General features: G+C 44.6%; 4 protein-coding genes across 10 annotated transcripts in view; 2 read left to right on the top strand and 2 right to left on the bottom strand.

Moving 5' to 3' along the window:
- The first annotated feature begins 25,073 nt into the window (after positions 1-25,073).
- Positions 25,074-80,526, top strand: CSNK2A1 (casein kinase 2 alpha 1). Of its 4 annotated transcripts, XM_029220028.1 has the most exons (14): positions 25,152-25,241; positions 27,440-27,695; positions 55,339-55,548; positions 57,568-57,679; positions 62,225-62,326; positions 62,841-62,891; positions 64,945-65,004; positions 66,442-66,525; positions 71,040-71,150; positions 72,063-72,164; positions 73,668-73,768; positions 74,599-74,747; positions 75,774-75,860; positions 78,055-79,433. In XM_029220028.1, exons 3-14 carry the CDS (start codon positions 55,448-55,450, stop codon positions 78,168-78,170), a joined length of 1,176 nt encoding a protein of 391 aa, XP_029075861.1. In that variant the 5' UTR covers positions 25,152-25,241; positions 27,440-27,695; positions 55,339-55,447; the 3' UTR covers positions 78,171-79,433. The 4 variants fall into 4 exon arrangements, with proteins under 4 accessions (XP_029075860.1, XP_029075861.1, XP_029075862.1 ...); XM_029220027.1 differs by lacking the exon at positions 27,440-27,695 and having other exon boundaries at positions 25,074-25,241; positions 78,055-80,526; XM_029220029.1 differs by lacking the exons at positions 25,152-25,241; positions 27,440-27,695 and adding an exon at positions 27,720-29,254.
- A 9,411-nt stretch (positions 80,527-89,937) lies between these two features.
- On the top strand, positions 89,938-108,477 carry TBC1D20 (TBC1 domain family member 20). 2 transcript variants are annotated; one of them, XR_003793333.1, is made up of 9 exons: positions 89,938-90,171; positions 96,520-96,705; positions 100,071-100,151; positions 102,457-102,643; positions 102,824-102,925; positions 103,862-104,003; positions 104,833-105,020; positions 105,283-106,784; positions 106,896-108,477. XR_003793333.1 is itself a non-coding variant. In XM_029221922.1 (8 exons), the coding sequence occupies exons 1-8, from the start codon at positions 90,102-90,104 to the stop codon at positions 105,536-105,538; spliced, it is 1,212 nt and encodes a 403-aa protein (XP_029077755.1). In that variant the 5' UTR covers positions 89,938-90,101; the 3' UTR covers positions 105,539-107,577. The 2 variants fall into 2 exon arrangements, 1 of the variants encoding a protein (XP_029077755.1); XM_029221922.1 differs by having other exon boundaries at positions 105,283-107,577.
- A 3,374-nt stretch (positions 108,478-111,851) lies between these two features.
- Positions 111,852-130,438, bottom strand: RBCK1 (RANBP2-type and C3HC4-type zinc finger containing 1). Of its 2 annotated transcripts, none has more exons than XM_029221230.1 (12): positions 129,941-130,438; positions 128,715-128,859; positions 122,046-122,139; positions 121,737-121,935; positions 120,426-120,547; positions 120,173-120,346; positions 118,881-119,161; positions 117,819-117,930; positions 114,939-115,118; positions 114,066-114,164; positions 113,580-113,723; positions 111,852-112,559 (listed from the first exon to the last, which is right to left on the bottom strand). In XM_029221230.1, exons 1-12 carry the CDS (start codon positions 129,960-129,962, stop codon positions 112,479-112,481), a joined length of 1,653 nt encoding a protein of 550 aa, XP_029077063.1. In that variant the 5' UTR covers positions 129,963-130,438; the 3' UTR covers positions 111,852-112,478. The 2 variants fall into 2 exon arrangements, with proteins under 2 accessions (XP_029077063.1, XP_029077064.1); XM_029221231.1 differs by having other exon boundaries at positions 119,001-119,161; positions 129,941-130,437.
- Positions 130,439-138,017: 7,579 nt separating this feature from the next.
- The window catches only part of TRIB3 (tribbles pseudokinase 3), an 11,438-nt gene continuing 6,466 nt past the window's right edge, over positions 138,018-142,989 (bottom strand). For both annotated transcript variants that reach the window (XM_029221968.1, XM_029221967.1), the window contains exons 3-4: positions 142,195-142,487; positions 138,018-139,350 (exon numbers count right to left, since the gene is read on the bottom strand). In XM_029221968.1, the coding sequence (XP_029077801.1) occupies positions 138,861-139,350; positions 142,195-142,487 (783 nt within the window). In that variant the 3' untranslated portion in view covers positions 138,018-138,860. The remainder of the gene's footprint in view (positions 139,351-142,194; positions 142,488-142,989) is intronic.

The raw sequence follows: 142,989 nt of genomic DNA, 5'->3' as shown, positions 1-142,989 counted from the left end.
TTCAAGTACAAATGTGGACCACGAGCCCTGGCAGGGTCAGCAGTGACCTTGTCACAGTAGAAGCTGGAGACGCTTAAGTCTGACATCACAGCACTTGCAGACCCCTCCATGTATTGTTTAAGCTCACTGAGACCCCATACCTGCCTGCACACCTTTTATTTAATGTGTTAATAAAGAAGCTTGTCTATTACTGCATCACAAACCCTTGATGCTATTGCGGTGATGGCATCTCAGTATGACTGGCTTCCTTTGTATCCTATGCACTTTACTTTCTGTGCTTAAAAAAACACGATTATGATAGGGGTCCATCCTATCACCAGATGCCAAAGGGGTCCATGGTACAAAAAGTCCCTGCTTTATATGCAGCCATTTTTAGTTTTAAATGGGGAAGTACTCTGTATACGGACTTGGAACGATGTCAAAACACAGTGCTAAGTGCAATGCAAAAAGCAGGATACACCGGTGTCTGTGTAAGAACCAGGCTGAGTACCTACATTTGCTTGATGTGCAAGGAGCCCCGAACTGGGACAGTGGTTATCTCCAGGGTCTCAGGGAGACCCATCGCTCAACACCTTGAGTACTGATTTTTTTTTCCATATGCGTAAATATTCAGAAAGAGTCAGGATTCTGGGAAGATGGCTGTGACTGTGGTGGAAACACAGTTTTTGAATCTTCCCAAATCCCCACATCAAAACAGGCAAAGCAACTAGTTGTCAAACCAAAACCCCATGGACAAGATTTACATCAAAACCAGGTGACAAGGCATCCTCACGAATCCCCAAATACAAGTGGATGGAGACAAACCTGCACAGGATCAGGGTCTGCATAGGAGAACATTCACTCTGTATTTGTCTCGAGGGATACATGAATTAATAATAAAGTCTCAGCCTCTGCCCTAAGGTCCAGGCTTAGTGGGAGACGCAGATAATCACAGAAACACGTATAAAATTGCAACTGTGACAAGAGTAATTCTAAGAGTTCCAGATCCTGAAAGTATATAACAGCACCCATGTCTGAAATATATCATGGTTGAAAAAAAAAAGAACAAAGGAAGAAAGAAAGAAAGAGCCCAGTATACAGACAGACACACAGATAACCCCTCCTTTGCAGGCCCATCTCAGTGGCCACAGGACAGTGAGGGCAGCTGTCCACCCACGCGGGCTCCAGGGGAGCTGCCCAGCCCCCAGCTCAGGGCTCAACACCCACTGCCCACCATCTTCCTTCGCGATGAATCATGTTTGTGGATGAAAAACAAGGTGATGCAGCCAGGAAGTCTGTAGAATCATCAGCATGGAGGCAGCCCCCCAAAGCGGAAAAAACACTACCCTCAGAAGCTGGAGACATGGGTTCAAGTCCCAGCCCGGCCACAAAATTCACAGTGTAAGCTCACACAGATCTCAGAGGTTCAGACAGAAGGCACCTGCCAGGTCTCACACGGCACACCTGCAGATGCCTCTAGACTCCCAGGAGGGCTCTTCAGCACCTCAGCTCCTCTGTTTGGGGGGAAATTGGAGGCCCTTGCCAGCCACTGAAAATGGAACAAGGTTAAAGGCATGTTATGCCCTCTCGCCTCAGGCTCTCCAGATACTCAGGTAGCACCAACCCCCGACCGGACAAGAACAGAGCCCTCGGGACGCAGCCACACTTCTGTTCACTCTCAAGAGCAACACCAGCAGGTAGGGGTCCTTATCCCCATTTGACAGATGAGAAAACTGAGGCTCAGAGAGGGGACGAAGGTGACCTGAGGTCACACAGTCCTACTGTGCTTTGACCCAGGTCACTCGATGGGGGCACATCACCCCCCGGGGACAGCTCTGTCTTGGCAACCCCAACCTCACACCCAGCCTGGAAGCCCGCTCAGGGGTGCGGCCGTCTCCCTGTGAACAAGACTATTTTTAGTGTGAGCAGCAGGGGCTAGGGGCCAAAGCCAGGAGTGACAATGGGGGGAAGGGGGTGGGGCTGCTGGCGGCCGCCCCCGCACCCAGCAGCCGCCCCATTTCCTCGAGGAACCAGGCTGCGCACAATACAAGGAAAGCCGAGTGGGGAGCGGCTGGGGGCTCCCGTGGGGGGGCTGACCTAGCCCATCAGGGCAGCTGGGGGCCTGGAGGAGGCCTCCGGACCAGGGGGAAATGGACCATTAGTCCAGCTGCCTGGCCTGGGCAGGGGTGATCTTTCATGCTCTACACACTCACACACACATAATTTATTCTCTCTCACACATACACACACTCACCTTAACCTCTCTCTCACACTCAGATTCATTCTCTGTCTCCGCCTGTTTCTCTCACGTGTACTCACCCATACACACACACACACACACACACACACACACGGGTCTTTTGCTAACTCCTAAGCCAGGGCATGGTCTCACCTCCAGCCTCAGGCAGAGAACTGGGCCCTGGGGACTCAAAAGGTGAGATTCCCACAGTGGCCAACCAGGAGTTGATTGGGGGCCCAGGTGGGAAATGTCATCATGAGCATCCCAGAGACTCTGCCAGGTCATGGCTTCTTGGGGAGGGGCGTCCCTGCTGGGGAAGGCCCTAGCCTGGGGCTCCCAGTCAAGGGGGCACTGTGCAACAGGAGCAAGAAGGTGCTCCCCACAGCCTGGCAGTGAGGACTCCTTCCTTGGCCTCTACAAAGGGGGCTCCAGTGTTGCTGCATGGGGGCCCTGAACTGAATTTGATGTCTGAGGTTCTCACAGGTTCTCCCACGGCTTAGGGCAGGAGATTGTGTCTCCCATTCCCACCCCTGCACTGCCATCCATCCCACCTCCACACCCTTGCTTATGCCATGCCCCCTGCCAGGGGTGCCCTCCTCTGTCTCCCCATTCTCCTACCACCAGTAAAGCTCTGAGAGCAAAGACAGTGACATCCTTGTCTGCCATCACATCCCCAGAACCAAGCACAGTGCCTGGCACAAAGTAGGTGTGCAATAAATACCTGTGGAATAAAATCCTTGCCTCCTGCTGGAGGCCTCCCCTCCCCTCACCACGGACAAAGTTATCTCATTGGACCTTCTCCACTGCCCAGTGAGGCAGACACATTCATACCCACTTCAGGGAGGAGAAAACTGAGACCAGGAGGGGATGCAGCTTACTGAAGATCATACAATGGATAGCAACATAAGCAGGACTCACATCTAGACCTTGGGGTCCCCAGCTGTGTCCTCACAAGCCCACAACCGCCCCGGCCATCAGCTCTCAAGTGTGAAACTGATGTTGTCTACGCAGCTGCATGGGGTTCCTGACATCAAAGTCCAGCTGACAGATGAAAGTGACGGTGGGGTTGGGGAGATGGGATGGGATTCCAGAGGTAGGTTAGAAGTGGGACCAACAGCACCAGTTGATGGACAAGAAGCAGGGGTGAGATGGGAGGAGGCAAGGAGGTCCCTCCTTGGTACTGGGCCTGAGCAGTGGCTTGAAGGACAGCCCTTTACTGAGTCCAAGAGAATTGCAGAAGGAACAGGTGTGGCACATTGATGGGCAGCCAAATATCAGTGTCTAGAGCTCAGGGGAGAGCCTGGATCTACATCTTAGATCTGTTTTTTTTTTTTGGCAATGCTGTGCGGCTTGCGGGATCTTAGTTCCCTGACCAGGGATTGAATCTGTGCCCTCGGCAGTGAAAGCATGTAGTCCTAACCACTGGACCACGAGGGAATCGCCTACATCTTAGATCTACATTTAAGAGTCATCAGGGGGCTTCCCTGGTGGCACAGTGGTTGAGAGTTCGTGCCCCGGTCCAGGAGGATCCCACATGCCGCGGAGCGCCTGGGCCCGTGAGCCATGGCTGCTGAGCCTGCGCGTCCGGAGCCTGTGCTCCGCAACGGGAGAGGCCACAGCGGTGAGAGGCCCGCGTACCGAAAAAAAAAAAAAAAGAGTCATCAGGGCACGAGTGGACTAAAGTCACAGGGCAGGGTGACACCACCTGGGAGTGAGCCCACAGAGGAGAGAAGATGGCAGAGTTACCAAGAGAGCAATCAACGATGGCAAGAGTGAGGTTTGTTTGCCCCAAGACTGAGGGCTTCTCCAGCCCTCCCAGGACCTACGCAGAGCTGGGTTCTCCTTCAGTGGGATGGAGTTTCACCCAAGGATCAGGAAGGGAAAGCAGAGGATCTCTGGACGTGCACTGGGGGCAGACTCTGCACAGAATGAAAAATGACCCGCTGGAAATGTTTAAGTAATATTTGGTGGAATACTACCCAGCAATAAAAAGAAACAGACTGCTGATACATGCAATAACATGGAAGAATCTCAGAGACATAAAATGAGGAAAGAGGCCAGGCACAAAAGAGTACATGCTGGCTGATTTCACTTCTATGACAGTCTAGAAAAGGAAAAACCAAACAACAGTGACAAATCAGACTAGTGGCGGCCTGGGGCCAGGAGGTGGGAGTGACAGGTGAGGGGCACAGGGGAGTTTTAGGGTGATAGAAATGTTCTGCATCCTGATTCGGTGGTGGTTACACAGGGTGCACATTGTCAAAAGTCATGGAAAGATACATTTTAAATGGATAACACGGGTACCCTTGATTTTATATTAATTATATCCTGATACAGTTGATATAAAAAGTCTGCACCATTCTCTCAACCTTGAGAATTAATGATTGCTTACAAGATGGACTGCGTTCTTTCTGGTAATAGAGGGTGCCTTCTCCTAGATGGCTCACAGGGCCCAACACTGAGGTTCATTTAGGGATTTGCTCAACTTATTTCTAGGAATGAAGGGTGCTGACAAGGGAAGGCAGGCTGCTGTTTACTGAGCACATACTATGGGCAGCACTGAGCTCTAGTCCTCGGTAACTCACTTCCCCCAATACCCAATAAAGTGAGTGCTCTTATTGTCCCCACTTTACAGAAAAGGAAAAAGGTGGAGGGAGAGGGGTCTTGCTCAACATCACACAGCTGGTGGGCGGGGGAAGCAGTACTTGAACTCAGCCTGGCTCCAGAGCCGGCATTCCCTACCCTACGCCATGTGGGAGAGGGTGCTTGGGCCACTATTCAGTGGTTCCCTCTTTTCTGGCCTCAGATGCTCCCCACCCCTTCCACAAAAGCCTAGGAGGGGCACAGGCGCACCCTCCTTAGAAGGCAGTTTGATGCTGTCACCTAGGGGTGAATGAAGGGGACCGAAGGGGCTCCAGTCTATCCGAGGGAGCTTGTGGATGTGTTTCTCCCACACCTGCAGCCAGCTTGTTTCATTTCCTGGCTGGTGACCTGGGGCAAGTGCCTCTACCTGCCAGGCCTCTGTGTGTTCATGTGTAAAATGAGAATCAAAATATGATTTCTCCTTAATGGTCACAGTTTTCTTTTGGTGATGAAAATGCTTTGGAACCACATAGAGGTGGTTGTGCAACATTGTGAATGTACTAAATGCCACTGAATTGTACACTTTAAATGATTAATTTTATGTTATGTGAATTTCACCTCAATAAAAAAAAAAGGGAAAAAAGAGATAATGTGTGCAGATATAAACGGACATACACAGTAAGAAAAAACCTGCCTGTCTAAAAGTTGTAGTGCGGATTAAAAGAGCAGTAAATATCAAGCACCTAGGATAGTACCTGACCCACATTACAATGCGTCTTTAGTTCCATTGAAAGTTAGAGCCCCGATTGTTGCCAGGCGGCCATCCTTGCTGAACAGCCAGCTGCACCAGCCTCCTCCTGGGCTCCCTACTTCAGCCCTTGCTGCCCCACCTCCCCTTCTTTTCTCCAGTAGCAGCCAGAGGGATGGGGGAATCCTGTTAAAACCCAAGTCAGGTTGCGCACTCCTCTGCTCAAAACTCTCCACAATCTCCCCGTGTCACATGAGAAATAGCTAAAGTACCTACAGGAGACTTCGAGGCCCTACATGACCTGCCCCTGATGCCACCCCGTCTGCCCTCATCTTCTATCACCCCCTTATTCACTACCTCTAGCCACGCTGGCCTCCTTGTCTTTCACCACCCCCCGCCGTGCCAGGCATGCTCCTGCCCCAGGGCTTTGCACCGGCTATTCCCTCTGCCTGGACTACTCTTCCCCCAGATTCACATAGCTGCTGCCTCACCTCCTTCAGTTCAAACGTCACTTCCTCAGAGAGGCTCTCCCTGACTACCCTCATAAAACAGCTCTGCTCCCTTCACAGGTTTTACAGTCTGACGTGATACTGTACATGGATTAGTTTTCTGTGTTTAGTTCATCTCCTCATGAGATTGGAGGTTCCTTGAAGAGGACCTCAGTGTCTCTTCAGAGGGACTTCGTTTCTTGCTAGGAGCCCAGCCTGGCACATGGTGAGCCCTCCATAGGTATTTGTTGAATGAATGAATGAATGAATGAATGCCCTAGACAGTGCCCATCTGGTCACTCAGCTGAGCTCAGAGGGTGTGAGCCACCAAGGGCAGGGACCCTGAGCTCACCTCAGCAGCCCCAGCATAGCCTAGCGCAAGAGTGAAGGGGCATCTGTTGAGGGAACGCCTCTGCCCAGTCCTGGGTCCTGCCGCTTGTGGGACTCCAGACGTGGAGTGACAGGGGTCCAGAACCCTGGGCCAAGGGCCTGGCCTATCCCCAGCTCACCCCCAGCTCTCTCCCCTGAGACTCCAGACTCTGCTTCCTCCCTTGCAGCTGTACCTTCCGCCTCCCAGCCTCTTCCTTTCCTCCTCATCTGGGCCCTAGCTACATCTCCTCAGGCCTTTATCTTCCCCTCAGCTGCTCTGGAGGGACAGAGGCCCTCCCTCCATCCTTTCCTTCCCTGCCTCCCTGGCCTGGGCCCTAAAGCCTCCCCCTCAGGCTCAGTGCCCCACCCAGCCTCCCTCCTCACCTCCAGCCACTTCCAGGGGGCATAGCAGGGAACAAGGCCAGGCAGGAGTGGCCAGAGGAGCCTCAGGTCCCTCCAAATGCCTCTGAGCCTCCAACTTCCTGTGTGGTCTCTCCACTCAAAGGCCAGCTCAGGAACTAGGCTGTCTGTGCTCCAGTCCCCACTCTGTCACTTGTTAGCTGTGTAGTTTTAGGCAAGTCATTTAACCTCTCTGTGCCTCAGTTTCCTCAGCTGAAAAGTGGGGGTCAAGACACCACCTACTTCAAGTGTTCGGGAAGAGTAAAATAAAGCACGTCAAGCACTTGGAGGGCTTGACACAGTGAGTTTGTCTTAACACAAGGGTGCAATGCCACAGCGTGGAAGGGCTTTGTGAACTGCAAAGCCCTAAACGACCCTTGGCTGTGTATTTGTGCCATGTTTCTGACCTAACGGACCCAAAATTCTGAGGAAGAACCTTCCAGTGGCCCCTAGTCTATCTCAGATGTTCTCTACTGTCATTATCCTTATCAGTACATGATCAATAACCTCCTCAGGTTTCAGAAAGGCCACAGTCAAGGGTCTGTCTCCTTTATACAGGGTTACGGTTCTAGGGAACATTCTAGAATAGCACCCCTCCAGCTAAGCCCACTGTCCCCAGAGGCCTCACAATAATCCAAAACAGGGAAGAGTCATTATTATTCCATTTTACAGATCTGGAAGCTAGAGCCCAGAGAGCTTCAGGCTGCTTGACTCTAAAGCCCAGGCTCCATCGCTGTCCCCAGCAGACTGACTGGAGTCCCTGCCCAGTGGTCCACACCTGTGCCCACCTGAGCTCCTTGAGGACTCCTCTGAGCTCCCCCAACACTCCTGCTCAGCAACTCCTCCCTCCAGTTTTCCCCAGGCACTGGCCTGTCCTTCCAGGATCTTTCTGATGCCAGTCAGCCTGGGAACGGCCAACACCAGATCAACTGCTCTTTCCCTCCTGATTCCAGAACGAGAGAAGCTGGTGTCACTGAGAGCCTGGGGGCCCTGGGCCTAGATTTGTTTGCAAACATTACCAACAGCCACCACATGGAAGGGGCTCTTCTTCCCATCTTGCACTGTGGCTCAGGGAAGTTAAGTGAGCAACTTGCCTGAGGTCACATTTCTAGAGAGGGCATGAGCCAGAGTTGAAACTCAGGTCTCTCTGACTCCAAAAGGCTGGATGTTGGCCTTCAAAGAGTTCAGTGACATTGGGTGACTTCTTTCCCAACCCTAGCCCTCAGTTTCCTCATCTCGTAAATGGACATAGTAACATGTCATTTGCTGAGTTGTGAGAATTAAATTTGAAGAGTTTATAAAGTGCCCAGAACAGCACTGGGTACATGAGTGTGGCATCGCTGAAGGACCGGGAGCTCTGAGGTCAGGCTGACCTAAGGTCAAGTCCCAGCTTCATCACTTTTGCTTGTGGAGACAAATACTCTAACTCTCTGAGCCTCACTAGACCCATCTGGAAAACAGGGATGATCAGTGCCTCTCATAAAGATGGTGCTGGTCCCAAAAGCTTAATTTTTTAAAAGTTAAAACATAGCTCTCATAGAAATAAAAAGTAAGCATGTGCCAAAATTATATGTAATTCATTAGCATTTAACTGGTCAGAGCACAGAGAAGCTGGTTCAAAGAGGATAAGAGAGTCTGAAATGTTTATAATCAATGAAAGACAAAATGCTGAAATATGACTACAGAGTAAAACTGGCAAAAGAACTGTAAACTTCAGGGTGATCTTTTCTACTGGACAAAAATCATTTGCAAGATAAATCTACAAGTGATTACATAACTTCCCTGCGTTTGGGCCCTAACAAGTAAGTAAATGACAAGTCAAATAAAGATCTATTTCCCTAGAGAGTTAGATAACCCTTGGGTGGGCCTGTTGGACAATGCTCCAGCATATTTCTGAAAGGACATGCAGCTCTCTTTTTGCATTATTGCCAAGTTTGGGATACTTTTTTTTAACCTGAGGGTGCAATGCAGTAATAGAGGTAGAAAGGATTTATAAATTTATTATTTGTGCAGTGTCTCTGCCCACCAAACCCAGAACTCTGAGGGAGTCCCTCCCAACAGCCCCTACGCTAACCAAATGAGGTAGACAGTGAGCTAGGAACACTCACAAGGCTGTAAACTATTTACAAACATCGTCTTACTCATCTTTATTTCCTTCCAGAACACTCTGAATGTCAGGGTTGAGACTAGGGTGAGGCGATGCTGAACATCACACAATCCATAAGTATCCTTTACATGGAGTCCACACTCACCCACTGGCTCTCTGGTAGACTCTGGAAAAGTCTTTGGTTTTATTTATTCAACAACTATTTCCTGGGGGCCTACTGTCCTGGGTACTTGGGATGAAGCAGAAAGCAAGACAGATCCAGTCCCTGCCTTCGAGGGCCTAGAATCCAGACAGGAGAAAATTAACCAAGATAGAGGCTAAACCAGGGGTCCCCAACCCCCGGGCCTCAGACCATTACTGGTCTGTGGCCTGTTAGGACCGGGGCTGCACAGCAGGAGGTCAGCGAAGCTTCATCTGCTGCTCCCCATCACTCCCCATCGCTCGCATTACCGCCTGAACCATCCCTCCCCACCCCGTCCGTGGAAAAACTGCCTTCCACAAAACCAGTCCCTGGTGCCAAAAAGGTTGGGGACCACTGGGCTAAACAATTACAAATCACCACAAGCACTCAAAAGGAAAAGAACAGGGATGAACAGCAGCAGGGCCAACAGCTTCCTCGTCAGCAGAAGAAAAGCTCTCTGAATGGTGACATTCAAATTGAGGCATGAGGAATGAAAGGATGCCAACCAAAGAACAGGCTGTGGGAAAGGCATCCCAGGTGGGAGGTACAGCACGTGCAAAGGCCCTGATGCAGGAACTAGCTTCAAGGAACTGAGCGAAACAGTGTGGCCACTGTTTAAGAAGCAGCAGCAGATGACAGACCAATTTTGTGCTTTGTATTTGCAGTGCTGACCTTTGAAACAGAATTTCTACTTTCTGTTACCACCTCGAAAGGGGACAGCTCTCCATTGCTCTCCTGGTTGGCTGAAAGCTCCTATTCTGTCTGTACCAAGTGATGGCTTCTTTCTCTTGTCCAAGTGCATGTTACTGTAATGTGGCCCTGAAAGCAGTTTTATAATATGAAGAATAAACAGCTTGTGAAAGAAAGAAAGAAAGGAAGGAGGAGAGGGAGGGAGGGAGGGAGGGAGAGAGAGAGAGAGAGAGAAAGAAAGAAAGAAAGAAAGAAAGAAAGAAAGAAAGAAAGAAAGAAAGAAAGAAAGAAAGAAAAAGAAAGAAAGAGGAAGGAAGGGAGGGAGAGAGAGAGAGGCAGGAGATGAGGTAAGGAAAGAAACCAGGACCTGAATCATGATGGGGGTGGAGAGGGACCTGGTCAGAGACCTAGATTTAATTCTAAATATGATGAGAAGGCACTGGAGTGTTTTGGTCAGACACCTCTGATGCCCCACCTCTTTTCTTTCTTTTTTTTTTTTTTTTTTTCCGTGCCCCATGGCTTGTAGGATCTTAGTTCCCCAATCAAGGATTGAACCTGCGCCCTCGTGGTTAAAGCGCGAAGTCCTAACAACTGGACCGCCAGGGAATTCCCACCCCACCTCAAACGAGGGTAGCGGTCCTAGCTACCACCTCAGGCCTCCAACCAGGGGCTTTGACAGTGAGGTCCCTGAACCAGCAGCATCAGCACCACCTGGAACTTGTTAGAAACACAGACTCTTGGGACCCACCCCAAACCTACAGATCAAACACTCTGAGAGTGGGACCCAGCAATCTGGGTTTCAACAAGCCCTCCAGGTGATTCTGATGATGTCCAAGTTTGGGAACCACCGCTCTGGAATCAATAACCTACCATTTAGAAACATGACCCAGGGTCGCCACCCTGTGTTATTTTATGGGAACTACAACCTGGCCACCACTTCCAGCATCAGCGCACGGGAAGAGGAAGGACACTTTCCACCAAAGGGACACAGACAGGGTCATGGACAGGAGGGTGGCTTCAGTGTGTTCCTGCCCACTTTTCTCATATGCAAGGACACACAACGTAGGAGGGCTTCCTCAGTGAATAACTTCAAGTTTTCTCCCTGCTACACTTGGGATAAAACCCAGATTCCTTGCAGTCGGCTCTCTGCCTATCTTCCTGTCCTCATTTCCTCTCCCCTCTCACTCATGCATTCCCTGCCACCTTGCTTCCTTGCTGCTTCTCCAACACACCAAGCATATTCTCACCTCAGGGCTTTGGTATTTGCTGTTCCCTCTGCCTGGAAAGCTCTCCCCTCAGACTAGCAAGGCTCACTCCTTCACTTCAGTCAGATCTCTGTTCAAATGCCACCTCCTTCAGGAAGCCTTCTGTGACTATACTCACCAAGGAGCTCTGGCCCTTCTCTCTTTCTGTCTATGACCCTGTCTTCTTTTTCTTCCTCCTCGACATTATCTTATACATTTATTTGATTTTTGTCTATCCTCCTTATGAGACCATGAGTTCCAATAAGGGATGTTTGTTCTGTTCACTGTTATAGCCCCAATACAAACAGTAGGTGCTCTGTAGATATTTACTGAACAAATGAATATACTCTGTGAGGCAGGTGTTATCACCCTCTTTCCGACCAATGGGGAGACTGAGGCTCAGTAAAGTGATATGACTCATTCAAGCTCACACAATGAGTTAAGGGGCTGGGATCCATATTTGAAGTAGGAATTCTGGAAGCTGAGGTGTGATCTGTGTTCATGGTGACACCTTGGGATTCCTGAGGCTAGGGAGACTTTTCAATCTGGCCACGATGCCTCCATCACCCAAACTCGGCAAGCAGGGGGTTGAGTTCTAAAGAATGTTCTCCAAGGTCAAGGGACAGAGGGCACGGGTCCAGTGCCGAAATCCCAAGTAGGGCAGCACTTCCAGGAGCACTGGGCAGCCCCCAGTGATTGGGGGTGCCCCGAGCATAGAGCAGGAGGGGAGCAGGAGTGCAGACATCCTGCAACAGATCCCAAGTTGTACGTGGTATTCAAATGTCCCTTTGTTAATTAACGTAGGTGAAAACCTTGTTTTTAATGATCTGAGCCTGGGACCAAATTCTATTTCACAGCAAACACAATGTGCGGGGGCTTGTGTGTGTGTATTGTGTTTTTGTTTTGGGGGGGTGGTTTTGGCTGCAATGCGCAGCTTGTGGGACCTTAGTTCCCCAACCAGGGACTGAACCTGGGCCCTCAGCAGAGAGAGCGTGCGGAGTCCTAACCACTGGACTGCCAGGGAATTTGGGGGGGCTTGTTTTGTTTTGTTAATTTTTAATGGGCTTTGTTTTAGTTTTAGGTTTACAGAAAATTTATGCAGAAATTATACTAAGTACCTTTATACTTCCTCTCCCCAACACACCCAGTTTCTTCTATTATTAACACCTTGCATTAGTGTGATACATTTGTTACAACTGATGAACTGATGCTGATACATCATTTTTAACCAAAGTCCATAGCTTACATTAAGATTCACTCTTTGGGCTTCCCTGGTGGCGCAGTGGCTGAGAGTCCGCCTGCCGATGCAGGGGACATGGGTTCGTGCCCCGGTCTGGGAAGATCCCACATGCCGCGGAGTGGCTGGGCCCTTGAGCCATGGCCGCTGAGCCTGCGCGTCCGGAGCCTGGGCTCTGCAACGGGAGAGGCCACAACAGTGAGAGGCCCGTGTACCACGAAAAAACAAACAAACAAACAAAAAAGATTCACTCTTTGTGTTGCAACGTTCTGTGGATTTTGACAAATGCACAATGTCTTGTATCCACCATGACAGTATCACACAGAAGGGTTTCATTGCCCTAAAAATGCCCTGTGCGACATCTATTCATCCTACCCCCTCAAATCCCTGGCAACCACTGATCTTTTTATTGTCTATAATTTTGCCTTTTCCAGCATAGTATTTGCTTGGTTTTAATATACAGTGAATCTGCCAGGAAAGCAACCACCATATTAGTTGGGAGCAGACCAGGCTGTGCTTGGTTCAAAACTTTCCTAGAACCACTCACATTTTGGACCACCATGGCCATGCAGTTGTGGGTTTGAGTTGTCAGAACTCCTGATTCAGCCCACAGTTTCACAGTGGGCTGCCTTCCCGACTACAGTCATCCATGCCTTCCCGACTACAGTCGTCCCTTGGTATCCGAGGGGGATTGGTTCCGGGACTTCCCGCAGATACCAAAATCCGCGGATGCTCAAGTCCCTTATATAAAACAATGTAGTATTTGCATATAACATACGCACATCCTCCCATATACTTTAAATCATCTCTAGATTACTTATAATACCTAATACAATGTAAATGCCACGTAAATAGTTGCCAGTATGTGGCAAATTCATGTTTTGCTTTTTAGGACTTTCTGAAAAAAAATTTTTTTTTTCTAATATTTTCAGTCTGAGGTTGGTTAAATCCTTGGATATGGAGGACTGACTACTCTGTGACAATATTGTGCCCAAATATTTATGTGTTGATTTATTCTAAATTACTTTCATTTTACTTTCTTTTATATTACAATTAAGGTATTATTTATGTTTAAAAATATGTGTGTCAATAGGTTATGTTATTTGCGAATTTCATTTTAGAAAAGAAAAGAAGCGTTATAATTATGGTTAAAAGGAACACTGGGTTCCGGATTCAACCCACTGTTATACTGCATGACAATCATGGCAGCAGCAAGCACTGAGGAGTGCCGGCCCCTCAAAAGGTACTGTGCTAGGAAAGCGACTTGCATGTATGAATCATTACATCTGCAGTTCCCCTACCAGGTGCTACACAGTGTGTAGTTTTACCCCATTTTACAGAGGGAGAAACTGAGGTTCAAGCAGAATAAGGTCCCTGAGTGGGACTGGAAACTCAATCCAAACCCATGCTTCTAACCCCCCAGCATCCAGCAGTGGATTTCCTTGGCCTCCTGGAAAGACCACGTTGTGCGAGCTAATCATCCTCAGGCCTTAAGGCCCCAGGAAAGGGTGGAGGCACACGGGGCAGCAGAGAGGTCAAGAGAACAGGTTACGACCTGGGTTCTGTGTCACTTACTCATGTGTGACCCTGGACAGTCGCTCCCCCTCTCTGAGGATTAGTGGTCTCACCTGTAAAATGGGGGTAATGTCACCAAAGTGTGGTAGGTACTGTCCCTTTCCATGTTACCAATGTGGAAACTATGGCTCATAGAGGAGAAGTGACCTACCCAGTGTGAAATGAGGGATGATGGGATTGTCCTCTAAGGACACACTCCATTGCCCCATAAGGTCCCCATGGCTCCTTCAAAGCCCAATTCAAGACTCACAGGTCACCAGGCAAAGGTCAGGGTCACCTGCCCTAGGCACCCATTCCCCAATCCAACCACCCACATGTGATTCCCACAAGGTAAAAGTATCTGAAAGCCCCCAATGGGCTGGGAGAGCTGGGGGGCTGTCTGTGGAAGCACCGGACCTCAGTTTCCCTGTGCTGGACTCCAGCTCCAAAACACAGCCCAAATCAATCCATTCCTCTCCGTCTCCCCTACTGCTTCTACTCAAGTCTATGACACCGTCACTTCTCACACAGCCCACCCCCTGCTCCCCTCCTCCTTGCTCCCCACCTAGAAGCCAAGGAGATCTTTTATGAGTGAAAAATCATATAAAATCACCCCCTTGCTTAAACCTTCCATGGCTCCCTATTGTTCTTAAGCCAAATGCCTCTGCCCACCTCCCTCATCTCATTTCTCCCAATGTTCCCTCCACTCTCCCACCTGCCTCATGTATGTTCAGGTCCCACTGGCCACCTCCACATGCCTTTAATGCAAGAGCATGATCCTCTCTTAGGATCTGTGGCCAAGCTGTTCCTCTTCCTTGGTCAGCCCAGTCACGGATCCCTCCTTGCCTTCACTGGGCAAACTCTTCCTCCCTCCCTAACCTAAGACAGCTTTTCCTGCTATGCATGTTCAGACACCATTCACTCATAGCCTAGCAATAAGCCCAGTTTGTGATGGTAGATTTATCTGGTTATCTTCTCCCCGCTTGACTTAGGTCCACCAGGCCAAGGACACTGACTTGTTTCCCTTGTGTACTGAGAACCTAGAAGTGTCTGCCCAGAGTTGGCACTCAGGAAAACCCGCTGAATGGTAGAGTGCAGGCATGAATGGCCACCCAAAGGATAGGGTTGCCCATCTCCTCCGCCATGTGGACTAAGACACCCAGGACAACTTGAAGAAGAATGTGGGGGAGGAGAGAGAATCTGGGGATGGAAGGCAGAGGAAATCCCAGGCACAGCTCAGTCTGCTGTTCAGCATGAGCCTACGTGTGCCAGATGCCATGCTGTGCGCTGGGGACAGTATGTATGCTGGGTTAGTGAGAGAACAAGCTCTGAGCTGCAATGCCTGGGCTCAGAGCCCAACTCACTGCTCACTAGCTGTGCAAGTTTGGGCAAGTCACTAAACCTCTCTGAACCTTGGTGTCCCCAACTACCAAATAGGAGAAGTTACTTGATTACAGAAAACCCATGCCTTAGGGCATTAGAACTTAACACGCCCTTGACACTCCAGTGGACCCACCAGTTCTGTTTGGTTACTATTGCTGAATCACAACCACTCCAGTCTTTAGTGGCTTAAAACAACCATTTTTTCCTCACTATCGTGTGAATCAGGAGTTTGAAAGGATCAGCTGGACAGCTCTTGCTTGGTTGCAGTCAGATGTTGGCAGGGGCCATGCTTATCCGAAGGCTCAGTGGCTGGCTGTCGGCTGGAAGCACCAACAGGTGGCTTTTCTACCATGGTGGCCCAGGGAAGGCAATGTGTCACATTCGTTACCTGCACCCCTTCCTTTATCTCAATTTCTAGCAGCCAGCTCAATGACAGTTGCCTCCTATCTTTCTAGCTCACTCTATCCAGTACCCCAATGCCAACGACCCTTCAGCCCTACTGGGAGCTCTGATCCGTTGAGCCTATCACCTTTTCCCTTGTGTCCTCATTTGTCTTCTTGCTGAGTAAAGCCACAGGGCAGCATCATTCCCATGCACTGCACACCCGAGATGGCCCTGCCCCTCTCTGGCTAAACACCCACCAGTTGACACCCTCTGTCCGTCTGTGCTTGTTCTCCTGCGGTAGAATGTGGCTAGGGATCAACACACCACCACGTGGGCTCGTCTGACTTTACTTACATGATGGCTAGTCTCAATGAGGTCTTTAGCTCTGCCTGACAATTACGCTAGAGTTCCCTTGTCCATTAATTCTCCACAGGCAATTCCTTCCTCTTTTCTCCTCAAACCTCTATCACCTTCTCCTCCGTTCTCATTCTTAGCTGAGGACCCTGCTTCCTATTCCACAGGGAAAACTGTAGCAATTAGAAAATACTTCCACAAACTTCCACTACACAGCTACCTGCCTACCCTCATTGGTACCCACTTATAAATACTCTGCCTTCTCTTCTGTGACCAGGGACCAACTACCTGTGCTCCAAGCCATGGTCAACCCTCCACTGTGTACAGATCCCACCATCTTCCTCCCTTCTAGCCACTCTCTTCTCCCTCTTGCATCATCATTTCCAATCTACTGAATCATTCTCATCAACATAAAAACATGCTAGTATTTCTGCATTTGAGTAACTTCTCTTGACCCCAGTTTGCTCTCCACCTACCACCCCATCCTCAGTCCCACAGCAAAACTCCTCAAAAATTGTCCATACCACTGCCTCCATGTCTCTCCTTCCATTACAGAAAAGGTACATAAATAGTACAAAGAATAACCAAATACCAGTCACCCAGATTTTACCACCTTTGCTGTATCATTCTCTCTCTCTCTTCCTCCTTTTCCTGAACTCTTTTACAGTAAGTTGCAGACATGATTCCCTTTACCCATAAAAACAAGTGTGTATTTCCTAAAAGCAAGGACATTCTCTTACAATAATCAAGATCAGAAATTTTTACATTGATACAATTATCTAATCTACAGACCTTAATCAAATTTCACCAGTTGTCCCACTAATATCTTCTACAGTTAAGTGAAAATTTTTTCCTGGTCCAGGATCTCACATCACATTCTAGTTCTTGTGTCTCTTTAGTCTCCTTAATCTAGAACTGCTCCTTAGTCTGTCTTTCTTTCATGAGCTCAACATTTCTGAAGAGTACAAGCCAGTCATTCCGCAGAAACATCCCTCAATTTGGGTTTGTCTAATGTTTCCTCATGAATCAGTTATACATTTTTGGCAGAAACACCACTGAAAGGATGCTATGATCCCCTCAGTGCATCACATGAGGCGGGGCATGAGGTCAATTTGCCCCATTACTGGCCATGCTCACTTCATCACTTGGTTGATGTGGTTGGTGTCTGCTGGGTTTCTCCACTGTAAAGTTACTATTTTACTCTTTGTAATTAATAAGTATCTTGTGAGGAGATACTCTAAGACTATGCAGATATCCTGTTTCTTGTCAAACTTTAATCCACTATTGCAGCATCCATTAATGATTCTCTCCTGAAACAATTATTACTAGGGTGGCTGCCAAATGGTAAATTTCTAATTCCTCTTTTTCTGTATTTATTAGTTGTCCTTTTACTGTTAAGAGCTTTCCTTTCCCCTTATGTGTGTATGTATGTATTTATATCTTAATCTTTATATACTCTCTCTTAATCCCACTCCAATCAGGCTTCTGCTCCCACCATTCTACCTAAACTCTTTCCTGTCAAAGTAACAATGCCCTCCACTTGGCTGAGTCAGTTCTTGGTCCTCATCTCATCTTCCCTTACCTCTCAGCAGCACCTGACATAGATCAGCAATTCTCCCCCCTTGAAATGTTTTCCTTACTTGGTTCCCAGGCCACTGCCTTGTCTCTTAACGTTGGGGGCCGGGGTCTCAGTCCTTTGTCCTGCCCTCTTCTTTGTCTATGCTCACTCTGTTGGAGATCTCACCCCGACTCATGGCTTTAGAAACCATTTCCACAGTGATGACTCCTGTATTAATCTACTCTGCTATAACAAGATGCCACAGACTGGGTGGCTTAAAAACAGAAATGTATTTTTCATTTCTCACAGTTCTGGAGGTTCAAAGTCCAAGATAAAGGTGCCAGCAGGGTTGGTTTCCGGTGAGAATTCTCTTCCTGGTTTGCCACCTTCTTCGTGTGTCCTCACATGTCCTTTCTTCTGTACAAACACACACACACACACATACACACAGGGAGAAAGAAAGAGATGGGGGGCACTCAGATGTCTCTTCCTCTTCTTATAAGGATTATCAGATTAAGGCCCCACCCTTGTGACCTCATTTAATCTTAATTACCTCCTTATAGGCCCTATCTCCAAACACAGTCATATTGGGGGGTTAGAGTTTCAACATATAAATTTTGGGGAGACACAATTCAGTCCATAACAACTCCCAAAATTACAACTCCAGCTTGGGCTCAGATTCATACACGCAGCTTCTAACTAGGCATCTCCACTTGGAAGTCTGATAGGTGCCTCAAATTTAACAAGTTCCAAATGGAACCGGTAATTCTCCCCTCCTTTCCCCTGAAACAAAGTTCTCCTCCTATAGCCTTCCTCATCTCAGTGAATGGCAAATTCCTTCTTTCATTCTTCGGGGCAACAACCTTGGAGTCATCCTCAATTCCTTTCTTTCTCAAACACTCCATACTCAATCTGTCCCTTTGGCTTTACTTTCAAAATAACCCCAAAGTCTAACCTTGGTTCAAACCATCACCATCTTTTGTCTGTATTGTGGCGGTAGCCTCTTACCTGGTCTCCCTGCTTCAGCCCTCATTTATATTCCATTTATTCTACACCCAGCAGTTACAGAGATCCTGTAAAAATGCAAAGCAGGTCCTGTCCTCTTTCTGGTCAAAACCCTCCAATACGGCCCACCTCACTCATAGCAGAAGCCAAAGTCCTTACAATGACCCACAAACTGTACATGAACTAGTCCCAGGGGAATCTCCCTGATGTCATATTCAGCTCAGCTACCCTATCTACTGGCTGTTCCTTAAACCCACCAGGCATGAGTCTACTTTATGGTCTTTGCCCACCCTCTACTAGGAACAATCTTCTCCCATATACCCTCATGACTCCCTGCCTCACCTCTTCCAGGTGTTTCTTCAAGAATCACCTTCCCAGCAAGGCTTTCATTGACCACCTATTTGAATTTACACCACAGCATCCCCTTCTTCCTTCCCTGCTTCATCCTCCTCCATAGCGCTCATCACCATCTGACAGAGCATAACAACTCTCCACATGTCAGATGTGATACCATCTGACACATCTCTCCACAAAACATGAGACCTGTGAGAACAGGGACTGTTTTGTTCACAGTTGCACCCCCAATAATAATCACTCACATTGATTGTACCCTTGCTCTATGTCAGCATTTTTTTTTTTTTTTTTTTTTGCGGTACGCGGGTCTCCCACTGCTGCGGCCTCCCCCGCCGCAGAGCACAGGCTCCGGACACACAGGCTCAGCGGCCATGGCTCACGGGCCCAGCTGCTCCGCGGCATGTGGGATCACCCCGGCCCGGCGCACGAACCCGCGTGCCCCACACTGGCAGGCGGACTCCCAACCACTGCGCCACCAGGGAAGCCCCCAGCATATTTTTAAGGGCTTTACCGTATCACTTATTTAATCCCAACAAGGACCCTATGAGATGGTGTATCATAATAATAATGTTACATAACAAACCACCCCAAATGTCTGTGCCTTACAGCAGCAAATATTGATTTCTCCCTGTCCCTCCCCCAAACCATTTGGGGTTTGGCTGATCTTGCCTGGATTCTGCTGGGTTTGGCTACTCCGTGTGTCTCTCATTCTTCTGGACCAGCCTGTTTGATGTTGGGGATTTGGATGGAAGCTATTGCTTCCCTAAATTGACACAGAGCACTCTATTCCTACCTCTTTAGCTTCCTGACATTCAAAAGGGATAGAGTTCATGAAAAAAATACAATTTAAAATTTAATACAGGGAATTCCCTGGCAGTCCAGTGGTTTGGACTCTGCGCTCTCACTGCCAGGGGCCCAGGTTCGATCCCTGGTTGGGGAACTAAGATCCTGCAAGCCACGTGGTGCAGCTGGCCAAAATAATAATAATACAAACTAAACACTAAACTACAAAATTATTTTTATCCCAGACTTTGCTATGGCAACTTTGATGGGAACTCTGTTTCAAAAGATGGAATGCACTAATGACAGCCCCATCCTTAAGGCAGGGGTGGAAATTCCAAGGGGGCAATTGAAAACATGAGAGATCTCTTAAGGCCTCGGCTGAACTTGCACACTGTCACTTTCATCCACATTCCACTGGCCAAAGCAAATCACATGGCTGTATCTATTATCAACGGAGTAGGGAGTATCAATCAGTCCTGACTGCAGGAGAGACTGAGTCATTGAATAGTAATCTAATTTGCTGCAAGATAGGTCATGCTGCACCCCAATGTTCACAGTGGCACTATTTACAATAGCCAAGACATGGAAGCAGCCTAACACTTAGGCAGCCTAACACTCAGGCTGCTTCCATGTCTTGGCTATTGTGAATAGTATGTGTGTGTGTGTGTGTATACACACACACACACACAATGGAATATTACTCCGCCATAAAAGAATGAAATATTGCCATCTGAAGCAACATGAATGGATCTGAAGTAAGTTAGAGAAAGATAAATATTATATGATATCACTTATATGTGGAAACTAAAAAATAAAACATATGAACTTATTTACAAAACAGAAACAGATCCACAGACATAGAAAATAAACTTATGGTTATCAAAGGAGAAGTGGGGAGGGATAAATTAGGAGTATGGGATTAACAGATGCACACTAAAATATATAAAATAAACAACAGGGATTTACTGTATAGCACAGGGAACTATATTCAGTATCATATCCTCTCCCCTTTCTTTCTTCTTTCTCTTTTTCTCTCTCTCCCTCTCTGTTTTTCTTAACAGGTAAGGGAACTAAGGCTCAGAGAGGTCAAATACAATAACTTTTCCAAGATTATACTGCTAGTAAATGACAGAGCTGGAATCCAACCAAGCTGGAGTCAACTTTACACATGCCATATACACAAGGCCAAGAGGTTTGGACTTTCTCTGAAGGTGATGCAATGCCACTGAAAACTCTTGAGCAAGAAAGGTACATGGTGGTTAATAAACTTTCCTCCAGTAGCAGTGTGCAGAGCACATGGGAGGGGGAGAAAGGAGGGAGCCCCTACAGTAGTCACAAAACTTCAGGCCAGAATTGAAAAGGGGCTGGGCTGGGGTAGTGTCAAAAAGAAAAAAACAAAAAAAACAGTAAATGTAAAAACCAAATAGACAGAAGTGAGAGACAATTTGAAGAACATTTAAAAAATGCTTTTTTCTTTGTTCAGTGTTGAAATAAAAATTCATGTGTGTTGCAAAAAGAAAAAAATCAAACAAAAAATTCACACAGGGCAGACAGAAGTGTTTACAGTTCTCTTCTCTTCCTGTCTCCTGAGATAAGCTCCATTAAGAGTTTGTGGGGCCTTCACTGGTGGTCCAGTGGCTAAGACTCCATACTCCTGGGTTCGATCCCTGGTCAGGGAACTAGATTCCCACATGCCACAACTAAGAGTTCACGTGTCGCAACTAAAGATCCCACGTGCCGCAACTAAGATCTGATGCAGCCAAATAAATAAATATTAAAAAAAAAAGTTTGTGGTAAATCCTTCCTGAACTTTGTCTAAAACTATATAATACATTTACATATACCCATTTTTAAGTGTTTTTAAAATGTGTTCTCACCAAACTTTTGTTTTGTCTCTTGCTTTTTCTCACATAATAGTATGGCAAGGCCATCTTTCCATGTCCAGAAATTAAATGATCCTCATCACTTTTAACAGCTTTGCCACTTACTAGCTGTGTGACTTTGCACACATGGTTTAACCTCTCTGAGACTTGGTATGCTTAATCTGTAGATGGGGATAAACATGTAACTGTCACATAGGGCTATTGTGAGGATTAAATGAGTTAACACACATAAAGCATCTTGTATAGTGTCTGACACATACTAAGTGCTCTCCCTGTTAATAGCACCATGTTTAGCTGTACCATAACTTACTTAACCAGTTCTGTACCCATGGTCACTTAGTGTGCTATGTTGTTTACAAAGATGGCCACAATGATTCCCCCCACCCCCACACGACTCTTTGCAATATGACTTTGATGTTTTTTCCATCAAGAGATGGAGTCTATTACTAGTCTCCTTGAATCTGAGCTGGCCATCTGACAGGATTTGATCAATAAAATGCAGTGAAAGTGATGCTACAGCTCTTCCGAGCCTAGGCCTCAAGAGGCCTTGCTGCCTTCGTTCTTTTCCTTTCAGACGCCATCATGAGGAAGCCTGAGCTAGCTTGCTGAAGAAGCCACATGGAGAAGAACCTAGGCACTCAAGCCAGCAGGCCCAGCCACCTGCCAGACCTGTGAATGAGGCCATATAGGACCAGTGAGCTTGCCGACTTGCTAACTGACTGCAAATACAGAAGTAAGCCTGGGCAAGACCATGTACAGCAGAAAAGAGCTGTCTCAGCTGAGACATGTCCAAGTTGCCAATCCACACAAACATAACCAAAAATTTATTGTCGTTTTAAACCGCTCTGTTTTGGGGTGATTTGTTGAGCAATAACAGAAAGCTGATATGCTGAGGCTCTTCTTACGCAGTGCCTATGGCCCTGGTTGGAATGCAAGCTCCATCTTTTGTATGTGACCTGGGGCATGTCCTGTAATCTGACTGAACCTCAGTTTCCTGGTCTGTACAGTGGGATACTTCTAGTTCCTACCTCATCCGGCTGACGTGAGGATTAAATGAGATGAACATTCAATGTGTGGCACAGGACAAGTACTGTGAACATCTTAACTGTGGTTGTGGCTGTTGTTATTGTTGTTTGAAGGAAGTCTAGCCTGAGAGTTGTGCTATGGGGGTCAGGAAGTTAGTATTAAAGATAACTGAGCTGGTCTTTGGAGGCTCCATAACTAATGAACACTGGAGACTGATAGCTTTTTGGAACCAGAGACCTATACCAGGCTAGCCTGAGAAATGGCAGGGGCTGGGTCTCAACTGTGTCCTACAAAGTGCAAAGGGTTGTATGTCTGTGCCTGGGTGAGCCCTCTGAATGATGTCAGGGATGGAGGATGGAATTGGGTAGAAGAATGAAGAACTGAGGCTGTAGGAGGGGCCAAGATCATAGGAAAGAACATTCACTCTTTTCAGATGAAATTCCAGACCCCTAATCATGGCCTGAATGCCTTGGCCACCTCTCCCACCATATTTCCTACCCTTTTTCCCTTCACTCACAGTGCTTCAGCCCCCCATGGCCTCCTTCCTCAAACTTATCAAGCTCTTTCCTGCCTCAGGACCTTTGTTCTTACTGTTTTTTCTCAGAGGGACCTTCTGAACCACTCAAGCTAAAGTTCTCCCCTCTTTCATTCTTTTTCACAGCTACTTATATTTTTCCTTCACAGTACTTATTCATTTTTTTATCTGTGCATTATGTTTATCACTTTAGGTGAGTTTCATGAGAAACTGTTATCTGTCTTGCTCATGCCACATCCCCAGCGTCTAGCACACTGTCTGGCTCATGGCAAGTGATCAACAGCTGTGAATTGAATATATGTGACTAAAGACAGGGGAAAAGGAGCCATAAGAGCTGAAAAGACATTATCCAAAAGCTAAGTGAAGGCCTCATTTCCTGGAAGACGGCCTCACAGAAACCTTGGAATCATCTTGTCTAACCTTCTCAGTCCACAAGTGGGGAAACCAAGACCCATAATGGAGAAATAACCAGCCTGTGGGCACCCAGAGAGCCATTTCTGTGGACTCTCAGCCCATTGGGGTCAAATGCCACAGACATGCCTGACAGATGAGGCTCAGAAAAGGTCATGGCCACCTCCCTGAGACCATCACTATGTGTCTGCAGCTGCCACCACCTCATCCCACAGGGGAGGAGATTGTCTCTTTGGGAGCAGAGGTGCCAGTCAGCTGATGAACTCTGAAAGGAGGGCTAGAGAGGGTGGGGAGGCCCATCCTGGGTAGCTGCTATTCTGAGGCAGCTCAGGGATAAAAGCAGGTACCAAAATAACCCAACCTTCTAACACTTGTTCCAGACCTCACACCTCTGCCCTACCAGAGGTGAGGCTAACACTTTAATTCCTCTCAGTAACACACACACAAGCTTTTAGCAGGGCCTGCAGGGAACAGGGTGATCATCAGACTCAGCCCTGTCCACTGGGGGCTCATAGTCTGATGGAACAGGCAGGCTAGGGACCAGTCAGGTTGCTGAGGGATGGTGTCTAGGTCTGAGGGAACTAAAGGTAGGGAAGATCCTGAGAGGAAAGGATTAGCCCGATGGACATACAGAAGTTAGCCAGTCCAGGAGGTGACAGTAACAGATGTAACTGCCAGTGCAATGAGAGGGAGGCTGACAAGTTCCAAGAATAGTCTGCAGTTTTAGTGGGTGGGAGCATCATGAAACTGAAATGAGAGGGGCAGAAAACGCGGCTTGGGGGCGAAGGAAGTATCCAAATTATGCAGGAACTTGGATGTCAAGAGAAGAGCTTGGGCTATCTTTGGTGCACAAAGGAAAGACTTGGGAGGTTTTAACCAAGAGGACGTCATGATCAGTTTTCCACGACAGAAACTTCCCTATAGCTGCCCTGGAGCCGTTGCCCAGGCAAGCGGGGTGGAGGGAGGCAGATCGAAGGGAGAAAACAGTTTATTCTAGATGGGCAGCTCTGCAAAGGGCTCCTGTAAGAGGCATGAATTGGGTCTCAGTCTCTAGAGGGCTAGTACCGTCACTTCCTCGACTGCTGCGCCACACCACTCCCGGGGTCCAACTTTCGTTCACTTGTTCCGGAACTCGAAGTTTGAGCAGAAAAAAACGTGCTGCTGGAACCCCAACCCTAGACGAGGGGCCTGAGCAGCAGACTTCAACTCCCAAAACGCTTCGCTCTCCAGCTCTGAAGGTCGCGCATGCTTCTTTCCAAATAAGGCGGGCCGGCTTGCCGACTGGTAGAACTCGCCAGCTGAGTGAAGTGCGGGAAACCTAGGGACCGCCATCTTACCTTGGGTCAAACCAATTATACACTTAGTGGGAGGTTCGTGTTCTCTCTCTCGTAAGTTCGTACAGGTACTGAAATAAAATGCGCTTAATTACTGCAAGTCTCCTTATTACGCTTTACGTTGAGAACTTGTTCCATTTTCCGCCCCAGTCCGGAACTGAACTCCTACGGATACAATGACACATCCCAGCATGGCACCGCACTCTGCGAGATTCCGCTGGGGGAGGAGTCGGAAGCGGTCCCGCCCCGCCTCCCGGTCGGAGGGGGGTTTCCGCTTCCGGCAGCGGCGGCTGCAGCCTCGCTCTGGTCCCTGCGGCTGGCGGCCGAGCCGTGTGTCTCCTGCTCCGCCGCCGCCATATTGTCTGTGTGAAGAGTGGGGAGAGCGGCTGCCGCCGCTGCAGCTTCCACCACAGGTACCGTGGGAGCCATCAGGCGAGGTCGTTGGGGGGTGCGGGTGGGCCCAGGATGGGGCAGCGGGGCGCGGCCTTCTCTAACGCTTCCAGCAGACTCCCGAGCGGCCCTTCGCCTTCCCCTGCCCCCCCCACCACACACACACTAGCCGAGGCTCTTGCAGCCCATCGGGGAGGCCCTGGGCTAACCCCCAGGGCGGGGAGTGAGGCTTGGTGGCAGAGGCTGATAGGGTGGGAACTGGCTCTCGAGAGTCCAGCTTGTTGCGGGGGAGAGGGCTGGGCTGGGGCGGGGACTAGGGGGCAAGTTGGTGGAGGAGGTCGGCAGAGGGGGAAGCGAGCTGGAGGGGTGGGGCCGCCGGGGGGGGATGCTGGGGGAGGGTGCCTAGGGGAGTGGTGCCCGCAGTGTAGGCTGGGGTGGACCCTCCCGCGGAGCAGAGCAGCTGTAGTGGGGGCCTTCTAAGGCCCCTCTAGGCGAAATTGGGCTTCCCACCTGCACCCTGGGGTGCAAGGTGAAGGGGACCCGGGGCGAGGTCGCTGAGGATAAAGGGGAAGGGACCATGAAGTGGGGCAGAACGGGTGGAGTTGGAGTTAAGGGTTAGTTGGGAGCCTGGATGGAAGAGGAGAGGTATGTAGAATGAAAGGTTGGCTAAGAGTGTGCATGTTAGTTTGTGACCTTTGAAGAGTAGGACTTTTGTTTTTGTTTTTCGGTTGTTGTTTATATTTTTGCAGCGTTGGAACATTTCTAACCTTGGCAGGTGATGGGTGGAGCTTATGTAGTTTGTTTTTGGGAAGGAAGGGTCAGGAGAAGTTGCTTCTTGGCTGTTGATATTGTGGGAAGGAAAGAGTTCTGGAAAGGAGGTAGCAAATTAATTGAGGAAGACCTGATTACCTTTCAGCTGCTAAATTCTGTTGAGAAGTGGGTGTGAGGAGAGGAAATGAAAAGAAAGCTAGAAAGGGAGGATTTTTCTATGAATTGGAAGACCCCATTCCATCTAAGAAGTGGCAGTAAATATCTGGATTAAAAAATATAAGTGCCATGGTTATTTAGCTGTGTGACCTAACTTCTGTAAACCTGTTTTCCTATCTGTAAAATGGGGGTGATAATATTTCCTAGATGGTAAGTTTATGGTGAGGAGTAAATAAGATAATTTGTGTCAAGTGCTTACCACAGTGCCTGGTAGGTAGTAAGTGCTCCATAGACCTTACCTGTCACTTTTATTAAAGGGACTAGCTGGTATATATGGGGTTCCTAAAGTCTAGGTAAAGTTTATGGTCAATAATCTGACAATAGGCAAGGCTTCAGAAAATTATATTTGTAGTTGTTGAGGTGTTTTTCTTTTGTTGTTAAGTCAGTTGGCTTAACTGGCTTGGCGGACCTTGAGCTGAAAGACCAGGACCAATACTAGTTCTGCCTTGTGTCGTTTTTAAAAGTTCACCAGCAGTTTTACCTGGGTAGTTGTATCCTTCTGTGACTTTGAAATACTTGCCTTTCATTTGCTATTGGGGGAGGGTGTATGACTTGAAGAAAGAATGAAAATATTTGAGGTTTGCTTAGATTGGTTTATCAGCTGATTACAAAATTAGGTCACCCTGGGGTAACTTTTGTTTAAATGCAAAAACCAAACATGCCTAGTTATATCCTGTTATATGGAATACAGTAGAGAAGAGGAGCACACATTTAAGGGGGAGCAATAGGTTATTTTCTACCTAATGGTTTAATTGCCTAGCTGTTTGGAGATGAAACAAGTAGCTTCTTTTTTACAGTGTATTTTTGGTTCTGTTGCTTAGCCACACTCTTCCAGGGTGAGAGTACTTGATTTTACCATTGTCTCTGTCTCTGAACATATAGCTTTACTTCACATACTCTTTTGGAGAAAGGAGAAGTTTTCTTTGGTAACTAAGTTTAAAACTTGACATAGGATTTGGGTTTGTAGTAGGCAGAATGACCACCACCACCACCCCCAAGATGTCCAAACTCTAATTCCCAGAATCTGTAAATATGTTACTTGGTAAAAGGGACTTTGCAGATGTAGTTAAATATCTTAAAATAGGAAGATCATCCTGGATTTAGTGGGTAGGCCCAATCTAATCACATGAGCCGTTAAAAGCAGAGAACTTTCTCCAGCTGGGAGTCGAGAGAGATGGGGCAGAAGGGGAAATCAGAATCGAATCATGAGAGGGACTCCATTTGCTGTTGCTAGAGGGGGCCACATGGAAAGCATGAGAAGGAATGCGGGGAGCCTCTAGTAGCAAAGACCAGCCCCGGCTGACAGCCAGCAAGGAAATGGAGACCTCAGTCCTACAACCACGAGGAACTGAATTTGGCCAACAACCTGAATGAGCTTGAAAGTGGATTCTTCCCCAGTTTCCAGCAAGGATAACACCTTGATTTTGGCCTTGTGAGACCCTAAGCAGAAGACCTAGCCAAGCCCACCCAACTTCTGAACTACAGAAACTGTGAGACAATAAATTTCTATTGTTTTAAAGCCACTACGTTTGTGGTTTTGTTATGGCAGCAGTAGAACACTAGTGTAGATTTTGGTACCAAGAGTGGGGTACTGTTACCTAAAAATGTGAAAGCGGCAGTAGAAGAGGCCAGCAAATTTTTGAGGAGCATAATAGAAAAGACCTAGAACAGATCATTAGTAGAAGTAGTGAGGGCTGAGGCGGAAGTGAGGTGTGCATTGGAAACTGGAGGAAAGAGGATCTTTGTTACATAGTGGCAAATAAGCTTAGAATTGTGACCTGTGGTCAGGTGGAAAAGAATACTTATAAGTGATGAACTTGGATATTTAGCTGAGATTTCCAAGCAAAGTATTGAAGGTACAGCCTGGTTTATTTGTGGGGTGTGAGTCTCAGTGAGCTCATGTGAAGCCCACTAGGCTCTTGAGCGTTTTATACTAGCAAAAACAGTGCCAGCTTGGATTGAAAAACACAAAGTAGTAAATTAAAGAGAGCTCTCAACCCCCCCCCCAACCCCCACCCCCAGTTTTACTGGTAGGAAGCAGGCTGGTAAAAAAACTACTTAGATGTGAATGTGCTCCTTTTCATTAAAAAAGAAGAATGACTCAGAGGGTGGAACCAAGAGCCCAAAGAGGTGGAGTCGAAGGCTGCAGAAGAGTTTACCCTGGCTTTGAAATGGAATGGAGTTTGCCCACATTTTGAAACTGCTTTGGACCGATGGATCTGCTTTTTCTTATATTTCCCCTACTTTCTTTTATATTTTCCCTGCTTGAACTAGAATGTCTATAAGTTGCCTTATGCCGGTCTCACCGTCGTATGTTGGGAACAGATAACTTTTTTTTTTTTCCCTAGGAATTGTGCTCCAGGGGTTGCACTTAATGTATTACAACCAGAGCTTCATCCACATTTGATTTAGATGGTGAGATTTGGGAGTTTTGAATTGATGAGCTTTAGATGAGATTTTTGGACTTTGAGTTGGACTTTAATGGAATGAGACCTTAGGATAGAATGGATATATTTGCATTTGGGAGAGATATGAGTCTTTGGAGCCCATAGGGTGGACTGTGTTAGGTAGAATGATCCCCCAAAGATATATGTGCCCTAACCTCTGGAATCTGAATTTGTTACTGTTTTGTGGCAAAAGGGACTTTGCAGATGTAACTGTGGTTTAAGGATCCTAAGATAGGAATATTATCCTGGATTTTCTGGGTAGGTCCAGTCTATGCACATGAAAGCAGAGAACTTTATCCAGCTGGAGTTAGATTTGAAGCAGGAGAGGGTCTCACCCTGCCATTACTGGAGGGGACCACGTGGAAAGCACAAGAAGGAGTGCTGGCAGCCCCAGCTGACAGCCGGCAAGGAAATGGGGACCTCGGCTCTACATCCGCAAGGAACCACATTCAGCCAACAATCTGAATGAGCTTGAAAGCAGATTCCCCACCCCAGAATTTCCACAAAGGAACACAGCCCTATGGACACCTTGATTTTTGGCCTTGCAGGACCATAAGTAGAGGATCCAGCCAAGTCTACCTCACTTCTATCCTACAGAAACTGTAAGATAATAAATTGTGTTGTTTTATGTTTGCGGTAGTCTGTTACAGCAACAATAGAAAACCAATTGGAAAATTTAAAAATTTTAAGAAAAAGAAAACTAATTAGAGGGGTTTTGCTGATTTTATTTAAGAATCTTTGGGGGATTATCTTCTAGAGAACAAAGGCAGCAAAGATTATTCTGTAGTGATTTGGTTCTGGAAGACTTCACAGAATAATGGTGTTGAGTGGAACCTAGGCCTCTTCCCTAGATGTTTAAGCATCCTGTTACTGTCATTAGATGCAATTTGTAGGGGCTAAATGACCAGCTCAGTAAAACGTAAATTCTAGAGCTCTAGGCCATTCTGGAAGAATTTCTATAAATTGATAATTCTTCCATGCCTATAATAAACGTCTTGGATAATTCCTTCATTCATTTTTATCGGCTGAACAAGGCATTGAGTTTATTTGACAACCCTTTATAGACTTAATTCCTGTTTTTTTAGAAGAGATGGAAATGAGTGATTATTTTTTATGAATGGATAACCACTACTATATACAGTAGTCTGTCTGGTCTTTCATACCTCCCACCCCAACCCAAAGTTGTTGTAAGGTCTTTTCTCCCTGTCATTGTCATTTGAGGTCAATAAGATTTGGGTGTATAACTAAATCACTTTGCTGTACACCTGAAACTATTACAATATTGTAAATCAACTATACTTCAATTTCTAAAAAAGCCAATACAGTTTAAAAAAAAGAATAAAGTTTGGGGATCATAACTGCAGAATAGAGTTCTAGCTTTTAAGAAAGGCTTTTTTGTTGTTTATCTGTATGTTATTGATTAGATTCATAAAATGTGGACTCTCAACTTTAGTGAAGAGAACTTCAGAGGATGGAGGAAATAAGGCAGTTTCTCTTTGAGTTAGTTACCTGAATAGAAGGATGATTACAGAATTAGAGCATTTCAGGGTACGAAGGACTTTTGTGATTATCTGTTTGACTTTTAGGTTTAGAGTAAAAGAAATTGGGCCACATGAAGGTTAAGTGACTAAACCAAGTATCTCAGCCCTACAGCTGGCCTAGAATCCTGGTCCAGGCAATGGGGATTCATGGCTTTTAAACTATATTCCCTGTATACCCCTGCCTTGTCCTTTTTTTAGATTTTACCGTAGCTTATCTCTCTGTGCCTCAGTTTCCTCATGAGGGTCATTGTGAAGATTAGTTGAGATAGTGCATGTAACACATTTAGCAGAGTACCTAACGCAGTTAAATGCCCAAAAGATGTTCACTGTTATAACATTTATGGTAATTGTTTTGACAACTGTATGACAGCTTTTACATAAATATTACAGTACAATTTATAACAAGTTCAGAAACTGAGAATGATATGATTTGGCATTGGATTAGGTAAGGACTTAGTGTTTTAAGGTAATGCTTGTGATACTTGGTTTAAAATGAGAAACTGGATTTGATCCTTGGTCTATCACAATTCATTGGGTGACTTGGGCCAGGTTTGTTTCACAAGGGTGTTAGTGTGTTCATACACCTAAATTTCTTTGAACTCCTAAGATGGATAATTTCAAAAGAGTACTATATCATTTAGTTGTTTCTTATTAGAGAGAAATCTAGGCCAGCTAGCTTTTCAAATGAAGAAATTTCTCTAGGATTATTAAGAAAAGGAACTGCTGTCATTTGTCATTGTAACAAATATTTACATTGGGTTATAGACAACTGGTAGTTTTTCTTAAATATTTGGTATGATCCAGGGTAGATTGCAGCTGACCAATTTGTTGACCAAACTTTTTTTCCTTTACATCATAGAAATCAAAGACTGAGTCTTTTTTTTTTTTTTTTTGCGGTACACGGGCCTCTCACTGTTGTGGCCTCTCCCGTTGCGGAGCACAGGCTCCTGACGCACAGGCTCAGTGGCCATGGCTCACGGGCCCAGCCACTCCACGGCATGTGGGATCTTCCCGGACCAGGGCATGAACCCGTGTCCCCTGCATCGGCAGGCGGACTCTCAACCACTGCGCCACCAGGGAAGCCCAAAGACTGAGTCTTTTTAAAAGTTTAAGGTGAAAGAATTAACAGTATTGTACTAGGAGTGAGATTTCACTGGTTTCTACAAATTCTGTGTCTTTCAGCCTTAGATATAAGAAGTGTACTTAGCAATGGTTACTGTGGTGGGCAAGCTTTTTTTACATTAATGATGATAGTGTTTTCTTGCATAGAAAATATGTGTCATCTGAAGTGAGGGTTTTAGGGTTAAATACCAGGGTACACTTAGAATAATGTTTTATAATTTTATGTGTCACATCTTAAATGCCTTTATATTGGCCACTTTTTTCTTTTCATACTTTCTGGTCTTGTGGATTTTCTGACGGGTTTTTATTAGCTGAAACATTTTAATCTACTTGGGAAAGTGAACACTTGAAATTTTTCTGAAGTTATGACTAATGCACTAATGGGCATTTCTCAATTTAGCTAGCTCATTAATATTATATAATTTTTAAGAAAGCAACCTTGTTAAAAATGAATGTGTAAATTATTTTCCTAAAAATTTAATCATGTCATATCAGAAAGTACAAACTAGCCATTTGGCTTTATTGAATTTATAACCAGTTTTAAACAATGTTACTCTTTCAACAAGCCTTGAGTTCTTGCTACATTTCAGGTAGGTGCTGTGCTGAGGCTAAATTATCCCAGACATTGTAAATTTGTCCAGTGACATTTTGTAATAACGCATCATTCCATAACTTAGTAGCTTTCTGGAGTGTTTTCTTATGAAAACTCCTTTGGCTTTGTATCTTAGGTATAGTTTCTGAAACAGCTGCAGAAATTTGGTGGGCAGTGGATTGAGAATTCCTCATTCTGAATGGAATTCTTTAACAGATTACTGGGAGGACTGGGGGAAGGAGGCAGCAGGATAGTTGGAAAGAGCTCCAGCTTTGGAGTGAGATAGACCAAGTTTGGGTTGAGTAACCAAGGTTATTTAACTTACTCTTAAGCCTGGATTTTGTCATCTCTGCAGTTAGGATAACAACTACCTTGGGCACAACTTTTTTTTTTTTTTTTTGCGGTACGCTGGCCCCTCCCTGTTGTGGCCTCTCCTGTTGTGGAACACAGGCTCTGGACACGCAGGCTCAGCAGCCATGGCTCACGGGCCCAGCCGCGGCACGCAGGATCTTCCCAGACCGGGGCACGAACCCGTGTCCCCCTGCATCGGCAGGCGGACTCTCAACCACTGCGCCACCAGGGAAGCCCGGCACAACTTATTTATTAGCCTTCTGTTTCTTCATCTGTAAAATGGGGGTTAGTACTTACCTCAGAATATTCTTGTGAGGATTAATAGCTAAAGTGCCAGCTAATGTTATCTCAGGGTAACTCTGAGGATTAAAGGAGATAATTTATAAAATGCCAGGTGCCTTTCCTTTCCCTGTCAGTGAAGACGGTGTGTTCATTGCCAATGCTGCTACGCTTTACTCTATTTTCATTTTTTGCTGCCAGGAGTTCTTATTTTTCAGTGAGGCCTTTTGACCTGTACTTGTTTCTGGTGTGGCCTGCTGGGTGGGTGAGGTACTGAATTGCTGCAGCTTAGGGGTGGGTCAGTATGTAACTCATGCCCAGTGTAGATTGCCTCAGTTACTCACCTTCAGTGTGCATTGCCAAAGTGGTTATCTGGTCTTGGTGAATCTAGGGTTCTCTTGCTTCTAGATAGAGAAGTGAATCTTCCCATCGCAGACTTGGGGGAAGTTCAAGCTTTGCTCACCTATAGACTTGTGAACCTGGGATCAGAGGCCTTATTCCCAGTGGTTCTTTGATCACAGTTTGGGAATTAACTTTTGTGTGTTTGGAGGAGAACTTTTTCCTGCATTAACATGTTCTCTGTGTCTTGCTCTCTCAGGTAATCCACTAACTTGCTTTCTTTGCTCTGTATTCTTAAATCATACATATACTGCTTAGGCAGAGCAGGAACCTGTCTTTATCAGTACTTTACTCTGTATTTATGACTATAGAATGAATACAAATAGCCATCTGCCTTGGGAGTTGTTCTTCCATCTTTTCAAACGTGATTTTGTATACCACTGTGACCTGGTGGCCAGCCCATTCAGATAGGAGAATAATGAAGACTCCAGATTGTTGAAACTCATATCCCTCACACCTCACCTTGCCTCCAGATTTAAAGCAATCCATTTCATTGTCATGTTACAAAGGTAAGCTGTTGTTGAATCAGTGTGCAGAATTGGGGAAATAGTGTTGAATTAGTGAAAATAACCTATTTAGGCTTTGAAACCTAACATTTGACTTGAGTTCAAATCTGGCCTCTGCCACTTAGTATCCTTGTGACTTTTAGCAGGTTATTTAACCTCTGAATCTATGTTTATTTCTAAAAAGAGAATCTACATCTCATACCATATCTGGTTTATAAGAGGCATTCAAATGATAGTTATTACATACATAGATGGATTCTACTTTAGATTACTCTAGGTCGCAAATGAATCTTTTTTTTTTCCAGAGGGTTGTGGCCAGTGGAATAAAGCTTCAGATTGTGACTTTATTTCGCTCGTGTTGCCTGGTAAAAAGATACACAGATGATAGCTTCTTTGCCCATCGTTTATTATATTTTGTATTATTGGAGACTACTGTACTTCAAACTAATGTCAAGTGTTTGAGATATAACTGTTAATTCAAATCAAACTGCTTGGGTTTTTTTGTTTATTGAAGTGTAGTTGATTTACAGTGTTTCAGGTGTACAGTAAAGTGATTCAGAGATGTATATATATATATAATATATAATATTTATTTATATATAATTTTTTTCATATTCTTTACCATGCTTAGGTTTTCTTCTAATTCTTCCCTTCACTGGAAGACCTCCCACTGTTGCTATGTTATTTATGTAACACTGACACTTTGATTCCTTTTCTGGCTTAAAGGTGGAGAAATGAAATTCACACAGAAGGCCCAAATGCTAATGTTTTTTTGTGATTCCGTACTTGCTGGTTTGTTTTGTGGAAATGCTTGAGTGTATTGTCTTTAGAGCAAGAATCCTGTAAGTTTTGCAGATGGGAATAAAAATAAGGCCCAGTGATATATTAAGATTATAACATCTTGAAAATCCTGCAGGGTTATGCAAGCAGTAACTTGATAACTTCATGAAGTTATCGGGTGTTATTGTGAATATTTATATTCTGAATTCAGACCCTTAACAGGGCCCGAAAAAACTTATACTGTTGGCTTTGAACAGGTAGTTTTCTTGCTTATTCAGTGTGCACTTGGAGTCTTGGGATTTGAGGGTTGGATTGGGAATGGGGAACTCTCAAGGAGCTAATTGTTAACCTTTTTGGCCTGTGTATTTTTCCCCAATTAAAAAAAAACATTATTTATATGGCGTTAGTTTGGTAAAGTAGAGGAAAAAAGATAGCTTCATTTAATCTTACATTCATTTTCCCCACTAATCTATTTTCTTTTGATTTATTTCAAGCTATAGGGTTAGGAGGTTTAGGTTGTTTTTTGTTTTCTTGTGCCAGTGACCTCCAAATAGATGATCTCCCAGAAGGAATGGTAGTATATTAGTGAACTATACTTGAAAACTGCAAAAGGTGATTGCTTATCTCTTGAAATAAAGGGGAGCTATGAAATAATAATAGTTTTCTCAGCCTACTTGCATGGATTTTGACTACTGAGCTTACGATCTCTTTAGGTTAATTAAATCAGAATTTTTCAGCCAATGGACTATATCAGGGAGAGTTACAGAAGTGCTGAGATTCTGGTCCCCTCAGCCTTCTGGCCATTTGGGCAGGGTACAGGGCCTCCAAGCCAATGATCTTAGGTCCAAAGGTCTTGATCCTTTATCCAAGTCTGCCATATAAATATTTTCTCTTTGTGTTTTGACTTTTTAAAAGCTGTAAGCCCTAATTCAGAAAGTTCAGTAATTGAGTATCTTAACAGTTTTAAGACTCTAGGGGATTCCAATCTTAAAGTAGTCTTGGCTTTAAGTTTAGAAAAAACCATTTTAAAGTCTCTGACCCTCAAGCAGTTCTCTTTCCATGTATATTTCAGGGGATATACTTTATTTATTTATTTATTTTAATAAGTTTATTTATTTTTGACTGTGTTGGGTCTTCACTGCTGTGCGCGGGCTTTCCCTAGTTGCGGCAAACGGGGGCTACTCTTCGTTGCGGCGCACAGGCTTCTCACTGTGGTGGCTTCTCTTGTCGTGCAGCACGGGCTCTAGGCACACAGGCTTCAGCAGTTGCAGCACGTGGGCTTCAGTTGTTGTGGCTTGCAGGCTCTAGAGCGCAGGCTCAGTAGTTGTGGCTCACGGGCTTGGTTGCTCCACGGCATGTGGGATCTTCCCGGACCAGGGCTCGAACCCGTGTCCTCTGCATTGGCAGGTGGACTCTTAACCACTGCGCCACCAGAGAAGCCCTCAGGATATACTTTAAAGTGTAAGATTAAACGATTAAAGTTTGGACACTTGTAAAGAAATTCAATTTCTTATTTTTTTAAGCAGTAATGGAAGGCAAAACTGAAGTTCCCTTGTGTAAAACTGGTGTCCTCACCTGACTCTGAATGCCACTGTATCTTTTCTGAAGCTGACATTTTGTTAATCATTCATCGAGCATGGGTCTCATGCTGGAATATAAATTGAAGCCTAGGATACATTGTCTTCCTCTCTTCCTTCAGGAAAAAATGGGATATGCGTAACTTGAGAAATTTAATTGTTTAGTATTTATGTAAATTATGAGTTAACCTTTTTTTTTTTTTTTTTTTTTTTTTTTTTTGCTGCTTGCCTTGAGTGATCTTAGTTCCCTGACCAGGGATCGAACCTGTGCCCCCTGCAGTGGAAGCACGGAGTCCTAACCACTGGACCGCCAGGGAATTCCCATCAAGTTAACCTTTTAAAATTGATATTTTGCAGTGTGAAAAATGTACCGTTCCTTTTGTCTAATTCAGCGATTCTTAATTTTCCTGGGGTTTACAGATTTCTCTGAGCCTGTAATGAAAGCTCCTGATCTTTTCTTCAAAAAAATGTACCTGCACAACGCTACTTTGTATATACTTTAGGGAGTTAATGGACCTCTGATCCCATTGATAAACTCCATTTTGAAATAATTTGTATGGTCCAAATAACAGTTTCCCCTTTTTATTATTTTTAATACAGTAACACTTGCATGACTTGTCACAGTATTCTTTTTTTTTAATTGAAGTGTAGTTGATTTACAACGCTGTGCCAATCTCTGCTGTACAGCAAAGTGACTCAGTTATACACATACATACATTCTTTTTCAAATATTCTTTTCATTATGGTTTATCCCAGGAGATTGGATATAGTTGCCTACTGCTATACAGTAGGACCTTGTTGTTTATCCATTCTAAGTGAATAGGTTGTGTCTACCAACCCCAAATTCCCAAACCATTCCTCTCCCTCTCCCCACTGGCAACTACAAGTCTGATCTCTATGTCTGTGAGTCTGTTTCTGTTTTGTAGGTAGGTTCATTTGCACCATATTTTAGATGCCACATATAAGTGATATCATATGGTATTTGTCTTTCCTCTCTCTGACTTACTGCACTTACTATGATAACTGTACTCTAGTTGCATCCATGTTGCTGCAAATGGCATTATTTTGTCATTTTTTTATGGCTGAGTAGTATTTCATTGTATATATGTACCACATCTTCTTTATTCATTCATCTGTCAATGGACATTTAGGTTGTTTCCATGTTTTGGCTATTGTGACTCGTGCTGCTGTGAACATAGGGGTGCATGTATCTTTTTGAATTATAATTTTGTCTCGGTATATGCCCAGGAGTGGGACTGCTAGATCATTCTATTTTTAGTTTTCTGAGGAACCTCCATACTGTTCTCCATAGTGGGTGTACCACCTTACATTCCTACCAACAGTGTAGGAGGGTTCCCTTTTCTCCACACCCTCTCTAGCATTTGTTATTTGTAGACTTTTTAATGATGGCCATTCTGACTGATGTGAGATGGTACCTCATTGTAGTTTTGATTTACATTTCTCTAATAATTAGTGATTTTGAGCATCTTTTCATGTGCCTCCTGGCCATCTGTATGTCGTCTTTGGAGAAATGTCTGTTAAGGTATTCTGCCCATTTTTCGGTTGTTTTTTGTTATTGAGTTATATGAGCTGTTTGTATATTTTAGAAATTAAGCCCTTGTCGGTTGCATCATTTGCAAATATTTTCTCCTAGACTGTAAGGTGTCTTTTCATTGTTGTTTTTTGTTTGTTTGTTTGTTTATGGTTTCCTTTGCTGTGTAAAAGCTTGTAAGTTTGATTAGATCCCATTTGTTTATTTTTGTTTTTATTTCTATTGCCTTAGGAGACTGACCTAAGAAAACATTGGTATGACTTAGGTCAGAGGGTTTTGCCTATGCTCTCTTTTAGGAGTTTTATGGTGTCATGTCTTAGTCTTTAAGCCATTTTGAGTTTATTTTTGTGTATGGTATGAGGGTGTGTTCTAACTTCAGTGGTTTACATTGCAGCTGTCCAACTTTCCCAGCACCACTTGCTGAAGAGACTGTCTTTTTCTCCCATTTTATATTCTTGCCTCCTTTGTCAAAGATTAATTGACTGTAGGTGTGTGGATTTATTTCTGGGCTCTCTGTTCTCTTCCACTGATCTGTGTGTCTGTTTTTATACCGATAGGACACTGTTTTGATTACTGTAGCTTTGTAGTATTGTCTGAGGTCTGGGAGAGTTATACCTCCTGCTTTGTTTTTGTTCCTCAGGTGTCACGGTATTCTTTCAACAAATATTTCTGAACGGTATTCTATGTCAGCCTCTGTGGTAGATTCCTCAGGATACAAAGGCACTATTCTCTACTTTTGGAGCTTTGTTTAGCTAGGGCAACAGATGTGTAAACAGTACAGTGACACTGCTAGATGGAAAAGGTAAGCAAAGTGTGCTGTTGGAGTACAGAGGAGGGGTCTCGGTCATTAGAAATTTTCTGTAAATCTGTGGTTAGGTCTGTATTTCTTAATTGGCAAAAAGCATACTGCAAAGGACTCCAAGGTGTTTTTTGTTAAGTTCTAACTGGACTAGTAATGGAAACTAAATCAAGGAGCAAATGGTGTTAAGTTGAGAGCTTAAACCGGCTTTTGCTCTTGCATCTGATAATGCTGAATGTCTTCTTTGCCCATATTTTTCCCCAGTTACCTTTTTAAAATATATCACTTTTAATTTACTTATGTATTTATAAATTTATATATGTAGTATAGAGCAGGGATTGCTAACTGAAATACCTGCAGGAGTCGAGCCAGTAAGATAAATGTATAGAGTTGTCCAGGTTTACCTGTGGCATCTTCCAGTAGGTTGGTTTTAGAGCCCATTGTTGGATAATCACCGTTAGCAGATCCAAGTGATTTTGTCAGTGCAGGAATGCAGAATCATTGTTACCAGAAAGACAGATCTTTCTCCTTCCTTCTTAAGAGAAACTGAAGGTTGATTTTTTAGTGTTGGCAACCAAGTCACACTTAGAAATATTTATTATGAAAATCTTTAACAAATAATTGAACTTAATATCTGATTCACTTTTTAAAAACACTGTGGAAAACTTGCACAAGAATGTTCATAGCAGCATTCATAATGGCCATAAAGTGGAAACAAATGTCCATCAACTGATGAATGGATGAACAAAATGTGGTATATCCTTACAGTGGATTCAGCCATAAAAAGGGATGAACTACTGTAAAGCTACGTCATGGATAAACCTTGAAAACATGCTAAATGAAAGAAGCCAGATACACAAGGATACATATTGTGTGATTCTGTTTTTATGAAATGTCCAGGATAGGCAAATCTATAGAGACAGAAAGCAGATTAGTGGTTCTTAAGAGGTGAGGGGGTATTAGGAGTGACTGCTATGGGATATTCATTTTCTTTGGAGGTGAAGGTAATGTTCTGGAATCATATGGTAGTGATGGTTGCATGCTACAAACATACTAAAAACCACTGAATTGTACACTTTAAAATGATGGATGTGATGTTGTGTGGATTTTATCTGTTTTAAAAATTGGAAGAAAAAATACTGTGTGAGCCAAATAGGACATATATGTTTGCTATAAAGCAGAACGAATAGGCTGTGAATCTAGACAGAATATTTTAAAATCACCACCTCATTGTGACACTGTAAAAATTGCTCAGATTCACCTTCTGTAAAATGGGAAAGGTATTACCTAGGTCTTAGACTTGTTAGGTTTAAAAGTGATAAATATAAATCCCAAGGAGTAGTATAGGCATAGGCGTTCACATTTCTTTAGAATTGGAAGCTGGAAAATGTTTGCTGCCCTCTGTTCCAGCCTATTTGTTGTTGGCAAGTCTAGGACAACCCACCCTATTAATTATTGCTTATTGATCACCTGCAGGGAGTATCTCCTGGGTAACCTATCTCCATGATAGTAAAGGAGGGAGAGGGAGAGGATATTACGCCTTATATTCTGCAGTTTCCTCACTGTAATCAGATAGGTTAAACGACAGATCCAAGGTCATATTTGGTCCTAGTGGCTCCAGTGTTCCTGTTCTTTTAAATCCAAGGTTCACATTTTTCAGTTATAGAGTACTGAACTGTTTCTGTAGCTCTATCAAGGATTGTACGGCACTGTGTTCATCACCTGGGTAAAATGCATGGCCTCATAAAACTTGTGGTTCCAAAGAAACATCTCTCACACATACTGACTGGCTTCACATCTCATTGGGAAGTGATAGTATGACTGTTATGTGATAAAATTTACATGCAAGACCAAAGAGCATATTTAAAATTGGCTGCACATCAAATATCCATTATACCTGTACAGCCAAACTGCTTTTCTCAGTTCTGAACAGGAGCAGGTCCATATGCAAGGAAATTTGATTTTTGCCAAAATATTGTCATTACTGTCTTAATATAAGTTCATCAAACATTTATGGAACATATCAACATGCTTAGGCACCGTAATAAACACAGGGTATATACCAAGAGAAATAAACCATGGTTCAGGTCCTTGAATTGATAGTTTAATGAGTGAGAAGTATGTAAACAAAACACATGTGATAATGTAATGAGTATATAGGGGTGCTTTGGCACCATAGAGGAAGTATTTTGGTTCATTTTGGAGAGTTGTGGAAGGCTTCATTGTGGACGTAAAAGTTGCTGATTCTTGAAGGGTGAGTAGGATTTCCCCTAGCAAGCTGTATTGTGGAGGGCATAAAGTATAATGGCACAGAAAAGGCGGGGGAGCATGTTCAGTACTCATTTGCTTAACATTTTTAAAAGTTTTAAACTTTTTACAAAGTGTTATGGAAATACTAAGCTGTGCAGTAGGAAGACATTAGGATAGAATGGAGGTTGAAAACTGATAGCCAGTTACAAAGTGATTGAAATGGAAATGGCTAAATATTCAGGATTTTCATTTCCTCTTGTATCAGTTTTCCTAAGTCTTTTTCCTTTAAGTATTTCAGATGTGTTCTTCATGTTATCCTATGTTTTAGGATACAGCATATGATAGGATTTTCCCCTTTTTTTAATTTTATTTTTTAAATTGGTATACAGTAAAATTGATTCCTTTTTGTGTGTACAGTTCTATAAATTTTGACACACAGAGAGTCAAGTAACCACCATCACAACAAGGGGACAGAACAATTATATCACCTCCCTCATATTACCCAGCCTCCCACCCCTATTCTCTGGCAAATTTTGTTCTGTTCTGTTCTCAGTTACTATAGTTTTATCTTCTCACAAATGTTATATAAATGGAATCAAGCAATATATAATATTTTGAAACTGGGTTCTTTCACTCAGTATTGCTTTTGAGATTCATCAGAGCTGTGTGTATCAGTGGTTAGTTCCTTTTTATTGTTGAGTAGAATTCCATTGTATGGATGGACCACAGTTTGCTTATCCATTTAAGATTCTTTGGTGATTATGAACAGAGCTGCTGTAAATCTACATGTATAGGCTTTTATGAACATAGTGAGTGGGGCTTCTGGGTTACGTGAAAATTTTTAACTTCCTAAGAAATTGCCAAACTGTTTCCAGAAGGGCTTTGTTATACTATTTTGCATTCCTACTAGCAATGTAAGATCTCTCTAGCACCTAGTATTGTTCACATTTAACTTCTAATTTGAAATAATTTCAGATTTACAGAAGAGCTGCAAAGATAGAATCCTCATATACCCTTCACCCAGCTTCCCCTAATGTTAACGTATCACATAACCATGACACTTTATTAAAACTTAGAAATTAACACTGATACAGTACTATTAACTAAACTGTGGACTTTATTTGGATTTTACCAGTTATGTCCTTTTTCTGTTCCAGGATCCAGTCCAAGATACCAAATTACATTTAGTTGTTTTGTCTCCTCTAGTCTGTGACAGTTTCTCAGTCTTTCCTTGATTTTCAAAACTTTGACAGTTTTGGAGAAGACTGGTGAGATTTGTAGAATGTCCTTCAATTTAGGTTCTAATCTTTTTCTAATCTCTAATCATGATTAGATTATGGTTATGGCTTTTTGAGAATGCCACAGAGGTGATGTGCTCTTCTCATTACATATTTAGGGTATATGATATTAACATAACCTATCTTTAGTGATGTTTAGATAGTGTCTACCAGGTTTCTGCACTGTAGAGTTGCTATTTCTCCCTTTCCATACTTATTCATTAGAAGGGCTTTTCTAAGTCCAACTCACCTTCAAGAGAAGGAACATTAAGCTCCACCTCCTCGAGGGAGGCATATCAAATAATTTGTGGACATATGTTAAAACCATCATAGTAGTTAGTGAGTATCCTGGAGGAGATACTTAGAGGCTATGCAAATATCCTGTTCTCTTAAAAATTTTACTAACCAGTTTTAGCATCAGTCAGTGGATCTTGCCTGTGGCAATTACTGTGCTGATCTAATGGTAATTTTCTATTTCTTTTTTTCTTTCTACATGTGTAAGTTGAATTCTTGTGTAAGGAAGATTTTTAAAATTTATTAAATCATTTATTTATATAGTGTGGACTCATGGATGTTTATTTTATTCTTTGGGGTTACTATCTAATACTGTCATTATATTTTATTCAAATTGTTCAAGCTTTTGCACTTGGAACTCTTTCAGGTTGGCTCCCATGTCCCTTTGACTACAAGATTTGCCAGGCTATCTTATATTTTCCCTGCCTCGATCCTAGAATCAGCCATTTCTCTAAAGAGCCCTCCTTCCTTTTATTGGATAAAGGTATTGAGAAACCAATGTTTGGACACTAGTTATTCTTGTTGCTACTCATTGACACTACTTCTAGGTGCTCTTAGTGGACAGAGCTAGGAATTTGCATCCAGAAATGTCCGCTGTTCGTGGTGCACAGTTCTATGGGTTCTAACGATACTTAGAGTAATAAATCCACCTCTGCAGTATTAAACAGAACAGTTGCATTTCCATGTGTCAATCACTCATGTTCTGTCTTCATAGTTCTGCCTTTTTCAGTACGTCATATAAATGGAAACATACAATATCTAGCTTTTTGGATCTGACTCCTTAACAAAATATATTTAAGATTCATCCATGTTGTTGTACAAATCAATAGTTTGTTTCCCATTGTATGATTATACCACCATTTATTTATCCATTCACCTGTTGGACATCTTGGTTGTTTCCGTTTTTTTGTGATTATGAATAAAGCTGCTGTCAACATTTGCATACAGGTTTTTGTGTGAACATAGATTTTCAGTTCACTTGAGTAAATCCCTAGGAGTGGGAATGCTGAGTTACATGGTGTTTATTTAGCTTTATAATCAGTGGACAAATTTTTCCAAGATTGCTATACCATGTTGCGTTTTCATCAAGAATGAATTAGTTTCTGTTGCTCCGAATTAGTTTCTGTTACATCCTCACCAGCTTTTGGTGTCGTCAGTTTTTTTTTAAGCCACTTTAATAACTCTGTAGTGGATCTCATTTTGATCTTTTGTGAAGTGTCTGTTCAGATCTTTTGCTGGTTTTTTGTTTGTTTGTTTGTTTGGCAGTACGCGGGCCTCTCACTGTTGTGGTTTCTCCCGTTGCGGAGCACAGGCTCAGCGGCCATGGCTCACGGGTGTAGCCGCTCCGCGGCATGTGGGATCTTCCCGGACCGGCGCACGAACCCGTGTCCCCTGCATCGGCAGGCGGACTCTCAACCACTGCGCCACCAGGGAAGCCCCCTTTTGCTTGTTTTTTAATTGGAGTGTTTTCTTATTGTTGAGTTCTTTGTATTTCATACATGCAATTCCTTTATCAGGTATGTGATTTGCAAATATATTCTATCTGTGGCATTTTTTTCATTCTGTTCACAGTGTCTTTTACAGAGCAGAAATGTTTTAGTGTTGATGAGGTCCAATTTTTCAGGTTTACTTTTATGGATTGTGCTTTTGGTGTCATGTAAAGAACTCTGCCTAATCTCAAATCACAAGATTTTCTTATAAAGGTTTGATCATTTTACATTTAGATCCACAATCCATTATGAGTTGTTTTTTTAATAAGGTGTGAGGTTTAGATTGAAGGTCGTAATTTTGTATATGGATGTCCAAGTTTCCCAAGACTATTTACAGAAAAGATTATCCTTTCTTCTTTGAACTGCTTTTCCACCTTTGTCAAAAATCATTTGGCCATATTTGTGTGGGTCTGTTTCTATACCTCATTCTGTTCTATTGATTTATGTTTTTTATCCCTTTGCTAATGACACAGCTTTAAAAACTGTAAGCTTTGCAATAAATAACTTAAAGTTAGATCATATGATTCCTTTAGCTTTATTTTTCTTTTTCAAGACTGGTTTGGTTATTCTGGTTCATTTGGATTTCTTTTTTAATCCAGTCTGACAGTCTTTTGTCTTTTACCAGAATGATTTATTTCATTTATATTTAATATAATTAGTCATATTTGTGTAACTTTTTTCTCTGTTTCTTATGTTCTGGGTTTTTTTTCTTCTTTTTTCTTACCTTTCTTTGGATTCTTCTTATTCCATTCCCCCCCACCGCCAATCTTTCTATTTGGAAATACATGGTATTTTTGTTCTATCAGTAAGATACCATCGTAAATATTGTAACTTGGAGCCATAACTTATCAAAGATGTTTTTTTGAACTTTTCCATAAATTTTGCTCTTCATTTTCTCTTTCAATTCAAACCTTCCAAATGGGGTTATTGTTCCTTATTTTCTTTCTTTAGAGATATTTACTGGATGTAGAATTTTTTTGTTGTTGTTGTTTTTGCGGTATGCAGGCCTCTCGCTGTTGTGGCCTCTCCCATTGCGAAGTACAGGCTCCGGACGCGCAGGCTCAGCGGCATGGCTCACGGGCCCAGCCGCTGCACGGCATGTGGGATCCTCCCGGACCGGGGCACGAACCCGCGCCCCCTGAATCGGCAGGCGGACTCTCAACCACTGCGCCACCAGGGAAGCTCGTGGATGTAGAATTTTAATGTAGCGGGTTTTTCCCTCAGCACACTATAGGTATTAAACTGTCTTGGCTTCATTGTTGCTTTTGGAGAAAACTGTTCTAATGTTGCTTCTTTGAATGCAGTCTGTCTTCTCTGCTTGCTTTTCAAATTTCTCTTTATCTTCAGTTTTTCTTCTGTTTTATTGCATGATTAGTTGTGATTTCTTTTTATTGATCTTGTTTGGTATTTGTTGGCTTCTGGAATGTGATTGTGTCTAATTGCTTCTGGGACTTTCTCAACTTAACCTCTTCAGCTATTGCCTCTGCCCTGTCCCGTTTTCTCCTTGTCTTCTAGTTCCAATTAAAAGTATATCAAACCACTTCACAGTATTATTCTTCTCTTATTTTTTCATAGTTTGGACCTTTCTGCTACACTGTGGATAATTTCTAGCCTGTTTTCCAGTTCCTTAGTTTTCTCTTCATCCTTTTGAATCTACTTTTTTTTTTTTTTTTTTGGCCCTACCACGCAGCTTGTGGGATCTTAGTTCCCTGACCAGGGATTGAACCAGCGCCCTCCACATCAAGAGCATGGAGTCCTAACCGCTGGACCACCAGAGAGTTCCCTGAATCTACTGTTAAATCAGTCCATTTCAGTTACTTATTTCTGAAAGTTCTGTTTTGTTCTTCCATGTTTTGAAATCTGCTGTTACTTTTTAAGTATCCTGTTCCCTGCAGATATTCTGAAACTTATTTCTGTAAGCATAGTCAACATAGTTGTTAAGTCTCTGTGGGTTTTTTTCTGTTGTCTGTTCTTTTTCTGCCAGTCTAACTATTGGAGTCTTCAACACCTAGTTGTCTTTGATTACAAGTTGGATATTGTATATGAAAAATTATTTGTAGGATTCATTTGAAGCCCACAGCAAGCTTGTTCATGTCAGGTATCTGTGGACATTACTGGTCCAGGGACCACCTTAAAACAAGCTTCAGATCAGACATTCCCTCTATAGGGCTATAATTCTTCCCTGGATCTTCTACTCCCTTTTCACTCCCACCCTAAGATTGTAACTCTCAAGTCTCAGCTTATTATGATGAGGGCCTTGTCTTTATCCTCCCTCCCTCCCTTCTTTATTACCTTCAACTTATTTATTATGAGGAGGGACTCCTTACCTTGTGAGAGCCCTGGGCTTTGGTTTCTGTCAGAACAAAATTCTAATTTTCAGGGATCAACAAAGACGCTTTAGGGTTCCTTGCTTGCTTACTTCTCTGGGCTCTCATTTTCTCTTCACTTTTGGCTGTATGCTTGTCGGTCTTATTTAAGAATGTGAGAGAGAGATGGGTGTGTGTGTGTGTGTGTGTGTGTGTGTGTGTGTGTGTGTGTTTAATCCATTCTCTGGTTCTCACTAGGAGAGTTGACCTAAATAACCTAGCCCGCCATTACTGAAGACAGGAAAGTTACCTGCAGAAATCTTCACTTTGAAAACTGAGAAGCAGTCACACTTTCAGGGATTGTCTACAAACTCTAGCTACTTGTCCTTTCTAGGCATTTTGCTTTGTGACCTCTGCAGTAGAACTGATTTGTTAGAGGAGTGGAGAAAGGAAGAGAATGAGATCTAAAGTGCAGTGGTTGTGAATTAATCATTGTTTCGGGGGAGAGGGCCACATATAGTAACAGTTGAGTAGAATGCACTAGTGTTTTCCACCGTAGATATTAAAAGGTTGTTGATCTGATGTGCTTCTTATAGAGGATAACAGGGTGTGCCAGCTTTTGATCATTTGGGGATACAAAGTTATAGGTCTTTAAAATTCCTAACTTAAAGAATTGTGCTTTACAATTTGTTGTATTGGTGTTTCTCATCTGAATAATTCCTGTGCACCCTTCAAAACTGAGCTTAGATGTTATTTCTTCCCTAACTGCCTTTCCCCAAACATTGAAGTACTCCATAAATATTTATTTGAATGGATGATAATGGGTTGGTGGGTGACTTAAGTTCCCTTCAGTTCCTGCAGAGCACCCTGACTTAATTCTTTCAAGCACTGATCAGAGATTTTAATAGTCTGTTTTCTTTGTTGGAGGGCAGAATTACTTTCTCTTTATTCTCCAGGGCCTAGAGAAAGGATCCCTTCCTGGCAATCAAGCATGTTTCCTGGTACATAATAAGTATTAGATAAATGCTTAATGAATGAACATTCTGCTCGTGATTTTGAAAGGAGGAGATAATTGGAAATTAAGGGCAACTATGGACATTTGAAACAAGTGATTCAGATAGTATTAACTACTTATGCTTTTTTTGTGTTCATTTGACCTTCTAAACAGTGCCACTTTGAAAGGGGAAAGGACAAGTTTGTATGACTAAATGTTTGTCTTTGCTTCTACGACAAGGCAAAAACATATACATAGTTTGTTCCACAAATCCTCTTACCAGTTTTTGCTGCCTTATTGCTAAGAAGAGTTCATTCTCTGCTGCAGTGCTTCAAAGGTGTTTTGCCTCATACAACTGCTTTTCCTCTAAACAAGTGGTCCTAAATCACGCAGTCAGTGCAATATAAGCACATTCGCATTCTTTACTGTAGAACTCTTTGTCCTGCCTGGACGAGTATGAGCTCTTGTTCATTAACTATGGTTGATCTAGGGATGGGAGGGGGAACTTTTTTTTTTTTCTTAAGATGGAGACCCTAATAAATATTAGGGTTAAAAGACATAATAAAACTGTTGCACAATTTGAAAATATTTTAAATTTAGAGTTCCAGAATAATCTTTTCTGGTTCTAATACTAGAAAATTGATCTATAAAACTACATTAGTACAAATGACTGATTGTGCATTTTCTGATATTGGTCCATTCACTAAGCCTCTGATTTTCTTTTTTAGTTGCCAGATTGAAAAACAGAAATCACATGGAGTAGAAGAGATTAGAGGGAGAGACTGACTGAAGAGGACAAAAGGAGTTTTTATTGAAATTAATTAGTTCTGTTACATTTATGTCAATAAACTTATTACTTTCACAGTACATATTTTAGCCTGATGATTTAGTGAAGTTTTCTTTTCCTTGCATTTTATTAAAGTATAGGTCAAGCAGAGCCATGTATTAATAATTGGCTTTGGTTGCAGGTGTGGTCTGACTTTAGTAGGGAAAATTTTGTTGACAAGATAATTTTTCATAGTTGATTAATTGGCTTTTATTAGGCTAAGCATTGAGCAAACAAAACTTAGCCATGACTTCAGAGTCAGTCTGAGGGCTTTTAAAATAGAATTAGTGATCTGAAATTATTAGCCATGAAAGTTACATCTCCTTTTATGCAATACATGAGGACAGTAAGAACTAAGTAAGGTCATTTAAAATGGAAATTAGGGCTTCTCTGGTGGCGCAGTGGTTGAGAGTCCGCCTGCCGATGCAGGGGACACGGGTTCATGCCCCGGTCCGGGAAGATCCCACATGCCGTGGAGCAGCTGGGCCCGTGAGCCATGGCTGCTGAGCCTGCGCGTCTGGAGCCTGTGCTCCGCAACGGGAGAGGCCTGCATGCCGCAAATAAATAAATAAATAAATGGTAATACTTTTTCTGTAAGTTATATTTTTTTAAGGTATACTTCTATTGTGAATGGTAGATAGGAGAATTGACCTTCAGTATACTCAGGACTCAAGCACTTTTCCCAACTTTCAGATAAGCCATTATAAAAATTGCTAAACTAGAGTTTCTTCAGTATTCTTTTAATTCTAATTGTTGTGGGAGAAAAATACCAATCTTAACTGTGGCCCTCTTATTTAATAGAAGAAGCTATATTGGTGGGGCGGGGAGTGAAGAGAAAATTACTCAAGAACTCTTGAGTTAGTCTTTTAGTTTTCCTAGCTATGTACCAGATGACCTGAAGTGTTTAGGGGTACTCTGCCTTTTGGAGGCAACTTCATTTTTATTTCATTTTTTTTGAAAATAAACCAACATTGATTTGATTGATAAATAATATTTACTGGACATCATACAAAATGCAGAGACTTCAGCTGGGTACTGTAAAATCGAAAGATTAATTAGATAATGGATCTTGACTTCAAGGAGCTAAGGGTCTAATAAGGAAATTAAGGCATGATGTAGAAAGTGATAAGTTCAGTTCAAGGAATGAAAAGACATGAACCTTAAGGGCCAGCCATTTTGGCTTTGAATCCCAGCTCCATCTCTACTGGATATTCTTTCTAAAGCTACTGAATTTACTTTGGCTGTTTTCTTATCTGTAGATTAGGAAAAGAAATGCCTGCCACATAGAATTCTGGAGGAGAGGTGTGGGGGGGCAGGTATTTAAAGCTGAAAAACTCTTTTAGCTCCAGACTTGTAATACCTGATCGCCTATTCAGTACCCTTTTTAATATGTCAAAGAGCCATTTTAACCTTATGTTCAAAACCTGACCTGTGAGCTCTTCCAAAATGTTTTCTGTCTCCATGAATGGCATCAACAGTCTCTCTAGCCAGAAATCTAAAAGTCGCTTCCACTCCTTACCCCATTATCCAGTCCACCCAGAGCTATTGATTTTACACCATAAATTTTGTTCGTCATATTAGTTCACTTATCTCCATTGCTACCACCATAGGTCAGGCCTTTATCATCTGTCTTACATAGGCTACTGTTGATAGCTTTCTGTTTCGCTGAAAGTATTCTCTCTTGCCTGTCTCACACCCAGCCAGAGTAAACTTGTTCAAAATGTACATATGGGTCACTTTTCTGCTTAAAATTCTTCAATGAATTTCCATTATCCTTAATCTGCAGATAAAATCTTAAAGGCACATTGGTCTCACTGTTCTGCCTCGCTCATTATTGTATTCCCAAAGCCTAGCATAATACTTTTTCATAGTAGATGCTCATATATTTAAGGGATGAACAAAGGAAGGAATGTCTGAAAGAACCAAATCTGTGGTTGAGAGATTTAGGCTTGTCCCTGTATTTCCTTCCTGTTAGGCTGCATGTGAATATACATACACATTTACAGCAGTACAAGTGAAGTAGTATTTCTGAATAGAATAATGTTTATCTTCTTTTTTTCTATCCTTTTTTTTTTTTGCGGTACGCGGGCCTCTCACTGTTGTGGCCTCTCCCGTTGCAGAGCACAGGCTCCTGACGCACAGGCTCAGCGGCCACGGCTCACGGGCCCAGCCGCTCCGCGGCATGTGGGATCTTCCCGGACCGGGGCACGAACCTGTGTCCCCTGCATCGGCAGGCGGACTCTCAACCACTGCGCCACCAGGGAAGCCCTCTTTTTTCTATCTTTTCACATCCCCTCTTTACCCCATTCCATCACCCTCCCTCATCCCTCCCTGCACCATTTTATTTATCTGAAGTTGCTAAGCTATAGTTTAAGAACACACACCCCACCGTCCCCCACCCCTGTTTTCTTCTCCCCGCATAATTAATGAAAGCCAACTATTTGGAATTCATGTGAATGACTCTCTTACTCTAAGCAGATTATTTGGTATGCATGACAGTAAAGTGAAGCACCTCTTTGGGTTACTGCAAAAATAGCTCGTTGTCCTCCCAGTCGAGAATCAAATTCACCAGTTCATAAATTAGGTCCCAGTTGATGAGGCACAAAGCTGCAAGGACCAGTCAAACAAGTACTTGAGAATCTCAGGAGTTTCATTAGTGAATAGCCTTGCTCTACGCTTCTCAGAGAATGCCAAGGCCTTATGAGAGCAGAAGACTGGGTGATAAGAGTGTGATTGATACATGGGCTAATAAGTGGGAGTTGGGGAATATTTTCCATGTGAGTCAGATGATTTCCACGGATAAATGAGGTCTCATTTTGTAATGGCATGTCCACCCATGAGTTGGCCCTCAGAGGCTGGGAGTTAACCACAGCTCCTATAATTTCTGTACTTTGAAGAAAACTAGGAGTGAAGACCACAGCCTTTTAAGGTTAGGCTTCTGCTTATTCGTTTTCACTAAGGAGCAATGGCATAGTAATCATTTAATAATAATTTACATGTGTTCGGTGTTTTTGAGCCCTTTCTGGAAGATCATCTCGCTTGAGCTTCCCTTCAGTCTGCAAGTGCAGTTAGGCAGGTTTTATAAATGATGAATCAAAGCTGGAAGAACCCCAGTAGAGGTCCTGTAGCCAAATAGGGATTTGAACCCAGGACTCCACTGCTTGCTTCATCACATTGCATATTGCATCTAATCCCATTTATTCAATTTGTGCTGATTTTACAAACTTCTTAAGTTCATTGGGGAAGAGCTTTGAGACCCAGGGTGTCTTACAGAATATCAACAGAAAGAATAAAATACCTATAAAGGAATATAGAGACTGAAGAGAAAGATACTGTTTCAGAGAAGAAGGTAAGAATTTAAGAGTTTAGTATCATTAAAATTCATAAATTCCTGGGACAGTATTTCTACTGGTTTAATGCTGTTGTCTATACCATTTTGGCTGTTTGCACACATACACACACCTTTACCCGTCTCCCTAGCGTCTTTTGCTATTGTTAGTGCAGTAATAATAGTCACCAAAAAAGCCAGCAATCCTAAAGCACAAATGACCTTGTTTCTTTGGGAAGAAGAAAAGTTACAATAAAAGTGTCTGCTTTCTGGTTTTTTGCTTGTTTGGGTGTGTGTGTGTGTTTATAATTAATCGATATTAGGTAAAGATACATTAGGTTATTATCACCCAGGTGGTTTTATAAAACCAAAGAAATAAATATTTGGAAATAATTTTAAAGACAGTTTTGGTCCACTTTTTAGTAAGAATCTGAATTATTTTATTGTGTTCTGGCCATTTAAGTTGTATACATATGGGACCCCAGAGTTGAACAGAGGCAAGTTATAGGGGCTTTTATGAATTGGAGAATTCGTAGGTAGACAAATGGATCTTTTGATCTCATATATTGCTGGGGAGGGAGGTGGGAGTATCATTGTCACACTTTTGGAGGATAGCATTAACCCCCATCCTAGTCTTTCTTGCTCTTTAAAAGCTTTAAGCCGCTGAAATTGTGGGCATAAGGAGACATCTCTTCTGGCTTACTTTTTGGTGTAGTAGCTAAGCTCCAGCTTAAATACAGCATTAGAAAGAACATGTAGATGGTTGTGAGTCTCATAGAGGTCTCAAATAGGCACAGTTCTGAACACTTTACACTTATTAGTTCATTGACTCCTCACCACAAACCTGAGAGGTGAATACAGTTATCTCTATTTTGTAGTCTGGTTAAATGTCGTCAGCTCCTTCTAGCTGTGTGTCCTTTGGCAAGTTACTTAACCTTTCTTTACTTCATTTTCCTCATCTGTAAAATGGGGGTAATGGTAACTGTCCTTATCAGTTCCTTGTGTGGTAAGGGTTATGAAATAATTCACATAAAGCACATAGTGAATGCTTGTAGATGTTAGCTGTTGTTGTCTAACTAGTTTATGATTACATGGCAAAAAAGATTATCGTCACAAGAATCAGAAGTTTGGTTTCCAGTCCTTAACTCTCCTGTTAAGTAGCTATGTGATTATAGGTAAATTTTCCTCTTTCTGGGCCTCAGTTTTCTTATACCCATTTTTTAAAAACTTTTTACTTGAAAGTAACTTCAAATTTATAAGAGACAGAAATAAAAATAGTACAGATATGACACCAAAAGCACAGACAAGACAAAATAGACAAATTAGAGTTCATCAAAATTTAAAAGTTTAGTGCATCAGCGGACACCACCAACAGAATAAAAAGGCAACCCACAGAATGGCAGAAAGTATTTGCAAATAACATATCTGATAAGGGATTAGTATCCAGAATATATAAGGAACTTCTGCAACTCAACAAGCAAAAGAAAAGAAAATTTAAAAATAAAGGACTTGAATAGTCATCTCTCCAAAGAAGATAAATAAATGGCCAGTAAACACCTGAAAAAGTGCTTAGCATCACTAATCATTAGAGAAGTACCAGTCAAAACCACAGTGAGATACCACTTTATATCCATTAAGATGGCTGCTATTAAAAAAAAAATTACATAAATGCTGGAGAGGATGTGGAGAAATCGGAACCTTTGTGCATTGCTGATGGGAATATAAAATGATGCAGCCGCTGTGGAAAAGAGTGTGCTGGTTCCTCAAAAAATTAAAGATAGAATTACCATATGACCTACAATTCCACCCAAAAGAATTGAAAGGAGGAACTCCAGAAGATATTTGTACAGCAGTGTTCATAGCAGCGTTATTCACAGTAGCCTGAAGGTGGAAACAACCCAGGTGTCTATTGATGAATGAATGGATAGACAAAATGTGGTATATACATGCAATGGAGATATTCAGCCTTAAAGAGGGAGGAAATTCTGGCATATACTACAAACATGGATGAACCTTGAAGACATGCTAAATGAAATGAGCCAAGTGTAAAAGGACAAATATTGTACAATTACACTTACATGAGGTACCTAGAGTAGTCAAACTCAGAGACGAAAAATAAAATGATGGTTATATAAGGAGCTGGGGGAGGAGGGAGTTGGTGTTTAATGGGTACAGAGTTTCAGTTTGGGATGATGAAAATTTTCTAAAGATGGCGGATGTGGTGATGGTTGTACTAGAATGTGAATGTACTTAATGCCTCTGAACTGTATGCTTAAACATTGTTAATTTTGGTAAATTTTATATTTATATTTTACCACAATTTTTAAAAATATATGTTTCAACAAAATTAAAATAGTACAAAGAAACATCTGTATCCCCATTGACCCAGATTTACTTACTGTTATATTTTACCCCATTTGCTTTATCATGTGTGAGTGCATTATAGTATACACCTAATCTAAATCCAGTTTTGTCATTTGATCTGATAGTATTTTTAATAGCATTTTCCCCCATCTAGTACAGGATACAGTCTAAAGTAGGACATTGTATTTAGTTGTCATGTCTCTTTAGCCTTCCTTTATCTTTTATAATATTGACATGTTTGAAGAGCACAGTGTATTACTCCCCACCCCTGAATTTTTTAATAGAAGCTTCCTCATTTTCTGTTTGTCTTTGCCTTGTAATTAGATTGAGGTTACACAGTCTTGGCCAGAAAATGCATGGGTGATGTGTCTTCCTCAGGTTATAACATCTGGAGACTCAATATATTTTTTTAAAATATGATTGGCTTTATTCTGTGATTTATGCATCAGACAGCATCCTATCAAACAAACAGAAGAAGGGTGTTCCCTCAATACATTTGTAACTAAATGCAGAGTAAAGGGAATCTACAAATGCTATAGGAATCTCAGAGAATGGAGATAACGAGATTGGAGGGGGGGTGGGGGGGCATGATGAAGGAGACTTAGTTTACTGATTTGGTAGAAAGCACATTTCTAAAATTTTACCAGCTTTTCCTCAGTGTCAAATTCTGCATTAGTTCAGCCAATATATATTACTGTATTCCACCAGTTTTTTTATTTACTTACTTTTTAATTAATTAATTTTATTTATTTTTGGCTGCGTTGGGCCTTCGTTGCTGCGCTCGGGCTTTCTCTCTAGTTGCGGCGAGCAGGGGCTACTCTTTGTTGCGGTCCACAGGCTTCTCATTGTGGTGGCTTCTCTTGTTGCAGAGTACGGGCTCTAGGCGTGCGGGCTTCAGTAGTTGTGGCTCCGGGGCTCTAGAGCGCAGGCTCAGTAGTTGTGGTGCTCGGGCTTAATTGCTCTGCGGCATGTGGGATCTTCCCGGACCAGGGCTCAAACCCGTGTCCCCTGCATTGGCAGGCGGATTCTTAACAACTACGCCACCAGGGAAGACCTCCACCAGTTTTTATTAAGCTTGCTCCTATATTAAATAAATCAGGAGGAAACTACTGGTTTCTTTCTTTTTCTTTTTAATGAAATCAAGTGTATCTTTCAAATGGTGATCACTGGCCTACGTATTATTATGTAAAGTTACCCAAATAATAAAATGACGTTGAACTTTGTTGTATGAGAACAAGTCTATTCTCTTCCTGGTTTCATCAAATATTAGTCAGGCTAAGGTTTGTACTCTGGACTTTGCCACCATTCTAGAGTGTTTTAGCACCCTTACTTGAGCTGTAGAAAGCTGTTGAAAGGAAAGTGCTGTTCTTGCTAATACTGTTTTTTTTTTTTTTGGCTGCATTGGGTCTTCGTTGCTGCACGCAGGCTTTTTCTACTTGCGGCGAGCCAGGGCTACTCTTCATTGCGGTGCACGGACTTCTCATTGCGGTGGCTTCTCTTGTTGCGGAACATGGGCTCTAGGTGCGCGGGCTTCAAAAGTTGTGGCTTGCGGGCTCTAGAGCGCAGGCTCAGTAGTTGTGGCGCACGGGTTTAGTTGCTCTGAGGCACGTGGGATCTTCCCGGACCAGGCCTCAAACCCATGTCCCCTGCATTGGCAGGCTTATTCTTAACCACTGTGCCACTAGGGAATCCCTTGCTAATACTTGTAGAATGTATAAATAGTAGTAATGCTGATGGGTTTATTCACAATGCCATTCTTCCCTTTCAGGCTATCTTTTAAAGAGCATCCAAACTTTAGATGAAGAGGTAACAGGCTACTTTGTAGAATAGGATTAGGGCCAGTATACGTTTAAGTATATTTCTTGGGATTTGGGTGTTTTGTTTTAATTTTTCCCCATGTTTCAGGAAACACTGTGATTGGCACAGTTGGGATATGTTCATCGGTTAACAGGTAGGAGAGCCAGAGGTATGTTTGAGGCCATTACTCAGGATGATTTTTTTTCTTCCTATATGCTTTTTAAAAATGGTTCCTTGGCCTTTGTGTGTTTTGTTTCTGCAGTTTGAAGAAAACAGTTCTGAAACGAGGTCTTACCCCCAGCTGCCTCTCAATACAGTGATTGCCATCTCTCCAAACGTCAAGTCCAGCTTTGTCCGCCAACCTGTCTGACATGTCGGGACCCGTGCCAAGCAGGGCCAGAGTTTACACAGATGTTAATACGCACAGACCCCGAGAGTACTGGGATTACGAGTCACATGTGGTGGAATGGGGGTAATAATTTCCGTTTACTTCACTGTACTCACCCAAAGGGCTGACTCTTGTGGATTTGTTGAGTAATTTACAACAGGAAACTTCCCTGACTGTACAGTTATAAACCTCAAGATTGAACGCAATTTTTGTTTTCTTCTACAGTAAAGAAACAGGGTATTGGCTTTGGTCAATTAACAGTTCTGATGGGTTTACCATTTTAAAAACATTTTGGTCTCTTATTTTTTTCTCCAATGTATATATTCTGTATGGTAACAAAGAGTTATCTATTAGCTTGCTCAGCTAAGGGCTTTGCAGTTAGGTGAGAATTAATACTTGAGAGACTTTGAAAACACCAGGCTCTTACATAAAGTATTTTTGAGGTCAGAGAATGTTGTCCCATGATGATACTGAAGGATAAAACAGTTCTCCAGAAAGGTGTCCTCTTTCTGATGAGAAGCAAAATTAAACCCTTAAAACATTTGCCCTTATCATGAGGCTAGCCATGTGTAACGTGGAATTCAGCCCAAATTCCATCCTGAACAGTTGCAGTCTGCCTGAACAGCTGTGTTTGCCCTCCTAATTTTCTGTGCAGTCTCATTTGGATGTTTGCATTTCTTGTCCCAACATAGTATGTATTTAATTGATCAGGTCGTACCTTTTGTGATAAAATTATTTTGATATTCAAATGCAAAAGATAGCAATTTGAAAACTTGGTAAAGCTGCAGCTCCCATACACTGTATTTTATACCTGTCCACATGTGATTTTCATAGCATGTAAATGGTCTTCAAAATTTGTCATAGGGTGTGTTTTAATGCTGATTGGGCCATGATTCTTAACGGTAAGTACATTATCTCTGCACAAGGAGGCACAGTGTGCTTCAAAGATACCATCAAGAACCATGGTACAGTGCCAATAAATGTTACCATTATTGATAATCTAACAATTTTCCTCTTACATGCTTTGGACTCTAGGAATACCTGAGTTTTACTGCAGAAATTTCAGCTCTCTTCAAATTAAGTGCTTTGAGCTTAGTTCTGCTTAAATGGCACTAAACAACCCTTTGAGTTTTTGGCGTGGTGCTATTTGCTTGCTTGCATTTGTTTTCTGTGCCCTCCCACAGGAAAAGAGCTCAACCAGAACTAAGAGCTTCCTTCCCTAGACCTGCCATGATTATTACATTGTCCATTGTCCTTAGTACCTTTTACCTTCTCTGTTCATTCACTTTCCTTTTTTTTTTTTTTGCTTGAGGAAAATGAATGGCTGATTTTTTACATTTTTTACACTGAATTTTCAGTGCCTCCAGCAGGAGTAAATAGCATTTAGGCCTTATTGAAAAGACTGTCATTCTTTAGAGCAAATTCCTCTAAGTTGTAAGCAGAGGCAGGGAGAAAAATGTTAGCATTTCCCTTATTCTTTTTCACCTCTGATGTTGCTTAGTAGTCTTGGAATATGGGTAAAAGTAGGGGAAGGGACACCTAACTGTGGTTCATGATCTGTAGTGTGGTTTGCAGACTTCATTACGTGGACTGTCCTCAGAGCTTTGGAGGGCAAGTTGGAGGTCAAACCTATATGTTTGAAAGCCACTTATCTGCAAAGAGACCCATTAGAAATCGGCTGCTCCCAAAGTGTGGCCGAATTGAAATATTCTTGTATTGACTTCCTGTAAGATGCCAACACTGAGCCAGGCACTGAGGGACAGGAATATATATAAATTATTTTCCAAGGGAAAGCTGTCTGTTGTTGGAGACAAACATACATAACAAACCCCAATACAAGCTATCTGCGTGTGGTATGTCAATAGAGATGTGAACAACTTGGGATTTGAAAGAATAACTGAAAGTCTTAAATTTTTTAACACTAGGATTTGGAACACACATTTTAAATTGGCCAAATTTTTAAAAAATACAAAGAAGCCAATTGGGAATTATTTGAAATACGTTTTATTTCTTTTACTCTACTGGCTATAGTTTTGTAAGTTGAATTAGTGCTTGATAATTTGAACTTTTAAAATCATTGTGACTGACTCTTTTTGTTCCCAGAAATCAAGATGACTACCAGCTGGTTAGAAAATTAGGCCGGGGTAAATACAGTGAAGTATTTGAAGCCATCAACATCACAAATAATGAAAAAGTTGTTGTTAAAATTCTCAAGGTAAGTACAAGAAGAGAGATTATAACTTCACAGGTTTTTGGAGTTTAGAAATTTTTTTTAAAGTAGCGCTTGAAAGGGTTTTTGGAGTGCTTTAACACCTTGATTTTATTGCTCCTTTGAAGTTGATAGAAGAGATTATCTTCATTTGACAGATCAGGAAACTGAAGCAAGAGAAGTGTTTGACTCAAATCGTACAGCTAGATAGTGGCAGAGGGAGGGAGTAAAGATTCAGTCTTCTCTGTCCTAGATCTTGCCTAACACTGATTTCCTATTTCTTACATTTTTAGTTCTAATCCATGCTTTTGTTTTCAATGAGTTGTTAGCTCTACTGTGTAAAGATGAGGAGCCACAAATGCAGACTTTTAGAGGACAGGTGGATCACATTAATGCAGCTAGTCTGATTTAAGTGCCCATGATTAGAAGATGTGAGTGATGGGTACTATGGCATGTGCTCCAGCTCCAGCTGATGATTGCCCAGCAGTAGTGCAAGTCTAATGTTTTTTGGTACTGTTTCGCGAAAAGAAGCTAGACATGTATATTTGTATACTAATTCCCCTGGTTTTTAAATGTTGGCTTGAGTTTTTTAAAACACCGTACAGGCCAGATTTGGCCAATGGGCTACCTGTATGCAAATTGTGATTTAGTTGTAACTGTACTGTACACTGCCATATACCAGGAACCTAGCATACAGTTCCTTGCCACAGGAACTTTTCCATATTTGACACGAGAAGCAGAGGGACCCAGGCTTTCTCAATTTATAACACCCATATTGCTTCAGTGACTCTCATGGTACCCCTAAGCCAAAAGAAATACGGTTTTGTTTATTAAGTAGTTAAGTCCAGATAACTAAAAAAAGTATTTGTGTTTCAACTGGTAGCCATTTAAAAACTTATACACATAAGTGGGAAAAGTAATTTTATTTTATTCTTATATAACCATAATTAATTACTATTGGGATATGTATACCTATTAGTCACTGCACAACTTCTCAAATGTTGGAATCAGATTGGACACCAGCAGCCTCATTTCCTGTTCCACATTGATTTTTGCACAATACTTGCTTTTTGTCACAGCAATTGCTGAAAACCCAGTTTCACAAAAATATGCCATTAAAGAGAATATAGTGCAATCTAATATTGAAACTGAACTACCTCAGGCTGGTAGTGCACTCATTGACTGACAGACAGCAAGTATTAATTGGCGTCTTCCTTCAAAAAGTAAAAATCCCACAGAACACCTGTTTTGGCATACCTTTCGGGAACCAGAGTTTAAGTATTTATATCTTATCTTGTGTAGAAAGAGAACTAGGCTGGAAATCGGGACATTTGGATTCTAATCCAAACTCTAAAAGTAATTAGCCATGGTAGTCCTTTTAATTATTTAAGACATATTGGTTCATCTGTGAAAATGAGAGTTACCAGGATCAAATACAAAATTGTATATAGATATATACTTTGGAAACGGAAGTTCTGTGTAATTGTAAGATGATATTCCTATGGAAAAGTATATGATAGACTGAAGTGATATATTATTTGGAGTCATCTGAAAGGCATAAATAGTGAGTCTTACAGTTCAGAAGAGAGTAGTGATGGTTAGGCAAAGCTCCCTGGAACTGTTTTCAGGCCCTGAGTGGGAGAAGGATTTGGATTGGTGTGCATGGGAGCATGGAAGGGAAGCATACTCTAGAATGCACAAGATTAAGAAAAGAGGAAGAAATAAGTGAAAGAAATGTTTCATGTGGAAGCTGTCATGTGATCATACATGGGAAGTAAACTTGGAAAAGGAGATTAAATTAATGATGGCCTGGGAAAAGATAACATCTCCATTTCCTTCCAGCCTTGCAAACTGTGATTTTTATCTCATCTAGGTTGTTGGGAGCCATTGATGGTCTTGAGTGATGGGTGGTTTGGAAAGATTTTTTTTCCTAGCTCAGTCTTTTCCTAACTGTACTGTATATGTTACTGTAACTGTGTAGCTAGATGGTATAATTATAGATAAAGCTCACTCATAACTATATTTAAATTTTTTAATTTCCCCCCATTTATTAGACAAAATTTGCATTGATCACATTAAATTAGGATTTAAGTGACCTGCCTGGTCTGTCTAGCTTTTGTAAGTTTATAGATTTTAAGGATTCTGTAGAATAAAAGTTTTGTAAACCAGTAGCTTTTTGCCATCAACCAGCAGTTGGGATATAGTGATTCAGTAGAAAACAGGAGAGAGATTGATGGATTAGTTCCTGAAGAGTAGAAACATCTCCTAGATGCTCCAGCAGATCAGAAAGATCTGGTAGTCAAAGCGAATAGAAATTGTGATCAGCTTGTTTCCTAGCCAGTGTAGTGAGTTCTAATAGAAGCAAGGCTGAGACCATGGATTGAATTAAATGTGGAATTCACTATTAGTAAAACAGCTTCCATTTATTTATTTACTTTTAATGTGTTTTTTTATTTTTTTTTGGCCACACCTCATGGCTTGCGGGATCTTAATTCCCCGACCAGGGATCGAACCCGGGCCCTCGGCAGTGAAAGCTCGGAGTCCTAACCACTGGACCACCAGGGAATTCCCAGCTTCCATTTATTGACTGTCTACTTTGCATTGGGCCCTTTTGTAGCTGTAGTATTTACATCACAATTCTGCAAGGCAAGTGTGAAGTTCAGAAACACTTAAGTGCTTTTCCCAAAGTTCCACAGCTACAAAGCCAGGGTTTGAGGACAGTCCTTCCAAAATGTGCTTGCTTCCTGCTGTACCATGTGCTTAGGACTCAAGAAAAGGTTAAAAGAGTCTACAGTATTGTTTGGTAGTTCCTAGATCTGGATTATCAACCCGAGAAGCATCTAAAAATAGATCTCCAGCTCTGTTCTCAAGATTCTGATTCAGCAGATCTATACAGTTTGTATATTAAAAAACCCAGGTTGATAATCAAAGTTTAGTAACCAGTAGTCTTGTGAATGAAGAGATGGTATATACTTTCAACAGTTTCTAAGAAGCGTATGCAGTGTGTCAGTAGTCTGAGGTGACCAACACCAATAGGAAAGATTGCCTGGTCCAGTGTGGCAGACACAGGTCACACGTGGTTATTGAGCATTTGAAATATGGCTGGTCCAAACTGAGATATGCTGTAAGCATAAAGTACAGCAGATTTCAAAGGCCTAGTACAAAAATACATATATATAAAATTGCTCATTAGTAATTTTTTATATTGATTTACATGTTGAAATGATAACATTTTGGTTATATTTTTGTTAACTAAAATGTATTATTAAAATTAATTTTGTCTGTTTCTTTATATTTTTTAAACGAGGGTACTAGAACATTTAAAATACACCTGTGGGGAATTCCCTGGCGGTCCAGTGGTTAGGACTCGGCACTTTCACTGCCACAGCCTAGGTTCAGTCCCTGGTGTGGGAACTAAGATCCCACAAGCTGTGAGGCGTGGCCAAAAAAATAAAAAATAAAATACACATGTGGCTTGCATTGTATTTCTTTTGGACCAGCACTGTTTTAGACTGTTTAGAAAGAAGGTTTTGTAGAGGAAGTGCATTTGGACCAAAGCCCTTCTCAAAAAAAAAAAAGAAAGATTTCTATACCAGAGCAGATGTGGAAATGATGGGTGAAGATAAAGGAATGTGGAGGATATATTGGTTATAAGGCTAGACAGATATTATGTGTTATGTCTCAGCCATATTCTGAGGTCTTTTCAGGTACCTCATTTGATTCTTGCAATAATATTATGAGATAAGTACTCTTGTTGATCGTTTTACCCGTAATGAAAGGTTTAGAGAGGTTATATAACTTGCCCATAGACACACAGCTAGCAGGCAATGAAAGAAGGATTCACATTAGGCACACATTTAACCCAAAAGGTTATACTGCACAAAGATGGTGTGGCTGGGCTTCTCTGGTGGTGCAGTGGTTGAGAGTCCACCTGCCGAGGCAGGGGATCCGGGTTCGTGCCCTGGTCCGGGAAGATCCCACATGCCGCGGAGCAGCTGGGCCCGTGAGCCATGGCCGCTGAGCCTGCGCGTCCGGAGCCTGTGCTCCGCAACGGGAGAGGTCACAGCAGTGAGAGGCCCGCATACAGCGAAGAAGAAAAAAAAAAAAAAAGATGGTGTGGCCATCTTTGCTGTTGGTCCTGATCTCCTTCATTTCTGTAGGGTGTTTATAAGACTTAGAGGAAGGAATGGAAAGAGCCCCATGCTTCATGCTAATTAATAAAAAGATTTTTCTAGATATATCTTAGTGTTACATTTACATTCCTAGTTTGTATAGTTTTTAAAAGTTAACACATTAGGCCTGATGATTGGAATTAAATGGTAATTCTGCAGAATTTTGGTCTTTGGAGTGGAAATCTTTTTTTCTTTCAATTCAGTATTTGCTAAGTACCTGCAAAATACCTGGTACAGGGCTAGGAGAAGGGGGATTCAGAGATAACTCTGACACATTTCCTTCCTTCAAGGAGCTCATAAGTAAGCCATTCATGTATTACATTACCTGTTGAAATATCCTGAAATAATTTTTTTTAATGATGTACTTTTACCCTTTCAGCCAGTAAAGAAGAAGAAAATCAAGCGTGAAATAAAGATTTTGGAGAATTTGCGAGGCGGTCCCAACATCATCACACTGGCAGACATTGTAAAAGACCCTGTGGTGAGTATAATAGGTGCTAGTAAGGCCCACCAGAGCTGAGGTGGTGTTTGACCCTGAGCACAACTGGCCTCTGTTTGTTCCTCCCTCTGCCATTAAGTCCTGCTTTAAAAGTGCTTAATCAGTTACACCACTTAAGTAGCTTGGGTCTTTCTTTCAAAGAGATCTCCACCCACAGACTATTTCTTATTCTTCTAGGCTAAGAGACTGATAGCACTGGAAACTGAAATGTGTTAATCCATTTTGCAAACTCAGGTCCGATGCCGATGGGCGATGGGCGCATTGTTGGGCTGCCTAGAGCCTGGTGAGACTTCAGCTCCATGTCTTCTGTTTGAAATCCATCCCCAATATGACCTAAGTGTGGTGATGATCAGAGTGGGGAGGGCTTATAGCAATAGAGGGTTTCCTACTACTGAGGCAAGGACTGCCAAATTCACCACGTAGTGTCCACAAACATTGTGCCCACTAAAGCTGCCAGGGCTATTACTAATGTGTGTTTTCTTTTTCTTTCCCCTAGTCACGAACTCCCGCCTTGGTTTTTGAACACGTAAACAACACAGACTTCAAGGTATAATGTATAACCAACCATTTCAAGCTGTTGGGTTTTTAGACCACATAGAAAGTCTTTCAGGGATGTTACTGTTAGAAGAGCTTCCTTCTAACTTACTTAAAAAGAGCTTTTCATCCTTATAGTGCTAATTTTTTTTTCCTTTCCTCCCTCCCTCCCTCCCTCCCCTCCTCCCTTCCTCCCTCCCCTCCTCCCTTCCTCCCTTCCTTTCGGCTGCATTGGGTCTTAGTTGTGGCACGCGGGATCTTCGTTGAGGCACACGGACTTCTCTAGTTGGTGGCGTGCGTGTTTTCTCTTTAGTTGTGGTGCACGGGTTCCAGGGCGTGTGGGCGCTCTCGTTGAGGCACGCAAGCTCAGTAGTTGCGGCATGCGGGCTTAGTTGCCCTGAGGCATGTGGGATCTTAGTTCCCTGACAGGGATCGAACCCATGTCCCCTGCATTGGAAGGCGGATTCTTTACCACTGGACTGCCAGGGAAGTCCCCTTACAGTGCTAAATTTAAATATAGACATACTCTTGTACAAACAGTGCTCACTTTCCATATCTTGGTATTTTGCCTTTTTATTTGTTTAGTGCTCTTTCTAATGACCAGTACTTTTATTTCTCACCATTTGACAGTTTACCATTCGTTTGACAGTTTCCGGTGATGTCATACTTAATGAAAGCAACAGCTCATGTTCAGTCAGGATCCGGCCTTAGGACATTTCTCTTTAAAATGACAAAGTTCAAGAAGAAATGTATTGTCTATATATAAAAGCAAGGACTGCTTGCTTATACCTTAGGATTCCTCAGAATCTTTGGGTTCTAGATCTTAAAAAGAGATGGGTGGGGAAGGGTAGTGTAAATTCTGGTAAAGCGCAAACCTCTGCAACAGATACTCTGACTTCTGGCCAATTTCAACAATTCTCAACTCCAGCACAACAGAAGAATGTAGGCACTCTCTTGGGTTTTAATTTGTAAAGGTATTTGACTTGCCTTTGCACCAGGCCAGTATCATTAGGTATATGGGTCTTCCCTGGTGGTGCAGTGGTTAAGAATCCGCCTGCCAATGCAGGGGACATGGGTTTGAGCCCTGGTCCAGGAAGATCCCACATGCCACAGAGCAATTAAGCCCGTACGCCACAAGTACTGAGCTTGTGCTCTAGAGCCGGCAAGCCACAACTACTGAGCCCGTGTGCCACAACTACTGAAGCCCGCGTGCTTAGAGCCTGTGCTCTGCAACGAGAGAAGCCACTGCAGTGAGAAGCCCGCGCACTGCAGCAACGAGTAGCCCCTGCTTGCTGCAGCTAGAGAAAGCCCGTGCACAGCAACGAAGACCCAGTGCAGCCAAAAATAAATAAATACATAAATTTTTAAAAAAGAAATGTTAGGTATCAATAAATGAGTGAATTCTTTTGCTGAGTGGAGGAAAAAAGGAAGAAGAATTGTTTTAGAATCAGAATGATAATTTCAAGGAAAATGTTGTCAGAGGACACCACTGACCATTTAATGATATGTACATTTTTTTAAAGTCCGAAACTCTTTAGAAACTGGAAAAGATACATGACATGTTCAGAGTTTACTTTCATGACATGTTCAGAGTTTACTTTCAAATTGGGACAGTTCTATTAAATTGGCTCAGCAGATTTGACAGCAGTCCATCTGCATACCCACTGGTGATCTGCATTGCCTGTAACTGTAGGCCAAAGGGGAATTAATTCCCTACTAAGGAGGCTATGTGTTTGCGCACGTGTTTTATGAGAAGATCTGGAGGTAAATGAAAAACTACAAATGTATATCAGTGCGTGTTCCATATGTAAATTGGTATGTTCCCAAAAGTAGATTATAGCTTCAGCAATATGAACTTAAGTAATTCTTCACTTTTATATATAGAGTTAAAGACCCAAAGTGTCTCTTTCGTTTTATATTGGAGAAGTAGAGAGTGGTGAACAGACAGATCTTAGAACAGTGGTAAATGAGCCCAGTCTTGATTTGAATTACTACAAATGAGGATGAGAAATTTCCTTCCTTTCAGTACTATTTCATGGCTCAAATGTTGCATTTGTCTTTAACAGCAATTGTACCAGACGTTAACAGACTATGATATTCGATTTTACATGTATGAGATTCTGAAGGTAAGAGAACCTTGAATACTAAATATCATTAGATCTCTCCTTTGTTAAATAATCGAAATGACCCTAGAAAAGCCAGTGGGTTAACTTTGTAAAATATGGGGTTTGGGGGTCTGTTTATATAAATTTTTAATAAATTAGTAGCATCAGAATTCTTATGCTGATGTAAAGGTTATGGAATAAGGGTCTAGTAAGAATATAATTTATAATGCTTTGAAAGGGGTATTTAGAAGAGAGGTGGGACTCCTTAACAAATATCTGTATCTTGCTCTTACGAAAGTTACAGTTAAATTGTCAAAACTTGTAAAAAAAATAAATAACTCCTGGTGTAATGGCTTCTGGTGTACTTTATTTCACTTAAAATTGAACAAGTAAAACAGTAAACTTTAACTCTGCCCTCAAAGGGCCATTGTCCTAAAGATTATGTAAATCTGTGCTTAGAGATTGGTGATTTAGAATGAACTTTGATTCCTGAAGTGGGATCACCAAATATATTGCTTCCAGTAGTCAGAAGATGAGCTTTATAGATAAGAAGATTGCTAAGAGTTGGCTAGTGTCTTACTAAATGAGGATTGACATAAAGTCTGCATTTGAACCTTAGAAGTACCCTGAAGAGACTATGCCAGCAGAAATATTTGATCTTTCCATTGGCTCATGCATTCTTGTGGCAAGCAGGACTTCCGAAAGTTAAGGATATGTTTGCCTAATCCTGGGAACCATAGGAACCCAAGTTGCCCTTCAGAAAGGACAAGAACTTGGCCAATGACATCAGCTGACTTGAGGGCCTGGATTAGCAAGCCCCAGAGGTTATGCCACTCACTAGTTTGAGATTGGACATGGTTTTCAAATTGGGTTTGATGTCATAAATCAGGAGTTGGCAAACTCCTTTACAAGGACAAATGGTAAAATTTTTGGCTTTGTGGGCCATAGGGTCTTTCTCACACTGCTCACCTCTGATGTTGTAGCATGTTCCAATTAAGCATTCACAAAAACGAGCAGCAGGCCGTATTTGGCCCATGGGCCGTGGTTTGCCGACCTCTACTGCATACTCTTAGCTGCTAAAGAATTACTGTTCTTTGAATACAGGGTTTGTAGTATAGATCAGTTTTCTTCTTTTGAGGGGCTCGTGTTTGTGAAAATAATCCAGGCTTTGGGTAAGGGGGAGAAATTGGAAGTCATGTAATTGGTATACGCTTTGAGTCTTTTTAACAAAAAGGATGTTGAAACAACTGTGCAAGAACAGGATTTGAAGTTTAGAGGCCATGCATGGGTTTGCACAAGTCTCTAAAAAGTACCTGCGGAAGTGATTGTCCTTACTTTGACTCTCAGGAGTGTTGTGAGGCTAGAAGGAAAACCGTGGAGGAAAAGGTAAGGGACTTTAACTAAAAAATCACTCTTATGCAAGCTAACGCTTTCCTTTCTTACCTGTTCCTCCCACAGGCCCTGGATTATTGTCACAGCATGGGGATTATGCACAGAGATGTAAAGCCCCATAATGTCATGATTGATCATGAGCACAGAAAGGTAAAGTGATAGATGGACAAGTCTTATTTATCAACATGATGGAGTTAACAACCCATCTTCAACATTTTATTCCTAGCATCTGTCATAGTCCGTGGTACCTGTTAGGCACTTAATAAATATTTGATGAATGAATGAATGAATGAACAAATCAGTGTGGAATCTACAATATGACATTAATGAACTTATCTATGAAACAGACTCACAGACACAGAGGACAAACTGTGGATGCCAAGGGGGAGGGGGGTGGGGGAAGGATGGACTGGGAGTTTCTAGAATAGATAAACAACAGGGTCCTACTCTATAACACAGGGAACTATATTCAGTATACTGTGATAAACCCTAATGGAAAAGAATGTATGTATATCTGAATCACTTTTCTTTACAGCAGAAGTTAACACAACATTGTCAATCAACTAGAATAAAATAAATTTTTTTAAAAAATCACAATGATTAAAACTTTATTTATTCATTCATTCATATTCCTATCAAAAAGAAAACATTAGTGTAGTGGGTAAAACATTAGTTTTGGCAGGGAACCTGGTTTCTAGTCTTAAAAACTACTCTCTTGGGAAATGCCTTTCTCCTCATCTGCCTCTTTTTTTTTTTTTTTAACCTATACAGTGGGTATACAAGTAATATTTGTCTTGCATGCCACTAGGTTATTGTGAGAATTAAGTGTGTACAGTTGTGAAATGGATGAAATATTCAGAAAATGCTGCTGTTTATTAGCAAGTATCATGAGGCCCCTGAGCTCTACAAGTACTTTTAATGAAAGCTGCAGTGTTACATTTCTGTTTTTTAAGGTGACCCAAGCCCACCTTTTATGCAGTGATGGCTCTCTGTTGTAGGCTTTGGGGATATAGGTGATTTGTTCATTCAGTTAGTATTCTTTTAAGCACACACTATGTAATAGGTATTGTTCTGGAGGCTGGGGATATATGTGTGAGACAAAAATAGATTAAAAATTCTTGTCCATAGGAGTTCACATCTGGGGGAGACTGGTAGGATAGAAAGTTAAAAGTGATGTGGAAGGGGCTTCCTGGTGGCACAGTGGTTGAGAGTCCGCCTGCCGATGCAGGGGACACGGGTTCATGCCCTGGTCCGGGAAGATCCCACATGCCGTGGAACGGCTGGGCCCGTGAGCCGTGGCCGCTGAGCCTGCGCGTCCGGAGTCTGTGCTCCGCAACGGGAGAGGCCACAACAGTGAGAGTCCCGTGTACCGCAAAAAAAAAAAAAAGTGATGTGGAAGAAAAAATAAAACAGGAATAGGGAGTGGCAGAGGGTGTTGCAGTTTTAAACAAGGTGGTAAGGAGAAGGTTTCATTAGGAAGGTGACATTTTGGAGAACGCTTGAAGGGAATCAACCATGCAGTCTCGGGAAGGGGATATAGCAGATGCAAACCCCTGAGACAAGAATGTGCCTGGCATGTTGGAACAGCACAAAGATAGAGCTGGGATAGAATGAACACGGGGAAGAGGGGAAGGAAAGGAGATCAGAGAGATAAATAGAACCAGATCATGCAAAACCTGGAAGATCACTGTCAGGCCTTTTCTCCGAAGACACAGGGGTTTTGCAGGATTTGAGCAGAGGGTTGGTAAGTTCTCACTTGAGTATTTAAAAGTTCACTACACATCTATTAGAACAGCTAAAATAAAAAATAGTGACAGTTCCAAATACGGACAAGGATGCAGGGTAACTCAATCTCTCATACATTGCTGATGGGAATGTCAAGTGGCATACTCATTTTGGAAAATGTCAAACTATTGTTTTATAGTTTGTCAGTTTCTTTAAAAGCTATAAACAATCCAGCAGTGACATTTATCCCAGAGAAACAAAGACTTAGGTCCACACAAAAACCTTCAGTGCATAAATGATTCATCAAACTCTGGTGTATCTATACTGTGTGGTATTGTTACTGATTAGTAAGAACTATTGATAATGTAACAGCTTGGATGGGTCTCATGCTGAGTGAAAAAAAGCAGCCTCAAAAAGTTAAACTGATGGTTCCATTTCTATAATACTCTCAAAACGATAGTTAGAAAACAGAGAGGTTACCAGGGGCTAGAAAGTGAGAGGAAGGTATAGCACAAAGGACATCTGTGGTGATGTCCTTTATCTTGTGGTGTAAGCTGTATGAAGCTGCACATGTGATAAAATTGTGTAGTACTATACACACTTATGCATGCAAAACTGCTGAAAAAGAAAGGTCTCTGAATCGTCAGTTTCCTGGTTTTGATATTGTACTATAGTTATGTAAGATATTGCCATCAGGGGAACTGGTGAAGGGTACACAGAACATCTCCAAATTCCTATGAATTTATAATCATTTTTAAATAAAAATACTTTTTAAAAGGATCATTCTGGTTCCTGTGTGGAGAATTGAGGGTAAAAGTGAAAGGTAGACCAGTTAAGAAAAGCAGCTCTTGCAATAAATCAGAGATTGGTGATGGCATGGACCGGAGCAATGGCAGTGGATGTGATGATATGGTCAGAATATGGTAGAGCCAACAGGATTTGTTGACAGATTAGACTTGGGGTGAAAGGGAGACAAGAGTCCAGGGTGAAAAGTTTTTGACCTGAATGACAGGATAAATGGAAGGTAACAGAGGAGGAGGAATCTGGGAGAAACAGGTTTTGCAGGGAATTATCAGAGGTTTAGTTTTGAGATGTCTGTTAGGTGATCACAGAGAGATGGCTGGTGATATGTGTGGGCTAGAGAGTATAGGTGGGAAAAGCAGAGATACTGTGTGTGAAGCCACAAGACCAGAAATGGTCATCTGGGAATACTTACTGATAAGACAGGAAGCTCAGGGACAGCTCTGGAGCACTGATATTAAGAGGTTGAAGAGAAAGTGATAAAAAAGTTATATTTTCTTTCATACCTTTTGTTATATTTCCCTTTGTTTACTAAAAGAAGACACTGAACCTAATTAACAGTGAACTTTTGGAGACAGTACTGGAGCAGTCAGGCATTACTCAGACCCTACTGCTCACACTTCAAATCATGGTTATGGTTTGCACACAAAGGGCAAATAAGGTTGCCTTTTTTTTTTTTTTTTTTAATTGGGGTATAGTTGCTAAGGTTGCCTCTTGTCCTTGCTACTACTGTTTCCACTTTCAGGATACATTTTGGTAAGAGCTGTTTTGTGTGGCTTTTCTCTTACTGCATTCACTCAGTAAATGTTTTTAGGTTTTCTCCTGTGTACTGGGCATTACACTGAATTCTAAAAATTAGCAAAGGTGAATAAAACAGTCCTTACCCTCAAGGATCTTACCGTCCATATTTTTTTTTAAAACGTTTTCTTCTTTACTCAATTTTTTTTTTTTAATAAATTTATTTATTTATTTTTCTCTGCGTTGGGTCTTTGTTGTTACGCGCAGCCTTCCTCTAATTGTGGCAAGCGGGGGCTACTCTTCATTGTGGTGTGTGGGCTTCACATTGCGGTGACCTCTCGTTGCAGAGCACGGGCTCTAGGCACGTGGGCTTCAGTAGTTGTGGCATGCGGGCTCAGTAGTTGTGGCTTGAGGGCTCTAGAGTGCAGGCTCAGTACTTGTGGCACACGGGCTTAGTTGCTCCACGGCATGTGGGATCTTCCCAGGCCAGGGATCAAACCCATGTCCCCTGCATTGGCAGGCAGATTCTTAACCACTGTGCCACCAGGGAAGTCCCCAGTCCATCTTTTTTTAAAAGGTAGCAAACAAATATTCAGTAAAGAGCTGTAGGTTCTATTAAAGAAATTTTAAGGTTGGTTGGGTAGGGGGGCATATCAAAGACAATAGTTGCTTCTATTTGCATAATTAGAAAAGACTTCATTAAAGGAGCTAACTTAAGTAACTCAAAAGATGAGGTGTTCACCACAGTAGGAGTCTATATTGAATAGTGGAGACATTCTAGTCAGATGAGCAGTTTAAGAAATTTGCAAGCAGCCACATAGCACAGGGAGATCAGCTCAGTGCTTTGTGACCACCTAGAGGGATGGGAGAGAGGGAGACACAAGAGGGAAGAGATATGGGGACATATGTATATGTATAACTGATTCACTTTGTTATAAAGCAGAAACTAACACACCATTGTAAAGCAATTATACTCCAATAAAGATGTTTTTTTAAAAATCACTAAAAAATAAAATTTGCAAAAGCGCAGAATGAGATTGTATTTTTCAGGAACTGTAAGTCTCACTAGAGCAAAGGAATTAGATCCTGGAGAGAACCCTGTATGTCAAGCTAAGAAGTTTTATTTTCATCCTAAATGCAATAGGTGGTCACTGAAGGGGTTTCAATAGAGAGTGACATGGCTGTTATTTTTAAAAAGATTACTCTAGGGAATTCCCTGGTGGTCCAGTGGTTAGGACTCTGCGCTCTTGCTGCCGAGGGCCCGGGTTTAATCCCTGGTCAGGGAACTAAAATCCCACAAGCTGCACAGCGCAGCCAAATAAAAAGAGTACTTCTAATGGCAGTGTGAGGGGTAACTTAAAAGATAAAGTCACTCATTATTTATTATCTTTTTATTTCAGCTACGGCTAATAGACTGGGGTTTGGCTGAGTTTTACCATCCTGGCCAAGAATATAACGTCCGAGTTGCTTCCCGATATTTCAAAGGTCCTGAGCTACTTGTAGACTATCAGGTGAGAAGAGGAGGGCAGATAAAATTTTGGTCCTTGTGTTTATTTTGCACATAATTTGCAAAAAATGTCATTTTGCACTTTTGAGTAGGCCATTTATGCACATCCATGGCTATCCCTTTTATATGAATGTAAAATATGAATCACTTCAGTTCATCTGCCACAACTTATGTTTGTATTGTCATAATGTCAGTAGAATATGAATAGACCTGCATTTGATCCTAACTGAAGAGAAAGACACTTTTTCTAATCAGAAATTACACAGCTAGTTTGAGAATTGTAAGCTAGATTTAACCAACCTTAAAAGTAAACTGAAAAAAATGTTCTCTTCTTAAATTATATCTAGATATAAAGACCTTCCCCCTACCAAAAAAGAAAAGAAAGCACTCTTCTCACGGAAACAAAATCCTTGGGAATACCTTTCCTGCCCCAGTCCTCCCACGTGTTATCAGATACCTTAAAAAGTTCAGACTCTGTCCTAGAAATTCCTTTTCTGGGGTCTTGAGGATATAACCCTGAGTTCAAAAAACATTTTATACATAAAAATATTCTTTACAACATTATTTATAATGGTGAAAAACAGAACACTATCCTGTTGTAGGAGAAGTTAAAGATTAAATTCTGAAGCATTCACGCAATAAAAAAATGATACACGTTAGAAGGTTTCCATAGGCTGACAATTGGGTTGTTCTTACGTAAGTGAAGAAAGTAATTCAAAATAGTATGTACAGATTTAAAATGAGAGGGTGGGGGAGCATGGGTGGGAATGCATAGAAGAAAAACATGTTTTTGGTATTTGGACTTTAAGTCAGTGGAGTGGTTTGTTTTTAATAAAAAGCTTTTCTAAAAAAATTTGAAGTGACAGGATTCACTCTTGTCATTTCATGTGTGATGACGACATTTTCTTTAATGCAGATGTATGATTATAGTTTGGATATGTGGAGCTTGGGTTGTATGCTGGCAAGTATGATCTTCCGGAAGGAGCCATTTTTCCATGGACATGACAATTATGATCAGGTGATATATGTTGTTCCTATTAGGAAATTTACTGGTCTTACCAAGTGACGGCCAGATCTGCTTACCCATTAGAAGCTGCAGTGGATCTTGCTAAAATACAGATTCCTGGCCCCCCCACCTGAGAGCTATTAAATTAATAAGTTAGAATCTGAGAGTGGGACCCTAGAATAATTTTCAAATATTCGCTTGTCAGCCAACCTGACATTGATCCTCAGATTGGTGTCTTGGGAACTACTGGTTTAGCTTTTGAAATTAGAGTTTTTCCTTTGCATTGCTTGTTTAATTGTGAGATATACTTGTATATACATGTTTTAGGAAATATTTTACAATTCAAAGAATAATAGTTTAAAATATAGGATATTACCTTAGAATCTCCTAATGTGAGCTTTTATTAGGGTTAGGAATGTTTTCTCCAACATGTTGGTTTATATGTGGTATTTCTGTGATCCTTTTGTCTCGTCATACAGATTGAGTTGATGCATGTCAGTAGAAATATAGATGGTATTTTTTATACTAGCTGCACTTCCCCTTGTAGATCAAGGGGCCATTTCATTCAAGGGAACCTGGAATGATTCTAGGGCCTTGTGGAAGGTACTGTTGCCTTGTTTGAGCACAATGACTTTTTTTTTTAATTAAACTTTATTTTGAGGTAATGTAAATTCATGTGAAGTTGTAAGAATTAATACAGAGAAATATGGTGTGCCTTTTATCCAGTTTCCCCCTAACATAACTTTTTGCAAAACTATGTACAGTATCACAACCAGGATGTTGATATCAATATAACCAAGGTACAGAACATCTCTGTCACCTCAAGGATCCTTCATTTGCCCTTTTATAGTCGCACCAAGTTCCCCTCCCCCTCTTTCATGCTTCTCTGTTGTAACCTCCATTTCTGCAATTTTATCATTTCGAGAATGTTATATACATATGATGACCATTTTTCATATGAGTCGAAGAATACCATGTGAATTCGGTTAAAATCAGCAACTCTTTATCAGGTGCCATGCAGAATTGAGGAATATAGACAAAAAGAAAGAATAGCCCCTCATCTCAAAAGTCCTTCGTAGTCTGTCTAGCAAGGGAACCAAACACATAAGAAAGTAAGTTACAGTAGTAAATGTCAGAGTAGAAGTGTAGACAAGATACAAAAGACAGTTGTAATGGGAATGAGTGGTCTGAGTATATGGGGTTGGGGGGGAGCTTCCCAAAGGAAGTGACATCTTCAGCTGGGTTGTAAGGGGGAAAAAAATAAGACTTCACCAGAAGGAAGGAAGCAGGTTATAAAGTGGTTTGCTTTTTCTGTTTGATACATTCACATCAGTAATAATTTAGGAAACGTTATGTGGAAATCCATTCATGTTGTGCAAAAAAATTTGAAGTAAATTGGTTGTAACATTCATACCTGTAGCCATGATGATCCGTTCTGTTAATTCAGTCATGGTTAATTGTTGATTTAATCATGTAATATGCTTTTGGTGTGGGTTTTGTCTTCTTCAATCCTAGTTGGTGAGGATAGCCAAGGTTCTGGGGACAGAAGATTTATATGACTATATTGACAAATACAACATTGAATTAGATCCACGTTTTAACGATATCTTGGGCAGGTAAGTCACAAAATAAAATCTGTGCATCTGTGCCTTAAGCAGTTTGGGTGTAAACTGGTACTTTGGATCCCCAGAATAGTTATGTTCTCTTTGCCAACACTGCTGAGGTATCTCTGGTCCACTGCTACAGAATGCTGCATAGGCAGGCCTGTGATAAAAGCATTGGATTGAATGGCCATTTCCCCAGACTCACTTACGGGATTCTGAGTGTGGAGGTTGTAGTCAGAAGATTCCTGACTATGTAGAGTCTAGTAGAAGGGTTACAGTTGAGTCAGAAATCAAAATCTCCTGATTCAACTTGCTTCTCTAAATGACAGAATTGTCTCTAAGAGAAAGAAATAGTCATAGAATAAGTACATGCTTCAAGACTGATGTGCAGACAACAGACTCTAAAAATAGTGACTAGACACAACACTAACTCATTCACCACTTAACAGGAAGAGGTGAACTTTCTTGATACAAAGGCTTTTCCTGGCCAAGTGGCAGAGATGCCAGGAAAGGGAGTGTGGGGGATGGGGAGGGAGGTCTGGTTAGCCCAGCCACCTGGCCCTCCTTGCTGTGCAGGAGCATTCAGTCCTGTAAAGTAACCTGAATTATGTTTCATAAAATTGTGGGGACCCAGATTTCTCTTTTCTGCAACACTGCTATTTCCAGTCTCTCCAATTAGCTTTGTTGTCTCTGCAGTGGCAGAGCGGTATAAGACTAGTCTCTTGAGTTTTTATTTCTCTTGTGGTTGGCTGGAATCCTAGCCACTAAGGAAAATGTAGGAGTGAAATGTTGGGCTTCTCTGCCCCTTGGTCCATTTCTCATTCCCCCTTTTGGCTCTGCAGACATTCCCGTAAGCGATGGGAACGATTTGTCCACAGTGAAAACCAGCACCTTGTCAGCCCTGAGGCCTTGGATTTCCTGGACAAGCTGCTGCGGTACGACCACCAGTCACGGCTCACCGCAAGAGAGGCCATGGAGCACCCCTATTTCTGTGAGTCCAGCTGTTCAGTCCACAGAGCCTGTGCAGGCCTGCCCAGTAGATTGTACCAGGCAGGGGAGAATATATGCTGTGAAGAAAGCCCTGGGCCCAGAGCCCTACAGAACAGAATTGGAATTCCAACCTCCTGTACTTAGCTTGCTGCAAGGTTACTTCACCCACAGTGAGCCTTGGTTTCTTCAGTGGGGACCATGATTGTTGAGAGGATTCTTATCTAACAGAGTACCTGACTTATGATCACTCCTAAATAAATTGCTTTTCTTACTGTGTGGGTGACACTTCTCAGTGGCTAGTCTGGAGTGGTTGGATTAGAACATACAGCCCTATATCTGTCCCGTCTCTTGTTAATCATTTGTTGGAGAGAGCCAAAAAGGCTTGAAAACCTTATTGTATGAACACCTTGACCTAGGTTTGTGAGTATAGCTAACTGTTGTCATGAGTGAAAATGCCACTTAGCTGCACCCCATCCTCACTGTGTTGGGTTGTTCCTTGGGGAGTGGTTGGGTGGTATTTTAGTGAATCAATTACACTCTTGCTCAGTCTCCTGTACCTAAAGCAGACTGAAAGGCTGATGGAGATGTAGAGTGAAGTCTGTGGTCATAGCACTAATTTGCACAAGCCTGTAGTTTTGGCCTGTTTGGCACCAAGCTGTAAACCGCAGTAAAACCAATTCACTCCGATAATATATTTCTGTTTGGGTAAGGGTAAATTGTATTATGTCATTAAATTCTAACAGGATTGGTTTTGTTTTAAATTAGCTCTACTAGTGATAATTACCTCCTTTTCCTACTATTTAGTTTAGTAGTTGGCCTTTACCACAGTTTGACAGGAAAGATAGTTTTATTTTGTATTACTTGTTCAATTCATAGTGAAGGCAGTTGACACCTTAATTCTACTACTAAGGGAATAATATGGAATACAAATAAAATGTAAAGAATGAGGATGACAGCTTTAAGGCCCCAGCCCATTAGTTTAATCCTTCAAGCATAACAGAATCTAACCTTTTTGTCTCTTTTCTAGACACTGTTGTGAAGGACCAGGCTCGAATGGGCTCATCTAGCATGCCAGGGGGCAGTACGCCTGTCAGCAGCGCCAATATGATGTCAGGTCAGTTCATTGGTAAATTTATTTTTTTAAGAAAAGATAGAAGTCAGTTATCATTCTTAATTTTGCTCCCTCTTTGTGACCTGATTTCTGTGGCCCTCCCTCTTCTCTATAATGATTACCTTATTGACATACTGACCTGTATGGCTCTCCCCACCAGGTTTCAGGATGCTTTTGAAACCTGGTATACCTTAATGGCCCTGCCTTGAGTAAGAGTATCAACAGTCTCTTCTAGGCCAGAATCACAAAAATTATTTGGGACTTGAAAGTCTCAACAAGCCATGAGGAGCAAAGAGATCCTTTCATCTCACAGGTTAGAGTGACAGTAGGTGATGCTGTCCTCAGAAACAAGATTAAGAACATGAGGGAGAGTAGAGATGGGGTTTGTACATGGGTATATATGCGTATAAGAATGGTTCTCGGGCTTCCCTGGTGGTGCAGTGGCTAAGAATCTGCCTGCCAATGCAGAGGACATGGGTTCGAGCCCTGGTCCAGGAAGATCCCACATGCTGCAGAGCAACTAAGCCCGTGTGCCACAACTACTGAGCCTGCACTCTAGAGCCCGCGAGCCACAACTACTGAAGCCTGTGTGCCTAGAGCCCGTGCTCCGCAACAAGAGAAGCCATTGCAATGAGAAGCCCGTGCACCACAACGAAGAGTAGCCTCCGCTTGCTGCAACTAGAGAAAAGGCCGCGCGCAGCAACAAAGACCCAACGCAGCCAAAAATAAAATAAATAAAATAAATTAATTAAAAAAAGAATGGTTCTCTGAGTTTTTCCAGAGCAACTACAGTGTACCTAGTAAATTATAATGGTTTATATGAAATTATCTTTAATGTTGTTGAGTCATTATGATTTAGAGTGAGTTTTTACCCAGAAGAAACCACAGTTACCGAAAAGAAGCCATAGGCCTGTCCCCTAAGAATTATATATGTAGGCAGCGTCCACATGGATATACTCGTGATCGTGAGGGTGCTTAGACACCCTCAAAGAATTGCTGTTGTCTGAATTCTTTTTTTAAAGAACTAGCTGCCTTCTAGAGTTTATCCTCTGGGTATCATGCCAACGTGCAAAATGATATATGTCCAAGGTTACTCATTCTAGCCTTATCTGTAATCAAAGAACATTAAAAACAGCTCCGTGTAGAGTAGGGAACTGATAAAATGAATTACAGGGCATCCATTCAGTGGAATGCTATATGGCTAGAGAAGAGAATGAGTGTTTCTTGTTCTTGTCTAGTTTCAACTCCAAAGTAGTAATGTGAAATGAAGAAAGCAAGATGCAGGACCATGTCCAAGACCAGGAATGGGCAAGAATATATAATCACATTCTTATATGTGATTCTTATATGCATATTTTTATAAAATTATATTTAAGTATATGCATAAAATATTTCTGGAAGGATACACCCCAAAAGTGGTGCCGTAAGTTGGCCAAGTGACAGGGCAAGGCAGAGTTCTCACTGTATACTCTTTTCAGCTATTTTTAAGTCATGTAACTATATTAGCTATTCAGAAAATATACAACATTTTGAAAATGTGAAGAACTAGCTGATTGAGGGCAGTCTAACAGGTAATCTGATCATGGGTGGAAGAAACTAAATGGAAGTAAATCCTAAAACACTACTTTAGCTTACAGTTGAGAAATGATCCCTTTCTGCACTGAAAATGCTGGCTAACAAGGGAATGTGGTCATGAGCATGAACTTTGACTCCAGCCTTCTACTGTTCAGTTCACAGTGACTAGCCACATGTGGCTATTTATATTAACTGAAATCAAATAAAATTTTAAAATCAGTTGCTTAGCTACACTAGCCACATTGCAAGTGCTCAGTAGTCACATATGGCTAGTGGCCATCACGTTAGTACAGATTACAGGGCATAAAGTTTGGTTGGACATGCTGCCCTAGACAGGCTTGGGTTGGAATCTAAGCATAGATGCCACTTACTAGCCATGCACCTTGGACAAACCTCTTAAACTCTCCAAACTTAGATTTCTTTACCTGTCTACTAAATTTATTAGAGCTTGTCATTTTAATTTGTGAAGATTTAATTTGAAATTAGATTTACTTTGTAAAAATCTAAGGAGAGGCCTTTAATAAAATGAGAATTGGTGTCACTTTTGCGATAGGTGCTCTGAAAAACTGGTGACTAAGATTTCCACGGTGTCTCTAGCTCACTGTCAGCTGTTGTCTTTCAGGGATTTCTTCAGTGCCAACCCCTTCACCCCTTGGACCTCTGGCAGGCTCACCAGTGATTGCTGCTGCCAACCCCCTCGGGATGCCTGTTCCAGCTGCCGCTGGCGCTCAGCAGTAATGGCCCCTTCTGTCTCCTGATGCCTGAGCAGAGGTTGGGGAGTCCACTTACTCCCTTGATGCAGCTTGCGCCTGGCGGGGAGGGGTGAAATACTTCAGAAGCACCGTGTCTGAACCGTTGCTTGTGGATTTATAGTAGTTCAGTCATAAAAAAAAAAAAAAAAAAAATTATAATAGGCTGATTTTCTTTTTTTTTCTTTCTTTTTTTTTTAACTCGAACTTTTCATAACTCAGGGGATTCCCTGAAAAATTATCTGCAGGTGGAATATTTCACGGACAAATTTTTTTCTCCCCTTCCAAATTCGGTTCCTCATCACTAAAGAACAAAGATAAACCAGCCTCAATTCTGGCTGCTGCGTTTGGGTGGAGATTTCTTCCCATGCCCACCATTGCTCCCCTACCATCCCACACTTTGAGGGGTTTGTATTTCATGCTCTCCTCCAGAGATTACAAAAATGTAGCTTCTTGAAGGGAGGTGGGAAGGAAGGAGGAAGGAAGGACCCAACCTATAAGAGCAGTGTACTGCTAGTCACTTATATCACTTTACTCCAAAAGTGCTTCAGTGGGGTTATACTGGTGAATCTAGTGGAAATATGTCTTAGTTACACTGAGATGCTGAAAATCTACCCAAAGTGCAGACAGGTCCTGAAAACGTCTGTTCAGTATGAATCATGTCTTATTGACCTAACCTAAATCCAACTCACTTACAATTTAGTTTCAGTTCAGTTTAAAACTTTAATACAGTCCCTCCCAGGCTCCTTACCTTGGTCCTCTTCCCCTTTCATCTCCCAACATGCTCTATAGCTGGTAGGAGGGGGAAGGCAAAGTCTTTTTCAGTTTTCTTTGACTTGGCCCTTTTGAATTCAGTTAGTTACTGGGTATAATTATTGCTTTTTACAAAAGAAAAGAACATTGTCTATGTTGGTTTCATGCTAGTAACTCTTGAAGAGCTAGTGAGAGATGTGGCCACTGCATTTTATTTTAAGCTTTCTACCTTTTCCTCCTACCTTCCCCTTCCCTCACATGCCATCCATTGAGAAGACCTGCCCCTCAGTCTTGTAAATGTACCTGAGAGGTAGGAGCAGAGCCACTATCTCCAGTGAAACTGAAATGGTAGACCTGTAATTGTGGGAAAACTAAACTCTCTTGTTACAGCCCTGCCACCCCTTGCTGTGTGTATATATATAATACTTTGTCCTTCATATGTGAAAGATCCAGTGTTGGAATTCTTTGGTGTAAATAAACGTTTGGTTTTATTTATCAAGGTTAGATTTAAGTTCCCTGTGTAAAGGTCTCGCTGGGTGGGTGGCTCACGTTCACATCTGAGGGGCCTGCAGCCCTGTACCGTGGAGGCTTCCCAAGGCCCCCATTTTTATACAACCCTCGTTCAACCCATGGTACCGGGCAGGCAGAGAGGCCTTAAAAAAGCTCCACAAGCCAAAGCGTCTCTGGGGATTAAGGATCCTTTGCCATAAATTCATTTTGTGTCTCAGCAGTGCAGGGATTGGGGATGGGAAAAGTCGCCAGTTTTTGTGTGTTTGTGTGTGTAAAGTGGATTTTCCACTGTAATCCAGCCACCTAAGTTTATCAGGTGCTTCACTGAGGAAGCCTAGTTTTTTAAGCACAATAGCAAAACCATCAGCTCTGTATTTTCTCCTGTTGCTTCATTACCGTAGCTGCTTGTGGGGACTAGGAAAAATTCTTCCAACATATTTTAAGGCCTGAAGTCTTAGTTCCCCATTCTCCTACCTTTATAGATTCACACGTCTTTCTCACCTGGGCATCATAGATAAACATAATTGTTTGAGGAGTTGAATTTAATGAACTTATCTAACTTTGTAACCCATCTTAGCTCTAGTAACTTTATCAAAGGTGGTGGCTTTAGTGAATATAATGGTAAACTTTAGAGGAAGCTAAAGCCTCCTTTTATAGTGCTTCTCAACCATAGGGAAAACATTCTATGTGGCAGGGTGATCTTCTTCTTCGTGGCCACTTACAGTGGATATTTATTGTTCTCGACCCTTTTATGCCCTAGAATGCTGTGGGGGTTACCATGTTGAATTTGTGCAGAACCTCAAAGCACCAGATGTGCCAGAGATGCAGTTTGAGATTATGTTTGCACTGGATTGTGATTTGAACAGGACACTTATGACTGATGAATTACTTCTTTTGAGGTGGGGAGGAGGGCTGTAAATCAAGACTTCACATCCCACCCTTGTAGCTCAGAGAACCTAGGTGTAGCTGAGGCTGATGTGGGGAGCTGCAAACAGCTGGACCTCCTAACATGCATCAGACCTTGCAAGAAACGTAAGGTGAATGCAGAGGACTCTGAAATGCCACCCAAGAGCCTTTTAAAATAAATAGAAGTATTTAAAATGCTACTTAAGGAGTCACTGCAGAAGCATGAAAAAAAAAAAAAGACCCAATTGGGTGGGTGGGTGGGGGGCAAGGGTTTACAGAGTAACAACTTCTGTGTTGTTGTAAATTACCTCATCTGTATACCTTGTATTGGGACACTTCATTTCTCAGCACTACCTGTGTCTGCATTGATTAGATGGCAGGAAATGGAAAGCCAATCTAAGACACTTGTGTTGGCAATTACTCTGAAAGGTTCTTTAAGTATTTTTTAAACTTTGTTTGAAGTGCTCCCTCCCCCCTTTTAAGTTTGAAGTCATAAGTTCCCCCTCCCCACCTTGATGATTTATTGGTTGTAATTGTATTGTATTTGGTATAACTAAAACATAACTGTGCTGGGAAGAAGTTGTGCCATGAAGGTCTTTAATTTTTTTTTAATAAAAACATTTAAACAAATGAAATGTCCCTGCAGCCTGAGCAATATGCTTCTCCAACCGACACCGTGTGTGTGACAGATGGCTTAGTTCTCAAGTGCTTTGAATTTAATACTGGGCTGATGGAGATGTGAAATGGGATGAATTAAGGTTGGTTGAGGAGCACTGAAGTGTAGGAGTTTTTGACATTGAGATACAGTGAAGAGAGCATGATGTTGTTGCTAAACAGGACTGGTTTCATTCCTGCCCTCGTCACATACTTGGCTACTTGGCAAGTTACTTTTGAATCTGTTTCATCATCTATAAAATGGAGCCACTGCTTCTTTGGGATTAAATGAGAGTAAATGTCAAGTGTCTGGCACCTGTTATGCCCTTGTTCAACCTAATACCCCTGGCCCCTGGTATGGGGGATTAGTCCTTGGCCCTGACTTTGCAAGTAATTCACAGTATGATCTCTCCTCTGGCTCTCTTGGGACCAGTGTGTGTTCAGTCAGGGGAGTCTGGATGAGATGTCTTCTGAGTTCCCTTTCAGCTCTGACACTGATTTTAGAAAGTTTGAGTTAGTGCGTAAATACAGAGGTCCATGGAGACAGTTGGTTTGTTAGCAGAAAAGACCAGTGCTCAGTGAATGGCAGTAAGCCCTGTGGAAGGTCAGCCTTGGAGAGACCTCCAGTGCAGGAGGCGACGTGCAGTCTTGGTGCCTGGAATGAAGGTATTGCCGGTGAGCAAATGGGAACATACTTGGCAGCTTTAATAGAAACTACCAAAAGGGCTGGTAAAAGAGGTGAAACGAGTTTACTTGCTTATTAATGTCAAATGAGTAAATTCTACAACAGTATATACTTGAATTTTCATTTATTCTTTCTCATTTAACAACAGTTGAAAAGTTGAAATCAGGAAATGCCGTTATCCCAAATTCTTAGTTTCCTTTAAATGTTCAGTGCATCCGTATGTTAATAATATTGGGAGTTGAGAAGTGTGGTTTAGATAAAAGGAACCATTGTGTAATATCTTATATCTGAAATGCCTAACTTACATGAACATTAATTTCTCACATTTACTCTTACTTTATCCATGAGACAGATAGGAAGAGTAAGTTGTTAGAGTGGGCCTATTAGAGACAGAGGAATATATTTGGTAAAATTCGATCTTCAGGGTATGGCTAATTACTGTAGTCCTAAAGTAGAGAAAATTGTGGATTGGTTGACAGATTTTGAAATTTTTATTTCCTCTCAATCTTTAAATTTCATCTTGTTTCACCTGTTGTCAAGTGTGGTTACAATTAGAACTGACCTTTTGAGTATCTCTTGAAAAAATCTAGTTTTGTCACCACTCCCACTAGCAGATTTCTCTCCTGAGATTAGAATTGGGTTTGAGTAGTTGTTTAATCGTAACAGTCCTTGCCTGTACTTCCCTGCTGGTAATTTCCTCCTCCCTTGTGCTGATTGATGCTCCATCCTATGTAAAAGTCACCTCTCTCTGCTTCCCCCACTGCCGTCACTACCCCTGCACCCTTTTTCCTTATAACACCTGACCTTATGTTATTTTTGTCTCTCTCCCCACCTGCATGTAAAGTCCCTGATGACCTTGTATGTCTTAGTAATCTGTGCATCCTCATAAAAAACTTTTTTTTTAAGTGTGTTAATATCCTTCAGAATTGAAGAGGATCAGATGGAGTAGCACGAGGAAAATGCTTAGCACCATACCAGGCTCATAATAGATGCTCAATAAATAGTAATTCCATCCTCCACTCCCAGTTCCACCTTCCCCCTCCTCCACACACAATAAATTAGTGGGAGTGTTGTTGAATAAAGAACATCTCAAGATGAGAAGAGCCTTGTTCATAGATGTGCAGCTATAATTATAAGCCACAGGCCAGACTGGATTAACATGACAAAATGTTTATTTAATGTTTACTTATTTATTTTAATTATTTAATAATTTAACGAGCCCTTGGTGCAACCTTGAGTGGCTGAGGGCTGAGCAACGATCCTGACCAATTTAGTAGAATTAGGTGCTACAATATCCCCTGCTTTCCACCATTGGTATATAACAATGTGAAATTCAGGCTGTTCTCCAAGTAGAACAGATACATAGAGGGTGTCACAAGGTAGTCTGGTTCTGGAGTCAATATGGACAAGTGCTTTCTAGATTTCATAGCTCTACTGTGATTCTGTGCTAAATTTAACCACTTCAGAGAAGCAACCTAGTAGAACTATAAATGCCCTGGTTCTGATAAGAGTTATGGCTGGCTGTGTAGTTTTGGCTCAGTAATTTAACCTCTCTGAATCTTCAAAACTGACTTAAATTATTATTGTAAAACATTTTAGATGTACCAAGTTGTAAAGAGGCTGTAACACACCCATGAACCCACTGCCCAAGTTAAGTCTATATTACCAATACAGATGAAGCCCCTTTTGCCCCTCTTCTCTTCCTCCCTGCCCCAGAGGTTCTAATATCTTCTTCATATGTAAAATTGGGGTGTTAATACCTATTTTACAAGGTGGGTTATAAGATTAGATGATAAATGTTTGGAAAGTGCCTGGCACACAGTAGAGTTGGGCTAAATATTCACTTCCACTCTGGATTGTATAGTTGTGCCGGTTACGTGCAGAAAAAGATTCCATGTCTATAGGAATGCCATAGACTTGTGCATTTATTTCTAGAGTTTTACAGTAGATGGCAGTAAAATACCTGGCTCTAGAAGAAAAAAAATCCATGCATTAAATATGACAGGTTTTCAACAGACGCAAGTTGTTTCTAATTTCCATGAAGGCCAGCATTGCCCTGTTCTCGCCCCCTCTCACTCTTCTTCTCTAAGATTCTATCACTCTTATCTCCTCTGAATTTTTAATTTCTCTACTGAAAGCCAAATATTTTTGCACTATAGCAAATTACAGTCTGGATTTGCCTCCCTGTGGTCATAATCACCAGAGTCTTAGTGGTCTCAACGTAAGAAGCTCTTCCCCAGGCACCTCCAGATGGGAGTTTATAGGATGGACAGTCCCTTTCTTAGAGAAGTTCCCGAGGGGATTGGTATTTCTGAGTCAGCTTTACTCTTGCATCATCAGCTTGGACAGAATTTTCTTGGCTCCTCTAATGATGAAAAGGAAAAGCAGCAGCAGCTGGCAGCTGGCTTCCTGATTTCACCGTGTGAGTCGGAGTCTCGGCTACAGCTAAACATTTGTAGACTTATCTAGAGAGGGAGGACTTTGCTTCTCTGTGTTGAACAGTTCTGGGAACTCCACGGTGAACTTCCTATGAAGAAACCTAAATACCCACAGCTCTCCACACCTCATTCTGTTCCCTGCTCACCCACTCAGCTCTGTCCCCTCGGCCCAGGATCGGAGTTTCTTATGGACTCATCTTCTTGACTGGTCTTTCCAGAATTCGTTTATAAAATATGCCGCTCAACAGACGTGTTGATGTCTGCGAGCCTGGTCCTACGCTAAACACTGGAGATTGGGAGAGATGAGACGCAAGCAGAAAGGCAGGAAACAAATTGTTCCCCAGGAAAAAATCATATTGCTAGTCAGCATGGTGGATTGAGCTAACTCGTAAGTACCCACCTCCTGCTCCAAATATGTGAGGATGCTGACTGACATAATTTACTTTCAAATAAATAGCCAATTTCAAAGAAAAAAGTGGAAATTCCCAGGTGGCAGAAAGGAAGACAGCATTCATCCTGAAGGTAAGTGGGTATTGAAGTCACAGTGAGCCCCCGACACAAGGCTTGGATACAGATGGGCCTCAGAGCATAGGGGCTAAGGTTTGAATGCCCCCAGGGAGATAGGAGACAGCCTCAGTGCCTTTGAAGGTAAAAACAAAGAATCCCCTGGCACTTGAAAGAAAAGGCTGCTTCCGGGTAAAAAGATTAGAGGAAAACAAAATATTAGCTGTAGTTGCTTCTGGGAAGGGAGTTTGTGATGTTGTACAAAAACTCCTTAGGAAGAAAGAAGTCCTGAACTCTTGGGGGAGGAAGAATGGTCAGGAAAGCCTTCCCAGAGGAGGGACTGCTGGAGCTGGCTTGAGAGAGGTCCAGCCTTAGCAGGTTCGAGCTGCCAGAGCCCGCACTTGCCATCAGAACCCACGTCTCTTGCTTAGTTCGGCTTCCTGGACTGTCTTTTCATAGCTGTGCTTCCAGGAATCCCTGTCCAGGTTTCTAACAAATCATTATAGATAAACTTTCTTTCTCTTGCTTTTTGCTCTCTGGTCCTTTCAACAAAAAACACATTTATCCTCACACAGATCTCTAGGTCAGCTATAGTTCAACTGACCTAAACTGGTTCAGCCAAGCAGCTCTGCTTCAGGTTGAGGATTGACTGGGCTGGACTGGGCTTCTGTGTTGATTGGTTTCAGGTTTGCTCCATGTAGTTCCTTCTGGGTCCCATGCCGAAGTTGCGGCAGCTACCCAGGGCATGTTCTGGTGGATTGCTGGGGCACAAGAGGCCAAAGGACAGACACCAAGCCAGAGAGAAATCCAAGAAGCTCTAAGAACACCAAGCAAACTTATACACAACTAGGCATATCATATTCAAAATGCTAAAACAGAAGACAAAAATCTTAAAGGCAGCTCAGAGAAAAAAATGACATTGCCTACAGAGGAAGCTAAGAATTATCAGAGACCATGCAAGCTAGAAGACAATGGAGTGACTTTAGTGCTGAAAGAAAAACAAAACAGTCAATTTAGAATCCTATACCCACTGAAAATATCTTTCAAAATGAAGAAGAAATAAAGCTTTTTCTCAAAGAAAAACTGAGGGAATATATTGCCAGAAGAAATATTAAAGGAATATTAAATATTAGAGGAAGTTCTTCAGACAGACGGAATATGATGCCAGACAGAAACTTGGATCTACACAGTGAAATTAAGAGTACTGGAAATGGGATAAATGAAAGTAAATTTTTAAAAAAATTTAATTGCCTTAAAAAAAGAAGTGTAAAGTAGGAGGTCATCAAACTTTCTGTAAAGGAACAGATAAATAGTTTAGGTTTTGCAGGTTATATGATCTCTTGCAAGCAATCTACTCTTTGTGGCATGAAAGCAGTCTTAGACAATAGGTAAGTGAGCATGGTTGTGTTTCAGTAAAACTATTTATGGACTCAGATTTGGATTTCATATAATTTTTATGTGCCGCAAATTATTCTACTTTGATTTTTTTGCCAGTAATTTAAAATTGTAAAAGCCATTCTTAGCTCATGGGCCATACAAAAGCAGTCAGTGAGCTGGTTTTGGCATGCATATGGGTCATCCTTTGCTGGCCCCAGGTCTAAAGCAAAAATACTAGCAATGAATTGTGTATTTATAGTGTACGTTAAATTTTTAAAATGTGAATAAATGAATTGATATATCCATATGATGAAATACTAAGCAATAAAAAGTAATAAACTTGATACGTGCAACAACATGGGTCAATCTTAAAATAATTATGCTGAGTGAATACCAGACAAAAAAGACTACATACATTCCATCCATATAATATTCTAGAAAATGCAAACTAACTAGTGACAGAATGTAGTTAAGCGGTTGTCTGCAAGTGTGAGGTGAGGCGGGGTTCCAGGTAGAAGGGGAAGAGAAGGAAGGATTTCAGAAGTGAAGCAAAGCATGTGACAACAGCATGGAGAACAGAAGGGAGGAAATGGGAATCTACAGTTGTAAGGTCTTTATACTATCCATGAAAGCAGGATATTTGAAGGCAAATTGGTTAATTTAAAATGTGTATTGTAAACCCTAGGGCAATCACAAATTAATCTCCACCTCTTGCCTACTCTCAGTCCCAGGGTCTGGGGACTTTTCTTGGAAATTCTGAGACAAAGACGATTCAGCTATATTTCACAGGGTCAGATGCAGAAAGTATGTGAGAGCTAGGGCTGCCAGAGTCATATTATGAACCCAGGGCCTGTGGGAGAATGCAGTCAACATGAAGAAATGGGCAGCTGAGAGAGAGAGGGAGAGAGGGGACGCAGAAGGGCAAGAACTTTTCAGTTACGTGAGCCAGTAAATCTTTTTGCCTGTGCTTTTTTTGGGGGGTGGGGGGGTAAAATTTCCCGTCACTTGCTGTTTAACAAAATACCACAAATTGATTGAAGGCCTACAGGAGAGTATCTGCTGCTTTGAATTTCTCCAGGTAAGGCCTGCACCTTCTTTTAAAGCAGCGGTCCCCAACATTTTTGGCACCAGGGACCGGTTTCATGGAAGACAATTTTTCCACGGACCAGTGGGGAGGGATGCTTTTGGGATGATTCAAGCACATTAAATTTATTGTGCGCTTTATATATTACAGTGTAATAATAGAAATAATAAAATAATTATACAACTCACCATAATGCTGACAGGAGGCAGAGCTCAGGCGGTAATGTGAGCGATGGGGAGCAGCTGTAAATACAGATGAAGCTTCGCTCGCTCGCCCACTGATCACCTCCTGCTGTGCGGCCCGCTTCCTAACAGGCCATGGACCGGTACCCGTCCGTGGCCCGAGGGTTGGGGACCCCTGTTTCAAAGGACTTGATCGATTAGGTCCACCCAGGCCAATCTTTCTTTTGACTACAGGGTCAACTGATTTGAGACCTTCATTACCTCTGCAGAATCCTTTCATCTTTGCCGTATAACATCACTGGAATCATGAGACTGAGATCCCGTGATAGTCACAAGACCTGCCCACACTCAAGGGGAGGGAATTAATTAGGCATGTATACCATGGGGTGGGAATCTTAGGGACCATCTTAGAATCCTGCCTGCCAGAGTGACCTAAGATGCCCCTGTGCCCTGTACTCAATCATGAATCTCTTGGTTTCTGGGATTTTCCATGTTCTCCCAGATTTCTAGGTTGCCCTCTGTCTGACCTCTTTTCACTTGGCTTTGCAATTGCCTGGTTACTTGTCTCTTCCCCTTTAGAAGTTGAGCAACTCAACATTTGTCGCTCTACGGCCCACCTCATAGCCTAGCACTGGTTTGGGCCATAAACATTTGTATGGATAAGTGGAGGTGATTCTTATTGGAGATAAGGATTAATCTAGATGACATCAAAGACCACATTCAATGCTAAAAAATTCGTTAATTAACCCTGCAGACTCCATCCAGTCCAAACTCTTTGAATATGGTTTAAGAGGTTCTGTCTAACTTGTCCCTGCACACTTCTCTGCCCTCACTAGTGTCAAAGTTCACTTTGTCTTTCATGCTGTGCTATAAGGACACTAAACCACTTGTAGTTTCTAGACCATGATTTGCTTTCTGTTAGCTTCAAGATGGTGTCTGTGCTATTTTCTCAGACTAGAATGCTCTTCCCTACATCAACTGACCTACATCAATTGACTACAAATGTTCAAAGGAACTTAATTGACTAAGTTTATTAATGGTACTGTTACCAACCCAAACTTGGGTCTGCTTGCCCGTGCACAGTAAAGCCAATCTACTGACACCAAGTTGTGGTGAAAGAAAGTGCAGCATTTATTGCAGGGCGCCAAGCAAGGAATCCAGGCAGCTGGTGCTTAAAAGACAAATTCCCTGATGCGTTTCAGGGAAAGGTTTTTAAAGACAGGGTGAGGGAGAGGGGTTGTGCAGTGCTTGATCAGCTCATGGACATTCTTCTGATTGGTTGGTGGTGAGATGATCGGGAGTCAACATCATCAACCTTTTAGTTCCAACTGGTCTATGGACAGCACACAGTTAACTTCTTCCACCTGGTGGGGGTTTCAGTATCTGCAAAACAACTCAAAGGATATGGCTCAGAATATTATCTACAGCCCTTGAGGAGGAACTAAAGGGCCTTGACTTTGTTCAATGGCTAAACTATTATTATTTTGTCTCATTTGACTGTTTTCCTTTCTTTCTGTATTTTTCTCACTTCTCAGATTAAATTTGTTTTTTGGAACTTGAGGAAGGCCTAGGAGGCTAAAGTTTTTCTACAGACAAGGGGCAGGCAGAGGACATGGTTGGCGGGTTGGGGATGGTGGGGGAGTCTGTCCTGGGAAGGCCCCATAGGGTCCTGCTCAGTTACAGTACCAAAGTGATTGTTAAAATTTACTAGATTTATGAATGGAATTGTAAAATTTGTCAGTTGAAGGAAAAACAAGGTTTGGGGATTTCTAAATTTAATACATTGAGTATTAGTTTTAAAAATCAAATGAACTTCAGAGTAATTTCTGCACATGAATGCTACCCAGAGGACATAAAAGAGGACTTAAAATGTGATGGTGGACCATGCAACCTGAATGAAACCAAGACGGGCCAGTAGTAATGGGTTCCATGTGCTAGACGCCTCAGAATAAAGAATTGTCATGGTAGGGGTCATCCAGCAACCAGAATCATGGGAGTTTCAGTGAGGGAGGCCTAGCATTGGAGATTTAAGAGGTGGGGCAGTTTCTGGCCACAGTGATAGGGGTGTGACCAAGGGAATGAGTGGCCTATTGAAGAGAAAGGACTGTCATTGGAGACGAGGCGGTCAACGACCTGATAAGACAGAGATGCTCCTTTTGGATGAATGGCCAGTTTTGTATAACTCAAAGGGAGCACTGCTTACATAACCGTCTATGTGAACAGCGTCTTTGGCATTGTGCGGTGCACAATCTGCATAACCGTATGCGATGGTTCTGCTAAACCCTGACGTCACCAAGTACGATGACAGGAGTACCTGTGGGGAGTGAGACAGCAGGTAAAATTCTTGGTAAGCAAAAACAGAGTGAACAATTATGGAGTAGTTACTATATGCTTGGTAGTGTTCTGAGCACTTACCCAAGAACTCTTGTGAGTTCAGTAGTTTTATTATCATCAGTATCATTTTACAGATAAGAGAAACAAATGATAAAATCTGCTCCTGAACACATTTCTTCAAGAGTGCCACGCGCTGCAAATTCAGTTGCAACTAACTCTCCGGGGCGCGCTCCCCGCGCTCTTCCTCTCACCGCTTAGGGCGCCTGCGCGCGGGTCAGGTGACCGCCGGCTGCCCCCGCCGCCGCCGCCTGCCCGGCGTAGCGGGGTCACGTGCTGGCACGGGGCGGAGCCCGCGCGGGGACGCCTGCGCGCCGTGGGCTGACCAAGCCGAGCTTACCCCGCGGAGCCGGCGCTGGATCCCGCGGCCGCTGCCTCGTCTTCTGTCGGCTCCGCCGCCAGCCGGGGCTCGGGCCCGGGCCCGGGCCCCCGGGACATGGCCGTCCGGAGTGCGCAAGATGATGGTCCCACCTCCAGCCGCTGGGACGGCGGCGCGGGGAAGGCAGGTACGGAAGCCGGCCGGGGCGCCGGGAAGCGGCCTGCGAGGACGGCCTGAGGGACAGGGGCGGCCTTAGGGTCAGGGGACAGCTGCCGGAGGAGGGGGCCGGGAGACCCGGGACGACCGCGCGGGGTGCGAGAGAGGAAAAGGCTGAAGACCCGGGTCACGTCTGAAGTGGAAGAGATCCTGGAATTGGGGGTCAGCGGATGCTGAGGGGACCGGAGGAACCCCGGCTGCATACCCGCGCCCCCAGTGGGAAGGACGGGGCGGGCGGGGGCCCCGCGTCCCACCTTGTCGCATCTGGAGAGGAGAATTGGGTCTCCCTGAGAACCGAGGCCAAGCCTCGCCCCCGACCGAGACTGTCCGGCCACGTCCGCAGGCTCCGGGGGCCGCCTCCCTAGTAGTGGTCAGGCCGGTTTCCCAAACTTCATTCATCGGTCGCAGTCTGGAGTGACGCGGTGTCCGTGGACCACATATTTCTTTTAATTACCTCGAAATTCATCCTTTAAAGTGTACAGTTCAGTGGTTCTTAGTACATTTTTACAAGGTGGGGCAACCATCGCACTGTCTTAATTCCAGAGCATTTCTAATGCCAAAAAGAAAGGCCATCATTCCCCAGGCCCCATTCTCCACAGCTCCTGGCAACTACCAATCTACTCTATCTCATCCGGTGCCACCTATTTTAATGTTTAATTGTGTAAAAAACGAGTCTCTCTATTTTTTTATACTGTCTTATACTAATTTCCATGAAATCATGGTTTCGTTGTGCGCTGTTTTCAAATACCTTTTGCATACAGTTAATAAATGGAGAAGACTAAGGTAACTTTCCCACTTTTCCATCTTCTGGTGGGTGGTGCCCATAATAGAACCAACCACATATTCAACCCACGTTTTGATGAAGCACCTGGTTATTCACATTTTGTTTCTCTGGGTTCATTTTGTTATTGCCCTTTTCTCCTATTCTAATGCTGCATGGAAATGGAGCTCATTCCTCGTATTACTCCTTTAGGCCCTTTGGCCTTGTAACCCTTTGCTGATGTTTATATAACATCTGTCCTCATGGCATAATAGTCATTGCCTCAAGTGGTATGGGTCTTGTGACATGATGTAGTGCAGCTGTGCCTAGGTTGCGAGACTTTACCCTTGTTTCTTTGATTTTGCTTCTTTGGATAAGTGGGAGGAATTTAGAGATGAGAGGAGTTTGTTTTTCTGTTTTTCTTGTTTGTTTTTAATCATAGGAGAATTGACAAAGTTACTAATACTATTAACTCTTTTGTCGAGGTTACGATTAGATTGGTTTACTGTCTAGAATATTTTTCTCCATTTTGGGGGTAGTCTTTCTTCATATGTGCATGTCTTTATTTTTCAGGTAGTTAATGAATCTCTGATAATTTGGGTACTGTTTGTTGAAACTAATTAGTACTTACAAAAACAGAGTTTCTTTTATTTTGTTTTTAATAGGATCCTTACTCAGAATAAGGTAAGGTTTTCCTCTCCCACTGTATTTCTCTGGTACAGATATGAAGTTCAGGCATAAATTTTTTTTTCAAGCATAAATTTTTAAGTTAATTTCCAATGTCAACATCAGGAGTTCAAGGGGTGGAGTAGGGGGTGTCTGTCTGGGAGGATCTCTTTCTGACTTGCTCTTTCATGGTTTTGATTAAGGCTAGCTCTGCCTATTTAAGTTTAACTTCTGTTTAAAGTCTGTAAAGCTTTCTTGACATGCAAACTTAAACCAAATAATCATTATGGAATTTTATTCTTGCACATAAGATTCATTTATTAAGCGTGTAGATCATTTACCTGATCTAAGTCACTGATGTGTATTTTGCTGATATGGAAAAACTTTTAGAGGAAGCATAGCTAGTGCTCATTTTTAGCCATTGCCCTTTCCTGTGTATTAAGTTCCCCAAGCCAGATGCTTTTGAAGATACCTGTTGCTCTAAGGAAGCAGAAATCTCTACCTGAGTTCCGTAGCCAGAGTAGGGAGAGGTTTGAGACAATAACAGACTCAGCCATCTTTATCTGAGTTGTTAAGAACTACTGTTTCAGTGCTCCTTATTTAAATGATCGTTTTAATAGAGAGCAGGCCAAGTAGTACCAATGTCATTCCTTTTTCCTTTGTTGAACGAATTACTTTTCAGGCAGCAGGGATTTATTTATAGCAGCGTCTTATATTTTGCGGCCGGCTCTAGAATAGTCATTTCATTCTGTCGTGGTTACGAAAGCCAAGACCTTTATTATAAAGAAATTTGGAAGATATCAGCTTTGGAATATATAATACATCTCCCTTATAAGTGGAGCAATTAAAAAATTGGAGAAGAAAGGATTCAAGGGGATTTGAAAATGTGGGCTTTTATCGCAAGCCCAAATATCGCATTCTCAAGTCCAGCAATGTGTCCTACCCCAAAATCCATATGTAAAGTTTATCTTAAAATAGTTAGACATTAATTTTAACCTTTTTCCAAGCATCCCAAGAATAGCTCTGACTTTCCTCTTTCTGAGGTGAAGAGGATATGACGTGTAAATTAGTTGTGCATTTGAGACTCTGCAGAACCTCTTCTCCCTCATTGTGTAGTCTAGCAGTTGAATTCATCACTATGTAATTTATACATCTCTAGCTCACTTGAGTTTGCTGTTTTCTCCTCCCTTTTTATGTCACAGTCAAAGCCTGTATGTACGTTAGGTGCAATGAAATATTTGTCTGTGGGTGTGGCACACGTAGGAGTGCCTTCATCTGCCACTAACATTTAATTGCTAGAATATGGGATTGAGAAAGGCGATATTGGGGTCTGAACAGACAGCCACTAAAACCCACAATTGAGCAGCATTCTACTCTGGGAATCACCAATAGCTTTAGAAAAAGGTCAAAGTGCCTACAAATCTATGTACAGTTTTCTGGTGTGGATATTCTTAACAGTAATATGGGGAAAATAATGCCATTTACTATAGGCCAATTTTTCCAGAGGAACAATAGCTAAGCTAAATTATTTGTTCTGTTCTGCTCGTATGTGTTGAGTTCCCACAGAGCATCAGAATCAAGATGATAGCAGTAAATTTTGAAATGCAGGATTTAAGTAGAATCCAAACAGAGTTTTTAGAGAAATAAGTATTGGAGCTGTGGTTTGGGTTCAGAATTAGTTAAAATTTTGGCATATTATTTACCAAAACCTACTGGAAATCCAACTGATTGCAAACAGTTTTATTTCCTCCAAGATATAAACAGTGATTTTCCTTTTCCCCCAGATTGCTGAATAGCTTAAGTGGAAAGAGGGGTAGGGTGGATATATGTCTTGAAAAATTGAGGAAAATTTTCCATACTCTTAGAAAATAGGTTAACAAGGTTTCTAAATGTCAGCTGCCTCGGTAAATATTTAGTATTACCATTTAAGTGTTCTTAATTTATGATGTGTAGGAAGTACAAGAGCACTCTAAGTTAAAAAAATTTTTTAATATCTGATTTTTTTCTTTGTTGGAAATTAATTCAATTCCTGCACATATTTTGTCTCAGCCTATGTTGTTATATAAAGTCTTTTCTGTTTTCTGTGTCTCAGTGATCCCTCTTTGGGAACATAGAGCCTTCTCTTCCAAAGGATGGCCCTTTGACCCAAAGTAAAATCCCTCCCTGTCTTCCCCTTCAGTGGAGGATAAATCCAGTCCAGACTCTTCTATTAGCTGCATTTACTGCAGTCCTTCCAGCCTCTCTTCCTTTACCTAACACTTCAGCCTCTTGGAATTTTTCTGTTTTCAGGGCATGATGTTTCTTTCATGTGACAAGGTCTTTGCACATACTCTCTGGAATGCTCTCCCTTCAGCACACTCTTCCATGTGCAAACTTTTCTTTAAGGAGGTACCACAACATATTCTTGGTGAAGCCTTTCCTGATTGCCTCAGAAGTAGTTATTCTTTCCTCTGGGTTTTCATGATTCTTCATGGTTCTGTTATATCATGTGTAATAATTATGTTGCTCCCTACTGTGAGCCTCTCAAGGGCTGGGAGAGAGTCATATTCATGTTTTTATCCCACTATGGTGCTTACTACAAGTAGTTGCTCATTAAATGATCGACTGATAAATGAATGGATAGATCAATGGACAGATGGATGGATGGTAAGACACACCCAAGCCAAGAACTTGAAGCACTTTGTAAATAAACATTTGACTAGTTAGGTGCTGTGCTGACAGGAAATTGAGACTTGATTTTTCATGATTTCTAGGTAGAGTAACCATTTAATTTAGCATCCAATCTGGGACATTTTTGAGAGTGTGGATGGGAAGAAGAGTTTGCTATGAACAGTTATGCCAGGACTATAGGTGTAAACCAGAAATCTCTCAGACAAACTGGAACAGATGGTCCCCTACTAGGTCACCAAGGAAAATAATAGTCTAGCCAGGAGAACAGGTTTGCCGGGGTGAAAAAGCACCTGGTCCTGTCTGCACCTCCAATTGCATGTTAACTCCAAACCAGTTGGTGCCTCTGTTTATATGGTTTATGTCACAGTTCTCATAGATAGGTAACCAGGACCATTAGTACCAACTTTCATTTGCGTTAATAATGTGCAGCTTTATCATGGAAACAATTTGTAGACTGTTGCCTCAGAATAGAACAGTACTGAGGAAAGCTGCTTAGTGTCTGTTCTAAAACAGACATCTACCTTCTGATGTTAGTCCCTTCTAAAGCCTAACCTACTTCCACTGTTATTCCTCTCTAAAGCCTAACCTACCTTCCAGTGTTATCTTCCACTTTACATTAACTCCAGTGCCCTGCACCTAGTATATGCTACATAAATACTTATTATTTTTATTTTTTAAATTATTTATTTATTTATTTTGGCTGCTCTGGGTCTTAGTTACAGCACACGGGATCTTCATTGCAGCATGCGGGATCTTTAGTTGAGGCATGCGGGCTCTTTTAGTTGTATCATGCGGGCTTCTTAGTTGTGGCATGAGGACTCTTAGTTGCAGCATGCGTGCAGGATCTAGTTCCCCGACCAGGGATTGAACCCCATCCCCCTGCATTGGGAGCATGGAGCCTTACCCACTGGACCACCAGGGAAGTCCCCATAAATATTTTTTAATGAGTTCATTTACTGTTAAATGAAAGGGCCTGTGTTTCTGTCTCCACGCCTTTCTTCTGCTCTCCTCCCAGCCTCTCAGAATCCTCCCCTTTCTTTTTAAATTGCACTCTTCAGTAATGCATTCTCAGATTAGCCTGACCCACAGCTGTCTGAACTCTTGGTGTCTGCACATACCTTTTTTGGGCAATTATAGTGTACTGCTTTGTGACATCTCTTTGGTGTTGTCTAGTTTAACTTTTCTTGTGTTTGCTGTTCCTAAAATCAGCCATTCTGGTGAAAACTCTGACAGCCTATTATTACCCCATTATTTTAGATAGAAAAATTATAATATGATGCACATTAACCACAAACTCTCAACCAGTCTCCTAAAAAACTAATTTAAACACAGCAAAATGCCTGTGTATAAATAAGAGACTACCACATAAGGATATAAGATCCTTAAAACAGTACTTCCTGATCATCAGTAATTAATATGGTTCTTGAGAAACCGTTGCTTTGTATGCAGTATCATGCCTCTCTTACCACTAGCCACACTGGAGACCCAAGTATACCCTTTGACATTCTATTTTTGAAAATATCTCCATGTGATTCTGATGTTTTACCAGTTGTATTAGTGTGTAACCGGAGACTTTCCACGTGTGGTTTTGTTTAAAAAAGTAATATTGAGGACTTCCCTGGTAGCGCAGTGGTTAAGAATTCCCCTGCCAATGCAGGGGACATGGGTTCGAGCCCTGGTCTGGGAAGATCCCGCATGCTGTGGCGCAACTAAGCCCGTATGCCACAACTACTGAGCCTATGTGCCACAACTACTGAAGCCCACGCGCCAGAGCCCATTCTCTGCAACAAGAGAAGCCACTGCAATGAGAAGCCCACACACCGCAACGAAGAGTAGCCCCCGTTCTCCACAACTAGAGAAAACCTGTGGGCAGCAACGAAGATCCAACGCAGCCAAAAATAAATAAATAAATTTATTTTAAAAAGAGAGAGAGAGATGTATGCTCTGTAAAGTTTAGCATTAAGAAAGCGCAGTCATTCTATTAGGAAAAACTGTTAGATATATCTGAATGTACTGAGCATTTATTATAATTGTATGTCCTTTTTTGTTACTTATATGGCATATCTCCTTAGTGTTTTGCACACTATGTGCTAGTGAAATATCGGTAGATTGACTTCAAATATATCTACCTTACCTCAAACCAAGCAAGGAGATTGAGCCCTGAAGAGAAAATGTACAAATGCTGAATATGTGCCTAATGCCCTTTTCCCTTCTGTTTTGCAGACTTTAATGCCAAAAGGAAAAAGAAAGTGGCAGAGATCTACCAGGCTCTGAACAGTGATCCCACTGATGTGGCTGCCCTTAGACGTATGGCTATCAGTGAAGGAGGGCTCCTGACTGATGAGATCAGGCGGAAAGTGTGGCCCAAGCTCCTCAATGTCAACACCAATGATCCACCTCCTATATCAGGTAATTAGGGGTGAGGTGCTGTGAAGCGGAGCTTGTCTAGGAGGCAGGGAAAAAGAATGCCAGGGTCTTTGATTTTTATGCTCATTTCAAACCAAGAGTAGATGAGTAAACACCTAAAGCATTTTAGGATATGCTTGAGCCTACTCTGAAAATAAGACCAAACTGGTAAGTAGAATTTTAATAAAAAATGGAATGAGTTTTTATTAGGTAGGTAGGTAGCTTGCTATTACTGGCTAGTTAGGGGAGTTTATTAAAAATGTATATTCTGGGGCTTCCCTGGTGGCACAGTGGCTGAGAGTCCGCCTGCCGATGCAGGGGACACGGGTTCGTGCCCCGGTCCAGGAAGATCCCACATGCGGCAGAGCGGCTGGGCCCATGAACCATGGCCACTGAGCCTGCGCGTCAGGAGCCTGTGCTCTGCAACGGGAGAGGCCACAACAGTGAGAGGCCTGCATACAGCAAAAAAAAAATATATATATATATATTCTGGGAATTCCCTGGTGGTCCAGTGGTTAGGACTCCATGCTTTCACTGCCGAGGGCCCGGGTTAGATCCCTGGTCAGAGAACTAAGATCCCACAAGCCGCACGGCATGGCCAAGAAACAAACAAAAATGTATATTCCAGTTTACGTTCACTTAGAAGTGGGTTGTAGGAATATGTATTTTAACAAGAATCCCACCTAATTCTGACACACATGGACTGCGTTTTGAGAAACGTGGAGCTATAGGAAGAGGTAATACCTCTACGGTCCTTATAAAAACAAAAAAACTTTTTATGAGGAAATACTAAGACCATTTTGAATTCTAAAATTCTGTAATTCTATGAAAAACTGTTACAGTTGGCCCCTCCAAGTCCAAGGATTCAACCAACCATGGATCAAATATATTCTGTAAAAAAAAAAAAAAACCTCCAGAAATTTCCAAAAGCAAAACTTGAATTTGCTGTGCTCTCCAACTATTTACATAGCATTTACATTGTATTAGGTTTTTTTTTTAAATTTATTTATATTTAATTTATTTATTTTTGGCCACGTTGGGTCTTCATTGCTCCGCACGGGCTTTCTCTAGTTGCTGCTAGCAGGGACTCCTCTGCTATGGTGTGCATGCTTCTCATTGCAGTGGCTTCTCTTGTTGCGGAGAATGGGCTCTAGGCATGTGGGCTTCAGTAGTTGTGGTGCATGGGCTCAGTAGTTGTGGCTTGCGGGCTCTAGAGCACAGGCTCAGTAGTTGTGGCACACAGGCTTAGTTGCTCCATGGCATGTGGGATCTTCCTGGACCAGGGATCACACCCATGTCCCCTGCATTGGTAGGCGGATTCTTAACCACTGTGCCACCAGGGAAGTCCTGTATTAGGTTTTATAAGTAATCTAAAGGTGATTTAAAATATACGGGAGTTGTAAAACAACTATACCCCAATAAAAAAGAAAATTAATTAATTAAAAAGTATATGGGAGGATGTGCATGGGTTATATGCAAATATTAGACCACTTAATACATGGGACTTGAGCATCTGTGGATTTTGGTATCCTTGGGGGTCCTGGAACCAATCCGCCTTGAATACTGAGGGGCAACTGTACTTATTTGCAAGGCCCGTGTAGTAAAAAAAAAAAAACTTCCTTAGAATACAGTGCAGAATACAAAAGAAAGTACAGCAAAACAGTGAATCCACTTTGTCATTTATTCACTCCACAAAAATTTATTGCTTTCCTGCTATGTTTGGCAAAAGTCCAGGTGCTGGGGATTCTTTCATTCATTTGGCAAGTACTATTTGTGCTCCTAATGTGTGCCAGGTACTAGAGATGATTAAAACAGCCTCTGCTGATAAAAAGTTCACAGTGTTGTGGTACAGCCGAGTAGATGGTTTTTTTGTTTTATTTTTTAGTATACCTATTTATTTTATGGGTTTTTAAAATTAATTTATTTATTTATGGCTGCGTCGAGTCTTAGTTGCGGCACGCGGGATCTTTTGTTGCAGCGCTGGTTTCTTCTTCATTGCATCACACAGGCTCTGTTTCAGCATGCAGCCTTCTCTCTAGTTGTGGCGTACAGGTTTCCTCATTCTAGTTGTGGTACGTGGGCTCCAGAGGGTGAGGGCTCTGTAGTTTGTGGCACTCAGGCTCCCTAGTTGAGGCACGCGGGCTCGGTAGTTGTAGCGTGTGGGCTTAGTTGCCCCACAGCATGTGGGATCTTAGTTCCCCGACCAGGGATCAAACCCACATCCCCTGCACTGGAAGGCGGATTCTTTAACACTGGACCATCAGGGAAGTCCCTGAGTAGATGTTTTTTTGTTTTGTTTTGTTTTTGCGGTATGCGGGCCTCTCACTGTTGTGGTCTCTCCCGTTGTGGAGCACAGGCTCCAGACACGCAGGCTCAGTGGCCATGGCTCACGGGCCCAGCTGCTCCGCGGCATGTGGGATCCTCCCGGACCAGGGCACGAACCCGTGTCCCCTGTATCGGCAGGCGGACTCTCAACCACTGCGCCACCAGGGAAGCCTCCTGAGTAGATGTTTTAAGTTGCCCCTTGTTATTATCTTTGGAACCGGGCTGCCTCAGAGCAGTGATCTTTTTGTTGGAAGGAAAAGGCATTGCTGTATTCACACTCTAAATCCTGAGATGGTATTCTGTCAGATTCCAGATTTCCCATATCTTTATAAGATGAAGTCTGTGTATGCGGAAGTATTGTACAGGCTCCTCTAGTAAGTTTTGATTTCGGTTATGAAGGAAATGTACACTTTTATATATATAACAGCTAGAGACTGCCTCCTTACTTTCAGTTGGGCTTAACAACTGAACACAAGTACTGTCTCCTGTTTGCAGTGTCTTAGTTTTAGAATTGCAGGGTCGAGAGAGGTTAGGTTCTTTTTTATGTGAGTTTATCTTAATACTCCTTTCTGAACAGCTCAGTGTTCCCTAGACTTTACAGATGTTAGAGTTTTTCCAGTGGTCTGTGGTTTCCACATTCATGATCTTATTTGATCCTTACATTAATCTGAGAGGTACACACGGAAGGGAGTAATCCCCATTGTACAGATGTGGGCTTTGAAATTCAGAGCAACTCCCGGTGACACACAGTAGCAGCCTGCATGCAGCTTCTGGCCTCCTGACTTCTCCTCTGCTGCTCTTTGCACCCTGTAGCCTCCTGGATGATCTGTGTTCCCTCCTCTTATGGTCATCATGACTTGCGTGAAACAGCGTGTTTGGAACTAAACCAGGGATTCCTCTCCAAATGTTGTATCTTGAGTCATGTCCCCTTCAAGAAAAGCCCGAGTATGTCTTTCAGGCCTTTTATGTCATGCCAGGATGTTTTGCTCCTGATGTGGCTTCCCAGATGTTCTTGCAATAACATGTTCTTTTTCCTTCAATAGGGAACGACCTACGACAGATGAGCAAGGACTACCAACAAGTGCTCCTGGATGTCAGGCGGTCTTTACGGAGGTTCCCTCCTGGTGAGACGTGCTCTCGGTCTTCCTGGGTGGGGGGTGGCGGGGTGGCTTCTGTCCCAGTTGCACTTACTTTCTTGTGTTGGTGCTTGCTTGTCCCAGGAAGCTTCCATCCCAGCACAGAGCGTGACCACACGCAGGACCCTACCTCCTCAGGGACCCATTGTGCTCCCCATCTGCCGCGTCATTCTTTCATTGTCTCAGTCAGTTCAGAACCGCACTGTGAAGGCCTGAGCCTAAAATAATGTGTTTTGGCCTAGAGGTGGTGGATGAGAGAAGAGGGTTTTTCCCCCTTCAGAGCCTTAGAGGAGACTTTATAGGGATTGCTAGAGCCATCAGTCTGGCTTTAAAGAGCCGATTGGTTTGGAAGTGGTCACTATAACAAGAACTATTAATATCTTCATTTATACATAGCGGTATCTTGCATATACGTATATTGGGGCCCTTGGACTGGAAGGAAGGCCAATCACTACATGTTTAAAGAGTCTGTTCCTAAAATTGTCTCCCCATTCCCAGGAATAATGAGAAGAATAACCATTGTCTCCAGTTTCACAATGAAGGAAACTGGCCAGCAAACCTCATCTATTTCTCTTCCTTTGGCAACTCCACCTTAGGTCCATGAAGGGAGGAGAATTGCTAGAGGGAACAAGAGCCTCTAAACCCATTTTCTCACTCTTCTGAACCCATGCTCTGGCATTGGATTTTGTCTGTTAAAGGGCCTCTTTCCTGCTTGCACCCTTGGTTCCTGGAAAGGCTCTTTTCCTATCCTGCTGGTCTTGAGGAGACCACGCAGGACAGATGCATTCCATATTTTTCCCTAGGTAACCTGTTTTTCCTCTGAGCCCTTTATTCCTCTTCCGCTTATGTGACATCAGTCTATGATATTATTCTTGTAGGCTGAACTTTCCATGTGGTTTCATATTTTTTTACATTCACGTTCTTCTGAGCTTAGCTGACCTCTTTTATACTGAAAATTCAAATAAGGTTTACTTTTTTTCTCTCACTACTTTCATTACTTTACCTATCCATAGTAGTTGGTTTACTCCATGTTCTTTTTTATCTTTTAGAGTGTGCCTTTTTGAGAAGGGGTAGGTAGAAACGGGCAAGAGATGAGCTTCACTCTCACCTAAAAACATTTGTTCAGTTTAGTCTGGGCTCTTGTATTAGCTGTTTTCTCTCATAAGATCTGTTTTTGACTGGAAAACCTAATGGTGTAGGAAAGCTGTGCTGTGCGCCGTTCTTCTAAAACAGGTCATGAGGCCATTTTTATACTAAAAGCCAGATGAGCCGAGGAGCCACACTGACCGCTGCCAGAACTAGGTGCGCACGCCAAAAGGTCTCCCGAGACAGCCTTTTCTGTTTCCAGCTGCGTCTTTGGATCAAGGAAATCAGTACTTCCTGTGATATTTAGTTTGTTTCTGAGGGCAACATGCATCTCTCACGTTTTTTGTTTTTATATAATTTCATACCTACAGAAAAGTTGCAAAAGTAGGACAAGGAATTCCCCAGGTGGCTTTTACACAGATTTTCTTATATGTCAACCTTTTACTATATTTACCTTAGTATTGCTTTCTCTCTCTCCTTTGTGGTACACACATGCAAATTTTTTTCTGAACTATTAAGAATAAATTACACACATGGTGCCCCTTTATCCCTAAATATTTCAGGGTATATTTTTTTAAAACACGGCTCTTATTACATAATCACACTTAAAATCAGCATCACATTGACAGTATTTACTGCTAATACAGATTTTATTCAGATTTCACCATTTATTCCAATAATGTTCTTTATAGGAAAAGGAGATACAAATTCATGCATTTTCCATTCAGTCTTCGTATCTCTTTAGCTTCCTTTATTCTGGAATAGTTCCTTTGTATTTTATGACAGGCCAGTTATTTTATAAAGTCTCCCTCAGTTTCGGTTTATCTGGTGTTTCCTCCTTTTAAGATTCAGGTGATGAACTCTTGATAGGAATTCCACCAAAGTGGTGCTGAGTTTTCCCTGCAGCACATCGGGAGGCACGTGCTGTCCACTAGTCACACTGTTGGCAGCATGACCTGTGGTGACCCGGGTTTTAAGATGGTGTTGGTTGGGTTCCCCCACTGTAAGGTAGCCAGTCTGTGGCTCTTTCCTACATGTCAGGCAGTATCAGCAGTGTGTGTCTTGAATGTGTTGCCAAATTGTTGTCATTAATTTTCTTTTATTAAACACTTTCTCTGCTAATCCACTGCTGACCGTCTTCCCAGCCTCTGTGTTACTAGGCTGCTTGCCATGTTCAAGTGCATCTCCCCTGCCCTCCCCTCCCCAGGCATGCCAGAGGAACAGAGAGAAGGGCTCCAGGAAGAGCTGATCGACATCATCCTCCTCGTCTTGGAGCGCAACCCTCAGCTGCACTACTACCAGGGCTACCACGACATCGTGGTCACATTCTTGCTGGTGGTAGGCGAGAAGCTGGCAGCATCCCTGGTAGAAAAATTGTCTACCCATCACCTCAGGTACCAGCACAAAGCAGCATAAGAGGATGGGTGTCACTCCTCAAGTCCCCCTGGGGATAACTCCTCAGCCCATTTCCTAGTCAGTGTTTTCAGTGGTTTGAACCCCACTCCACCCTACTGCCCCCAAACCCTGATCCCAGTATTTGGTCTGACCAAGCTCATTGAATTGTCTCCTTCTAGGGATTTCATGGATCCAACAATGGACAACACCAAGCATATATTAAACTATCTGATGCCCATCATTGACCAGGTGAATCCAGACCTCCATGACTTCATGCAGAGGTATATATGTGTCTACATTTATGTGTGTACGTACACACACAGCCCTCTTCAGCTTTCTCCTAGCCTCTGTTTATTCTTCACAAGCGTAGCTCAGCTGCATCATCTCATGTCGACCAGTGTTACGTTCTTCCGAGTTGTCCTTTCCAGTTACCAGCAGTCTGGATAATTCAGTTCTGTGCACAGTCTTGGAACACTCTTTGGGTGCTGTGCTTCTTGGGGGATAGAAGAGAGGTCACAGCCCATGCCCTTGAGGAGCTTACCTCTAGTGGAGGGAGGTGGACAAGGTAAGTACGCCAAGGCAGACTTTGAGGTTACTGCTGCAACAGAAGTACAGAGTTCTATAGGATCCAGAGGCGAGAAGGACAAGGCCATCTGTGGGTTGTTTTACTCACCACATACCAAGGAGAAGAAATACTTCTTTGCAGTTCTCATATGATTTTTCTCTTCTGTTTAGTTGGAAATGTGTCCTTGGCCAATGCCTGCCTCTGTTTAAAAAAGAAAAAAAAAAAGGCTGTGTCTTAGGGTGTTTCAGTCACCTCATGTTAACTAAAATCAATACAGTTGTGTTTTCAAGCCTGAGAATATGTGCCTGTGCCCCCCCAAAGGATGGACTTTCTCAGAAGGAAAATGGTGGTGTAGTTCTCTGAAAACAGCTAATTCTTGTTGCTTTAGTTGGCGTTTGTTGGCCATTAGGAGAGCACCCAGGGAGATAAGGCCACCAGGACCCTATTGTGGTATTAGTGTCATGATGTTGGGTATATTGTAAGGACTTTCTGTGTTGTGAGGAGAAGAGGCTGAATTTGTAGGTGGCTGAATTTTCCAAAAAGCATGTTTCTCAAATGCTTTCTTCACACAGCACTGAGGACAAAGAAGGCCCAGGGAGGGGGAAGGGATGACTCAGCAGGGAACCTAACATCTGGACTTCCTTGCTCCTAGTGCCGAGGTGGGGACCATCTTTGCGCTCAGCTGGCTCATCACCTGGTTTGGGCACGTCCTGTCTGACTTCAGGCACGTCGTGCGGTTATACGACTTCTTCCTGGCCTGCCACCCGCTGATGCCCATTTACTTTGCAGCTGTGGTAGGTATAGACCATGAGCCAGCAGCTTGGTGTGCATCCTCAAACCCAGCTTGATCATGTTGCCTAAAGGGAAACCTGGTGATTATGGAAAGATGCCAAAGACAGCACTTCCCCAGGCTAGCGTCTCTGGACACTGTTCTGTGGAATGTTAATGGGAGAGTCATGGGAGAAAAAAATGTTCTGTGTAACAGTAAGTTTGGGAACTGCTAGTTAAACAGAGTTGTTAGATTTGTTTACTGCTTGATTCTTCTGAACCTTTAAAATGCTCGTGTGCGTTGTGAATTATCAGGGTTTCTGTTGACAACTCCTGGAGCTCGTACAACCCCAACTCCGGGTTTAAGAAAAGCAGAAGTGTGGCATTATGATAGAAAGTTGAGATGGCTTTTAGTCGGGGTTGAGGGGCCCCAGTTATCAGAGGGGCCTGAACCATCCGGCGTGAGGGTGGAGGTGGGCACTCACAGCACTCTTCATTGTCCTTTAAAGAGAGCAAGACCATTCTTTCTGCTGTTTCGAACCATTTCTTCTGTGCTGGAGCTAGGAATCTCCAGTAATCCTTCTTCTTTCCTTCCTCCTAAAAGAACCTCCTTCATTTAATTGGTCAGCCTTTCACGTCATGGGGTGGAGGTTTGCCTCAGCAGGAAGGGTTTGCCCAGTGGGAAAAGTGCTCAGATGTGTACATCATTATTTCCTAGATGAATACAAGAATTTGCTGAACCTTTGGGGTGAGCCCTGTTTGGTACCAATTGAAATTCACCTCTAAGGAGAATGAAATGAAGTGGCCAAGGCCCTGTATGTTCTGCTCTCTGATGCAAGGCCTTGCTCCGCACAGATCGTGTTGCATCGAGAGCAGGAAGTCCTGGATTGTGACTGCGACATGGCCTCGGTCCACCACCTGCTGTCCCAGATCCCTCAGGACCTGCCCTATGAGACGCTGATCAGTAGAGCAGGAGACCTCTTTGTCCAGTTCCCCCCGTCCGAACTTGCTCGGGAGGCAGCTGCCCAACAGCAAGCTGAGAAGTGAGTGGGGCCACGGCACCGGCTGAACAGGGGTGTTCGTTAGTGAGCAGAAATGATGGAAGACGGTGTCTGCTGGGGACGGGGCTGGGAGTGGTGTTTCCAGAGACCTATGCTTATGCTAGTGGAATCCCCACTTGAGACTTCATGGGTCTTTATAAGAAGAGTTTTCTGAGCAGTGGATGTCTCTGCCCTTAGCCTATTTAATCTAGTTTTTTCCCTCCTTCTCTTATCCCATTCCCTTCTGTCTCCTTCTCCTCTGCAGAACGGCAGCCTCTACCTTCAAAGACTTTGAGCTGGCATCAGCCCAGCAGAGGCCTGACATGGTACTGCGGCAGCGGTTTCGGGGACTTCTGCGGCCTGAGGAGCGAACAAAAGATGTCCTGACCAAACCAAGGACCAACCGCTTTGTGAAGCTGGCAGTGATGGGACTGACGGTGGCACTTGGAGCAGCCGCTCTGGCTGTGGTGAAAAGTGCCCTGGAGTGGGCCCCAAAGTTTCAGCTGCAGCTGTTTCCCTAAATGCCTGAGAAGACACTTCCTCTTACATGACATCAAGGTCTCACCCTTCCATGGACAGATTGGGAGGGGGTGGAATTTCCTTTATTAAAAGGGTTTCTGTCAAGGGTTTTCTATTTCTGCACCCTTTCCCCGGTCCGTGGATGCCTTTGCCTCAGAGGCCAGTAGCAGAGCCTGCGTGACGCTGGGCACTCGGGTCCTGAGCACAGAACTCTTTCTGCCTCACAGTGGGCTTCTGAGTGGGCTCTCTGCTGCCTCCTCTTGTGTTGAGGGAAGTGGGTTTCTGCAGCTCCCGGCTGCCTTTGGAACCCGCTGGGCCTGGTCACTGGGGAGCATCTTGGCTGCTCGTAGTAAGCTGGACCACTGAATGCCCTCCTGGCAGCTCCTCCCGTTCTGACTGCTTCAGCCAGACAAAGAAGGACGGAGCTGCTGCTAAAGAAGTCAGACCTTGGAATGAAGGCGAAGGGGCAGAGAAGGCCAGCCTGGGGGCAAGATTGGCCCCCTTTTAAGAACAGCTCCATTAGCTGGTCGGAAATCTAAGAGACACATGTGAACTAGGTTACTAGGTAAATCCTACCTATTTTCAGGCTAGAAATCACTTGGGCATTTCCAGTCAAACAGGAAGGAATGTTACGTTTTAGGGCGCAGACATAGGCTGGTTTTTGCCTGCCTTTTTTTTTTTTCTCCTTATTCTCTTCCACAAGCCACATGACAATGCATATAAAAGACACTTTTACTACTATTTTTAGAATTACATACACCCAACATGTAAAGTACCTGCACTTTTAAAGTAATAGTTCCTTCATGGAAAAAAAAATCGTTCTCGTCAGAAGGATGAGCTTCTAAAACCCTGAAGTTTCCTTTCTACTCAATTATTTAACATTTCACTTTAGTCAGAGTTGCTATTTGTAAACAGCCCCACACTTCCATAGTGCCCTCTTCTTCTCCAGCTTCCCTTCCTTCCCTCCTCTTTTCCTCCAGTCACCCTTCTACTCCCAAATAGGCATCCACTCACAACCTTGGCTTTGTTTTTTGGGTTTAACTTATCTCCTCAACTGCTGGTCTCTCCTTCCTGGTAGGAAATGTCACTGGGAACTCGTCCGCACCCAGAAGGGGACAAACTGCATCCTGAAGCGTGTGGTGGGAGCCTGGGACAGCCAGCTCGAGGCTTCCTAAGGACTCTCCAGGTCTTAAGAACAAGATGGATATTCACTTCCTCTGGTACAGCTTTTCCAATAAGCGAAGCCAGGTTTGTTTTAGATTAACTGTGGCTTGAATAAAAGTGCCTTTTGCTGCTCTGAAGAACTGGGGTGTATAGTATGAAGCAGCCATGTATTTTTATTTTCCTGGTCTGTTGCAGGCACGTTCTCTCTTGGCAGGTGTTTTCTTAAAGTAAACATGCCAGAAGCACTCCACCCCACCACACCCAGACCTCCACGTCCTCCCCATATGCCCATGGTGTGCAGAGTGGTTAGGAGAGGCATCTGTCCACACTGAGTTACACTAAGCACTTTACAACCAAAAAAAGCTCAAAGTGGCAGGTCATTCTCCATAGCAGGAGTCCCACCTGGGGTTAGCATGATGTGGATGGATTAGTCTAGAAAGTGGTAGATTTATCAAGACAAAGGAAATTCTTCCAGGATCCAGATGACGTGACAGAAGTTCCCAGTCTTCTCCTGCAACAAATTTGTCCTCTTGTCATCTTTCCAAATGGGCAGCATCGGCCCCTCCTGCCACAGGCCCTTGGGCCTGTCTGTAAATACTGAAGGAATTGATGGGGAAGAGGAAGGGAGGTGCATGTGATCAGGGTCCCAAGGCCATGGCTTTTTGGATCCCAGGAAGCAGGTGGCATTGACTTTTGTTGTGGCCTAGGAAGGAGGAAGTTCATTTGTTTTATAGCTTTTCTGACATCAGGATTATCCCCTGCCAATGAGAAGAAAGCATTATCTTTTTACCTTCAAGTGGTTTACTATTCTGTAAGGAATATGTGTAAATATTTTGTACAGAGCCCTGTATGAAATAAACAGCCATATGTGGCTACTAATCGCTTCTGTCATTCTTTCCTTGTTGGAGTGGCTTTAGCTTTAGACATCTGGCCTTGATGCTCCCTCCCTTCCACCCCTGACCTGGAGATGTGCTGTATCTGTGGACTCCTGGTTGGCCTTGACTTGCCCGGAGAGCTTGGACAGTACCTGCAGTCCTGTTTCTGTTTTTCCCGAGGCAAGAACCCACGTTGCCTGGGTCCACTGTTGCCTTGGCCCAGAGGGGAGACGTAAGGGGGCTGAAGGCTGAGCAGGCATCACTCGGCTCCCCGACCGTGTCCCACCACCGTAGGCCAGCTGCCCATGCTGTCCTTTGATTTGACTTGTGGAGGACACAGGGCTGGCCAGGACACCGCCCTGCCTCTGGGACCTCACCAGAGAACTGCATTGAAGGAGCAATTTGTTTTCAGTGGCAGTTTCATAGTTGATTGAATGTAAAGAGAATTTTGATAAATAGAAAACTGAAGGAAGGGTATGTGTGGTGAAATAAATATTTGGGTTTTGTCCCCACTTCCCCTGAAACCCTTAGAATTTTCTGAGTGATAGGAGTGTCTTTTGTTGTTCATAATGATTTCCTTTTGATCCCACCTGAGTTTATGCTAATGAAGTGAGTTAAGGTGGGACCCCTGGATGGCACAGGTCACCGGAAAGACCAAGTGATTAGAGCGTGAGAACTTTGAGCCCCACCACTGACCTCCTGGGAGGGGAGGGGAGGCTGGACATTGAGCACTGCAAAAACTCTTGATTCAGAGATCGGGAGAGCTGCCGGGTTGGCACACACATCAAGGTGCTGGGAGGGTGGCATGGCTTGGGAACACTGCACCCTCTTCCCCCCCGTTCCTTGCCCTATTCATCTCTTTTATTTGGCTGTTCCTGAGTTGTGTCCTTTATAATAAATCAGTACATGTAAGTAAAGTGTTTTCTTGAGTTCTGTGAGTACTTCTAGCAAATTATTGAAACTGAGAGGGTTTTGTAGAAACCACTGAACTTGTAGTTGGCCAGGCAGAAGTGTGAGTAGTCTGGGCACCCCATTTGCAGCTGGATCTGAAGTGGGACAGTCTTGTGGGACTGAGCCCTTTAACTTGTGGCATCAGATGCTAATTCCAGGTAGTGTCAGAACTGAATTGAATTGTTGGACACTCGGTGTTGGAAATCAGAGAAGTGGTGTCAGAAAATACTGCACAACACGCAAGGCTGAGGGGAAATTAGTGTAAAAATAATAGCTGAAGGGCTTCCCTGGTGGCGCAGTGGTTGGGGGTCCGCCTGCCGATGCAGGGGACACGGGTTCGTGCCCCGGTCTGGGAGGATCCCGTGTGCTGCGGAGCGGCTGGGCCCGTGAGCCATGGCCGCTGAGCCTGCGCGTCCGGGGCCTGTGCGCCGCGACGGGAGAGGCCACAACAGTGAGAGGCCCGCATACCGCAAAAAAAAAAAAAGCTGAATAACAAGTGTGGGTGTTTTGTAGAAAGATGGAGTGGGCAATGGCAATGGAAGGGTACGTGGGGCTCAGGCCAGGGAGAGCTCTGAGCTCTGTGGAAGGGAGTTGGGACTCTGTAGGCAATTTGGGGGATGAGGATGGGCCATGACCAAAACTGGGTTTGGAGAGAGTTCCTGGTGACATGATGGCAAGTGTGTTCCTTCCTGGTTATGTGAGCTTCTTCCAGTCACTACATCTCTAGAGCTCACTGTCAATGACAGTAAAATAGGGATGGTCCCATCCCACATGGACGCTTTAATGAACTGATGTTTGTGAAAATGCTTTACAAACTGAAGTTGTGCAAGTGTTTTGATTCCATTTCAGTGAACATTAATGGATCAATAAATGCCTTAAGCCAGCCCTGCACTTGGGCCCGGGGAGCTCATCCCCGGATTAAGTGGTGACTGAAAGGAAGAATAGGCCAGAGGCTTTTGCCAAATCCAACTAAAAGATGATGGGGCCTGAGGCTCAGCCTGGCTTGCTTTCTTCCTTTTGCTGCTGGTGACTCCCTGCTGCCTTTTCCTCACAAAGGCCCTTTACTTGCTAGTTGTCTTTTCTGCAGATTTACATTTGGTTGGAATTTGCCAAGCAGCTATTTTTTTTTTTTTTTTGCGGTACGCGGGCCTCTCACCGTTGTGGCCTCTCCCGCAGCGGAGCACAGGCCCCGGACGCGCAGGCTCAGCGGCCATGGCTCACGGGCCCAGCCGCTCCGCAGCACACGGGATCCTCCCGGACCGGGGCACGAACCCGTGTCCCCTGCATCGGCAGGCGGACTCCCAACCACTGTGCCACCAGGGAAGCCCTGCCAAGCAGCTTTTGTGAGCTGGCAAGGCTGTGGGCTTGCCTCCAGCTTCCTGCTTTTTAAGTGAGTGGCTTTCACGGCAGCCCCGGACGCTAGAAGACACATGTTACTCTGGCACGGGCTGTGGGGCCCATCCACCACTTCCTGCCCACATTAGCAGCTGCTCTTCATCTGAGCAATGTGCTTCCCCTTGCCTTCCCCACCCCTGGAGAAAAAGATTGTGTCACACAAGCACATTTGGGACTTCCGGCTGCTTCCTCAGGTAGATGGTCTGAGTCCAGAGCCTGTGGGGTTTGGTTTCAAGTCTGCCCTGGAGAGTTGGTGCTGGGGCCCAGTTTGGGGTGACCCCTTGGGAGGGGGAGGCACCTCCACTTGACCCTGCAGTAGGGAGCACTTGTGAGCCTGCCCCTCTTAGATCCTTCACCCACTGGCACGTGAAGTATGGCGCTGAAGATTAGAACCCCGGGACAGCCCTGTGCCCCTCCATTTGCCCTCCTGACCCATTTGGCTGCAGCAGACATAAACTCGATGCCCGCCTTGGTGTAGATGGAGTGGGCCAAGTGAAAGACGCACGCAGCCCATGTGGTCCCCCCCTCTGCCAGCCTCAGTTGATACAGCCATGGGTAAAGAAATGTTTCATTAACACTTCTTAGTACTCATTGGAGAAAGAATGGTGCCAGGGCACAGGAAAGGCCGTGTGAGGAGAGCTGGGGGTGACGAGGACTGTGGTGAACTGGATCAGGAACATCACGTGACTCTGGACCTGCCATGTGGAAATGAGAAGCCAGGATTACCAAGCTTCGACTTTTGCAGGAGAACTTGGGCATCTAGATTTTAAAGTAGCATCTCCAATTAAAAAATACTGGCAACCAATTCAAATTTCTAAAACAATACTGTGGCTTGCTGGTTTATACCCGTGCACCAAAAGAATGGTCTGCTTTCTTCCCTACAGGCCCCTAAGGTTCGCCAAGACAGGCCCTGGCAGGAGAGGGAGGAGGGAGGAGCCGGTGAGAGCAAGCGGTTAGCCCTGACCTGGGCCCTGCGCTCTCCTGCAGCACAGCTCTGGCAGCTCTGCTCAGCTTGCCGTTTCCTCCAGTCAGTGGCTCTGCCTGACTTTCTTGCTCCCAGGGCAGGGGTGCCCCTCATCAGCCAATGCAGAGCAGGAAGGCACTCACGTTCTCTCACCTCTCTGCTCACAGAGCCTGGGGTCAACTCTTTTGAGCCTTGGCACCCAACGACAGGGTGGCAATGCCTTTCCAGGGTCTAGAATAAGCCCTTTCCGCCCCGCCCCAATGACATGCCCCAACTCCTGGAACCTGGAGTCCACACCTTGAGTCACAAAGACGCCCTCTGCCTGTTGTAATGATGATCCACATCCCGGCTCAGACAGTGTGCTGGCCTTCAAAGTGGGGGGTGGGAGGGGTGTTGGAGGGGTCAGAGAATGAGGTCAAAACAGAATGGATGCCCAGAACCGTGTTTTATTAACCTCTGACCAGCAGAGTGGGCATAGTAAACAGCACTGGACCAATACTGTGCCATCTTGTCTGAGATGTTAAAAATCAGGATCACAAGCTCACCCGCAACTGCAGGTTCACCTCTTCCTGAAATATCTCTCTTCTCCAACACTGGATGCCCACTGAGAGGTCAGAAGTTTGCAGCAAGAACTTCCTGCCAGCCTGTAGCTGCTGCCTCGGCCCCTCCCTCCCTCCCCCTGAAGCCCACGCTGACCTGCAGACCCCGCCTTGGGGACTCTCAACACTGCAAGCTGCCTGTCCAGGCCAACGTTGACCCAGAGCATCCTGCCCCTCGAGTGGGCGCAGGGGTGCTCAGTCCAGTGCAAGTATCCCAGTGCTCAGCCGCACCTTCGTTCTACACCGACAGGGGCCAACACATCAACTTTTGGCTGCAATTCCCAGAGAGCTTGGGATCCTGCCTGTCTCCGTGTAGAGTCACAGCCCATGACCCTTTTGCTCCCTCTCACGACATCACACTCATCCCTTCCTGGGAAACCATTTTAATTAGTTTACACAGGCGGCAAAGAGGGAGATACGGAAGCTGGGCTGGCTGGACTGTCTTTAGAAACTGCCAGGTCTTCCTCTTGGCTCTGAGCAGAATTAGCAGCAATTCTAAGAAGCCCCAGGCCTCCAACAGCAAAGCCAGAGAAAAGTCACCCCCAAAAAGCCAACAGGGGAGGTGGGAGGCTGTGAGTGCTCAGCGTCCTGCAGACGAGGGAGGTGGATGAGGGAAGTGTGGACTCACACGGGGCTCTCAGAGGCTCCATCCAGCAAGGCCTCCGGCCAGGGCTGTGTTTAAAGCTGGGTTAGGCAGAGATGGGAGCCACAGAGAGGAGATGAAGGGTCTGGTTGGCAAGCCCCAGGGGAAGGGCAAAGGCACTGGGGCAGATACAGCCGCGGACAATGGCCAGCTCGGGCAGGGCCTCTGCAATGCCCACAGCAAACAAGTCCATCCACACAGCTCAGGGGCCTTGGCCTCTTCAGGGCCCCTGTCTCAGCCAAGCGCAAAGGCATCTCCCAGCCCAGAAATCAGAGCCAAAGCACCAGCCCTGTCCCACAGCAGCTTGCAGATGTGGGGCTGGGTCAGCATGGGGACCAGGCCATCCTCAGCTCAGTGGCAGTTCTGACAGCTGGGGTGGCAAGGAGACCCATTCACCCGGCAGCGGCAGCCCCCGCTGGTGTCTCCCGGGCCCTAGAGGATGAGCAGGGAGAGGAGAAAAGGTCAGGACAGTGAAGACAGTGGGCCCCTCCCCCTCCGCCATGCACTCCATTACACCCCCAAAGCACAGACTCCCACCCTGGGCCTTGGGTCGGGCACACCCCCCTGCTAAGATGACCCTCTCAGCCCCAGCTACCGGATGGAGGCAGCCGTTAAGGCCTTCCTGGGCGGCCTTTCTGGGCTCCCGTAGCAGCCTCAATTCTGTGGTCTGGCTACCCACCCCTAGGCCTGGAGCCAGACAGGACTTGATGGATTTTTGCATATTCGGGGTGGGTCAGCACACTGGCGGCATGAGAGTGTGTTCCTTCAGCCTCCACCTGTCTCACTGTCTGCCTGTACGGATAACGCCGAGCCCCAATTCCAGGAACACTCCTCCCGACGACAGCCACCATGAGCCCCCATGCGCGTGCTCACCGTGTGACAGATGCACCGCGCTAAGCACTGCTCTTGCATTTTTTCATTTGACTCTGACAGTAAACCTGAGGCCCAGCTATCACCTGCACTTCACAGACGAAGAAACTGTGACTCAGAGAGGGAGTGACAGCCTAACCACGGTCAGTGTGTGCCAGAGCCAGGGACCCACCCCTTTACCTGACTCCCACCCGCACCCTTGGCCGCTGTCCTCTAGGGCTGGGCTGGGCCAACATTTCTGTAAAGGGCAAGACAGTTCCCTGAGTTTTTGCCGGCCAGTCGGTCTCTGCCTTTGTAGTGCCAAAGCAGCCACAGACAGTATGCAAACGAATGAGCGGGGCTCCCACAAAACCTTACTTATGGACACTAAAATTCGGCTTTCATATAATTTTTACATGTCATGAAATATTCTTCTTTTGATATGTTCAACCACTTTAAAAAATGTAAAAAACGTTCTTAGATCATGAGCTACACAAATGCAGGCAGTGGGGTTAGAACTGGCCCACGGGCTGACCTGTCCAATCTCTACTCTCAGGCACTCTCCCACAGCACCCCTGAGACCTCTGCTCCCTGGGGACTCACCCCGGGGCCCCAGCGAGGACCCTTGGTGACCCAGCAGATCTCGGTGTGGCAGACAGTGCAGCGGATCCAGTCACAGCCATCCTTCTTCTGCACCACGATCTGGCACTGTGGGCAGTGCATGGCCTCGCCCTGCTGCAGCATGGCCTGCAGCAGAGCAGGTGCTGACCTTAGGCCCAGCCCCTCTCCTGGCCCCCGCCCCACTGCAGAGAGAAACCGGCCACCCCCCCGAGTCGCAGAATCACTCCCCCATGCTGCTCCACCCAGGCCCGGCTGCATGCGGCCTCCTCTCCCATGCGTCTGCAGTCTCCTCTCTCCACCCGGACACTCCCTGCTGCTCGCCACTCGTCCTGAGCCCCATCTCTGGATGGGAGTGATGCCAGCAGGAGCTCAAGCCTCCAGGGCTGGATGAACCACAGTCCTTTCAGAGAAGTCCCCATCCCTCCCCAAAACTCAAATCCCCGGCCCTCAGCCTTGACCCAGCCTCACCCTCAGCATCTCCGTCGTCTGCCAGGCAGCCACGTCGTTCTGAGCCCGCAGGGCCAGGTCGTCTTGGTACTCCTTGCAGTTCATCTGCTCGTGGATGGCCTGCAGCAGGATGAGGGGCTCGAGGTGAGAAAGTTCTCCAGGGAGTTAGAGAGGTGAGGGCCGGAGCAGGCATCCACATAAGCACTTAATGCTTCTGCGTGGTGTCAGTGACAGAGGCTTCCTTTGTAAACCACACACCCTGAGGCCAGGGAGGTGAAGCCAGGGTCAGCACATACGATAGTAATCATATATACCTATTTATTTTAAGTCCTGACAGGCACAGAAATCCCTAAGCCGCAGCCCCTCGTCGCCGGCTGTGTTCTGCCCTGGCTGTAGGCCTAATGCTCTGAGAGTGAGCTTGCAGGGCTGCGAGCAGGCTCAGCCCTGCCTACTCGCCCAAGACCAGTCTCTACTGTGGTCACCTGTTGAGAGGATGAGTCAGAGAGACTGACCACCAGTCTCTACTGTGGTCACCTGTTGAGGGCAGGGATGGCCTGAGGTGAGGGTCAGGCAGGGCTCAGTTCAGGACAGGAGTTGACACTCGGTCTGGGGCTAGGGCTGGGGTTGGTCTGTGACGGATCGGGGTTCATCAGAGGCCAGGATCGGGGCTCAGTCTGGGGCCAGGATTATTCAGAGGCTCAGTCCGGATTCAGGGCTCAGTCTAAGGCTTAGGCTCAGATCAGGGCCCAAGCCAAGCCTGGCCACTGACACACAGCTCTAAGTCATTGCAACCAGGTCAGTATCCCAGCTCCCTTCCCAGGAGAACAAACTCGGAATGGCAGTGAGCTCCTGGCAGGACCAGAGTGACTGGGCAGTGTGGGTCCCTGTCCCCACCTTGCAAAGCAGGCAGTTGATGTGGAAACACACAGGGCAGGTGAACTCGTTGACGTCATCCTCAAAGAAGCACCATCCTTTGCAGTCCGGGGTCTTGCAGTGGTAGCTGAAGGCACTGCGGTTTTCCGCAATGGAGATGCCCAGGTCCAGAAATCGCTGGTAATCCTCAGGGCTCAGGAGCTGCCAGTAGACCACAACCTTGGTGCTCTGGGTTCAGAACACCTGACAATGTGCCCTCCTGGCCACCAAATATCCCTCAGGAAGCCCCCAACCCATAAAGTCCAACATAGCAGTGTTAAAAACTCCATTCAAAAAGTGGGTTAAGGGAATTCCCTGGCAGTCCAGTGGTTAGGACTCTGTGCTTCCACTGCATGGGGCGTGGGTTCGATCCTGCAAGCCGAATGGCTCAGCCAAAAAAAAAAAAGGAAAAAAAAAAGTAGGTTAAAAGTTCTGGAGATGGATGATTGCACAGCAATGTGGCTACACCTAATGCCACAGAACTGTATACTTAAAAAATGGTTAAATGGTAAATGTTATATATATTTTACCACAATCTTTTAAAAAGGGAAAAAAGTGGACAAAGACAATAACAAGCAATTCCAGGAAGATGTGGTTAAACTAGCATCCTGGTACATAGCACTCTGAGAAAGCCACGTGGCAATAATGTTTCAACCATCCCAAACTTTTCTGACCCTTTGAGACTTATTCTACTTCTACAAGTTTATCCTAAGAAAATAATACATAAGAAGGAAGAGACACCATGCAAAATGTTCCCTGAAGCATTCCTTACAAACTGGAACTATTAATAATAATTAATATTAATAATTATTGATATTAATTATTAATAATTACAGAAACTGGAATTATTAAGAGAGGAGAACTAAACAGGATGTATGCCATAGAGATTTATAATAATCTTTAGAAAGGTTTTGTAGCAAAATAGCAAAAGCTGTTGTCCCTACACTGGTTACAATGAGGTAAAAATCATGCCTATGTTCTATATCTTCACTGAGTGGTAGTCTTAAGAGTTACATTTGTCAAAACTCATCTAACTGCATGCTTACAACGGACAAATTTTATTGTGTGCAAGGTATACCTTAATAGTTAATTTAAAAAGAAAAAAAACCATGTCTATCCAGAGACACCAAAGGAAACAGGAGAAAATGCCATCAGAGATTTTCTGGGATGGCAGAGTCGGTGCGTGATTTTCCTCTTTGATTTCTGTTCTGGTTCTTGTGGTTTAGGCATGTTTTTTGTAAAACAACCTCCACTGCATTACTCTGCTGATCCCTGCCCCTTCCTCTTTCTCTGCCACACTTGACTATTCTCTGAGGCTTTGGTCAACGTCCACGAGCTCCAGGGAAGCATGAGCCCTGCAGCTCCTTGGCATGAACTCTGGCCCCATCACAATGCCCCTTGGAAGAGGTGGGTTTTATAGGGAAAGCCTCTGGGCAGCGACTGTGGGTGCCAGGACATATGGAATGATCTATGTCTTGGGGCCTCTCCAGGCAAGAGTAAGGAAGCCAGAGCTGCCCTTCTCAGCTGCCCCACAAACAACAGTTAAAAATGGGGCTTCTCTTAGTGTAAAGGCTGGGAGTTCCCAAAGGCCCACCCCTTCTGTCTGCCCTCTTTCCCCTGAGGCAGAACCCCTTAGGTGCCAGGAAATACTCGGTAAAGTTTAGGGGGTTCTGAGAAGCAGCATTGTAGGAAATAGGCAGAAGTGATGTGGAGAAACGGGGTCTTGTATATGCAGTGATGGGGGTCTCTCATTTGGACCTCAGCCACCTTTAGCCCTGCCTCCATGTTGGCCTGGGAATTCCAAGATGCCCAATTCTGGGAAGGCCATTCCCCAGCAGTTTAAAAACCAATGATCAAGTCCAACAGTCCACTTTACAGATGGGTAAATGGAGGCACAGAGAAGGGAGAGCACTTGTTCAAGATGACCAGCAGTCAGGGGCATAACTCGATAATAATAACATTAATAATAATAGAAAACACACACATGCAGACACATACAGCCCTGTGAAAGGTTGTTGGAGGAGTGGCCCCTATTTGTTCATGTCTCCCCAACTCCACACCCTTGGGTGGTTCCCTCCCACACAAACTCTGGGCTTAAGCATGTGACCTGCTTTGGCCAAAGGGACAGGAGCAAGTGAGCAGCCTTGGAAAGCGCTCCTGCACTGGCTGCTCTTGGATCCTTGAGACACCAGCACATGAGCAGGCCCTGGCCAGCCTGGGGTGGATGAGACCAAAGTGGAAAGAGGCCCTGTCATCCCAGCCATCACAGATAAGACCATCACACCAGTCCAGCTAAGCCCAGTTGAGCTCTGCCAGGCCCAACCTGGACCAGATGAATCATCCAGCTAAGCCCAACCCAAATTGCTAACTTACAGATTCATAAGCTAAATAAATGGTGGTTGTTTTGAGTCTGGAGTAATCTGTTACACAGCAGAAGCTAACTGATACAAGGGCTAACTGATACCACGTATCAAGCACTACTCCAAATTGTTTACACGTGTCTTCCACTATGATCTTCACAACCCTTGAAATAGAAACTAAGTCTCTGACCCCAACCAAGATGAGAAAACCGAGGCACAGAGAGGCTGTGTATCTGACCTGAGGTCACCAGGCCATCTGGCCCCAGAATTCCCCCCTGCTAACTGCTCTGCTGTCTTTTCTTCATAAGGGTGTTTTCTTTACTAAGTATTTCCCCTAGTTCCTGTCCTGCCCACCCCTTGGGCTTCCAGCATCCCACACAGAAAAGGCTCTTGATAAATGACTGGCGCCTGAGACTGGGACTCTCAAACCAGTTCCCACCTGCCAGCTCAGGGCCCAGTTCCCTGGGACAGGGGGTGTGCCCCTTCCTCTCCCAGGCCTTACCGCCCGGATCTCCCTCTCCAGCAGCTTGCCCGAGCATGAGTAGGTGTTGTCAATGAAGGGGCAGGCAACCTCAGCCTCCTGGCTGTTGCGGATGGTGCCCTGTAGACACTCCCTGGGAGAGGTATGAAAGGGTGGGGAGGTTAGGGGTCATCTGAACCCCATCCCCCAGGACTCCAGCCCCCAGAACTCCAGCCCTCACATGGTGAGGCCTGACCCCAGGCGGGCTTCTCCTCAATACCTCCCTTCCTTCCGATCCCTCCCACCAACCCATCACTTCTGTCCCCCCCACTGCCACCTTTATCACTCCGGCCCAGGTCCCATCACCTCACCTGCAGGACTGCAGGAGCCTCCTCACTGGGCTCCCTGGGTCTACCATGTCCCTCCCCGCAGCCTCCCATCCCATCCCACCCAGAGCAAACCTGAGAGCCCCGGTGACTCACCCTCCCTAATACCTCTCTGTCCCCATCCCCTAACCCCCTCCATCCCTCTGCTCCAGCTACACTGACCCCTTGCTGCCACAGGCAGGCCAGGCACATACCCACTTTGGACCCCCTGGTCTGCTCAAGTGCAGCCTCCCTAGGAGCTTCCCAGACCTCTTATAGGGCTGGGCCTCTGTTACTTTTATCATAATCCACTGGTACTTAGCATTTGGCACAATTTACAATTATATCAGTGATTATTTGATTAACATCGGCCTGCCCACAGGAATGTAAGCTTCAGGAGGCGGAAAATGAGCTTTTTTGTTCACTCCTGGATCCCCAGGCCTAGCCCAGTCCCTGGCACCCAGGGAAGCTCATCAAATGTGTGCTGTGAAGAAGGACATGTTCTCCACAGCCCAGGGCCAGGTGTGGAGCCTCAGAGGGCAGACTGTCCACCAGCGAGGGTCAGGGCGGGGTTGGCACGGGCTGCCAGGCCAGAACCCAGGCCTTACATGGTCCTGGCGGTTGTGTGGAAGGTCGCATGCTCTGGCGACAGAATGCCTGAGCTGTGTGGCCTCGAGCAATTTGCTGGCCTCTCTGTTCCTCACATTCCTCCTCTGCAAAAAGGGGAGAGAGTGCCTACCTCGCAGGTTTCTGTGGGCGTCCAAGGAGATGTAAGAGCACTGCGCCCCACCCCCTTTCAGCCATGGGTACTGCGCAGCCGTGAGGAACTACATCGCTGGGGGTGGGGTCAGGGCCGCACCTGCAGAAGGTGTGCAGACACTCACGCAGCACCACGGCCTCGCCGGGCGCCAGCACCGAGTAGCATACGGGACACTCGGTAGGCTCGGTGTTCAGCACCAGGCTCCGCTGATCCAGTTGCACGTGCTGTAGGTAGTTCCCCTCCTGCTGCTGCTGCTTCCGCTGGGCACACGGGGGTGGGGCCGCGGGACGGGTCAGGGTCTCAAGGGCGGGCCAGAAGGGCGCAGGACCAGGGGATGGGTCAAACCTGACGGCCGGCGGGGAGGGGGGGGGGCGAAGCAGAATCCTGCGGTGGGGGTGGGACTGGGCAGGCTGAGGTTAGGCGCAGGCGATGCTGGGAAGGGAGGGGCCGGGAGCAGGGCGGGGCGGGAGGCGAGGAAACAGGGGAGTGGGGTGGGGGTGGGGCAGGAGGCGGGCCAGGCACTGGCAGGTTAAGGCTGCAACCTGGTGTCAAGCCAGGGAGCGATGGCGTTTGGAAAGGAAGGGGCCAGGGTCTGAGCGGGGAGTCAGGAGTAGCAGGGTTCCCATCTCTGCCAAGAAGCAGGGCAGGGCTAGGGCCAGGGGGGTGAAGGCAGAGCCGGGTCGAGGCCACAGAATAGGTCAGGGGTATGGGAGGTGGTGATAAAGCGAGGGAGCTGAGCAAGGCGGGAGAGAGAACAGGGTCCGGGCCAAGGCTGTAGATGGGACCAGCAGTGAGGTCATGGCCGGGGTGGGACAAGGGCAGACTGGGTCCAAGTGGGGGATGGGAGCATCCGATCAGAATGGGCGAACGCTCAGGGTTAGGTAGTCACAGGCGGACAAAGGGGCGGCGGATGGGGGAGTGGTCAGGGTCTCAGCTAGGATGTTGGGGTCAGAGCCCGGTACTGTCGTGTGCACAGTGAGAGTGTTAAGTCAAAGCCAGGGGCAGCGCCACAGCCCACTGTTGGGGGGGGGGGGGGGGGGGGGGTGGCGGGGCAGATAAGCTTGGATGTGCATCACAGCTGGGGAGCAGGGTCTTAGCGACAGGATGAGCTCAGGGAGAGGCCGGTCACAGTCAAGTGCAGGGTCACCACCAGTGGTGTGATCAGGAGGGGGCAGCAACAGGGGGAGGAGCGGCAATGTGGAGGTGCCTCCCTTCCTGGCCTATGCCTCCCCCGTCCAGTCTGCAGGTGTCTGTCCGGGGTCCGCGCCCACCTGCTGGTACTGGCGCAGCGCCTCCTCCTCACCGGCCAGACGCGCTCGCTCCTCCTCGTCCGGCTGGTACGAGGCGGGGACCTGGTAGGCCTCTGGCCGCGCCCGGCAGCACATCTCGCAGCCGGGCCGCGTGGGCTTGTTGATGAAAGTGCAGCCAGGGCACTGCCAGCCCACCTGGGGGCAGAGGGGCGGTGAGCGCAGGGAGACGAGACGGGCAGGTCAGGGGCGCAGGGGCGCGCACTGGGCAGCTTACCGGCGGGGGCTCTGGCGCGGCGTCGTTCTGCCCCCGCCCCGGCTCCTGGGGGCCCCCGGGCTTCGGGGGGACTGGCTCCAGGGGGCCCCGTGGCTGCAGCGTGAGGTCCTTGAAGCCCAGATCTGGGGAAGAGGGTTCAGGGGTGGCAGATCCCTGCAGCCCATTTCGTCCACACCCTGGGCCAGCCAGGAACCCTGGGCTCTGCACTGACCACCCCCCTACCCTGCCCCCTTCTATCTCTCTCCTTCCGGAGGAGTCTCCAGCTCGGTGGTCCTGCCGGGTGGGTCCAGACCTGGCCGAGTGTCCTGGCTCCCAGGGGTCAGAGCCCCTCCTCCACCCACGGCTGCTCCTGGGGCCTCCCAGCTTAAAAACCCTGTTTGAAAACTGATCTCCTGTGCTCCTAAGTGTAGCACCCAGAGGGTCGAACAACACTTCTGAGGTAGTCCTGCCAAAATACTGAATCTGAATCCATTCATGAGGGCACATGGGACAGAAAAACAAAAAACAAAACTGGCCTGGACTCTTCAAACAACAGGAGAGCCAAGGGAAGACAGGAGGCCAAAGATTGAAAAAGACGGTGAGCCACCGAGGCCAAGGGCCAGGTCTTTCACTATAAAGGACATTAGTGAGACAGCTGGTAAAATTTGAGCAAGATCTGTCCATTAGATCAATGGACCGTATCAATGTTAATTTCCTAAGTTTGATAGGTGTATGTAGTGAGAAAATGAGCCTTTTTTTTTTTTAAAGGAAATACACACAAGTATTTGGGGGAAAGGGACAACGTGTCTGCAACTTACTCTCATAACAGTTCCAAAAAATTACTTATGCATAAATAAATACTGAGAGAATGATAAAGCAAAACAAATATAGTCAAATGTTAATATCTGGGGAATCCACATGAAAAGCACATGGGAATTCGTTATACAATTCTTTATACAATTTTGCAACTTTTCTGTAGGTCTGAAATATTTCAGAATAAGAAGTAAAAAATTTAGAATAAAAACTAGCTATTATCATATCCAATTTACAGATTTAGAAAACTGAAGAGCAGAGATGAGAAGAGACTTGCCTGAGGTCACACAGCTGATAAATGCCAGGGTGGGGACTGAACTCAGCCCCTCTCCCCTAGACCAGCTGTTCTCTAAATGGTTCCCCAAATGGCTCCTTCCTGGGGTGTCCTTTGTCCTCTCCTCCCCACTACGGATAAGGTCTTGCAGGCACGTTCCTGACGAAAGCCCCTGGGCTCTGCTCCCTGCTCCCTCTCCCCTACAACCTCAGGAGAGTGCATGCCGCTCTGGAGCAGAGCCTCACCCTCCAGCATCCGCAGCTGCCGCTCCCGCTGCAGCTCCTGAGGGTTGAGTGAGGTGTTGCAGGCTGACAGCAGATAGAGGTAGGCACTGGCCCCGTTCCGCCGCACCCCGTGGGAGTGCAGGGTCTCCTGGTCCCGGGCCAAGCGCTGCCCAATCACCCACTGCTGCAGGGTTGGCGGAAAGCCATAGTCCAGGAACACCTGGCCGGGAGGATGCAGAGGGAGTGTGGGGGGGAGGCGCAGAATAGAGAGAGGCAGGGCAAAAGGGGGACCTCCGCCCTGACGCGTCTTCCTTTTGCCCCCTCACTCACCATGTCCTTGAGGGAGGCCACCGTCATGTCAGGCCGCACCGTGAGCCAGATAGTGACCGTGTGCAACTGCGCATCCTCCACGCTCACCCACAGCCTGCGGGGAGGGCAAGGGGCCTCAGGTCCAACCCCAGCCGCCAGCCAGCTCCTGGATTCCCACTCCCCTGTGATTCCTGTCTCAGAACTCACTGCTTAGGCCCCTGCAATGGCTCCACATGGCTCTCAGAATAAAATCCAAACTCACTGTGGCATGGCAAGGGCCTCCATGCTCTGGCCCCTCCCAAGCTCTCCAACCTCTTCTATTATTGGCTATTACTGGCTCCTTAGCCAAACCACAACAGTTATTAACTGTATGCCAAGACTCTTCAAAGCACTTAACATGTATTAACTCATGTAATCCTCTCAGTGAACACATGAGGCAGGTATTGCTGTAACCCCTATTTTAGAGATAAAAACAGGAGGCACAGATAGGTTACAGTGGCTCTGCCAAGTAAACAATTAATAACTGTTAGAGGCAGGATTTCAACCCAAACAGTATTATTCCACAGAAAGTGGTTTTAAACACCAACCTTCTCAAAGATGCTCAAACTTTTTTGGAAGACCAAAAGCATGAAAAGGGAGGGCTAAGACAAAAAAAACAGAACTGATCCCAGGACACAGAAAAATTAGGGTGTAGAACAATAACAGGAAAGCCCACTTAGAACCTCCAGAGTGATTTGGGAAAACGCCGCATCCTTAAAGCAAGAACAGCAAGAAACAATCAGAAAATGAGGAAGAATTCCTGTGAATGTAACAGTGACTCCTTACTATCCTAATCTTCAGGTCAAACTACAAGTTCACAAGGAAAATGAGAGATATTAAATTACACCATGAGGAGGCAATTCATAAACTCTGAATGTGGGAGAATTCTGGAGGTCAAAGACCAGGTTTCTTCAACCTAAGCGCCCATCATCGGATGAATGGATAAAGAAGGTGTGGCACATATATACAATGGAATATTACTCAGCCTTAAAAAGAAATGAAATTGAGCTATTTGTAATGAGATGGATAGACCTAGAGTCTGTCATACAGAGTGAAGTAAGTCAGAAAGAAAAAGACAAATACCGTATGCTAACACATATATATGGAATTTAAGGAAAAAAAAAATGTCATGAAGAACCTAGGGGTAAGACAGGAATAAAGACGCAGACCTACTGGAGAACGGACTTGAGGATATGGGGAGGGGGAAGGGTGAGCTTTGACAGGGCGAGAGAGAGTCATGGACATATACACACTAACAAACGTAGTAAGGTAGATAGCTAGGGGGAAGCAGCCGCAAGGCACAGGGATATTAGCTCGGTGCTTTGTGACAGCCTGGAGGGGTGGGATAGGGAGAGTGGGAGGGAGGGAGACCAAGAGGGAAGAGATATGGGAACATATGTATATGTATAACTGATTCACTTTGTTATAAAGCAGAAACTAACACACCATTGTAAAGCAATTATACCCCAATAAAGATGTTAAAAAAAAAAAAAAAAAAACCCTAACAAGATAATCAAGGAAAGTTGAATATAAATACAGTATTAGGGAATTTTAAGTAATTATTGTTAATTTTTTAGGTGTAATAATGGTATTGAGGGTTTTTTTAAGTCATTTTTTAAAGACATATCAAATTACTTATGAATGAACTAAAATCTGAGACTTGCTTTAAAAATACTCCAGAAAATACCTCAAAATTCCTCAGGATAATGATTTTCAACACCCAGCCAACTATCAGGGAAATAAGAAATTTTTAGACATGTATAGACGCCAAAAGTTTACCATCCACCTCTCCACATGAAAAGTTTTTGAAATACAAGAAAAAAAAAAAAGAATAGCTGAGTCTGATGCAGGAGAATGGAAGAAAAGTAAAAGGAAATTTAAAGAAGGACGAGATCTTAACCTTCAAGACATTCTTCTGCAAGCAACAGGGGTTTTGAAACATGAAAGTGCATAAAGTTTCAACTGCACTACTTATTCTACACTGAGTAATATTTCCATAATCAAAATACTATAAATGCTATTTTAGTGGGTTTACATTTTTAGAATCAACCTAGAGGCAAAGCATAGAAGCCTGAATTTTACTTAGGAAACAAAAACTAAAAGCTATAACCTTAACACCAATAACAGAAAAATACAGTTGGAACCCTTATATCTAATGTCATCAGGATCAGTGGTGATCAGTTAGTCAGAAAAATCGTTAAAGCAGAGAACTGCAAAAACAGCTGCAGACTTTAACAATTTTACCTTACAGGATACAAATGCACATTCAATGGCCAATCTCTAGGTAAAAGGCCAATGGCTTTTCTTGAGTACAAATCTGCTACTGGAGTTCCCCATGATTTTTTCTTTTTGTATGAACCACACGCATTATACATGGTCTATGACTTCCAGTATCAGCTTCTTTAAAGTGGAGCAAAAACTTACACTCTCAAAGCATCTGAGTACAGAGCCCTTCTGGATTTTTACCATATTTTTTACAACTGTCCCACCCTAAAATGATAACAGGTATTTTTGGTGCCTCATCTCTATCTTGTCTTTCTAAAGCAATCAACTTAGTTTTCATAGACACAATTCTCTTTTAGCACTCATGTTTTATAGATTGATGTAACAGCTAATTAAATTATGCTGTGGCAGTAACAAGTGTAACTGATATAAACAAGCTGTGTGTAGTGGTATGGTTTTTCGTTGTTGTTTTTGTTTTGTGTGTGTGGTACGCGGGCCCCTTTCACTGTTGTGGCCTCTCCCGTTGCAGAGCACACGCCCGTGCGCCACAGCTACTAAGCCTGTGCTCTAGAGCCCACAAGCCACGACTACTGAGCCCTTGTGCCGCAACTACTGAAGCCCAAGTGCCTAGAGCCCGTGCTCCGCAACAAGAGAAGCCACCGCAATGAGAAGCCTGCGTACCACAAAGAGAAGCCCGCGCACCGAAATTAAGCCCACGCACCGCAACAAAGAGCAGCCCCCGCTCACCGCAACTAGAGAAAGCCTGTGTGCAGCAATGAAGACCCAATGCAACTAAAAATAAATAAATAAATTAATTAATTTAAAAAAATAATGCTGTGATAACTAGATATTCACAAGCAAAAAAATGAAGTTGGACCTCACACCATATACTAAAATTAACTCAAAAGGGATCAAAGACTTAAATGTAAGAGCTATAACTATAAACCTCTTAAAAAAATAAATAGGGATACACCTTTATGACCACGTATGAGGCACTGGTTTCTTAGATGACGTCAAAAGCGCAAACAACAAAAGAAAACAGATAAACAGTCCTTCGTCAAAATTAAAAACTTGTGCTTCAAAGGACACTATCAATACAGTGAAAAGACAACCCACAGAATGGGAAATGAAAATATGTGTCCATTGTATACATATACACCACATTTTCTTTATTCATTCATGGTTACTTAGGTTGTTTCCATGTACAGTATATATACACAATGGAATATTATTCAGCCATAAAAAGAAGGAAATCCTTCCCTTTGCAACAACATGGACCTTGAGGTCATTATGCTAAGTGAAATAAGTCAGACAGAGAAAGACAAATACTGTATGATCTCACTTATATGTGGAATTAAAAAAAACCAATGTCAGAGAAAAAGAATAGACTGGTTGGCAGGGAGGGGGGTGAAGGTGGTCAAAAGGTACAACTTCCTGTTTTAAGATAAATAAGTTCTGGGGAAGTGATGTACAGCATGGTGACTATAGTTAACAATATTGTATCATACATTTGAAAATTGCTAAGAGAGTAAATCTTAAGAATTGTCATCACAAGAAAAAATAATTTATCACTATGTGAGGCAATGGATGTTAACTAAACTTACTGTGGTAATCATTCCACAATACATACATATATTAAATCATTATGTCATACACCTACAATGGTTCTGAGGCTCAATTTCCAACCTGTGGAAGGGGGAGGAGGGGGAAGGCTTCCCACACACCACTAAGCAATTTTCAGATACCAGCAGGGCTCGATTCTGGCACTCTCTACCCAGAGACAGCGTCAGCTTCCACAGGTTGAGGGCTAAGTCCTACAAGACTGCCCCACCACTTCACACATCAATTGAAAGCCCAAGTTGTCACCTGTTCTCTGACTGACTGGTTATAGGTTAGGGATTCCAACGACCTCCTCCTTGGGTTAGATTATTTTGCTAGAGCAGCTCACAGAACTCAGAGAAATATTTACTTTCTATATTACTGGTTTATTATAAAAGCCTATAACAGCCAGATAGAAGAGATGCATAGGCAAGGTATGTGAGAAGGGGTGCAATTCTCTCCAAATCTCCAACCTGGAAGCTCTTCAAACCCTTTTTGAGTGTTTATGGAGGCTTCGTTACATGGGCATGACTGATTAATCCATTGGCCACTGATGATCGATTCAACCTCCAGCCCTTTTCCTCTCCCCGGAGATCAGGGTGATGGGACTGAAGGTTCCAATCCTCTAATCACAGGATTGGTTCCTCTGATGACCAGCCCCCATCCTTAGGTGATCTAGGGGCAGTCCAAGAGTCACCTCACTAACATAACAAAAGGCACCTTTATCATTCTCATCACTTAAGAAATTCCAAGTGTTTTAGGAGTTCTGTACCAAGAACAGGAAGAAGACAAATATATATTTCTTATTATAAAAGTCACAATACCTTAAACTAACTATATATGTCAATTATATCTCAATAAAACTGGGGAGGGCTTCCCTGGTGACGCAGTGGTTAAGAATCCGCCTGCCAACGCAAGGGACACGGGTTCGAGCCCTGGTCCAGAAAAATCCCATATGCCACAGAGCAACTAAGCCTGTGCGCCACAACTACTGAGCCTGAGCTCTACAGCCTTCGAGCCACAACTACTGAAGTCCGCGTGCCTAGAGCCCATGCTCCGCAACACAAGAAGCCACCGCAATGAGAAGCCCAGGTACAGCAACGAAGACCCAACACAGCCATAAAAAACTGGGGAAAAAATATGTCCATATAAAAACTTGGACACAAATGTTCATAGCAGCGTTGTACATGTTAGCCGAAAAAGTAGAAACAACCCAGATGTCCATCAACTGATTAATAAAGAAAATATGGCATATCCATACAATGGATTATTATTCAGTCATAAAGAGGAATGAAGTTTTGATACGTGCTACAACATGGATGAATCTAGAAAACATGATGCTAAGTGAAAGAAGCCAGACACCAAAGGTTATATAGTGTATGACTCCACTTATATGAAATTTCCAGAATAGGCAAATTGCTAGAGATAGAAAGTAAATTAGTGTTTGCCTAAGGTTGGGGGGATTGGGGAAAAAAAGGTAGGGAGATAAGGAGTGACTATTAGCAGGTATGGAGTTTTGGGACTTCCTTGGAGGCCAGTGGTTGAGACTCCAAGCTTCCACTGCAAGGGGCATGGGTTCAAGGGGCACAGAGCAGCCAAAAAAATTTAAAAAAAAAAAAAAAAAAAAAAAAGAGTACGGATACAGGGTTTCTTAAAAAATGTCCTAGAATTGGTTACAGTGATGGTTGCACAACTGTGAATATACTAAAAGCCTTGAACTATAAACTTTAAATTGGTGAACTGTTTAAATTGTTGAATATGGTCTGTCAATTATATCTCAATAAAACAAAATCAAATGGGATCCACCATTGAAAATTAGAAACTGTAAAACTATTGTCTTACTACACAGCAGGAAAAAAGCAGGAAAAAACAATGTTTATTGAGTGATTACCATGTGCCAGGCACTGTGCTAATAAGCATTTCGGCATCAAGTTTAAGCCTCCTGGGGAGACTAACAGCATCCATTAACCCTTGCCTTGAATTCTAGTGCAATACCTGGCTGTATTTCACAGCCTCCCTTCAAGCTGAGTGTGGCTGCGAGAATAAGTTCTGGCCTTGGGAGTTAAGTGCAAGAAGTGTGTGCAACTTTCTGAGCTCTGTTCTTAAGAGGAGAGTGGGAGGGGGTGCCCTTCTTCCTGCTGACAAGAATGCTGATGCAATGGCTGGAACTGGAACAGCCATTTTGGACCATAAGGTGAACCTCAGAATGGAGGCCATGAATGGCATAACAAGACAAAAGCATGAGTCTCTGAGGACTGCAGGGAGCAGAGCCTCCACATCTGGACTGTGTACCATCAAACTTGTTGATACCACTGTTAATATGTCTCTTTCTGTTATGAGACCTAACACCCTAATACACTTCCTAACAATTCTAAGAACAGCTACTGATCTTGCCCCATTTTTTATTTTTATTTATTTATTTATTTTTGCAGCACGCGGGCCTCTCACTGTTGTTTTGTGGCCTCTCCCGTTGTGGAGCACAGGCTCCGGATGCACAGGCTCAGCGGCCACGGCTCACGGGCCCAGCCGCTCCGCGGCATGTGGGATCTTCCCGGACCAGGGCACGAACCCGTGTCCCCTGCATCGGCAGGCGGACTCTCAACCACTGCGCCACCAGGGAAGCCCTGCCCCATTTTTTAAATGAAAAAAACAAACTCTGAGAGGTGAAGTGACCTGCCCTAGATCTCAGAGTTGATTTGTAACAGAGCTGGGGTTTGAAGCTAGGTCTCCTGACACCAGAACCTGCCATTAAGAATAACTTAACGGGCTATATCGCAGCCCACTGGGGTTCAGGAAACCCTAAGTCCCTGGTCAGCTACGTACTCTCACCTGATATCCTGTGTCAGGGAGACCTCAGGCTTCAGTTGCACGTTCAGGGGCACCCGTTGCTCTGCCAGCCATATGGCACACTGCATAGCCACCTGTTCATCCCCGCCAGCCACTGCTCGGGTGAGTCTCTGGGCCACCTCCTCAGCTGAAATCCACAGTGGAAGCAGGTTAGCACAGGGTTTATTTTTCAGGAGCTGGGGTTAAGGGGGTGAGGAAGGAGGTGATCCTTTGTACATGCTGCTTCCTCTCTGTCTTCCTGGTGAACTCCTACATATCTTTCAGCACCCAGCTTAAAAGTCCCTTTTCTCTGGGAAGCCTTCTCTGTCACTCCCCACTCCCACTCCCCACTCCCCCTCCCTGCTCATTTGGTTCTGTTTTCCCTTCATACTCCCAGGTCCCCCCATACTTCCGCTCATTTATACAACAAACATTTACTGAATTCTTACTGTGTGCCAATCACTGTCTCAGAAACCGGTCTTCAACAGTGAATAAGATAAACAGGGTCCCTCTTCTCATGGACCTCCCAGCCCAGTAAGAAGACAATTAACAAATTTAACAAAAGAAAAAGATTCAGATTGTGATCCACGCTGCCAAGGAAATGAACAGGGTAAGGAAATCAGGAAAGCCTCTAGGAGGAGGTGACATTGAAGCTGAGAAGTGAAGGAGGAGAAGTTGGGTATGTCAAGACCTGGTTAGGCCAAAGCGTTCCAGGTACAGAGAAAGAGAAAGGGAAAGGCCTTGGGCAAGAAATGGCTGGATTAGAACAGAAACCTGTGGGGCTCCAAGCAGAATGACCAAGGGGCCCAATGGGGGAAGGCAGAGGTCAGCGAAGCCAGCAGGCCTGTGGGCTACCCAACTGCCCTGGGCTTTGTTCTAAGAACAAGGAGCACAGGAGGGTATGTGAGCAGGTTGGTGACATGACCTTACTTAAGTTCTCCCACGCTGGGTGGAAGGGGCCAGGGGGAAGGCAACGACCCTTGAGGTCTGCTCCCTCACCAGCCTGGGGGGTCTCCTGTGTCCTCTGGGAGCTCCCTACACCCTTCCCAGCAGAGCTGGCCCACTGAGGCCTCAGGGGCATCAAATAAATGAATGACAAGAGGCCCCTGGAAGGAACCAGGCCCCAAGGGAGGAAACTGAGGGGCAGGTGGGTAGAGGGACGACAGGGTTAATGCCCCTCCCCCCCCCCCACCCCCGAAGTTTCTCAGTCGCCTCCAGGCTGTGCCCACCTTTCTTGATCTTCTCGTCCATCTGGCGTGGTTGTGCCCATCCCCCCAGGCAGGGGCTGCAGCTCCGGGGAAATGCCACCTCCCGGTCACTTGCTAGAGGACGGGCGACCACGAGCAACTCAGTCCAGGCCGGTGACCTCTGGCGCGGCCCAAGCCTTCTTTGTGCCTCGGTGTCCCCGGTGGCAGTCGGGTAGCATCACACTACCCGAGGACCGGGGATGGGGCCTGGGGTAGGGAACCGGCGGGCACCCCGCGTGGGAGGTGAAAGGGGGCACCAAGGCAAGCCCGCAAAGGGCAACAGAGGAAACGGGACAGGCCTGGCTGCGGGGAGGGACGACGCACAGCCGCGGCGCTGGGAGTCCCCGAGGAGGGCCTCCCCTTTTCCCTGCTGGGGAAAAGCGCCCTCCGGGGCGCTGGATTTCAGCCCAACTCCCTCCCCGGCAGAGCGGCCCCTGTCTGTCAGGAGACGGAGGGAAGCAGCCTCCATGGAAAAGAAAGTGAAAGTGGCGGCCCCGGAAGTGGGGCGGAAGAGTCTCGCGGGATCCGGGTCTCCCCGCCGTTCGGGCGACCCGGCAGCGGCCCCTGCTCCGGATCTCGGCGGTCCGGGGCGCTCTGTCCCGCAGTTCGAGGCGTTCCCACCCCTCCCCCGGCCGGACCCGGACTCCTAGACCCTCACTCACCGGAGCAGCTTAGCCAGCAGCGCCGCGGGAGGGGTGGGGGAGTGGGCGGGGCCGGGAGGGGCGGGGAGCGACGTGGAGACGCCCCTGCTCAGTCCAGCTGCCAGGACTGCGGCGGGCCGGCCGGTCCTTGCTCCTTTTGCAGAAGAAATAGAGGCTCTGTTTGTTTCTGATCTGTCCGAGGCCACGCAGCCGGATTTAAATCTAGGCCGGACGGCCTCAGGAACCCACCCTTAGCCAGCCGGACGCTGCCTCTCGGCGGTCACTCTCCACCGTTTGATTGGGCCACTAATGAAGTTTATTTTCTCCGGGGACAGGCTGGAAGCCCTTTGCATCCTCCAGTCTTCCCACCCCTGAACTTTTCTCCCACCCCTCATCCCATAGATCAACAGATCCTATGGGCTCGGCCTGCACGATAGTTCCAGAATCTGTCACCTCTCACCTCCTCCACACCCCATCCCAACCCACTTCCATCCTTTCTCCTCCGGCGTACTGCACCAGCCTCCTCATTGGGCTCCTGGCTTCCCCTTTGGGTCACCACAGTCCATTTTCCACCCAGCTGCCAGAGGGCCCTGTTAGAATCAAGCCATGCCACTCCTCAAAACACCCCCAATAGCTCCCATCTCACTCGAAGTAAAAGCTGAGTTCCCCCCAAGGCCTGCAACTGCCGCCGCTCCTTCTCTGAATACTATCCTCTTGGCTCACTCCACTCAAGACCCATTGGCCTCCAGATCCTGGAACAAGGCAGACACACTCCCACCTCAGGGCCTTTGCACTTGCCATAGCCCAAATATCTTCATAGATTGCTCTCGCCCTTTAATTTGGGCTTTAGCCAAAAGTCTTCCCTGTCCACTCTGAAATTTCACACACACGCACGTAAATCTAGCATTTTATATTCTCCTTCCTGGCTTCATTTTTTCCCAAAGCATGTATTACTATCTAACAGCATATTTTACTTCTTTATCTTGGTTATCTTTTGGCTGTTTCCCTCTTTCAGAGGGTGGGGACTTTTGTGTGTTTTGCTCATTGCTGTGTTCCTGGTGTCTAGAACAGTTTCGAACACGTAATAGTTGCCCATGGATTACATTAAATGAATGAAGGAATCTCAGACTTTCATCTGGGATCAATTTCTTTTTGCCTGAAATATATCCTATAAGGCAGAGGTTCTCAGCCTGAGCTGTATGTTTGAATCACCTGGGGAACTTTTAAAAATCCTATGCCCAGGTCACATCTCAGATCAACTGATTCAGAATATCTGGGGTGGGTCCCCAGGTATCAGGAGTTTTTAAGCTCTTTGGTGAGTGTAATGAGAAGCCAAGTTTGAGAACTGTTGTATTAGAAGTCCCTGTAGGGTGAGTCTTCTCGTGACAAACTTTCTTGGTTTTTGTTTGAAAAATCTTTATTTAGACCTCACTCTTGAGAGACGTTTTTGCTGGGTATAGAATTCTAGCTGGCATTTCAGCACCTTAAAGACAGCATTCCATTGTCTTCTGGCTTCCATTGTTGCTGTTAAAACATCTTCACCTGTCAATCTAACTGCTGTTCTTTCTTTAAATTGCTTTATTGAGAAATAATTTATATACTATAAGATCCACCCATTTAAAGTGTACAATTTAATAGTTTTTAGTACAGAGTTGTGCAACTATCACCATGATCTAATTTTAGAACATTTAAAAAAAATATTTATTTTTATTTATTTGGCTGCGTCGAGTCTTAGTTGCGGCATGCGGGATCTTTGTTGCAGCACGTGGGCTCTCTAGTTTTGGCATGCAGGCTTAGTAGTTTCGGCACATGGGCTTTCTAGTTGTGGCGCACGGGCTCTAGAGCGTGTGAGCTTAGTTGCCCTGCGGCATGTGGGATCTTAATTCCCCGAACAGGGGTTGAACCCACTTCCCTTGCATTGGAAAGCAGATTCTTAACCACGGGACCACCAGGGAAGTCCCTAATTTTATAACATTTTTACCACCCCCCAAAGAAACCCTGTACCCATAGCAGACACTATCTCCTACTCTCTAGCCCCCTCTGCACTAGTCTACTTTTGGTCTCTATAGATTTTCCTATTCTGGACACTTTATGTAAATTTAGTCTTACAATATGTGGTTCTTTGTGATTGATTTCTTCCATTTGCATAATGTTTTTGAGGTTCATCCATGTTGTACTGTTGTTCTCTTGAAAGTAATCTCTCTGGTTTTTTTCCCTCTGACCGCTTTTAAGATTTTTTTCTTTGTCTTTTCACATTTTCACTATGATGTGTCTGTAAAAATTTATGGAGCCTCCTGCCTCTGTGATTAATGTCAGCTTTCTATCTCACTAGTTCCCTCTTTAGCCACATCTAATCTGTGGTTTGACCCACCTGTTGAATTTTTTATTTTGGTTATTGTATTTTTCATTTTAGAAGTTCTTTTAGGTTTTCAAATCCACTTTGTTACTTGATGTAGTTTCCTATACTTTGGCCATAGTTTCAAACTTGTTATATATTTATTTAAGCACATTAAACATTTCTGTTTTATAATGTCTATCTGATAGTATTGCTGTCTGAACTCTGAGTGTCTGTTTCTGCTGGTTTTCACTCCTATTGCCTTGTTTCCTTCTTCTGAGCCTGCCGTTTTATAATGGTCACGTTCACCTGAGCCCTGAATTCACCAGCACAAATTTGTACTGGAGGCAGATACGTTCTTTCAGTGTTCTGGTCTTAGCCTTCATCCTTCAAGGGCAGAGCTGGCATTCACTTTGGACATTTTTCATCCCAGTGGGTAGACTCTGTAGTCATTCAAACCTGGGTTCAGTCCCATAGTTACACTATCTGTGTGGCCCTGGACAAAAGATTTCCCCTCTCTGGGCCTCAGTTTCTCCCTCTGTACAATGGTGATCATCATTATCCCTCCCTCATAGGGCTGTTTTTAGGATCTGTGTCAGTTATTGGTTATTGATACATAGCAAATTACCCCAAAACTTAGCATCTTAAAACAATATAAACATGTAGATCTCACAGAGTTTCTATGGGTTAGGAATTCAGGAACAGTTTCTTAGGTAGTTTTTGGCTCAAGGTCTCTCAGAGGTTGTAGTTAAGATGTTGGCTGGAGCTTCAGTTATCTGAAGGCCTGACTGAGGCTGGAGGATTGATGTTCAAGAAAGCCCACTCATAGGCCTGGTTGGTGCTGGTTATTTGCAGAATGTGTAAGTTCCTTACCACATGTATGTCTCCATAGGGTACTTGAGTGTCCTAGCAACATGGCAGCTGGCTTTTCCCAGAACAGATGATCCAGAAGAATAAGGCAGAAGCCATAATATATTTTATGGCCTGTACTTAAAGTCATACTCGTTTAGTTTCACAGTTTCCTATTAGTTACACTGTCAGCCCAGCTCAGGGTAGGAGGGAACTATATACAAGGGCATGGATACCAGGTGTTGCAGATCATCGAGGGCCATCTGGCTCTCATGTATCAAATGAGATAGTGCATATAAAGCACTTAGAACCATGCCTGGCATGTAGTATGTGCCCGTAAACATTAACCATCCCTAATAAGTGTTCTGGCTCTGCTCTAGGCATGTAGGATCTACACAGCAACCACTTTCATTTACAAACATTTATTGAGCAGCTCTGTGTGCCAGGCACTGTTCTTGGAGCCAGGGAGACAGTTGTAAACAAAGCATATCCTTGGACTTATGAAACTCATGCAAACAAATGATAGAGAATGTCCTGCCAGGTGGTGCTAAGTGCTGTGCAGAGCCACAAAGCCAGGTGAGGGGAGAGAGAACAAGGAGGGAAAGAGGGCTACATGTCTCTCCCCAGGATGCTGGTACAACTTAGGTGGTGGCTGAGATTTTGACCTGATAAAGCCCCCCACATCTGTGAGCCCATCCTAGCATCATAGGCAGGTAGAATTTATGCCCTCTTTACACCCATTTGCAAACAAACCAGAGAGGCGCTAACATGAGCTCTCTGAGTCCCCAAGGAGGCAGGATTTCTCCAAACACAGAGGTTCTCCAACTCGGATGCTCAGCAGCATCACCCAGGGTGATTGTTAAGATTCAGAACCCCAAGTGTTCTAACTCACTAGGTCTGGGCAGTGTCCAGGGATCTGCATTTTAAACAAGCACCCTAGGGGACTGACTGACCACCTCTGAGAACCCTGTTCTTCGGGCTTCAGCGTGTAGGGGAGGGCATGCCCGCTCTGAAGAGTCTCTAGGTCCAGCCTCAAGGGAAGGGCAGGGCTTAACCACACAAAAGGAAGGGAACAGTCTGAGGCCCAGAGACACCAAGCAGGTGGCCCAGGGATCTACTACCTGCAGGTTCAGTTTTAGGTACACTGTAGTCAACTTACTTGATCAAGTATACATCGTGTAGTATATTGAAGGAAAAAAAAAGGCCACATATTATATTCAGGTCATCCCACTGAGAGGGAGAATTAATTTCTCCACCTCCTGGATCTGTCTGTGGGACATGCCGATGTGACAGAAGCACAGCTTGGGCACTGGGATTTGTTCTTGTTGCTTTTTGAAACCCCAAGACCACCACAGGAAGGAGCCAGCGCTGAGTCTCTTGGAGGCTGAGATCACGTAGAGCCGAGATGAGCCATCCTAGCCAAGGCTCCCTGGAGCCTGCCAATCGGCAGACAAGTGAGTGAAGCTGAGCTGTCCTGGTGAGCCACCCTTTGCCTGCAGCCGCACGAGTGACCAGCTGAGCCCAGCCCAAACTGCTGACACAGACAATCACGAGCCACTATGTTTGGGGGTTTGTAATGCAGCAAAGACTGATACAGCCTAGTTACTGGGGAAGAGAATTTTCCTTCCTTCTCTTGTGGCAAGTTTTTCTTAGTCATGGTAATTAACATTAACTGCCCAACAGACAAACTGCAAATTGCAAGGACTTAACATAGGAAGCTTCATTTCTTGCTCAGTAAAATCCAGCGTGGATCTGGTGGTCCTCCTTTATCTTGTAGCTAAGGGAACGCATGGCCTCAAGTAGTTGTGGAAGGGAAAGACAGGGATTGAGGCCCATCAGCTTTCAGTTGCTTTAGCCCAGAAGTGACCACTCCTATGTCACTTCTACACACACACCATTGGTCAGAACTAGTCCTGTGACTGTAAGGGAGGCTAGGGCATGTAGGGGAGCATGGGACTTATTGGCGATGCTTGTCTTTGCCACAAAGAACATACCAGGTATAATTAATTTCTTCATTTGTGTGGTTATCTGTTTAACATCTGTCTCCTCTGTTAGACTGAAGTCCATGAGGGCAGGGACCACGTTGCATCTGTCTTGCATAGGACCTGCTCTACCGTTGGTTGGCATTAGGAATAGTTGTTGAATTGCTAGGTGAATGAATAATCGGGCAGGCCACAGTGTGATATTTTGTGTTGCGCTCCCAATTGCATGTAAAATCCCCAATTAAATTTCTAACAGTCCCTCTCTCCCTGTAATATATAAAGTAATATATATGTATTACCTTTGATATTGTAAAACTCTTATACAGTGATCATTCAATGAATACAACGAGAACACGAAAGTCCCCACTAATTGCAGTCAGGGGTGTGGTTATGTGCATTGTATTGCTTGGCGAGAGTGGATGTGTATTTTTTTTTGGATTTGCATTTTTATGTGACAGTTTTCTTGTGGCTGCCGCAGCATGGCCTTGGCAAAAGTTCCTGCTTCAAAAGGCAAAACCAGGTGGGTTGTTCTCTCTGTTGTGTGGTTTTGGATGAATCTTTTGCTCTCTCTAAACCTCATTTTTTAGGAATTCAGTGGCTGTCCAGTGGTCAGGCCTCCACGCTTTCACTGCCATGGGCCTGGATTCAATCCTTGGTCGGGGAACTAAGACCCCACAAGCCACGTGGTGTGGCCAAAATAAAGAAATAGTAAACCTCATTTTTCTTATCTGTGAAATGACAAGAGCATCTGCCTCATAGAGTTGTCATGAGGCGTAGATGAGTCTCTCCGTGTAATGTAGATAAAGACCTGCCACTTGGCAGTCCCCGTTTTCTATAAGCTGTCCCCCCTTGCCCTTGTTCCACAGGCACCAGGGAGAACACAGCTTGTGAGGGAGCTGGGGCAGGATCTATGGGAGGGTTTGGGGGAAGGGTGAAAGTTGGGGACTGCTCCATGAGACCCTAGACAGAGCTAGGCCCTGTTCTGGGTGATGCTGGGTGCACAGAGAGGAGGCTGACTTGTCCCTGTCTGTATCAGTTAGCATTTGCTGTGTAACAAAACACCCTAAAACTTAATGGCTTAAAACAATGATCATTTTATTTAGCCCATGATCCTGTGGGTCAGTTGGGGAATTCTTCTGGTCTGGGTCAGCCTGACTGAACTCTGCATTTGTAGTCAGCTGGGGGGTCAACTGCTGGCTGGAGGATCTAGGGTAGCTTCCTTCACCTGTCTGCAGTTAGCAGGCCATTGGCCGAGCTTCCGCAGTTCTCTTCCTCGTGCTTTCTCCCGCTACCTCCTCCTTCTCAGAATTTGATTTTGTTCATTTATCACTACCCCACCCTCCCAACCCCCCACACGTAGCATGAGCCTCAGGGAGGCTGCTCCCACCTACAGCTGGAGAACTGGCATGATTAATTAACATAACTGCATTTCCCTTGCTGGTGATTGGCCAGGAGGTCACAGTGGCCCAGTTCTGGCCAAAACGTCTGTTAGGAGTGCTCCTGGGAAAGATTTCCCCATCCCATGGAAAAGCTAGAGAGAGAACAACTAACTCTGACTGAGGACTTGTTACGCCAGCCACTGTTTATTCGAAGTGCTTTAGCTAAAATAACCCATTTGATTCTCTTGAGTTAGGTATTATTATCCCTCATTTTACAGATTAAGAATCTGAGGTATAGAGCGATTCAGAAACTTGCCGAGCGTCAAACAGCTAGTGAATGTTGGAGCCAGGATTTAATTCCAGGTAACCTGACTCCGGAGTACTGAGTTCTCAAGTACTACCACGCCACCCTCCTTCTTCCTCTGGTCATGGGTCTCTCTTATGTGACACCTGGGACTGCTGTAGCCATTGTACCAGCAGTTACCTGGGACAACAGAGCAAAGAGACAGAATGAGCCTAGGGAGCCAGGTCCTTGCTAACAGCTCTGAGAGCCGAATCAACCAGCGTGAAGCCCATTCCCCGCCTGTCGACCTCTTGCTTTGTGTGAAATACGTTTTCTTCTTTTCAAAGCCACTTTAACTCACGGTTTCAGTTACATGCAGCCAAAAAGTATCCTGAGACACCAAGACATCCAGAAGGAACACAGGGAATGAGGGAAGACCTACTGGGTCTTCTGTTCTCATGAACGACTCAAGCTGAGATTGACACACAAGGCCTCTGGCCTTTCACCCTGGGGCTGGTTTGGAGGCAGGGAAAACTCATAAGAGATGCGGAGGAGAAGATGGATGAAATAACCAGGAGAAATGACAGTACTTCATAATTCCTTTATTAGGCACAAGATAAAAACATATACTCATGGCATCCAAAACCCACAGTGTTGACATAGGGTCCTGGACCCCAAGTGTCCCCAGAACAGAGCTTGGGACTTTTCAGGAGGCCAGGGGACAGAACCTGCCTGATCCTGGCCCCCAACTCTGGTGCTCAGGTCAGGGGCCACTGAGGTGTACAGGCCTGGCCCTTCACTCCAAACTACTCTTTGAGTTAGATGAAGACCAGCCTCACCATTTGCACTCTTGATCTTCCAGCCCAAATCCTTGGCTCAGGCCTGGATGGAGAAGCCCTTGACCAAGAGGACAGAGCTGCTGGGAGCACAATTCCCAGCATGGTCTGGGCTCTAGAGTCCTGAGTTAGAGGGGAGGGGCCTGGAGCCTTTGGCACAGGGATGCTTCCCTTTCTCTGAAAAGGTGCAAGATACAAAGGCAGCTGGGTTGTTTGTGAAAGGGACTGTCCCATGTCAGAGGTACCTGGGCATCAGCATGAGTGGATGCCGATACCTGCACTGTGGGTGCTCAGTGTAGACACTGCCCGGTGGGCATGGAAAGTGTTGTCAACTCTGAGCAGGAGCTTTGTCTCTGTCGTTCACTGCTGTGTTCCCAGCACTGGGAGCGGCGCTTGGCACAGTGAGCTCCCGAGGACTCGGTGAGGCATGCGCTCACGTGCACAGGTGTGTGCATCCAGCACGCTCCACACACACCTCCTCCTCTCTCCCTCCCAGAAGGCACTTAAGGTTCGGCTCAGTTCAAAGAGGCAGGAGAGAGCTTAGAGATACCCCAGCCTCAACTGGCAGTCTGGGGCTGAGAGTCCAGTAGGGTCGCGTTAGCCGTAGAGACACACATCTCTCTCTCCCTCCTCCTCCACCTCCTCCAGCCCCAGCCCTTCTGGGACCACCTGGTCAGCCTCGCAGAGGCTGGATCGTGAGGGGGGTGTAAGGATCACATTCTCCCGCAGCCAAGGGTGCAGCAGGATGCCTGAGGCCGTGAGCCGCTCAGCTGGCTCCCTTCGGAGGAGGCAGCGGACCAGGCAGCGGGCCGGGGCCGAGAGGCCCTCGGGCAGGGCGAAGGCCCCACCGCGGATCTTGCCAAAGAGCAGAGCAGGCTCTGAGTCCTGGAAGGGGTAGTGGCCAGCCAGCATGGTGAAGAGGGCCACGCCCAGGCTCCAGATGTCTGCCGCCTTGCCCGAGTAGGATGGCTGGGAACTGAGGATCTCGGGGCCCACATAGGCTGGGCACGCGTGCTTGTCCCACAAGGAGTCGTCAGGCCCGGTCAGCACACAGGCATCCTCCAGGTTCTCCAGCACCAGCTTTGTCCTGTGCAGGGGGAGAGACAGGGGGTCAGATAGTGGGACCCCCACGCCACCACCCCACATTGTCACACTTAATGGCACCCATTTCCCAAGTGCCTGCTGGCATTTGCCAAACATGAGCCAGTCCTGTGAGACTGGATCATTGATTAATCCCGTATTACAGATGAGGAAGTCTAGGCTCAGAGAGATTAAGTCATGTCTTAAGGTCACAGAGCAATTAAATTTGAACTAGGACTCTGAGAGGAACACATTTCCCAACTGTCTGTGGGGCAGGGGCCCAGTGTGGGGAGGTGTGTACTCAGGTGGCTGAGGGCATTAAGCCTCTATTAAGCCAGATGCAAACTTAGGGTCTAGGCAGGTAACAAAATTAGAAGTAGGAAGTGGGGACTGTGCCAACTATCTCAGCACAAACCCTGCCTAAAAAGGGCACCACTAACAACATTACAGTCAGTATTTGGAGTGTCCTCTGCAAACCTGACCCTGGGCTAAGCTTCTACCTGGTGTATGTCATTTCACCCTCATACAACCGATGAGCAAGAGGCCATTTTGCAGCCACGGGGAGCAGGGCTGGGATTGAATCCTGGCTCTCTCCAGCCCAGAGCCAGCGCTATGAGCTGCTTATGTAGTTCCCAGGTGGCTCCATGGTCCCCTTTTCCACAAGAGAAGTCAGAGATCATATTTTAATGAAAAAAATCCCAGCTTTTAAAAAGTTAGCAACCAATTTTATTTATTTTTTTAATTAATTAATTTTGGCTGCACTGGGTCTTTATTGTGGTGCATGGGCTCTCTAGTTGTGGCGCAGGCTCAGTAGTTGCGGCACGCGGGCTTAATTGAGGTATGTAGGATCTTAGTTCCCTGACCAGGGATCGAACGGGGGCCCCCTGCATTGGGAGCGTGGATAACCACTGGACCACCAAGAAAGTCCCTTTTTTTTTTTTTTTTTTTAATTTTTTGGCCATGCCGCGTGGCCTGTGGGATCCCAGTTCCCTGACCAGGGATCAAACTTGGGGCCCCCGCAGTGGAAGCCTAGAGTCCCAACCACTGGACCACCAGCGGATTCCCGCAACCAATTTTAATTAAAAACACAAACGAACAGGAATGTGGGGCAAAAAAAAAAGGGTGTGTAGACCACCATTTGCAACTTCTGCTTTAAATAACTCCCACAGGGCTTCCCTGGTGGCACCGTGGTTAAGAATCCGCCTGCCATTGCAGGGGACATGGGTTCGAGCCCTGGTCTGGGACGATCCCACATGCTGAAGAGCAACTAAGCCCGTGTGCCATAACTACTGAGTCTGTGCTCTAGAGCCCGCGAGCCACCACTACTGAGCCCGCATGCCACAACTACTGAAGCCCACGTGCCTAGAGCCTGTGCTTGGCAACAAGAGAAGCCACCACAATGAGGAGCCCGTGCACCGCAACAAATAGTAGCCCCCGCTAGCCACAACTAGAGAAAGCCCGTGTGCAGCAATGAAGACCCAACGCAGCCATAAATAAATAAATTAATTATAAATAAATAAATAACTCCCACAGAGCACTCTAGACTACTTTAATAGGAAGCTTACTATTACCACTGCTATTATCTTGTTCCCATGGCACCACTTCCTGGGTGCCTGTCTGAAAATGCTGACTAGTCCTGTGAATCACTGCACAGGGGGTGGGCTGAGGTGTTAGCATTATTGACCCATTTTTCAGATAAAGAAGTCAAGGTTCGGGGCTTCCCTGGTGGCGCAGTGGTTGAGAGTCCGCCTGCCGATGCAGGGGACACGGGTTCGTGTCCCCTGGTCCGGGAGGATCCCCCATGCCGCAGAGCGGCTGGGCCCGTGAGCCATGGCCGCTGAGCCTGCGCGTCCGGAGCCTGTGCTCCGCAACGGGAGAGACCACAACAGTGAGAGGCCCGCGTACCGCAAAAAAAAAAAGTCAAACTTCAGTCAGGTGAAGCCATTGCTCAAGGACAAATTGCAAGTTAAAAAGTAGAACCAGAATTTGAACCCAGGTTTGTTTGATTCCACCATCCCTCTTCTGATGGTGCTTCTCAAACTATTGCCTTGAAAAGGGAAGAAAGTACTTTTCTCACTTCTGGGTGGTCTGGGGGTGTTGCACTCGCCCTAAGCTCAAAATTATTTGAAGCTGTGCATTAGCTTAAAAATCATTATAAAATTGACACTCTACTTCTTACTCAAAGCACGTCCATTTTAGTACAGAATGCAAAAGGAATTAGAAAACCACCCTTAGGCAAACATCCTAGGAATAACTGCTACAGGCAGAATGGATGGTGGCTGAAATTAGTGGGTGAAAGTTTAAGGAGAAACAGGACATTTACATGCAGAGCCCGAAAGAACCTCATAGTACTGATTAATTACAAGGTATTGCCCAAGGTATTTATTATTATTTTTTTTAATTTTAATTTTTTTTTGGCGGTACGCGGGCCTCTCACTGTTGTGACCTCTCCCGTTGCGGGGCACAGTCTCCGGACGTGCAGGATCAGCGGCCATGGCTCACGGGCCCAGCCGCTCCACGGCATGTGGGATCTTCCCAGACTGGGGCACGAACCCGTGTCCCCTGCATCGGCAGGCGGACTCTCAACCACTGCGCCACCAGGGAAGCCCCCAAGGTATTTATTAATTATAAATGGTAAATTAGGAAACTTCCAGTGGAGAAACTTGGTAGAAGCCACCTTAACCAAAGATTGAGGTTAACATCACAGCAATCCGTATCAGCAGCCCGTATCTCCTGATAGGATGGGCTGAGAAGGCCCTATGGCTTCTGTGGTATTCTTGCCAAAAATGCATAACCTCAATCTAACTGTGACCAGAACATCAGTCAAGGCCTTATCCGTGGCCACGCTCACCTCTCCGGGTCAGTAAAGACGAAGCGCTGCAGCTTGAGGTCGCGCAGGACCAGCCCGTGCTGGTGGCAGTGTGCCAGGATGGTGGCCATCTGGCGGAAGAGTGCTGCTGCCTCGGGCTCCAGGAGGCGCCGCCGGCGGCGCACCAGGCTGTGCATGTCCCCATGCGGCCGTGGGAAGAAGGTGTAGAGGTGCCGCGTGCCTGTCAGGACCTCCACCGGCCGGGCCACATGGCAGTGGTGGGGCAGCCGCAAGTAGGGCTCCAGCACCGCCAGGGCCTCGCAGGCCGGGTACACCTGTGGGAGCATGGTGTGAACACAGGTGGGGACCCCGTGGGGCCCAGGTCGGCCTTGCAGCCAGTCACAGCCAACTACTGTGTGCTGGGCCTTGTGCCCCAGCGCTTCAGCAGCAGGTCACTCAATCCTGACCAAGCGGAGGGCCACACGGCCAGCAAGGGACAGAGCTGAGACTGAATCCCTGTTCTCCATCATCTGGGCTCTTAGCTGCGAGCTCATGTGGCCTTAAACCTCAGATAATTTAAAACAACAGGTAACCTGAACAAAAATAACCCCCCCAAACAGAGGGAGTCCAAAAGAGGAGATCATGCAGAAGTAACCCATCCTTCTCCTCATCATCAATATGGCTACCATTCTCTAGGATTCACTGCCCACCCACCCTTTCCTTTATTCCACAAGCAGGCATTGAATGCCTACCTGTACCAGCCACTGGGGTGCTAACTTGACTGACAGCCATGGTCCCTGCCCTCCTGGTGCCCATAGTCCAATACATGAGACAGTA

The sequence above is a fragment of the Monodon monoceros genome, unplaced genomic scaffold (assembly GCF_005190385.1).
Source record: "Monodon monoceros isolate NGI ecotype Baffin Bay Population unplaced genomic scaffold, NGI_Narwhal_1 Super_Scaffold_13, whole genome shotgun sequence".
Taxonomy (NCBI): Eukaryota; Metazoa; Chordata; class Mammalia; order Artiodactyla; family Monodontidae; genus Monodon; species Monodon monoceros.
This window is presented reverse-complemented; position numbering and strand designations above follow the sequence as displayed.

Bases quoted from the DNA above. Each gene is read 5' to 3' on its own strand.
- TBC1D20 (XM_029221922.1), top strand. From the start codon at position 90,102: ATGGCCGTCCGGAGTGCGCAAGATGATGGTCCCACCTCCAGCCGCTGG. The intron at 90,172-96,519 runs GTACGGAAGCCG...TCTGTTTTGCAG, and splicing joins CGGCGGCGCGGGGAAGGCAG to ACTTTAATGCCAAAAGGAAA. The intron at 96,706-100,070 runs GTAATTAGGGGT...TTCCTTCAATAG, and splicing joins TGATCCACCTCCTATATCAG to GGAACGACCTACGACAGATG.
- CSNK2A1 (XM_029220027.1), top strand. From the start codon at position 55,448: ATGTCGGGACCCGTGCCAAGCAGGGCCAGAGTTTACACAGATGTTAAT. The intron at 65,005-66,441 runs GTAAGAGAACCT...TTCCTCCCACAG, and splicing joins ACATGTATGAGATTCTGAAG to GCCCTGGATTATTGTCACAG. The intron at 75,861-78,054 runs GTCAGTTCATTG...GTTGTCTTTCAG, and splicing joins CAGCGCCAATATGATGTCAG to GGATTTCTTCAGTGCCAACC.
- RBCK1 (XM_029221230.1), bottom strand. From the start codon at position 129,962: ATGGACGAGAAGATCAAGAAAG. The intron at 128,860-129,940 runs GTGGGCACAGCC...TGTGGATTTCAG, and splicing joins GGACGAGAAGATCAAGAAAG to CTGAGGAGGTGGCCCAGAGA. The intron at 112,560-113,579 runs GTGAGTCCCCAG...CTCATCCTCTAG, and splicing joins GTCCTCGCTGGGGCCCCGGG to GGCCCGGGAGACACCAGCGG.